Source organism: Schistocerca nitens, chromosome 1 (genome assembly GCF_023898315.1).
Source record: "Schistocerca nitens isolate TAMUIC-IGC-003100 chromosome 1, iqSchNite1.1, whole genome shotgun sequence".
In the NCBI taxonomy this organism is placed as follows: Eukaryota; Metazoa; Arthropoda; class Insecta; order Orthoptera; family Acrididae; genus Schistocerca; species Schistocerca nitens.
Genome location: NC_064614.1, coordinates 102,567,613 through 102,711,791, shown reverse-complemented (window position 1 = coordinate 102,711,791; position 144,179 = coordinate 102,567,613). Strand labels below are relative to the sequence as shown.

Sequence of the window (144,179 nt, the reverse complement as noted above, 5' to 3'; positions counted from 1 at the left end):
TTGCCGTAGACAACTGACATTAAAATTGTTAATCGTGACTGATAAGTCGTCGAAACACAGAACATAAAAACAGAAACGTAAATTTTTGAATGTTGGGCTCCATAAGGTCCCTTTCTGTGCAGCGACCGTGGAATACAAAATTATAAAGAATGTAGCAACCATCACAAATCACCTAATGTTTGCCTTCTCAACAAGCAGGTGATGGTGAGGGGAGTTCATTGGTGGGAGCTGTTTTCCAAACATTTGCTTGACAGGAAGGGTGGGGGGCTGCAGGTTTGCAATATAGATAAAGTTTATGGTTTTTTTTTCTTTATTGTATTTCATTTCCCCATCGGGGCGGGCTGGCAGCAGCATATGCACTGCTCTTCAGCCGAAAGACATAGAACAACCAACAGCAGACATTTAAAAATATACAAAGGAGAAAACACCGTGAACATAGATATAAAAATGGGGGAACATCATGGATGACAATAGACAAAAAAAGGGGCGACTGTAAAATGGAGATAAAAATTGTAAAAAAGTAGTGCACACAAAAAACCACACACTGGGACAGTTAAAAGAACACAAGGCACAGTATGACTGGACCATAAAAGTACCGACAGATGGCGTAGCACATAACAAACACTAACAGTGACACTAAGTGCAATACCAGCACACAATTAAAATCACACCTCTCGACGTACAGGAGAAACAGCACTAAACACAACACTGACGTGGCACTCTGATGATGATCAAAACAGAGGATCTGCCAAGCGCAAGGAGATGAGGGAGACCTGAAGAAGGGAGGGAGGGGAAGAGATGGGGGAGGTGAGTGGGGGGCACGCGGAAGAGGGCCAGGTAGGGAGGGACGTGGGAAGTAAAGAGGCAAGGATGGGATGCAGGGTCTCAGGGGATGAAGGAGGAAAATCCGCTCTGGGAGAGGGAGGGGAGAGGAAAACGGGGGCCCTGGGAAGGGGGGGGGGAATCAAGGCCAGGCTATAGACCAAAGGAAGGGTAGATGTCACGGCGAAGTTCATCATCCGGGAGGGGGAGGAGGTGGAAATTGCCATGATGAAGGAGATGGAGGGTGTGGAGGTGGAGAGAGGGAGGGATACAGCGATAGAGGCGCGGCAACGGGCTGGGGTGGAGAGGAAGCAGGAAACCAGAGGGGGGGAATCAAGACTGCAGACAATGTAAAGGATGCAGAGATGTTGGAGGAGCAGGAGGAGGTGGGGGAAGGTGATGAGTTCATACAGGAGCAATGTGGGGGAAGGAAGGTGGATACGGAAGGCAAGGCGGAGTGCATGGCTTTCGAGGATTTGGAGGGCCTTGTAAAAGCGGGTGGGTGCTGAGATCCAGGCAACGCTGGCATAACTGAGGCTAGGACGGATGAGGGATTTCTAGGTGTGGAGGATGGTGGAAGGATGCAACATTTATGACATCCTCCTAACATTTAACCTACATTTACTCCATACATCCTGGGTACCTTTTCGCTGTTTCTTCATAAATAGTTGCGTTTTTCCGCCTATCGAGCGTATTTAATCGAGAATGACTGTACCCATTCTACCAGCAATGAAAAATAATAGCTTTTCATCCATTTCGCTAGGTAAAAAATACACACCGTACTTGATAGTTCCATTCCCTTGCAGCGCCATCTACCGTTATTCAAATGATGCATGATCATTATTAACTATGCTTTTGCCCTGCAGATGGCCTCAGTGGTTCGATATAGTTCGCTAAAGGAGTAGATTAATAGATTATGTAGTTACTGTATTTCCATTTTCTAATGGTTGACATGTCGTTATCAGTATCACCTTACTCGATATATGGCCGCTTTTATATTTTTCGGGCAAACTTACGTAGCTAATTGTTGTTTCAACGAATATTTTAGGCCATTAGAATGTAAGTTTGCTGCATTGAGTAGATGATCTGTGATCGCAAGATTGTTCAGATTTGTTCTCATTACAACGATATAATACAGTATGTTGTGTTGTTCCCTTCCTGATCATTATTTATATCACCTTACATCGATTGACGTCTATTTATTCTAAAATTTTAACTTTTGGTTTTATAAGTGATTTTGTATCTCCTTATACGAATTACCTTTTAAAGAATATATGTGTTTTGTGAAATGTGATGCAGTTGCCAATATTTGCGCCTAAACTGAGCCATTTTTATTCAGAAATGTGGTTGTTAGATGGTAAATGGTTTTTGGTGTTTAGAGTTGGTTTTACATATTTTGGGCTTGTTGCTCTTGTGGTGTGATTGACTTTTGAGCACCTATTTTATAGCCGGTGGTTGGTAGTGACATGGCAATCCTTGTATTGGTAACCACTTTGTTTTTTTCTTCTTTATTGTACTTCAGTCCCCATCCGGGAGGGCTGGCAGCAGCATATGCGTTGCTCTTCAGCCAAAAGACAATAATGATACAACAGAAGACATTTAAAATAACAAAGGAACAAATATGGTGGACAAAAATATAATCAAGGGTGAACATAATGGAAGAAAACAGACAAAAGGGGGTGACTGCAAAATGGAGATAAAAACATAACAAAGTATTGTGCACAAGAAACCTCACACTGAGACAATTAAAAGAACACAAGGCGAAATATGGCTGCAGCATAAAAGTATCGATGGACGCTGTAGCACATAATTATCACTGATAGTAAAACTACATACAAGTCCGGCAAACAACTAAAATCACAGCTTTTGACGCACAGGAGAACAGCACCAATCACAACACTGACGTAGCACACTGATGATGACAAGCAAACACAGGATCTGCCAGGGGCATGGAGATGAGGATTGGTGGTGGGGGGGGGGGGGGTCAAAGAGGGCTGATGAGGGAAGGACGTGGGAGGGACACAATTGAGGAGGGGGTGCAGGGATTGGTTACCACCATACTCATGAGAAATATAAGGGCGCATGGTACATTTCTTCACGAGGCTATAGTTCGCATAGTAGTTCTAAAGTCGTTATCTACATATATGGTTCTTTATATGCTCAACACTTCGTCAATCCCATTATTTAAGTAATACGATTGTTTATCTCTTACTGTAATTTTTACCTCAGCTCTGCCAATTTTGAATGTATGCATTCATTAACTTAGCGTCATATATTTGAAGTAAGATAAATGTGCCTTTTGATGCGTTTGTAATTCGTATGTAGAACGGCAGATGGCCATTGATACCATTATTCGGTTTCGTCATTATGACAAATAAGTTTTATTTCCTAAATTTGCGTGAAGGAAATCATATTTTCAGCGAGTTTATCTCTTCTTACAATTTTGACAGTCATAGTTTTGACGTATATATATAATTTGTTATTATCATCTGACAAAAAATGTTTCAGACATTTTCACTTGTAATTATTTAGATTGGTATTAGCAATTACCTTCAATGTAATAATAATTTTCTTGTAATGTGATGTATTCCTTATTGCTTGTATTTACATTACTTTGGTATTTTACATAGAGGGCGCTAATTGCAACGTGGTCTACCTCATGTGGTGTTGTTGTAGTTTTAACCTATGATGTTTCACTTCATGATAGAAATCTGCCAAGAACAGTCCACTTACTTATGGCATGTATCGGTTAGAAAAATGGTATGTTATGACTGAATTTTAATTTCAGACATCTGTATATGTTGTAATTGATGTAACTATATTTTATTGTCAATTTTTCGTTGGTTAAAGCAGTTGTTGTTTATGACCTGTCTCTTGCATTTGTTTTAGCACCGATGATGACTGGTATCAGTCGAAATCGATTTGCAGCAAGATAAGCAAATTATGTTTCCGCGACTGGTTGCTACATTTTTTAAAATTTTAGAAACGTAAATACTGCCATGTCACAGTTCATTTGGTGCTTTGGAGTTATTAGAAGTGAGGAGCTGAATGTAGTGGCACAATTAGCAACAAAAATGCAGGACGCCAAATGATACAGTAGATCAGAGATTATGTGTGTATTTTCATACCCATCGCTTTAGATACTAAATAATTTTAATAGTTGTAAGAAAAGTTCATAATGTGTTTCATACCACATGTACAATACTGGACCGGTCTGTAGTACATTAACAAGCTTAATAAACGCCTTCCACCCAGAGTACTACTCTTTATCTGCAGCAAATTATTTGTGAAAACGGCACGGAACAATTAATACTGGGTAACATGTGACTGAACAACAGGATTTAGCGAACTGCTTTCATACATAAGACGCTGTTGACGTAAAAGTTGGTGGTTACCAAGCTTTCACGACTTCTGACATTCGAAAGCAAATAACACGACCGTTCCTTAAGTACCAATTACCGGCCGAACGACCGAGGATACGACCAGTAAGGCGTCACAGATGGTTGCAGCACCTGCCTCGTAAACTGCCCGCTGGCGAAATAGGGTAGCTTGCCTCTTATCGGGTTTACAACCTAGGTATATTAGACACTTGCAGGTTTGTGTCACCCATTTACTTGTCCGCTTGTTCTGTAATTCGACTATTAAAAGAATACAGCCCTGAGACGAAAGACACAAAAATGCAGAATCAGATACTCGTCCCAGTTACGTAATGTTCTCACACAACTTACGGTAATTTCCCAAAAAATTTGAAATGTGTCATTGTTAGGCCTCTTTAGAAGATGGTTTCTCCACGATATCAATAACTATCGACAAGAGTCGCTCCTTACATCATTTTCTAAAATTATGCAGAAAGTAACGTACTCCTGGATTGTCACGCACTTGTGTAATAATGGAACACTTAGCCAATCAAAGTTTGGATTTCAAAATGGCCATTCAACTCAGTCTACTGTCTATACGTTTACTGAACAGACACTTAAGATCTTAGACTCATTAAACACTACCAACCGGGATCTTTTATTTATTTTTTACTTGCACGTCAAGTTACATATGACCAAATTGAGGAGTAAATCTCCAAGATCATGCAACGTGTCAGTAAATGAAATTACAACATAAAAGAAAAAAGATATAAAAATAAAATATTTATGAGCTCGAAAAAAGTCAATCCAAAAGTTTAAGGACACGTAAGCAATAATAAGAGAAGAATCAGCTTAATTTTTCATGGAATTCCTCGACAGAATAGAAGGAGTGACCCATGAGGAAACTCTTCAGTTTCGATTTAAAAGCGCGTGGATTACTGCTAAGATTTTTGAATTCGAGTGGTAGCTTACTGAAAACAGATGCAGCAGTACAGCACACACATTTCTGCACAACAGTAAAGGAAGTCTTAACCGAATGCAGGTTTGATTTCTGCCGAGTATTAACTGAGTTAAAGCTGCTTATTCTTGGGAATAAACTAATATTGTTAATAGGAAATGACAGTAAGGAATATATGTATTGAGAGACCAATGTCAAAATATCCAGATTCGTGAACAGGGGTCGACAAGAGGTTCGTGAACTTGTAACGCCTGAAATGAATATCCTCCTATTTCCATGTATTGTACTATAAATTTTTTCCTTATTTTGTTACCTGCAGATATGACATTTCTGTGTCTTTATATATTGTAATTCTTTTACTATATATATATATATATATATATATATATATATATATATATATATATATATATATATATGTCGATGTATAATTAGTTTCTTTTGTAAATATTATTTGTATTTGTATTTTCACGCTGGGTCTGGCCTAGGGAAAACTATGCCATCGAACGATTACATCGATAGGTCGTGTGGAGAACCAAAGTGTTTAGGATCTTTGGTCGTGTTAACTCTGCCGCATGGATCGCGGGCAGAGGGAGTCTGGCTGGAGTAGGGCGGGGGAGCAGATGTGTTGTGTGACGCTCCTGCGAGTTGCCGTCCTTTCGGGGTTTGGCAGCATGTAATTGCGCTCGACTTGCTATGATAGTTTCTGACACGTTGACGGTGTCGCGGACGGGAAGCATTAGCTGGCACACATCAAGAGCCCGTTTCGCCTGCTGACCCTGTCGAGAAGAAAGCTCGCCAACATCCAGCTTCTGCAACAGCGACGGCCGACAATGAGTGACTGTCGCCACCTCCTCGATCGACGACTTCAAACCTTCAATCAACCAACAAGGAAGACTGGAAGCACGTAAAGCTTTAGGACTGTATGGCAGACCTCAGCTTTTCAAACTGTTCAATTTGCCTCACAAAATTATCGCGACGTAGCATGAACCTTTGTTGCTCATTGCCCCAATTGCATTACGAAGCAAGGTCCCTTCCTTTTCCGGAATGAACCCGAGTGTCGTTGAAATTCACACGCCAGCATTAACGTCATTCCATTTCACTGCTTTAATTTCAAACTTCAGTTAAAGTATTCATAGCTGGCTACAATATTTAGATTACACAAGCACAAATTAAGAGTGCGAGTATTGTTACCATATTTTAGCTTACCTGCGACTGCAGCTCAGCTTGGTACGTACTAAATTTTACTATTGTTAATTGTTCAGAATCATTTAATTCAAGTTCAAAGTTAAATCTCTCATTTCTAAACTACGTAAATTCAAGTAGCTTTTGAAATGATTGTTGAGGTAGCCCAAGACTAACTTTATTTTATTGAATTTCATAGTGCTTCAGAAACAAAGTTCACTAGTAATTTCAATCACTAAATTAACTTTCAATTTTCCGGTTTTATTAATTCTTTTGCTAAATTAAGTCAGAGTGTAGCGAAATTTATTACTTCTGACAAACATTCAGTTTTCACACAACACGTGTTAACCTTCAGTTGCCACGCGTTTAGTGCTAATTATATGTGCATTAATCTTTAATTTTCAGTTATTATAGTAGTTGTCCATAGGACTGGCAACCATAATTTTCCCCAAAACTCAAATATCTAATTAACGCCAATTAATTATTAATGTAACGACTGCACCTTTACTTTCTTTATTAATTTTACCCTTTTCTCAAAATTAATTTCCACCACATTTCATTTTTATTTTTCCTTTCATTTAGATGTAACCCTTTCCTCCCTCTTTACCGACAAATTAACTTCGGTGACGATTGCTTTTTCCAAATTTCCATTAGGTGCACGCGGTTTAATTTTTCACTGTCATTAAGGTCGATAAGTGGGGGGGGGGGCTACAAACTTACACTACATACTGCCCAAACTGCCGGTTTCTGAACCAAAAATATACTTTTAGAATGGGAAGAGTTACCCCAAAATATAATACCATACGACATAAGCGAATGAAAATATGGAAAGTAGGCTAATTTCCATGTCGAACTATCACTCACTTCAGATACCTTCTTAACAGTAAAAATTGCAGCATTAAGTCTTCGAACAAGATCCTGAACATGGGCTTTCCGTGACAGTTTACGATCTATCTGAATACCTAGAAATTTGAATTGTTCAGTTTCACTAATCATACGCCCATTCTGTGAAATTAAAACGTCAGGTTATGTTGAACTATGTGTTGGAAACTCTAAAAACTGAGTCTTTCTGTGACTTTGCGTTAGTTTATTTTCTGCAGGCCATGAAGTTATGTCATGAACTACACTATTTGAAACCGAGCCAATGTTGTACACAACATCCGTAACTACCAAGCTAGTGTCATCAGCAAAGAGAAATATTTTAGAGTTACTCGTAATACTAGAGGGCATATCATTTATATAAATGAGGAACAGGAGTGGCCACAGCAATGATCCCTGGGGCACCCCCCACTTGACCATACCCCACTGACACCCCACATCACAACCATTCTTAACATCGTGAATAATGACCTTTTGCTGTTTGTTGCTATACTAAGAGGGGAGCTACTCCCCATATTCTGTTATGGGCCAACTTCTGGTACAATATTTTGTGATCAGCACAATAAAACGCCTTAGTTAAATCAAAATATATGCCTATCGTTCTAAACCTTTTATTTAACCCATCCAATACCTCACAGAGAAAAGAGAATATAGCATTTTCAGTTGTTAAACGACTTCTAAAGCCGAACTGTACATTTGATAGCAAATCGTTTGATATAAAATGATCAATTATCATTACATACACAGCCTTTTCAATAACTTTAACAAACACTGATGGCATAGAGACAGGTCTAAAATTATCTACATTATCCCTTTATCCCTTTAAAAAAAGCGCCTTTACTACTGAGTACTTAAATCGTTCAGGAAACTGACCATTCCTAAAGGAAAAATTATAAATATGGTTAAATGCAGGGCTAACATGTGCAGCACAGTGGTTTAATATTCTGTTAGACACTCCATCATAACCATGAGAGAGCTTAGTCTTCAGTGATTTAATTGTTGGCTCAATCTCTCCTGTGTCTGTATCACAGAGTACTTCAGACATCAATCTCGGAATGCCATTTGCCAAGAAAGTTGTATAATTCCCTATAGAAACTACATTTTTATTTAATTCGCCAGCAATGCTCATAAAATGGTTATTAAATGCTGTACTTATACCTGATTTATCAGTAACAGAAATATTTTTGCTACTGACCGACCTTATAGCGTCGTCCTTGTGCTGCTAACCAAACACTTCCTTCACAACTGACCATATGCTTTTAATTTTATCTTATGTGACTCATCGAAGGTATTTTATTATGTCAGTCATAATACTCTATTACGGAAATTACGTTTTTATAGAATACGTAATTCAACTTGTTGCGTCCTAATTTTGAGAAACAGAATGTAGAACGTTACCTTAGGCTGATCGAATAATACAAAGGGGGACACCACATCATTTACTTGGGGAGACGTTGCGGTGGGAGTCTCATAGGGTTTGATCATGGGCCAACCACTGTCTTTGCTGTAGTTCAATTCTTTTACCTTGGCGGTTCGTGCATGCCCGCCCAGATGCGGGAGATTGCTGCGTTGCCAGTTGTACGCGCCAAGAGAAGCAGCGCCATAGTATAGTTTGCAAACTTACGTTTGGGGGGAGCGCGCAGTTTATCAAGTAAAGCCACCATGGCCGCATTTACCCTTTTGCTGCTACAGAGACCTGCTCCCCGCATTCCACGATGTGCGCGATTTTGTCATCATTGCACTGCTCGCCTGTGCAGACACATGGTGTTTCGACTGCTTTGACACATTTTATCATTCGTTTTCACAAACACTATTTGGCCCAAAAATTTGAATTTTTGACTGATACCTTCACCTCATAAATGACTTACTTTTGTTTCGATGTTCAACGCAGTTATTGTGCAGTATTAGATGTAGTAAACCATTGCCCGAAATTTTGAAGAGTTTGCAGAGGTAAAAGTCCATAGCGTATGCTTTCCGTATGGTGCCCGCATCTCGTGGTCGTGCGGTAGCGTTCTCGCTTCCCACGCCCGGGTTCCCGGGTTCGATTCCCGGCGGGATCAGGGATTTTCTCTGCCTCGTGATGGCTGGGTGTTGTGTGCTGTCCTTAGGTTAGTTAGGTTTAAGTAGTTCTAAGTTATAGGGGACTGATGACCATAGATGTTAAGTCCCATAGTGCTCAGAACCATTTGAACCATTTTTTTTTTGCCACTAGAAATTTCAAAAAATTACATTCAAACGAATAAAATTCATGAGGTAAGACACTTCGATATTGTTTTTAAATAAAGAAAATATTAAGCACTAAACAAGGTTCGAACGCAGAACCTTTCACTTAGCAGCCATACACTTTCACCATTACGCTAAAGCAACTCGTTCGGAACGACTTCCGGAGGACTTTAAAATAATACGCAAAAAACCGACAAACACTGTTGATTGAGTATGAATTACTCACGTTTCATCGAAGTACAATAGGAAATAAACAATTACCGCTATTCTTTATTGTGAAAAAGCAGTTAGTGAGAATGATACAAACACTTTTCCTTGCTATCGCCTGAATTAGGAGGCTTATTGCTTGTTTGGTTTAATTAATTAATAGAATATGAAACAATTGGTATAAAGAATGCTTTTTCCAAACTTTCTATAAAAGAAAGTGTGCTATCAAGACATTGCTTTTGTTCAATTACTTTATTTCTGACTGAACGTTTCTGAAAATTGAAGACACTCGTCCATGCTCTGCACTGCAGTCGAGCTCTGGCAACGTCGTTCTCTGTTCATTGTCTGACATTCTTTTGTGACGTTAGATGCGCAGAACGAACCTAAACTCGGCCGCCGTCATAAATGATCTGCTATTTTATCTCAATCAGGAGGCAGAATAAGACCTCTTTGCAGATGATACAAGCATTATTTTTAGGCCAACCAAGGAAGCATCAACAGAGTTAGTAGTAAATCAACAGAGATAGTAGTAAATGACGTTTTAGTGGAAGTTACTGAATAATTTCGCACAAGTGGTCCAGGTTTGAACTTCGAAAAAAGTACTGTGCATGTAGTTTTGTACTGTTAAAAATTTGCCACCTCTCATTAACGTAATATACCAAGAACTGATAATAAATGGTATAGAAAAGTGCGAATTCTTAGTTGTGAATATTGATAAAAACATAGACTGCAAAAACCAAAGAAGACCTCAAAAAACCTTTAGTTCCATCTACTTTTGTTATAAGAATAATTGCCAACTTTGGGGATATAGAATTCAGTGTGTTAAAATATTCATTGATGTCTTACGGGATAATGTTCTGCGTAACTCCTCGCTTGGGCAAAACATATTCAGTGCACGAAAGAAAGTAAGTAGAATTATGTTTGTAGTTTACACAGATATATCTTGCAGGTATCTCTTCGAGCATCTGGGAATAGTAAAGCCACAAAGTACATATGAAAGGCTTATCTCAATAGTGGTACAAGTTAATTTTTGTTCATTCTGAGATACAGAGTCCTAAAGTTAAATGAGCGCTATCTCAACTGCAGATTTTTTAGCGCTCATTTAACTTTAGGACTCTGTATCTCAGAGTGAACAAAAATGGACTTGTACCACTACTGAAATAAGCCCTTCATATATTCATCTACAAAATTTGTCATCAACTATCCATCAACATTAAAGAGTAACAGAGATAATCACAAGTACAATGGATAAACGATTTGCATGACCCTTTAAAGAGTCTAACTTTGGCACAGAAAGAGCTGAAATATGCAGCTATAAAACTCTCTGCCATACCTTGCTATTCACAGCGAAAACTAGTGCCTTTAGAGCATTTTCTGTCGCTGTTGATATTACCCTGTTCTCATCTGACCAGAAACCCTTCTTTACTTTCCAGTTCGTTGAAGTGAAATGGAAAGAAGACGAGGAATTTTGGTGAGATGAGTATAGCGTAATATCAAAAGAGGCAGAAAATGGTATAAGGGGAGTAGGATTCGTTATGAACAGGAAGGCAGGGCAGAGAGTGAGTTGGCGTGAACAGTTCAGTGATATGGTGGTTCGGAGTAGTATCGGTGGCAAACCAACACCGACAACGATAGTTCAGGTATACATTCCGACGTCGCAAGTCGAAGACGAAGAAATATCGGAAGTAAATGAGGATACTGATCGCGGAGTTCAATACGTGAAGGGAGAAGAAAATCTAATAGTCATGGGGGATTTGAATGCGATTGTAGGGGTAGAATGAAAGGTTACGGGAGAATATGGGCTTGATACCAGGAGTGAGAGAGGTGAAAGATTAGTTGCGTTCTGCAATAAAATTCAGGTAGCAATAGGAAATACTCTGTTCATGTATCACAATAGAAGGAGATATATTTGTAAAAGGCCAGGAGATAAGGGAAGATTTCAGTTAGATTACATCATGGTCAGTCAGAGATTCCGAAATAGATATTGGATTGTAGGGCATACCCAGGAGCAGACACAGGCTCACGTCACAATTTTGTAATGATGAAGAATTGGCTGAAGTTTACGATATTGCTCAGGAGGAATCAGTGTACAACGAAGTGGGATACGGAAGTTCTAACGAATGAAGAGGTACGCTTGAAGTTCCTGAGTCTGTAGATACGGCGATGAGGAATAGCTCAGTAAGCAGTTCAGTTGAAGAATGGGCATCTCTAAAAAGGGCAATCACAAAAGTTGGAAAGAAATCCAGGTACAAAGAAGGTAACTGCGAAGAAATTATAGTTAGAGAACAAATACTTCAGTTGATCGATGAAAGAAGGAAGTGCAAAAATTTTAAAGGAAATTCAGGAATACAGAAATACAAGTTGCTTAGGAATGAAATAAATAGGAAGTGCAGGGAAGCTAAGACGAAATGGCTGCATGAAATTGTGAAGAAATCGAAAATATAATGATTGTCGGAAGGACTGTCTCAGCATACCATCAACTACTTTTAGAGTACACATGGAACATTTATGGTTATCGTGCTGCACCATATTTCTTCGGCTATGGTTACATCGCCAACGGTTGTAATAGTCTTTTCCTGGGTCTACTTGATCAACAGATCCTTAAGGAGATTATTGTAAACGTGACCAACAAGGTGGTATCGTCGGTGATAGTCCTATATCGTACGACGCTGCACAATACTATGCACCCCACGTACATAACTGTCATGTGTTTCCTTTTTCGTAACAATTCGCAGTCGCACTCTGCAGGGGTAAAGGAGATGCTCCTGAAGCAGTTTCGTTGGGAAGTTTTTGATCACAAACAATATAGACCGTATTTGGCTCCCATTGAGTTTCGTCTGCACTCACGTGAACCGCTGGCTACGAAGTTTTGTCACAGCCAACGAGCTGTAGACCAGCGTAGAGAATTGGCGGAAAGCACAGGCGGCTGTCTTCTATGACGAGGGTATTGGGAAGTTGGTACAACGCTACGACAAATGTGTCATTCGGAGAGAGGATTATGGACAGAAGTATCTGGAAGGTGCAGCTAACTGTTGCAAATAAAACATTGTGGATGTTCACAGTGGTTTCCATTGCGCGACCGATCGGTTCTTACTTTCCAAGCAGCCCCTAATTCTTGGCCGATTTCGTTTTTCTAACAGGACATCTAATTTTATCAGCCCTTTCTAACACGCGTCGATTGTTTCGTTTTTTCACTTGTGACACATCAGTGATTAACTTGTATATGATGCTGGACTCCAGATGCACAAAATCAGAAATTTCGTTTTCACTCTGACGCCTATGTTTAATAACTAGGCCTTTTTGCACCTCGAAGAATTTCTTATTTTCAGCATAAGTCTGTTTTATATGTTCTCCTTCCTTCGTCCGTCACGCCTTGGTTTGCTTCCAAGATAGCACAATTTGTTTGTGTTGTAAGCTTCGATGTCTGGAAAATAGGTTAAATTTGTCACTGACTCTCTTTCTTCTGCCACACAAAACTTTCGTCTTTCTTCGGATTACGCCAAATATACAGGGTGAAGCGAAATTCGCGCAGTCGGGCTTCACAGCGCGACTCCTCACATGCCAGCGATAAAAAAAAAAGTCTCTCACAAAATTTCGTCTGGCGATTACATCCGGCAAAAAGAGAACGTTTAAGAGTGGCAATTTGGCAACACTGTAACCACATCTGTGTCAACAGAGTCTGTAGTGTTGTACTGTTGGTTCAGTGGATAGAGTTTTGACTGAACATGCATGAGGTCAAGGGTTCGATCCTAGATTGCGGCGAATTTTTTTTTTATTTGCTAATTTCATTCTGACATTTCATAGTGCAATAAACACTGTTTCGTAGGTCACATGTATCCTCAGTTTACAACATTTTGTAACGTTGAAAATAACAAATACATGGTTAGACAAATAAGAAATAGACAGTTCAAACAAATAACCTGTCACAGGACAGAATAACTACAAATGCAATAACAATTTCGAGATTATAAAGATGATAGCATAATACAATAACACAACGTCTACTTGTCATTTATACTACATGTAATATGAGAGCTCAGAGTCGCACATTAGCAACCAGTGACAATAATAATGTTCGTGTTAATGACTGCATGACCTTCACAACAGAATACGTTGGTTCAGAACAACAGATGCTCAAAGAAACCTCCCTGCATGACCAAACATTTCGCAACCTGCTGGATCATACAGCTCTGGTTCCTTTGCAGCAGAGCTGCATCCACAATAACAAGAGCAGCATGAACACGCCCTGCCAATTCTTCCACATTCGTCGGCAGGGTAGGGTACACGTGCCTCTTCAGGTGTTCCCATAGGAAGAAATCCAGGGGATTTAGGTCAGGTGAACGCTGTGACCATACAACTGGACCTCCACGCCCGAACCATTTCCCTGGTAATGTTCTGTCCAAATACTGTTGCACATAGCCGGCCGGAGTGGCCGAGCGGTTGTAGGCGCTACAGTTTGGAGACGCGCGACCGCTACGGTCGGAGGTTCGAATCCTGTCTCTGGCATGGGTGTGTGTTATGTCGTTAGGTTAGTTAGGTTTAAGTAGTTCTAAGTTCTAGGGGACTGATGACCTCAGAAGTTAAGTCCCATAGTGCTCAGAGCCATTTGAACCATTTGAACTGTTGCACATAAATTCCAGAGTGTGGAGGTGCACCATCATGTTGGAATCATATCCTTTGCCAGACATATAGTGGAACATCTTCCAGCGCATCAGGTAGATAGTTTAAGATGAATGCATGATACCTTCGTGCAGCGAACCGGTCAGGAAACATGTAGGGGCCCAAACCCCTGTCGCCCAGTATTCCAGCCTAGACGTTGGTACCAAAGCGAAATTGATATCCAAGGTTGGGGGGTGACGTGCGGGTTAACCTCACACCAATTGTGGGTATTGTGCAAATGGAAGACACCCTCACGAGTGAATTCTGCTTCATCCGACCATATTACGGTGTTCACGAATTCATAGTTGGCTTCCAGTTGTTGTTGGAACCATTCACAGAATTGCACCTGCTGATGGCGATCTGTGGGATGTAGGTGTTGCGTGAAAGCATAATGATAGGGGTGCAGCCCATGCTCGTGCAGCACGTTAACGTCCGTGCGTCGCAAGATACGCTACTTCGCTGAAGTTCTTGGTGTATGACCTCCGGAATAGTTTTGGAGTACCGCGAGTCCATGAACGATCTCTGTCACGCAGTGGTGGAAGGAGAGAACCTGACTTCCGAAGGAGCAGCTCCAGACGATGAAACACATTTTGATCTGGATGGCGTCGACGAGGATTTCTAGCAGCATACTCACGAGTGGCAACACCAGCCCGGTTGTCAGATGTATTAAAGACCAGAAGTATATCCACATATTGAGCGTTTGTGTATGCCACACGTCCGCCACACTGGTTTAGAGGTTTACAATGAGAAAATTCGATACGTGTTCACATGTACTTTGGATTCTGTAACAAGCGCGTTACTCCGCTGCCAACCTGTCCCTGTGCGGTGGAAAGCCCAAACAGTATAAACACGCCGTCAGTCCTGCGAGCTGTTCCACCTAACGTGAATTACCCAACTGACAGATATTGTTCTGCATGATTCATCCCAATACCGCTAACTGTGAAATGTTGGGTTTCGAATTACACTGTTTCCCTGACATTAACAGACATGAGGTTTCCACAGTCCCATCGACAGAATAATAATAACAATAATAATATCAATGCTTTGAGATATGTACTAAACAGCATGTGGTTACCAAACTCGGTGATGAATGCATAATTAGTGAGACCATGGTGATAACACATACAAATAGTAATCGAGATTGGACATTATTCGCAAAGCACGTTCCTAGTTCTACAGGGAAATGTAATGAACCTGAACGAATCAAGAATAATAGTTGGTACTAATCTAGGGACCATTGGAGGAGGGTACAAAGAAAACAGGTTTCGCACCCAGTAGATGAAATGGTGCGAATAATTTCATGCCTACGACGTGGAAAGGGCTGACCAATCTTCTATTTCTATGATTGTAGTATGTAAGTGTAAATGTTTTCTAGAGGACCCGCTGCAGTCGCTGTTGACGATTAAGATGCCAGATACCGTACCACCTGGACAAGATTTACCAAATAAAAAACCAGGATCGAACCATCGACCTCCTGCATGCTAACCTAAAACTCTATCCACTGAACCAACTGTACAACACTAATAGCTTCTGCTGATAGAGATAGTTACCACACATGTGGTTACAGTGTTGCCAAAGTGCCACTCTTTAACGTCGTTTTTCTGCCGTATGTACTCGCAAGATGAAATTTTGTGACAGACATTTTTTTATCGCTGGCATGTGAATAGTCGCAGTGCGAAGCCCGAGTGCACGAATTTCGCTTCGCCCTGTATATTCTGTGTTCAGTAGACTGTCACTCTTCACAACATGATATACAGTTCTTCCTCACTTCCACCGAGCCGGCCGAAGTGGCCGTGCGGTTAAAGGCGCTGCAGTCTGGAACCGCCAGACCGCTACGGTCGCAGGTTCGAATCCTGCCTCGGGCATGGATGTTTGTGATGTCCTTAGGTTAGTTAGGTTTAACTAGTTCCAAGTTCTAGGGGACTAATGACCTCAGCAGTTGAGTCCCATAGTGCTCAGAGCCATTTGAACCATTTTTGAACTTCCACCGACGCAATAGCAATTTCATCAGGGAACCTAACTATTGATATACTTTCACGCTGAATCTTAATTCCATTTATTATTTGTTTTTAAATTTCCTCTATTGTTTCTTTCACCAGGTTGAGAAACTGAGGAGTAAGGCTTGATCCCAGCCTTACACCCATTTTCATCCAACCAGTTCTCTACTGAAGGTCTATTTTTATTGAATTCTCATGCTTTTTGAATATAATATATATTCAGTCTTCTTGGCAGGTTAAAACTGTGTTCTGGACAGCGATTCAAAACGGGAGCCTTGCATTTCACGTAAAATGCTTATACCGATTAAGTTATCCCGCTATGCTCACGATCGGTCCTCACAGCTTCACTTTCCAAACCTCTCTCCTGCATTCGTTTTTACCGAAAGCGGTAATTGTGAAGTGTTTACCTGAGAGCTTGTATTCTGAAAGTACGAGGGAAGTGCTAGTGGAGATAGAACTGTAAGGGTGCTAGTAGAATTAAAGCTGTGGAGAGAGCAATTGATTCGTGCTAGGGTGGCTCGTTATTTAAGAAGCATTTCCGCAGAAAGTAAGGTTCCAGTTTCGAATCCCGGCCCGACACATAGTTTTATTGTACCAGGGAATTTGAAAACAGAATACATTCCTCTGCAGAGTGGAAGATTGATTCATATTAAGGATTACTCGTCTTTATTTGCAGATATTGACAACGGTTGTGCCGCGTTGAATTCGTTGCATCTCGCCTGATAAACATAGTTAAGCAACGTGAAGCCGGTCAGTACTTAAATGGGTGATCGCCGGGGAAACCTGGGTGCCTATGGCTCAGGGAAACGTAAATCATCGATGTGGCGCTCACGTAAAAGACTTGCAGCAGGTTATTGCGCCATACGAAATCATTTATTACCATTATTGTTATTACTAACGAATTCTCCTAATGAATGGAAGGCGTTGAGCAAATAACACAATCAACATTTCTTTCGGTTCTTCTTGTTCTTCCAATAGCCCTTCATTCTATCTGAGAGGGCTTCTTTACGTTCTTTCGACCTCTTCGGTCTCTACTGTTTTTATTTCGGTTGCTCTGATGTAACCTCCCAATTGTCTACTTTTCGCCTGAAGGTGCCTCTTTCTAAAATTTCGTTAGATCTTATGTTTCCATTGTTGAGGTCCTTTTGAATTTCGTTCAGCCAGGATATTGAATTCTGAAGTGATGTTACGTAGTACATAATCCTTTTTGTAAATCGCTTTTCTGGTAGTCTGCTGAGTTCACCAAAGAATTTCATTCGCCTTCTCTTAGTGTCAGTTTCGATGTTTGAAAACTTTTCTGTTGTTTTGGTTTATTGCAACACGTAGCCGTCTTGGGTACGTCTCGCTCCTAAAATTTTTCTGGTGATCTTCCTCTTTTCTTTTTTGATTTTTTCAAGTCCGTGTTTTTGTTAAACGCCAGCGTTTCGCTTGTGTAGAGGACTGATGGTTTTACTACTGTATTGTAGTGCCGAATTCCTGTTTGTCTTGGCATGGGTTTTTCATTGCAGAGGTTTTGGACTAACCATAGCGTGTTTTTTTTGACATTTTGGAGGGAATTTTGCTGTCAGATTTTTTCAAGGCCTGTCGCTTCAATGAATTATCTGAAGTTTTTAAAGTACGCGACCCTATTGATTTTGCCTAAATTGTTTTCAGGCTACTGATTTCTGTCTTTGAACATAAGAATTCAGTTTCCTCAGGTGAGATTTGTAACCCTCCTTTTTCTGGATATTTTAAAAGTGTCACCAGCTTTTTCACGGCAGTCTCTTCGTCCTCTGCAAGTGTCGTCAGGTCGTGCACAGATGCGAGGTGTTGTATGTAGAGGTCGTTTTTGGGAAACCTCTGTAGGATTGACTTCCAAATTCCACTTCTCTTGAGTTCGTTCTCCTCTTATTACATAACCTTGTGTAGGACGACATTGAAAGAATAGGAGAGAGTCCATCTCCTTATCTCACACCTGTCTGAATGTCAAAGAACTCTGAGATTCCCTCCATAAATTTTACTTTAGATTGCGTGGCGGTAGGTGATTCTTTATGAGATCCCGTGTTTCTAAAATTTGAAAGAGTTAAGGCCTGTCTATCGACTCGTATGCCTTTCCGAAATGTGTATACTATAGGTTTTTGCCTCAGAGCTCGCATTTTGAGTACGGTTTTGAGGTTAAATTTTTTTTTCTGGGCTTGACCTTTTCGGTATGAATCCTGCCTGATATTCTGATGACTTGGGTTTAAACTGCTTTTGTTCTCTATTCAAGAGACAAACTGATAAAACCTTGTAGGTAACCAGAAAGAGGGAGGTCCCAGTATAATTGTTTATAAGTGATTTGTCGCCTTTCTTATGGAGTGAATGGTTTATAGCAATCTTCCCGTTATCTGAGATTTCTTCGGTTTGCCATATATTTCATATTAATTGTGTGATTTCTTTGAGTGAGTTTGGGCTTAAATTTTTCAAGAGTTCAGCTACCATTTCGTCCTCCCCTTATGCTATATTGTTTTTAAGTTCTTTCTTGTGTTCGTCTTGCGTTGGTGATGACGAACATTCTGTTGTGATTTCTGGCTCTATTTTCGGGAATCTCTCTTCAGGTTGCGTACTTAAAAGTTGTGCAGAATATGTGGCTAGTTCTTGGCAGTTTTCTTTATTTGCTGAGGCTAATTTACCACCTTGTTTTCGAAAATAGAGGTTCTGTGTGAGTACCCTTTGATTTGGTTCGCAAAGGACTTGTTGAAATCCTGAGCGTTGTCTGTTTTGAAGTTGTCTTCAGTTGGCTCCGATGGTCATTGACATGTTCTTGTTTAATTTGTCTCAAAATCCTGGAAGTTTATTTGCGAACTTCGAGGAATTTCTTCTGTGTTTCTTCTGATTTGTCGCTATTACAATTTTGGAATGCCTATTTTTTTCTTTCTTCTAGTGTGTTTTTACATTCTTCATTCCATCCAATGTGTATAATTTTTGGTGACGAGAGATCAGATCCTTTGCTCTTTCAATGATTTTAGCTTAAAATTTCTCTATTTCTTCTGCAGGATGTTATTCACATTATTGTGATATTTTGGGGTCTTTTATTTTGTGTATATCAAATTTTGGGGTCACCAGTGTTTTGCTGTTGGATTTCCTTTAGGACTGAATTCAATTTTGATCCTGGGTAAATAATCATCCGAATAGATGTTTGCCCTTCTGCGTACTTGCACATCGTGTATTTCGTTTTGGTAATCGTACGATATTGCCACATGTTTAACCTGAAATTGTCCTAAACGGTGGATGGGTGACAGCCATGATTTTTGTTTTTTTTGGCCCTTTACCGCAGTGAGAATCACATAGTTTTTAGATTGTTTTGTTGGCATAACTCAACGAGTCGTGTGCCATTCGTATACGTTCACTTGTGTCTAGAATACGCACTGTCCTCTTCTATTTGCGTTCCCTCCCAATTTGCGGATTAAAATCACGAAGTAGAAGTTTCATACCAAGTTTTGGAATTTTAGGCGTCTCGGCTTCAAGATCATCCCAGAAACGTTCTGTTTTTGGGCTATTTTCTATCGTCACCATTTGCTGGTGCATGTAAATTAATAGAGGGGTAGTTTTTGTTTGTATGTTTGGTTCCTATGGTCAAAAGTGGGATGTTTTGGGTTTCACATCTTTTACTAAATCCAAGACATTTTTCTATATTGAAGACCTGCCAAATAGTACTGCTCTTTGACAGTTTTCTTGTTTGCTCCAATTTTGAAGATTCTGTAATTATTGTTGTTTATCGTTTCTAGTCTATATGAAGCCTGTTACTTGCGGGGCGAGAATTTGGACTTCTGCTTCGTAAGTTCTGTCGTGAGATTGTTGTGTCGTTTCTCTTCTCAAATGACTTTCCGTATGTTGAAAGTGCCAATGTAGGTGTGTGCTTCTCGGGGAAGTTTATTAGAGCACGCCGACTCGTATAAGCCCTAGCTCCACGGAATGCTTGATTGTGACTTTGGAGTGTGTGGACCGTCCAGCTGGTGTAATTCTGGCCTTAGTTGTACCATTATTATTATTATTATTATTATTGTTATTATTATTTACAGATATTTACTGAAGCGCTTTCTGTGTGAAAAGTTAGATACCTCATCCCGTACAAAAATAGTACGAGGTAATTGGGTTAATGGTCTCGGAAAACAAAGGAAACAAGAGTTTCGAACAAAACACCAATACTGGCCTTCAGCATAATGACTATTACCTACAACATACTTGTGGCTTCGATTTTAAGGCTGTTAGAAGCTGTCAGCAAACACTCGTTGTGGAATCGCTCGAAGCACCGTGGCTATGCATTGTTGGATATCCGCATCATTATCTGACGTTAACAGTACGATCTGGTGACCAAAGGTGTTCATCGCTTTCCCCGCGTCCGTCACGTAGAAATTCATGAAAGATCAACATCGTCTTTGTCGGCCGACATCCTTTGGGAGGCGAGGAAGAGGATGGACACCATGACATTGACTGTGGCTTGGTCTCGGGGCAGTGCTGGTAGAATCAGGTAATGATGCGGATATCCACCAATGCATGACCACGGTGCTTGGAGCGATTCCACAAGAAGCGTTTGCTGACAGTTTCTAAGAGCTTCACAACCGATGTGAGAAGTGTCTTGTAACTGACGGTGATTACTTTTATTTTTTGAGATCAGCCAACGAATTTGTCAGACACACCTTGCAGTAAAGCATCAAATATCGAATTGGGTAGCATCTGTAGCGACCAACTGCACGAGGATATTGAGCCGTGGCCGGCTCGCGCTGATGCCGTTTTTTCTTTTTGGCATTTTCTCACCATCGAGTGGCTCCTTATTGCTCCCTCAGATACTACCTGAACGAGTTGCTCACTTACCTCTGTTAGTGGCAGCAGCAGCGTTTATCGATACTAGTACTGCTGTACCATCTTTGGCGTGACCGCTATATTTTCCGTGTGGTGGTGTGCGTGGGTAGTCGGTCGGTTGCGACAGGGCAGCGAGGAAGTCTCCGTGGCGTGTGGTCGGGCCGGGGCCATTGGTGGCGTGCATGCGTGGTCGGAGTTGTGAGGGACTAGCTGCGAGAGCTGCAAAGTTCGTCGCCCACCGAACCTGGATACTGGAATTGAGTAATCAGTAACTGCTGTGACATCTCTTCATTCATTGCCGGTTGTTGCTTCCTGGGCCGTTCCCGCAAGCAGCAACATATGGTGTGCTGGAGTCGGCAAATTTTGCAGCTGTCTTCTTGTATGGTGTTTAACTATTGAAATGATCTTAACTTATTAGTGAAGTGCACCAGCGGTGTCTTCTGCCTTGTAGCCGTTAGCGTTCCAGTTACTTTCTCTGGTCGTTAGCGTAGTTTTCCGGCAGTGTGTTTTGCTCGCCATGTTAATGCTGTCTGACGCGGCGTGTAGTTAAACAGCTTAACGTTGTTCTCCTTTTTTTTTTTTGAGTGATTATTGTGCCTTGACTGTGTTTAGATGCCAATTATCAAGACATAGTGTTGCTGCAATCTTCGTCCTCGCTGATATTTTCGGTTGTCGTGCCATTGGTTGGGTGGAAGGCAATTGATTCGGTTGCTGGTTGGTTCTTCAGCCATCCATAGGTCGTGCTGCCACCAAGTTATTTAGTGTTACGCTTGGCTGCCTGTCTCACCTAACCTGTTGTTAGAGTTTCCTCCCCAGGCCGACCCTTGGAACACTTCTGAGGACCACTTTTCTGTTGTTCGGGATTGTGATTTTCTTTTGTCTCTAGTACTGTGCGAGGCCTTCAGCCATGGAGTTATTTAGTTTGTTATAATTTTCAGTATATGGCCTTCAGTCGAACCTTATGTGAAATATTTTAAGATTAGGTCTTCAGCCTACTTAAATTAAAATTTCACAGGTCTTTGTCTAAAACCTTTTAAAATTTCCTTACTGGAGTTCTTGTTATCCAGGCCTTAAGCCCTCAGTTCACCTATCTTGTAACTAAGGCCTTCAGCCATGTGTATTCCTTAACGCAATTTTAATTACTTGAGTTATGGTCTTCGGCCGTATTGTTTCTGAGTTCTCTTAAGGGCATGTGTGATTAAGTGTTTTTGGCAAATAAAGTCTGTATGTTTGTGCAACTAGCAGCAGCTGATTTGGTCCCCTATCCATAACCTAGTCCGCTCTGTCCTGCAAAACCAGATTTCAGATGTGTACCAGTGACATGTTGGATAAAGAACTGAAATGAATGCCGAGAATTTTTGTGCCTTTTAATTCAAAACTAGAACTTTAGTGGAGACGCTAGAGACCACTATCTGTTTTCCTTGCACACCCGCTGGTGTTGGCATAATGAGCGCGAGAGTGGAACGTGACGGGCAGCGAGCGGCCCGCGCACGCAGTCGCCCTGGGGCAGGTCGCGCCTGCCAAGTGGCCGCTATCAGAGCCGGCGTGACGCCGCGTCGTTCGCAGGCGGCAGCGGCGGCGGCGGCGGCGGCGGCGGCGGCGGCGCCCGGGCTGATGGATTGCGCGCGGCGGTCTGCTGACACGCGCCGCTGACTCGCCCCGCCGGCCGCGTCGCTCCCGCTGACAGCCGAGCATCGCCGCTGCGGCGCCTGCTGCCGCCCCCCCCCCCCCCCTTTCCATCAGGGACTCGGCCGGCAGCTCCGCCGTCTGCGTTATTCCACTACTAGAGCAGACTACCAACCAGCTTTAGGCCACTATTCCATATTCGAGTCTGTCTACCACATACTGCCAGTCCTTAGTTAATTTTTTTTCTCTTCTTTCCGATGTCTTTGAATAAGCACAGGGCAGACTTAAGTTAAATTTGGGTGGACTGGAGACGCCTTAATTTCAGAGGTTACAGAAACACTCCATCAAAGAAATAAATATACACAACAATAGGATCAAAACAGTTAACAGTGACAGTAAATATTGATCTATTAATTAACTTAGTACTTAATTTATAATTCCACTTTGTCGGTTATACAATTTCACAGAACAAGTCATTATACATATAAAATGTTAAGATGGTTCAAATGGCTCTGAGCACTATGGGACTCAACTGCTGTGGTCATAAGTCCCCTAGAACTTAGAACTACTTAAACCTGACTAACCTAAGGACAGCACACAACACCCAGCCATCACGAGGCAGAGAAAATCCCTGACCCCGCCGGGAATCGAACCCGGGAACCCGGGCGTGGGAAGCGAGAACGCTACCGCACGACCACGAGATGCGGGCTAAAATGTTAAGAAATGTACACAACGAGGTGATCAGAGTAATCAACAGTTATCGTAAACATTGACTTATTTGGTTCATTAATATTGTATTTAATACCACTACAGTGTCAACTACAAAATATTATAGGAGACACGGTACATTTAGAGCGAGTCACGAAAGCTTTCAGAAAGCTTTCAGAGCAGAAGAAACTAGAAATCGACAACAAAAGAACAAAATAAAGTAAAAGACAAAATGGGGAGAAGATGAAAGGGGAAGGGAACAGGAAACAACGAGGAAGACAAACTGAAGATTTTTCTTATCACATTTGGTTAATACAAAAGTAATTAAGAAATGTTAAGAAATATAATAATATTTATAAAAACCAACTTTCATAATAATATTGATAATAAACATATCTACGCGTTACCATGAATTGTAAGTTGGAGAGAATAGTGATACTACAAAGACAGATTATGGGAAAGGGATGGATGCAACACAAACTAGAAATGCCAGAATGAATTTTCGCTCATATTCGAGTTCTGGTCTGGCGTACAACTATAATTTGCCAGGAAGCTTCAAACTTAAGTTTGGAAGAAAACGAAAAGTAGTGTGGAGATCTAACAAAATACAGAAAATACGACAAGTAATGTAAGAACTCAGACTAAATGTGTTTGGACAGTTATACTGAACGAAGCCAGGGAAGCACATTTTTCTGTGTTTCTGCGAAAAGATGTCAACAATTCCTCGAATTACTAAAATGAGAAATGGAAAAAGAGACGTAATTTTTTAACAATGGAATACTAACTTCCGAAAGCTAACTACTCTGGCTCATGCCAGATTCCCTTGCGATTTGACGCGAACTAACAAGGATCTCGAACCACAGTGGCAAGAGTACCAATTTCCGTTTCCTCTTTAGTAACATTCCTTTACCAGATATGTTTCCGATGCGTTATGGATCCAGTTGTTCTCAGTCTATCATACACACATTTAAATGTACGACGTGTAGGGTCAGTACGTTGAGGACATCTTTCACCGTATAAGTCTGCAGCCCTCACTGAATTTCGTTTGCGTTCTCCATAAATGAGAAGCATATCGACTCGGTCTTCGAAGGAATACATCATTCACATTCGCTTGATTCGACGATACTAGTCTTACCGTTTCTATTCGTGTTGTACTGCGAAACCGTCGAATGATGTTTACATGTCACTGGCACGATAGATAGATACGCTGCATGCGGCGAATATTTACTACTTGCACGATATTCGAGAGAGGAATGTCAGGGTATGTGCTTCGATAAATGCCGAAATTATAAGGAATACCACTCAATCCATGATAAGAAGATTGCAGCACTGCATTGATACCAATGGTTGTCACTTCGAACACCTTCTTTAAATGAACGTTCACGCCACCTTTTTGACCTTTGTTGACCTTCAAGACCTTACTGTTACACACCAGTGGATCTGTCTCGATAACCGCTATCATAAAATAAGTACCAAACTATAGCATCCCATAAAAAAAAAGTTCGCAGTTCGTGGTCGTGCGGTAGCGTTCTCGCTTCCCACACCCGGGTTCCCGGGTTCGATTCCCGGCGGGGTCAGGGATTTTCTCTGCCTCGTGATGACTGGGTGTTGTTTGATGTCCTTAGGTTAGTTAGGTGTAAGTAGTTCTAAGTTCTAGGGGACTGATGACCATCGATGTTAAGTCCCATAGTGCTCAGAGCCATTTGAACCATAAAAAAAAGAACTTGACCTTCATGTCTCTAACACGACCGCACCTAACAACACAAAACCAACGTCATACTATGGTCCCCATTCTCTCTGGGGGACATCACCTTGATGAAGCACTGTCCATGCAGGTGGAGAGGCTTGTGCATCTGCGTGAAGCTCAGGGCTATGCCGAAGGTAGAGGACCTACTGCCGGCAAGGCCTCAGCTGATGGATCAGACCAAGAGTGTCCCACAACGTCCCATCTTCCCTATACACTCCTAGTCCTACCCAATTCACTTTCCCTACCCAAGGTGTCATGTGATCCGTGCCAAGGGTTGCGTGGCACATGAGAAGATATGTCGCAAACGGAGCATCAGGGATACCGGGCGACCTCCCTGAGTAAGTAGCCTCACCAACACAAAAATAAAATTTTAAAAATTTCGTATAGAGTACAGGCATCCAGTAACTGATTCCTAGGTGTCAGTGCGACAAGGAACCATTCCGAACCTCCAGAGTGGCATCGTGCTACAGCACCTGCTGGCTGCATCCTAAAAGAAGGAATTTCGAAAAGGATGCCTGTCATGCGGGTGCCTGGGCGTGACTCACTGGCTGTCACTGTGCAGATAAATTTTTAAAGAGCCTAACATAGCTACTCGGATGGCATCGTGGGTGTAGCAAAACTTGGAGGGGGAGGGGGGTTCCTTAGAGGTACACTTTGCTGTTTGATTCACACGTGCGTCAATGTCGCAACCCCTCGTGATCTCGCCACAGGAGGATGCAAAGTAGGACGGTGCAAAGCAGGACGCTGAGAAAGCATGAGCACGATTTGCTGCTTTGGATCATGTTCAGATTTCGTCGAATGTTTTTGAACGATCGTTGGTGATTCTATGCAGTATACGAGAGCAGCAACACTGCAAAGAGGTCAGAGTCTGAGCGGTGGTGTCTGGAACGTTTTCCTCGGCCACCCGTAAGAAAAACCACGTTATTTCCACGCTGGGCGTCACTGTTATGACCTCCATCGCACAGGCGTCAAAGGAAGTGGAGAACGTGGGGAAGACTGTATGATGACTTTCACACAGTGTGACGTGTCCAAGCTGCCACGGGACAGAAATGAGGTAAAATTTCTTGCTAATGTGACATCATTAACCCTCCTTACACCTCACATGAACTTCTGAGATGTGGCCTGTTTTCCCGCAAGTGTCGACACTTTGTTATTTGAAGCGTCGTCTAGTCCGAGGCTGACGTAGCATGGCACCACGCATTTTCGTCATTATGTTGGAACGTTGTAAGCACCTTTGAGCCCAGTTTCAAACTTTTGCGTCGGCATAGGAGATAATTACGGGGCTCCATACAACGGTATATCACGCGAAAACACTATGAAGGTAGAATTAGAGAGATTCAAGCCCACGTAAAGACTTACCTCCAATCGTTCTTCCAGCCAACCATTCGCGACTGGAACAGGTTCAAATGGTTCACATGGCTCTGAGCACTATGGGACTTATCTTCTGAGGTCATCAGTCCCCTAGGACGTAAAACTACTTAAACCTAATTAACCTAGGGACATCACACACATCCATGCCCGAGGCAGGATTCGAACCTGCGACCGCAGCGGTCGCGCGGTTCCAGACTGTTGCGCCTAGAACCGCTCGGCCACTCCGGCCGGCACTGGAACAGGAAAAAGAGGGAAGTGACACACAAAGTGCATCCCGCCACACACAGTAAGATGGCTTCCAGAATAAAGTTGTAGATGTAGATGTAAATGCAGATGTGGATAGCCGATGGCTCTGGTAGCCGTCTGCGCTGAGCCAGTAGCGGTGACATCACAGCCTGTTGTACGCTCATTTTAGATACACCAACGAAACATTCAGCAATAAATATAATGTAGTCAGTGGAAAGAGGGTAGCAAGTATGCATGTTTTGCTAAGTTATGAGTTTTTTGAGATCCGATAGCCGACAACCCTGCGTCTTTAATAAATCTTTGTGCCTTTGATCTGCAGAGTAAGGTGATACTTTTCACCCAGCTTCATTCAGAAAATGATCACTAAATATTAAAAACTGTAAAGCCAAAGTAGAGACCCAAATGGGAAAGCTATGTATGTTTAGTTGGTCAGACGAACCATTTTTGCTCGGAATGCAAGCAGCGAACAGCGAGTAAAATGTTGGATGTCTCATCTACCACCTGCTCCGCCAGACGAAAGATGGGACCCGCACTGGACAGAAATGAGTTGAGCTGGTACAGGCTCGCCATCACGGCGCGACTCTGCACGCCGCATCGTAAACCCTGTTGTGTGTGAACTTAAAGATTTGCTCGATTTTGGACTCTAAACTTTAGAGCAACTGAAGCACTCTAAAAGTTGAAAACGGTTTCTCGAGCAATGTCAACGAACACTGTCGTGCGGCAAGACGATCCTTTTCATATTAACGAACTTCAATCGAAATTTACATTACCAATAATCAAATTTTGGGCGAGATATTAACTGATTTTTGCTGACGTTACCTGCAACATTTCCATCAGTTTATAAGGCTATGGTGAGTATCTGTGTACGATGTCAACAGTAAGGAGGGAACTCTGACGTGTTAATGCATAAGCATTCGCTGAAATGACTTGTAAGTTTTTGAAGACTTGTGTCCAAATATATCCAGTGTTCTACTGGAACAGAACGTATTTCTCTTCTACGTCGGTTTAGCTGCCATCCTACTATATCTATTTCGTACCTGCAACGGAGGAGCCGTTTTTGTAGGGAAAACACCTGAAGGACCCTGCATAAAGGGAAACAGCTGGAGTCACTGCTGTTTTAGTAGTTTTCAGGTGACGATACAATCCCTCTGTGCTGTCCGTGTAGAGTGTGATGGAGGGTTCACAACATCGCAGAAAATAATGACCTATGAAGAAAGAACAGCACACGTTCCTGCAACCGGGGAGAGTAAGGAAGTTACGTTGATGAAACCAACAATCTATCCTGAATGTTGACTGCTTATCTTGAATGTTGACTTCTGTGAGTATCTGGGCACACAATTTAATGTCGAGATCCAGCAATATTTCGAAGATTTCTGACCGTTATTTGGAATGCTTTATGTGAGAATGGTTAGTAACAATAGCAATCGACTTACCTTCGACGACAGACTGAGGGAGGGTAAACTAATTCTTGTAACATCTGTGTATTTAGAGAAATGTTTTGCCGCTTTTGAATGGTATATACTTCTCGAAATTCTAAAAGTAGCAAGCATAGTACAAGAAACATACACATAATTCTTCCGACTTTCTGACACTGGTGCGATACTTGGACAACGAACAGACGGCTTTGAAAATTATTCCGCAGAATTATTCTGACGATTGCTTGTCAGAGTAAACGCAGAAGCCGGCCGGGGTAGCCGAGCGGTTCTAGGCGCTACAGTCTCGAACCGCGCGACCGCTACGGCCGCAGGTTTGAATTCTGCCTCTGGCATTGATGTGTGTGATGTCCTTAGATTAGTTAGGTTTAAGTAGTTGTAATTTCTAGGGCACTGATAACCGCAGAAGTTAAGTCCCATAATGCTCAGAGCCACTAGAACCATTTTTAAACGCACAAACATCACTATTCTCGTGAAGACCAACTGCACTTACACCATCTGTCCAGAAAGTTCCGAGACTGATTTCATTCCTGCCGGATAAGTCACATCAACATTACAATATAACTATTGTCGTAGCTTCAATTAATAACTATAAACAACAGACCAGCTGTTGACCAGTCAGGTGTGAGCAGCAGTGCTAAGTAGTGGTTGTCTGACCAAAGTGCGTCAAAAATTGCGATGGACGAACATTTCTAAATAAATTGTTCAAGACATTCTCCAGAATGTTTGGAACAAAACAAAAGTCTTTGAAAAGTTCGTCCCACTTACCTTCGCACTAAGAAAAAAAGAGAAAACGACCCATGGACCACTACCGCAAATTGATTGGAATGCAAAATGCGAACATTTCATTTCTGGAAGACAGTCGACTACGCATTGGTACTACCGTTACCAGACAGCTGCCACAACAATCTATTCACAGTGCTCTACCAAACTACCTATACATATATCTTAATAAATTCTTATGGAATAACATTAGAATTAGTCATTCACATAGAAAAAATGGCTCTGAGCACGATGGGACTTAACTTCTGAGGTCATCAGTCCCCTAGAACTTAGAACTACTTAAACCTAACTAACCTAAGGACATCACACACATCCATGCCCGAGGCAGGATTCGAACCTGCGACCGTAGTGGTCGCGCGGTTCCAGACTGTAGCGCCAGAACCGCTCGGCCAACCCGGCCGGCTCACATAGAACAAATAACAATATGAATCCTTAGTACAGCTATGACAACACAAAGCTACACTCAAGGCATAAGTTAAGAAAAGAAACGCTCTCGGCTTGATACAGTTAACCACGCTCACAGTGTGCATTTCAAGTAATCAAAAACTCTCGCTGACAGCCGTCACAATCACATGCTCCGCCTGCCATCAATAAACGACCACAACCTGTCATACAGCAAACACACACTTTTGCGCAGAGTGTTGCTTGTTAGTGAATACACCTACTTCAAATGGTTCAAATGGCTCTGAGCGCTATGGGACTTAACATCTCAAGTCATCAGTCCCCTAGAACTTAGAACTACTTAAACCTAACTAACCTAAGGACATCACACACATCCATGCCCGAGGCAGGATTCGAACCTGCGACCGTAGCAGCAGCGCGGTTCCAGACTGAAGCGCCTATAACCGCTCGGCCACCCCGGCCGGCGAATACACCTAGTTCATGGCTTGTACACAGCGACGTCCACTGTTACTATCACCAAACTGCCAGGGTCCAGTCATCAGCTACTGAAATATGCAGTGATTCTGTTGACATCCAGATGCCCCTTCATCCAGCACCACTCGGATTGTTGTCTGTGTTGCTGGAAAAATACACTGTGAGAAGCTCCTACTCCAGAATAACATGCAAAGTGTACTTTATTGTGCTCTGAACAGCAGGTGCACGTTAGTACATATAAGTGAGTCAGTTCTACGATTTTTTGCTAGCTGATCACTGTATCAGTTAATTGTGTGTACTAAAATATGTTCACTTCAGAAGTTTTGATTCACTGCGTCGATAACATATGGCAGAATGGAGGACACCTAGAAATTGGAGCCATGGTCTTGATTGTGGCTGAGTGTAAGAAAACTTAGACATACTAGACTATTTGGTTTTAAGAACATTGCGCAGACATGACAATGTTTCATAGACGATGTATTAAAAGGGCTCTGTTTCTGCTTTGTTTATCTAGACGGTGGTCTGACAGTTTCCATGACGACTGCATTGCTTGAGGAACACCTCAGAACATACAATTATGGCATAACTATCAATGAAGTAAAGTGTGCTCTGTGACAGCAGCATGTGACATTCCTTGGTCATGCAGTTTCGACTGATGGAATTTGTCCATTAAAAGACAAGATCAACGCCATCAGGGACATACTGTGAAAGACAACAAGGGCGTACCCAGCTAGAGGACACGAACAGTCAGGTCCTATAGGAAGGGCTGAGGACAACCATTGGACATCACTGTTTGCTGAGTACCTTCTAAAAAATTTACTAACTGAAAAGAAATTAATTAGTACTTCTGCTTTGAAGCTGATGTATCATAATTAATTTCAGAGATCATGATTCTTTTCCATTTAAAGGAAAATATATTACAGATTAGTTTTAAAAATATTATTAAACTGCAAATACAAGTGTTGAGCAATTTAAACATGCTTCACAATTTTAAAAGGACTACAAAAGATCAGAAATATTAAATTTAAATCGATTACAGCTAACCAGCCCAAGGCCACATCGGGGTACAACACTTCTGGCGGCACAACAGTCTCCAGACGTAGACCTTGGGCTCCAGCTCCTGGCGACAGCAAGGCGAGCGGGAGTAAGTTGCCTGCTACAATGTGTACCGCAAACACTCTTTTAAAGAGTAGAAGGGTAAAACAAAACTAAAGTTCTTGGCCATTTCTGAAAGATATCACAGTTAGTGGGTGCAAAGATGGGGGTAACCAAGAATCAAAGGTTATTTACACCTCAAATGTGATACAACTATTTGAGTATCATATAAAATATTCCACTAATTCCACTAAAGAGTAAGGAGGGAGACATACAGCTGGCTAAAAGAACCAAGTCACTGCCACTGATTAAAGTGGGTCCCCTTTCTTTTCTACGCAGTGGCAAGATGAAAACTAAACCTCAAATTGAGCATAGGCCTTCAGACCATAAAATCAAAATCACAAGAAAACAACAGTTTGGACTTTTACTTAACAGGCGCCAAAATTTAAAAAAAAATATAAGAAAGAAACCACATGCTCCAAACAGACAACCCAAGTTCCATACGGGAGAGAGTTGAGCAAATACCAGCGTCCCCTTCAAATAATCACCAACTAAATGCAAAATGCGGGAATGCACTACAATTGAAGATGCAAACCAAGCGGAAGGCAAGCGCCGAGCTGCTTCAGACAAATTGTAGACAACCAAGACAAGTTCCTCCATAACATCAATCGCGAGCTATGAACCTCGCACAACGGTTCACATACTGGACCCAATGTGTTCTCAACAATTACCAAGATTCCTTGGAGTCATTAACATTCACCATCGACACCTGCCGAGAGCAGCAGAGATTGAAGTACTGCTGACGGCTGCACTGTCAGACAACGGCGCTTTGGACCGGCGCCCGCTGCAGTGGACAACGGAAATGCAACGATCTCCCAAAAAGATTCTGGTCCATCTGTATCACGACATACTGTTAGCGATAGTGTTAGATCCCAGCAAGCAAGCAATTGGTGCACCTCTCGAGCAGTATGTTGGAAAGTCTTGGCAGTCCTTGGGTATCAACAGGAGATAGCCATTTGCAATGCCGTGCGACGCTTTCTCCCACACGTGGAAGCCAGTTCTTTGTAATCTTCGTAAATCCTAAACCTATCACGTTTTCCAATAGGAAACAACAGGATAGCTGTTCCCCGCGACAATTCCGCCAATTTGAATTTATCCGCCAGTGCACAAGGGACATAAGCCACATAAAAGAGGCAGACAACGTATTAGCTGATTTTTTTCTCACGAAGGATAACGCCACATGTTAACAGTAATCGACAGATACATTTAGTAAGCAGATGCAGTCCCAATCAGCAACTTTTTTAACAGCGTGGATATTGTGTATCCGTTGTCCATCGCACATTACTACAGGTGAAGGACGGCAGTTCGAATCGACCCTCTTCGTGGAGCTCCCCAACACCACCACACAACCTGCTACCAGCCAGCAAGCAATAGATGATAGAGTGCTGGAACAGGACTTCGAAAGGTGAACTCACGCTGAATGAAGACAGCTGTTCTTCTGCACTGCAGTTGGTTTGATTTGGCCTCCGCACTGAATGTAACCCTGACATAGGGGCATCGGCTAGAGATGGTCTGTGATTACATGTTACGCCTACCGTAGAGTTTTTCTGTCGCAACAAATAGCGTGACAGACAGCAAGTGAATACCCAGATGTCCTAGCTACACCCTTGACTGTCATCAGGCCATGGGGAACGTACGATGTTCGTGGACAGACGTCTGAAATCACGCTCGTTTATAATATTAAGGACGGATGCAGTGTGCCCGCCGTTATAATCACCGTACTCTCAGTCTCTCAAAGATGTTGGTGCTACAGCTGGCTCTCCGTCACCGCCTGTGCTTGCCACCACCTTGGCCTCATAGACACACACGACAATCACGTGACCGTACTGTCCGCCCTCCCGTCACTGCAGCACGACACTCCGCTACAATGACTCTGCGGAGATGGAGTGAACAACCGACCCACTCGACGTGGCACAAATTATTGTCTGTAGAAACTATTGTTATGATGCTTTCCTGTGTATCTGAACCGCAAAAAAGCGATTCCACAGCTAAGGTTCAAATGGCTCTGAGCACTATGCGACTTAACTTCTAAGGCCATCAGTTGCCTAGAACTTAGAACTAATTAAACCTAACTAACCTAAGGACATCACACAGATCCGTGCCCGAGGCAGGATTCGAACCTGCGACCGTAGCGGTCGCTTGGCTCGAGACTGTAGCGCCTAGAACCACACGGCCACTACGGCCGGCCCACAGCTAAGGATAGTGTATTTAGATGTAGTATAAAAGACACCAAGCACTTGTTGTTACTCATTGATGACAGGACATTCCTTTTGTTGGTTTCATAAATTACTAATACGGAATTATGAAGACAGCTATGCACAGTGGCTTCGTGGGCGAGTGTCGAACAACAAATGTGAATATCCAACGTTAAATTCTTACTCATTTCTTAGATATTTTCACTCAGCTACCTATTCCTTCATCTCTGACAATTATTTGTTGATGTAAAAAAAGAGCGAAAGTCAAAAAAGCGATTCCACAGCTAAGGTTCAAATGGCTCTGAGCACTATGCGACTTAACTTCTAAGGCCATCAGTTGCCTAGAACTTAGAACTAATTAAACCTAACTCACCTAAGGATATCACACAGATCCGTGCCCGAGGCAGGATTCGAACCTGCGACCGTAGCGGTCGCTTGGCTCGAGACTGTAGCGCCTAGAACCACACGGCCACTACGGCCGGCCCACAGCTAAGGATAGTGTATTTAGATGTAGTATAAAAGACACCAAGCACTTGTTGTTACTCATTGATGACAGGACATTCCTTTTGTTGGTTTCATAAATTACTAATACGGAATTATGAAGACAGTTATGCACAGTGGCTTCGTGGGTGAGTGTCGAACAACAAATGTGAATATCCAACGTTAAATTCTTACTCATTTCTTAGATATTTTCACTCAGCTACCTATTCCTTCATCTCTGACAATTATTTGTTAATGTAAAAAAAGAGCGAAAGTCCACCATAATTCGGATACCATTGTAATCTGGTCTCACAGTACAGAGCGAATCAGGTTGTGGTTCTGGAAAGGGGCCAAAATCAGTTACTGTTACTTGCACGAAACACAGATTCAGATGGCTCTGAGCACTATAGGACTTAACATCTGAGGTCATCAGTCCCCTAGAACTTAGAACTACTTAAACCTAACTAACCTAAGGACGTCATACACATCCATGCCCGGAGGCAGGATTCGAACCTGCGACCGTAGCAGCAGCGCAGTTCCGGACTGAAGCGCCTAGAACCGCTCGGCCACATCGGCCGGCCACGAAACACACTAGCTTTGTTTTCCTAAAGACACTTAATCACACATGCCCTCAAAAGGATTAAAAAACAATACGCCTAAAGGGTCAAACGCAAGTTCTTAAAATTGTTTTAAGGAATCCACACGACTGTAGGCCTTAGTTAACAAAAAAAAAAAAAAAAAAGAAAAATACATAAAAGCTCGGCTGAAGGCCACGTACTGAACATTGATGAACTGGAGGCTTGAGGCCTAAATAAGAAAGATTTAATACAGGGCAATATCTCCTTTTTTTAAAATACATTTTAAACAATGCAATCTTGAAACGTTAGTTTAAGTCGGCTCAAGGCCTTATTTTAAAACTGAAGCAACTAAATTAAAAGACGGCTGAAGGCCTGTTACAGTAGTTGAGACTAAAAGAAAATCACAACCTAAAAACAACAGAACAATGGTGCTCAGAAGTGCTCCAAGGGTCGGCCTGAGAAGGTAACTGTAACGTAAGGTTAAGTGAGATAGGCATCCAAGAATAAGATTAAGTTGGTTTGTTGTTTTTGGGGAAGGAGACCAGACAGCGAGGTCATCGGTCTCATCGGATTAGGGAAGGACGGGGGAGGAAGTCGGCCGTGCCCTTTGAAAGGAACCATCCCGGCATTTGCCTGGAGCGATTTAGGGAAATCACGGAAAACCTAAATCAGGATGGCCGGACGCGGGATTGAGCAGTCGTCCTCCCGAATGCGAGTCTAAGATTAAGTAATCAGATGGCAACCCGACCCAGGGACGGCTGAAGGATCGACCAACAACCTAATCAATTCCAAATTTAGGTTTTCCTTGATTTCCATGAATCGCTCCGGGCAAATACCCAGATGGTTCCTTTGAAAGGGCACGACCGATTTCCGTCCTCATCCTTGACACAATCCGAGCTTGTGCTCCGTCTTGAATGACCTCGATGTCGGCGGGACGATATACCCATTCTTCCTTCCTTCCTTCCATACTGTACGAAGTACCACAGCATGTCTTCACGGATTGTTTCCAAATCGTTGAAATGGACGCAGAGGACCTGGCTGACACGTTCCGCGGATGTAACCTCTGTTGACTTTTTCTGTGGGGAAAGCTGAAGGATGCTGTCTACATGGACATTCCAACAGCGCCAGATCATATACAACGACTTATTACTGCAGCCTGCTCGGACGTCTCCGCTGAAATTCTAGCACGTGTGCAGCAGTCGTAGCCGGCCTTGTGGCCGAGTGGTTCTAGGCGCTACAGTCTGGAGCCGCGAGACCGCTACGGTCGCAGGGTCGCAGGTTCGAATCCTGTCTCGGACATGGATGTGTGTGATGTTCTTAGGTTAGTTAGATTTAAGTAGTTCTAAGCTCTAGGGGACTGATGACCTAAGAAGTTAAGTCCCATAGTGCTCAGAGCCATTTGAACCATTTTGCCGCAGTCGTTCCATAGCGGACTGGAAGAGTGTATTGCCCCAGCCGGTGGTCATTCTTAACACTACTTGTGATGGTCTGATGTCTCGTTACTGATCAGAATCCGTATAACTAGTGTATCCAGTTGCGCGGTTGTTTCGTGTGTGTTACCACAAATACTGAACAAATGTCGGTGTGGGAACTTTTCAAAATACGGTATCTCGTAAACAGCTCGCACTTCAGTCATGCAACAAACACCAATGACATTCTAATGTACCCTACTTTTAATTTGCTAATGTCAGTAGTTATTGTCTCAATTAAAAAGTGTGTGCTTGCACAAAAAATGCTTGCACTTTGTAAATATTATTACATTCTGTTGATTGGCTAACAATACGAGCCCCTGTCTATCAATTCATTCTGTGAAAACCACACATCAATAGCATTTTCCATTCCGTAATACTTGCGGCTTAAAGTTTTAGGTCATTCACCCTGTATATAAACATATGCTATTCAGAATGTATTTTCAGTTCGCAGCGGAGTGCGAGCTGACTTAGATCATGGTGGCAGTTGTGTATCGGACCAGGGCGTGAACATTTACAGTGGTCACAGCTTCAACTCCAAGCTTGAAGTGCAGGTTTAACCTGTCAGGAACTTTCAGACATAATGTTATTGTACTATTCGACATAATATTCTTGAGTAATGGCTCTGAGCACTATGGGACTCAACATCTATGGTCATCAGTCCCCTAGAACTTAGAACTACTTAAACCTAACTAACCTAAGGACATCACACAACACCCAGTCATCCCGAGGCAGAGAAAATCCATGACCCCGCCGGGAATCGAAGCCTGGAACTCGGGCGCGAGAAGCGAGAACGCTACCGCACGACCACGAGCTGCGGACAATATTCTTGAGTATTCTACACCTCTCGCTCCATTCTCTCCTCGAGTATATGTGTGCCTGCGTAGTTGTGCAGTAACATTATACACTTCCAGCCTTACAACATTTGTTAACAACTTGTATTGAGAATTTCAGTACGGATGAGAAAACTCGAAATTCGATATACGCACTCACCAAATCGCTTTAAAAAATGAGTTCAGCAGTGCGCCCACTCAGTGAACAAGTCACGCCGAACCTGTTCCTGCGGAGGCGAAAGTGGTGGAGTGTCACCGCGTAGCTGGGATGTTGGCAACGGTTCAGTTTGGCACAGCCCGCGGCCGCACCGTACAGGCGCGCAGCAGGAGACCAGAGGCAAAAACACTAACATTATTCACGTCCCTGAGCGAAAAATTTGACGTATTGCTGTGCACTGCTTGGAATTACCACACGCGAACGCGAACTGGAGCGCAGTTTCCGAACTAATCCACATCGCTGGTTACTGCCAGACGGATATCATGCGGCTTCCCTCCCCGGCCCCCTCGCACTCTAACTGCGAAGCACAAAACATTGTTCGACAGGACTATATCAGCTAGTAGCAGGCAAGGGACCAGAAAGTTTATTACCTCTTCCCGGGTATTGTCTATCTAACAGCAAAACCCGTACGTCGTTCCGAAAATCCATTACGTACAAATCACTTGTGTTCTGTAGACACTTCTTATACGTGTACATTTCACAATTACTTGCAAGAGTTATTGAAGGCAAACAAATTTTCTTGTACTATATGTAAGTTTTGTAAGTCGTCAAATTTTGAGCTTGAGGGCGGGAACAAAGAATGCGACCTGTCACTGTTCTAATCTTTTTCGTGATTCCTATGGAATGAATAAGAACAGCCTAAGTAACTCACCATATTTCTCCACAAAGATCAACAGTACCTTTGTCTCACTATGTTCCCGTTTCATAGTTTTCAGAATTTACTGTGCCACAGTCTTGCAAAACAGCATTTGAGCATTATCGCTGCTGTCTTTTATATAGGGTCCATCTACTCTGTTAGTTGAAGAAGTATGGATGCCTCATACTTGTGTGGTATTCCACTATATGTCACTTATAAAATTTTCCAGCAGTCTCTTCGAACGAGAAACTAAAGTTATTTATTCCGATGATTAGTAAATGAATAAAACGTTCTGTAATCAGACGAACGAATCAATGAATACGAAATCACTTAAGAAGCAACGACATGAAATAGTTTCAGTGCAAATCCTTCAGACACAGGCAAAAAATTTCTTTGAGTAAATACCGATTCTCATTTTCAGTGCAGTGAAAAAAACAAAGATTCTTGGGAACAGAATAGCATCAGGATGTTGTGCCCTAGAATCCTGTCGCCTGTGTTTATCAATCCGAGTCTTTTAATCAGACTAATTATACAGACAATCGATTGTTATCTACTATATTGTTTTCTGATGGACAAAAAAATGAGCATACGTCTTGTGGGCCGGGAGTCGTCCGTTCGGGGAAGGTTGGCCGCCGAGAGCAAGTACTTATTGCATTCGACGCCACACTGGGCGACTTGCGCGTCGGAGATGGGGATGAAATGATGATGAGAAGAACACAACACTCAGATACTGAGGGGAGAAAATCTTCTGCCCCAGCTGGGACTCGAACCCGGGCTCCTTGGCGTGGCATTCCACTGTGCTGACCACTTATCTAAAGGGGGCGAACTTCTGATGAATAAATGCACACATTAAGAACGCAGTTTTCAAACTGCAGAAAAGAACCATAAATATAAAAAAAACAACAGTAGTCGAGCTCATTGTGGACGTCTTTTCAAAAGACATGATTTCACTACACTATGTGAGTACATTTACTCATAAATAATTTACATCAAAAATAATATTGATGATTACTGCACGAGCAGTTCCGTTTATGACAATGGAACAAGTTCTAGATTCAAATTAAATTTACCAAGAAACAATGAACATTAAAACTAAAACAATAAATTGCCCAAAGTGATGAAAAAGATTACTAGAACGGACTAATTTCAATTGCAGTTTAATAATATCCGTGAAGCAAAACAAAATATGCTTTTTTTCCTTTTCTGGAAATCAGACTCCCAGAGTTATGAAATGTATAAGTAAAATAAGTTATTCTCTTTCTGATGTCAACATCTCACTCGTTATAGACGGTACTGACTCAGTGTTTCAGGTCAGCAAATGGGAATCTGCGGTACAGAACTGCAAACCAGACATCGTCGCTCCTGTCATGATGTCATCTGATAGTGTATGTAGTGTTACATTATGATATGTGTACGGTGTGTGTAGTGTGCACAGTGAGTGGTCGTGAGGAATGAATGTACTGTGCAGCACTAACCTTTTTCATTATTAAACAACTTATCTGCACAACAGTATTGCAAGGTAGGGATAAACCGCATCATGTGGCACTGCTTTGAACAGACCAGCCTTCCATTCGGGAAGATAAACTTTCCAGTCTTCATCCGGACATCTAGAGTCAGGTTTTCCACTGTTCCCGTAAGTTACTTCACTCCTATTAAGGGATGGTTCCTATAATGAAGACACGGTTAACTAACAGTCCCATCCTTGTAAAAATAGACCTGTAGGAATCTAAATGTCTGTATACAATAATTCCCTTATTTCTGTTGTAGTTAAATTGTAATTTCACGACATGTCCAGTATGCATGTAAGAATGATCCATGGATGAACAAAGCAACTACTACTACTAATACTACTACTAGTAGTAGTAGTAGTAGTAGTAGTAGTAGTAGTAGTAGCTATACTGGGCCTGTGATATGAAGATTGAAAATATGTGCATTTGCTGTTTATCACGTGCAGTCATCAAGTGGTTGAGGCGATTGCTAGCGATAAGCCACGGAATCTGCTCTCGACACTCAGCCTGGTGCAAACACTCATTTGTTGCTTCATATTCCAGCTAATTGATCGAAGCCTGTTATTATTTGCACACCGTGTAAGGTCTTATGAAGTTATGCATTTTAATCCCACTCAGTTCTTATATGATTTTGCTCTTCGTGCGTATCTTATCCATTAATCAAAAGCATAAACTTTCTTATGATAAGTCTCTGTAAGTCCATCCTCATACAGGATGATAGCAGGACCTCGGCTGTTCAATATAAAACGTCAGATCAAAAACAACTTGAGCCGTCTGTATTTCCAATTTTCTGTTCTTTTTGCTACCAGTTTCGGCGTAACACTACCCCATTTTCCGTCCCCCTGAGCGGCATATGGGAAGAATCCCACCTCTTGTGCAATTGAAATAGAGGCCAGCATACAGTCACTCGAATCCGTAGATTTCTTTTTAACAACGCGATCTCTAAATTCATCAGTTGCAGAGCTAATTGTTGAGAAAGGGATCGCGTTGTTAAAAGGAATTCTACGGACACAAGTAATGGTATGCTGGTCCCTATTTCGATTGTACAAGAGGTGGGATTCTTCCTATACGTCGTTCAAGGGCTCTGAAGATGGCGCAGCGTTACACTGAAACTGGTAGCAAAAATTAAGTAAAATTGTAAATACAGACGGCTGAAGGTGTTTCTCATTTGACATTTTACTTACGTTAGCTGAAGTGGATCTTTTCATGCCTAGTGACTGAGTTAGCAAACATTGTAATACCTTCAAATTTTGTATCAAGAACAGGTCTGATACTAGAACAACTTATTTCTGTGTACAACACATTTTCATATATAACAACGAGGAGAAAATATTAAACTGAAAGTAAATAATTGAAATCAGATACATTTGAATTAGACTACTACCTATAGCATTACTCCAGCGCTGATATCAACGACGATGCTTCAGACCAAGTTCTCCAACGGCAACGAAAAATTTTGGGTAACAATTGCAATTCTTTCCCGCCCTACCGCCGTCCATAGTTCGTGCAGCTGGATCCAAAGCGCATACAGTCGTGCTCAAAAGTATCCGAACGACCTGAATTGCATTTCGCCTGGTTCGCATGCAACCCACATAACGCAGCTGCCTAGCTGGTCCTCTTATCACTACTTCGACAGTCGTTTGACTATTGAAAATGGTTCCAACAAGTCACCACTATAAACCACTGCTCTGTATCGCAATAACTCAAGATGAAAAGTGTACGATACTGCAAATATCAGGGAACACCTTATCACCGATAAAACTGTCCTTAAGGCTTGTAACCTCACATTTATTACAATAAATGACATACCTGAAATGTTAACAATCTCATTATTACGTCAGATAGGTAATGCACGTAGTAAATTCGTCGTATTCATGATTTCCTCTTCAAAGCAACATACCGTACTTATTATTTAACACAAAATGACATTAAAATTTAAGTTATTGACGAGCAGCTAGTTGAGAATATGTATGAACTTCAAATGACACGACGAACCGTCTCGTTCTGCATATGGATTCAAACCCAGGTCATGCAGACTAAGCACAGATTTCGTGACTGACGGAAACTAACAGTTATTCCTTATTAGGCATACAAGGAGTGATATACCTCGATTTTAGACAGTATCAGTTAGCAAATATCAACTGTAAATTATATAACGAAAACGTTTTTAACGGACGCGAATTCCTACCCAGCACCTATTGTCCCTGTTAACGAACTACGAGAGATGTTAAATATTGCTTCTTAACAAGTACCTTATTTGAAATGCCGTGAGGTAAAGCTTTGTGTTGGACAGGGATTCGAACCCAGAACCCAATCGGATAGATATCGAAGCACAATCAACTGTCACATATCGCATTTTCTCGGCAGTAGCTAGATGTTTTAACTGAAATGACGAGACGAAACACTAATTTTTTCCTTCCCAGGACTGCAACCCATCACCTATCGCTGTTATACTCTAGAGAAAACTAACGTTAAATATGGGATTCTTGCACCAGCAACGACATGTGAGCATGTTTGAACTATAAATAATATGACGAAGAGCTCAGTGCTGACTGGGAATAGAGCTCCACACATATCGTTGTTGACTACACATAAAGAGACGTCAGCTACCGAATGTTTCTCCACCAGCAGTTCGGAATAACATCTTGAACTTACAGTGATCTCGCAAATAGTTCTGTCTCACTGGGAGTCAAAAACGTCAAACATCGTTAGTGTTGACAACGAATGAAAATACATTAAAAATCGAAATTATTATCCACCAGCAGATAGGTGTTCTCATGATAGATCTTGATAATACATAATGAAATCTTTAGTGCCGGGCCAGGATTCGAACCCATTCACGCACAATATGTGGAGATGTTGAGGAATCTGTTTTGAACAAACAACAAATTGTAGCCGAGCTGTATTGTCACGAAGGGATCAATTCCCGCGATAAGGGCGGTCTGAGTTGCATTCCCAGTTCAGAACCAATTTTATCGACATACAGAACCACAGATGAAAGAAGTAATAAGTGTCCTGTGAGCCTACGTAGCGTTTGTTTCGTCACTAGAAATAAGTTACTAGTATAAGAAAGGTTACTGGTGATACAGTTTCTACATGTCGCCACTCCAGACTTTATTGTGGCTCAACCTAACGTCTACTTGGTAGAGAAGGAATATCATTTTTAATGTGATTTTCAGACCACAAGGCCATTATATCTTCTTCACTTGGTGTAGCCAGTAGAGAATGGAATGTGTCTCGCCCAATGAGTGAATTGCGTATTTTCCGGTGAGAAAGAACATTGGCAAAGAGCCTTCGCTACATTAGGTTACTTAAACTGGTGTCACTCTGAGCTAGAATTTATGATCAGCGACTAAGTTTAAGGTCAATGAGTCGGATGCGACTTTTCCAACTGTGAAATACTTTCCTACATTACAGAAGCGAATATTAAATTTGAACTATTATTGCAAAAATTTTGTACTTGGATAGCTTAGAATGAAAATCTTTCTGTTAATTGCAAAGTAAAACAATTGACTTTCTAAAACATTGTCTGTCATACACAACTTGAAACAGGTCATGTCAAACAAATCATATGCAACAACTGACAGCGACGTATATCGGAAGGCAGTAAGATCTCTTGCCTTTTGGTTTGTCAGTACTCGATAGCCATTTCTAGGCGCAAGTAAATGAAGAAAAGCAGCGCGTTTTTATTATGAAGTAACGTCTTCATCAATTACTTTAGTTTCAATTTAATCTACGAGTAATTACTAATGTTTGATATTAACATGAAGAGGATTCCGTAGACAGGAAAAGAACCGTATTGGGTTCGTATCTGTGTCACAGAACTTCACATCATGCACTTCATCTTTTAATGCATGCACACTTTGTTACTCAGAATAGAGGTATAGCAGATATCTTTCGTGGTTAATTAACAAGGACGAAAGGGTCTTGACAGAAGTCCCGCTTTATTACAAAAATTGTCCTCTTTTATTTTCAAGTTTAGATTTGGTTACTGGTATTGGCAAAAACTTCGGTAATTCATGACCCTTCATGGCTAGTCATCAATATTATATGATTAGATTACATTACATTAGACTAATTCTTGTTTCATAGATCAAGAATACGATATTTCGTAATGATTTAGAACGTATCATTTTAATGAAAGTTTTCTTTACATGCCATGATTCAATTTCTTTACAATTTTTTACTCTCTCTCTCTCTCTCTCAATCTTCTTGATTTTTATCTCTCTCTCTGTCTCTCTGTCACACACACACACACACACACACACACACACACACACACACACACACACACACACACGACATACACACACATTCTTTTTTAATTTTTTTTGTTTTTGTGCTCGACTATCGGCGAGGCACGAAAACGTCTGTGAATGAGTTTCTTAGTTTTGAGTACACTTACGAAAGAATATAAAAACAACTAGAGTTACTGATTTATGATGCTTAGTTTGCAGTCAGTTCTGAGTATTATTAGTGATTACGCTCCAGTCCTTAAACCTAGTTACAGAAATGCGAATCAGACGCATTACGTATTCCAGGCCGTAGCAGCCACGACTTGGAGACACCAGATATGGTCTCTTCCCAGCCCGCTGTAAGATCACATCGGTTCGTCTTCTTCCTGCTGGTATTGTAACTGAGATTTGGCAACAAGGTAATGTACGTTTTTCAACTCTGTGATCGACGAGTTGCTTCCTGGTGTGCACGGAATTAAGCCTCAAAGTTGACTTGATTTTACCTGTCTTTTCCATTGAATAATCTGAGTTATTTTCGCTTGAGGTGTAACAAAAGATTGTAAATTTACGGTTTTCAGGCCAGGAATGTCGTTGAACGTGGAAATCGCAACTAATCTTGTCCTTCAAATAGCGGTTTACGAGCTCTAGCCACTAATGGTCTCGTAGGAGGAAGCTAAAACACATACTTCTTCGCCAGCTGTGTGGTAACGTGCTGACGTGTGAAAAAGCCTATGTTATGATTCGCAGTTCCAGTGTCACTGAGTGTGGCGTTTTTATTCCTTCTTTGAAAGAGCTACAAGTAGTCAGATCAAATATCGATAACGAAATCTCAAGAAAATACTTTCGGCCCATCGTGAAAATCTTTCAATGCTGCACAACAGGTAACGGCTCTTTCCGCTGCTGACAAGCAAATTTTGGGTTTCTATAAATACATTACTTTATTTATGAAATGCCACATTTGCATACATCTCGAGTATGACACAGCAAACCGATTAAACACAGACCCAAAAAAAATCTAAGTGAGTAGAATTTTACCAATTCGTGACGATAGAGGCACGCTTGTGTACAGATACACAGTTTTATTAAAACAGACTTTCGTCGTAAGTTTATCGGGGGTAGTTTTATTTCATTTTTTATAATACAGTTCATAATTTTCGTAAGGTTTCCTTTAGTGTTGTTAAAACAATAGTAAACATGAGAGAGAAATTAATCATCAACGATATATGCGAATTCTCTGATGTTATCTATAACAGTGTGAAAATGCACATGCGGTTTATTGATTACATGCACGTAGAAAACTTGTTCTGAGTTAAAAGCTCTCAACCAAGGTTTGAAGAAGAATAAAATGCCACTACCAGACGACAGCTAATGTAGAAAATACTTTTCCGATGTATTTTGGCACGATGAGCTCTACCCATACGTAATACAAGAGTTTCTAGATGCATCTACTGTCTGGCAGTCTGTTAAACCTGAAATGAACAAAATGTCGCAGAAGTTAGCCCTTTTTCCACATACGACTACTTTGGGTTGAGAAGTGAAGGGAATCATGTTACAAGTTCCATTAGATTGATAACGTTAGCAGACAGCAGAACTGCGTTTTAAAATATATAGCAGTAATGTACTCGAATTCGCGACATCTTATCTACCGTGCGCGATACTTACCATTACGCTAATAGCTGACACGTAGCTACAATAGCTCCAGAAGTCAACATCAATTCGTCCATAACTTCTGCATTCCACAGCACTGTGGGATAATGCATATGGCCAGGTCAACACTTACGAGAGACAAACAGTTATACCTTTTCTTTTGCACTGAACGACGTTTTCAACAAACAGATAGCGCAATAGAGTAGCTCAAGTGGAAAAGAACACATCCTATTTAAATTAATGCATCCTACACTGCTTGCAGTTCTGTGTTGGTAGAAATTACGTGATTTTATTTTGCTGATTACAAATAAAGTTGAATGTATGCACTGGGTAGCCGAGGCAGCTAGTTCATAGTGATTCGGTCAACCAAGTAAATGAATTTACTGAACATGCTGCAAATTGATACAGGGAGCCTGTTTGTCAGAATTCTCAGCCAGTGTGGCACAACGGCGTTATGATAGAAAAATGAACCGCTGAGAAGAGGATTTGGTGGCCTGTTGGGCTGATGATAGGTTCATATATCTATGGTCTGGGTTCGATTCCAACTTGAGTCAGTGATTTTAGATAGGAAGAGACAGATTCCATTCTCTACTGGCTACAGCAAGTGGAGAAGATATAATGGCCTTGTGGTCTGAAAATCACATTAAAAATGATATTCCTTCTCTATCAAGTAGACGTTAGGTTGAGCCACAATAAAGTCTGGAGTGGCGACATGTAGAAACTGTATCACCAGTAACCTTTCTTATACTAGTAACTTATTTCTAGTGACGAAACAAACTCTACGTAGGCTCACAGGACACTTATTACTTCTTTTATCTGAGGTTCTGTATGTCGATAAAATTGGTTCTGAACTGGGAATGCAACTCAGACCGCCCTTATCGCGGGAATTGATCCCTTCGTGACAATACAGCTCGGCTACAATTTGTTGTTTGTTCAAAACTCCAGATTCCTCAACATCTCCACATATTGTGCGTGAATGGATTCGAATCCTGGCCCGGCACTAAAGATTTCATTATGTATTATCAAGATCTATCATGAGAACACCTATCTGCTGGTGGATAATAATTTCGATTTTTAATGTATTTTCATTCGTTGTCAACACTAACGATGTTTGACGTTTTTGACTCCCAGTGAGACAGAACTATTTGCGAGATCACTGTAAGTTCAAGATGTTATTCCGAACTGCTGGTGGAGAAACATTCGGTAGCTGACGTCTCTTTATGTGTAGTCAACAACGATATGTGTGGAGCTCTATTCCCAGTCAGCACTGAGCTCTTCGTCATATTATTTATAGTTCAAACATGCTCACATGTCGTTGCTGGTGCAAGAATCCCATATTTAACGTTAGTTTTCTCTAGAGTATAACAGCGATAGGTGATGGGTTGCAGTCCTGGGAAGGAAAAAATTAGTGTTTCGTCTCGTCATTTCAGTTAAAACATCTAGCTACTGCCGAGAAAATGCGATATGTGACAGTTGATTGTGCTTCGATATCTATCCGATTAGGTTCTGGGTTCGAATCCCTGTCCAACACAAAGCTTTACCTCACGGCATTTCAAATAAGGTACTTGTTAAGAAGCAATATTTAACATCTCTCGTAGTTCGTTAACAGGGACAATAGGTGCTGGGTAGGAATTCGCGTCCGTTAAAAACGTTTCCGTTATATAATTTAAAGTTGATATTTGCTAACTGATACTGTCTAAAATCGAGGTATATCACTCCTTGTATGCCTAATAAGGAATAACTGTTAGTTTCCGTCAGTCACGAAATCTTTGCTTAGTCTGCATGACCTGGGTTTGAAACCATATGCAGAACGAGACGGTTCGTCGTGCCATTTGAAGTTCATACATATTCTCAACTAGCTGCTAGTCAATAACTTAAATTTTAATGTCATTTTGTGTTAAATAATAAGTACGGTATGTTGCTTTGAAGAGGAAATCATGAATACGACGAATTTACTACGTGCATTACCTATCTGACGTAATAATGAGAGTGCTAACATTTCAGGCATGTCATTTATTGTAATAAATGTGAGGTTACAAGCCTTAAGGACAGTTTTATCTGTGATAAGGTGTTCCCTGATATTTGTATTATCGTAGACTTTACATGTTGAGTTATTGCGATACAGAGCAGTGTTTTCTAGTGGTGACTTGTTGGAACCATTTTCAATAGTCAAACGACTGTACGAAGGAGCGATTAGAGGACCTGCTAGACTGCTGCGTTATGTGGGCGAAATGCAATTCAGGTTGCTCGGATACTTTTGAGCACGACTATACATCTGGACTAAAGATGTCCTAGATGTGCTCAATACGATTTAGGTCATGGTAGGGAGAGTGGAAAGGGTTGGTGGAGGAGGCACAAAAACACCATCATCTACGAGGAGTGCTTCTGAGACTATTCCAACAAAACTTGAGAGAGATGGGACCGTAAAGTATTCGTACTGAAGGCACAAGTTGGCAGTTGAGTTTCACACATGGTTGTGCAGTAGACTTCACTATCGCTCGCCCGCGAGAAACAATGCGATACTTTTTAAGGACCCTACGCAGTGTCATATAAGTATCCCCTACATGATAACATGTTAGCTGCCCTTACAAATACGTACACTGTAGATACGCAACATTGGACGAGAGTGACAGCTATGCCAGCTGCGTACAGCAACCTGTACTGCCAGAGGATCTGTCTGCATGCTTCGATAAGATTATCAATTTCTCACTCCTTGTTTAATTCCGTATAAGAAAACGCTGTTGAATTTGTGGGACGGCATTCACAAGCAAAGTGCTTCATTCTGATCAAAATTTTATGACAGTTTTATAAAATTCTCAAACTTTAACTTTTTTATGTATTTTCATTTCCTGTAGGTCTTGTAATAAGACCGATTCTCAGTGGCGGTAAGCCCATGATTGTGTAAAAACTTTTAACTCCTATAGCTTGCGTATTAAGCATAAATGTTTGCTTTTGTAACACACGTGGTCAGCGATTTCTAAACATTGGGGATTGTTTACAATTGCGCTGAAATTTAGCAGTGTTAACGCTCAGTGTGATGGTCTTATTGATGGAACAAATGCATTAATCATTATAATGGATTCTACTGTCAGCCAAGCTCAGTTTTGTTTCCTGCCTTTGTTAAATTAAGTGTTGGCTGCAAATAATAGATTGAAATTGTAAATTTCACTCTATTTTGCATCAGTTGTTAAATTTATCTCTATATATTGTTTCCTTTTTCAGTTAACATAACTATTCCTGTGTGACAAAAAAGTGGCGCTTTTCTTTGTAAACACCGTTCAAATCAACATTTTAGTGTCTTTCATATCCTGTGTGAAAATATTATCTGTGTAAGGAACATGTCATTTTATCTGTGTTAGTGAAACTGGGTTGACCTAAGAAGGCTAAAGGTGGATCTTGACCAAATAAATATTGCTTTGTAGAACAGTACGAAGTTTTTCCTATTTAAAATTTACCCTCGTGTTCTGTCGAGCCCCAACTTCAAATTCAGTTAATGTTAAACTAGTATATACTATACGATAGGGATTTCAGGAATTAAGTTCTTTAGTAGATGTTGCGGGCCCTCAACTACGTACCCTCAGACTTAGAGTTGAAATATTAATAGTTTTGGCTGGTTTCGTTGTCTAGGAGCTGGGATACGTAGTTGCCGTATTACAAGCCAAATACTGCTGAGTGTACAGCATAAAATATTAATACACACATGAATCGAATGGTCGAAGGTTCCTATAACTCGGCAATTGCGAATTTTGAATGTAACATAGAAATTTATAAATGAAAGATTGCAATTAAATAAAATCTGCAGGTACTATTTTTAACGACTTTAAATGATGAGTACGATAGCAGAAGTACCTTTAAGAATGCCGTTTATTACTGCAAAACACTTATTGGTGTCGATGGTCCAGCAATTAAATAAGATATAATTTTAATAACAGGGAATCAATAGATTCCTACTTCACGTAATTAGTTATGAACAACAACATAGCTCATGAGATATTCACTTCCAAACGCATACTACGTGTTCACTGTAGTAGCCACAGAAATCTCACAAGTGAACAAGTCGGCAATACGAAATATTTCTATCTCCCGCGACCACGTGCAAACTGCTCAACACTCTCGAAGTATTTCCTGTGTCCGTTCGTCGCACCTTCCCGACCAGCACTCCCCCCGTGTCCTGTGCGACCCCATTCTCCTCCCCCACTTCCATACAGTCTCTCCATTGACTTCGGTAGTCGCCTACCGTAGTAACGAGCGTTGTGATTAGCTAGAGCGCTCCCACAATGTCTCCAAACCAACGCACACTCACAAACACATTGCAACACATACGAAATACTGGATTTACATTTAAATAACTTGCAGTTAATGCTTGTACTGGAAATAGGGTCTTCCCTGGCATTAAGCAACGATGTAATGAAATTCTAAATGATAATCATGGAACTATCATCATCTTACACTTAGATGACGAACTAGAAATAAATAATATCTTCTGGCACCATAAAGAGCAGCATAAATGCACTTTTCAGAGGAGAAGAGGCTATAAGTCAACAACAGATTACATTTTTTTAAACAGGAGCAGCCATACCCAGTCAGTACCAGATGTTGGGTATCTGAAATCTGTCAACACAGAGAATCATCACAGCCTAAACACGGCAAAAAACTGCATGTGGGAAAGAACAAGAATGCTGAAGAACCTACGTTGAAGGAGGACTTTAACATAGTTACCATGGAATGAATCTACAAAAACATTATTTTACAAACGGTTAGGATAGACATTATTTAAGAAAATGTCATTAATACAGATAATTATGTAGGTAAGTTTTGAGAGAACATAAAAGAAATTACTAAAGTAGCAGCTCAAGAAGAGTTAGGCACACAAGCTGTAAATCCTAAGACGAAGACAAAGACCATGATTTCGCAGAGAGGTTAAAGAAATGAATAGAAACAGGTGCGCCTACTTGAAATACAAAACATTCAAAACACAAGGGTCTTGTCAAGATTACAAAGATTTCGTAAGGAGATAAAACCACAAGTGCACCATATTAATATGGAACGGTGGGAAATCTTTTCCAAAAATATAGAACGTGACTTCCATTGGAAGCAGAAACGAATTTTGAGACCGGTAAGACAGCAGGGGAAAGAATTAAACGAAATTTTCAAGTAGCTGGATAAATGAGACATCTTGGGTTAAACAAAGCTGTTTGAAGAGAAAAGACTACTAGAACACGGAAAGATGTCAGATGTCAGCGTACAGGTAAAGTATGGTGAAACCGTTACACAAGAAATATCAAAAAATAAGTAAAAAGAAACAAAATACTCGTACAATTTAAAATAAATAGAGAACTAGCTGCACGATCATCACGTGAGAGGAAGGAGATAAAAATACATGTCTGATTACAGAGGGATAAATCTATTCAGTTCAGTTCATAAACTCATAAAAATAATAACAAATGAAACAAGAAATATTACAACCTTTGAGGATAAGCAATAGGGTTTCTGGATGGGTATGTCTTACGAAGGCGCAGTATTTGTTCTTGGATGGTTTGCAGAGAAGTCCAGCAAATACAACAGACCAGCTTATCTTTGTTTTGTTGCCTTTCAGGAGACTTTCGACAGAATTCGGTTATCAGATATGTAAACCTGCTTTACAGTCTGGACGTCTCTTCCAGCCTAACAAAAATAATTCAAGACATTTATAAGAAGAACCTTATTCATGTGAAATGTATTTCCAGGTTAACCAGCCGAATAGTAATCAATAGTGCTAATCAACTTGGAGACTCTTCGAGGCCTTTGCTTTTTAATGTAGTCATAGACGAAGTGATGGTGGAAGAAGTTATGGAGAAGATATTTGCAGGTAGTGGCTATAGAACTGGGGACGAAGAAATAAAAGTCATTTGTTACACTGACGATGCAGGTCTGGTAGAAAACAGTGAAGTTAACCTGCAGAAATCGTATCCGTAGAATAAATTAAATGCAACCTTCAAGTGGATGGATAAATTACTCTATCAGGTAACGACATTTAAATACCTTGGTACTGAACTGTCCAACAGTGAACATATTGAAATGGAGGTTAGAGGACAAAAAACGAAAGCAAACACGACAGAATGGTTAGAAGTTTTAATCAGGAAAAACAAACATTTATGATAACAAGCCAAGGCAAGGATATAGAAACCAATGATGAGGCAAGTTGTGACGTACATAACTGAGACAAGATCTGCACAAAGAACCAGAAGAAACCACACAAATGAAAATTTGATGAGGACTGGAGGGTAGAAACTAATAGATAGAGTGAGAAGTGGAAGTATTGGAAAAGAATGTAAATTGCACTCTATTGATGAGTAAGTATATAAGAGATAGCAAGATTGAAGATTGGAAGATTACTGAAGGAAATAAATTACCAGCTGGTAAAAGAAATATAGACTGTCCAAAGAAAAGATAGAGTGACTTCCTCAATGGGGGTGCAGAAGACAGTAGCTTTATCCTAGGAAGGAAGAAGAAGAAAATGAGAACATAAGAAGAGCACCCTATCACACTTCGCTGAGGCAGTACAGACGATACACTTCTCTCTGAATAACACCCACCCTCGAGGAAAACAACCTTTTCTGCATTTTGCAGACACAGGTTCTCTAGTACCCCAAGAGGTTATCAGTGGAAGACCGCACACCTAAGACTGAGGAGCATGTGCTATATTTAGTAGATGACAATCCTGGAATCAGTGTGCAATGATTAGCAACAGAAGGAAGTTACCAGTCTTCTTTTCCTTAGGTCGGTGTTATTTGGTGAACAATATTGCTGTACTTCAAAGAGTGCCTGATTGCTTACGCCTAAGGACACAGGGATGTTCAGCTGTGAATAGACGCCGTACAGTGCACCTCTTACATACGAAAATCATAAAGAGATACAGTGTTAATGTTTAAAATGACAAGTAGTGAGATATCTCAAAATATCCACTTCCGATTCCACGTTTTTATGGTATGTTTTACTTATTTTGATGAGAACTGCAACCTCTCTAAATGCTCGACACATTTTTAACACCGTGTGTAACCGTTGTTCCATACTGCTTCTGATTTTTAATACCTTTTACAACATCTATATAGTTTGTGAAACTAATCTTGTATGGCTTAAAACAGTGCTGTTGTTCTGTTTTAATACACCTTGTCATTGAGTTAGCTAGGATTACCAGCACGATTACGTGTGAAACAAAAGGAACACCTGGGAGTGACCGCAAATTAGGACAACTTCAGGTTCCAGATAATTGCCAGTGTGTGGCAACCGGCGGGCCATTTGTGGTGACCGCCCGTAGGACTCTCGTGCGAACCAATCCCGGTTACCGATCGAGCAAATGACGGGTGTGACCCCGTTCGGATTACTCTGGCAATCGAACGAACACAAAAATGGCCAGATTGCGTATCAGCTTGTCCGTAGCAGAGCTGCTGTGGAAGCGTATTTTCAGTCCCATCTCAAAACAAAATTATCTTTAGAGTTAAGCAGTCATTCCTTAATTACAAAGTTCCAGATTGTAAAATAATCTTTAATGTCCCCACCCCTTACTCTTTAAGGAATAGAACTACCATGTATGAAACAGTATCAACCGTGTGGTTACTTTACAAATGAGGTAATGTTTCAAATATTGGGTTCGTGCCTAAGTTCGTGTCGTTTTTTCGTAAGTTTAATATCCATAACAGATAGTCATAACAGAGATTTAAGTCATCAATAATATTTTCTCTTCCACTATTTACAGCAGTCTACCAACGCTGGTGTCCGCTACTGTAGAAAGCAAGTGCTTTTGAGGTGAAGAACTGGTCGAGACATGTTCGGAGTGCATTTTTAACCGGAAAGGAAGTCCCTTGACGGTGGTTGGATAGAGAGTGGGAAAGGTGTAAATATGAGGGTGCAAGATCAGGTGAATAAGGTGGTTGCGGAACATTTTCCAACTGAGCTCACGTATAGTGTTTTTTGCAGTCTAGCAGAATGCTTTGTCGTGGAGCAGCATCCTTTCAAACAGTCTTTCTGGTCATTGTTCTTGGATTGCGTCTCTAAGACGTCTCAGTTGTTGACAATAAATGTCAGCAGTGATGGTTACATTTCCGAAAAGTAATTCGAAGTAGACTACGCCGTCGCTGTTCCATCAAGTGCATAACATTATCTTTTGTGGATGCGCGCCATTGTTTGTACAGGGAGTTGCTTATTGGTATCGACTCAGCCATTCCTTTCTTTTCCATATGTTAGCATAAAGACACCATTTCTCGTCACCAATGACGCTACAGGATAGAAATGGTCGATTTTCTTCACAAGCCAATTGACGAGAAAGTAATTTGAATTTGATATTTTGCTCATATAGAGACCTGTTGCCTTACATCTTACAACAGATCTTACATTTTAAATCTTTTCGTGTATATTACAAAACATATTCCACATTATATACACTAATGATTGTTTTCAGTAGTTACAATGGAAGTACTTTGGAAATTGAAAGAACAACTGGCAAAGTATTCAAATTTTAAGAAGATATGATGATAGATAATAGGAAATGTTACGGCGTAAAGCCAAGCGCCGACACTCCAGTCAGGAACGATAGAGAAGAGATGGCGGTGAGTAGACATCAGCCAATCGTACACTGACCGACCCCTTTCCAGGACGACAATGCAACAGCAGCGGCCCCTATGTGAAGCAAACGTAAGCGCAGCAACTGGCTGTGACGCCCCAGTTCAATAGCAGCTTGAAGACTAACTTAAAAGTAATATTACATTTTCATAAGCAGACACAGCAAGACTAATAGACATAAATGAATTTTTACCTCACAACCTATGCTTCCTTTTTATTATCAATGCTGTTCCCACTTTTACAGTGTACAGTTTTAACCACATGCTATGTCTGTGGTTTTCTTCAAGCACAGTAGATGTAATTTTAGACATGTCTGCTATATATCTTTGGAAATGGAGACGGTCACGTGCCTCCTGCTCACATAACCCAATTCGTCTGCATGATACGTTTAATTCCATGCACCATTCTACATATTTTGTTAACTTTCACCTTATACTTCACCTCCATAATAGCACTCATCTTCAGCAAAAGTAATGTAATGTGTGACCTGCACAGTCTTTATAAACGTATACATACATAATACAATAGGGGATAGGGTTTTTGTAAATAACAACAACAAAAACGTATGGTGACTAATTTTTATCCTCGTTTATTCAGTTCACACAAATAAAATATAGTTCTTGAGATACAATATATTTCTTGAGGAACAATGTAGTTTTTGAGGTACAATATAGTATTTTTGAGGTACAGACTGACTCTGCTATTCCAGTGCAGAAACACTTTTAACTTACACGCTAAAACAGTAACACTGGTCAGAATTTTTTTATATAAATCTACGCTAAAAACTAATGTGGAGATACTTTCTTTACTACAACTAAATTCCACAGCCCCAGTAACATAGCTTTTACAATAATTCTTATGGACTGTACACACTTAGAATCTAATTTCTACAGCCCCCAATAGCAAAGGTTTTTGCAATAAAAATTCTGATGGACTGTGAACTATGTACTTAAAATCTATTCTGACTTTGATGGCCAGCGGCAGGTGAAAAACTTAAAAGTTATTCTATTTACAAGATGCGCATGGAGTGTAGATATGAATATATTTGTTATTCTTCAATTTATTCATGCATATTTCATGACGAAAGGTATCCCAGGGGAACAGGCTGGTGTGAGTGTACAAAGGACACAATATTTCGGCAGTCGACCTTGTTGCCATCATCAGGTGTGCTGATGTACCGCAAAGGGACAGCAGGTGTGAGGTACATATCAGATTCCCCCTCCCTCGGGCGCTCCCTCCGCCGTCTGTGCCATGTGTGCTCTCTCAGCTGTCTGCGCTGGCGTTCGACGTCCGGCTTGTGGTCCCAAATCTGGGTGTTCTCTTGTAGGTCCGCGCCCAGGGAGGTTTGCCAGCGGCGTTTGTCCCTGCTCTAGAAGTCAGTACATTCTGGGATATTTCTGTCTTCTCCTTAATCTAGGTAATGGCTGGTTCGCAAGCTTAGTTACGAGAATAGCCGCTGTCACGATTCAGTTCAGGTCTTCCTCCTCTGATCTCTATAGCTTCTTTGATGAAGTCTGTATTAGGACTTTGTTATTGTCATAATCCATGCCGTGACGTTCTGACAGGCAATGCTTGGCGATTGCAGAATTATCAGGTTGTTCCAATCTCATGTGCCACTGGTGTTCACAGCATCGGTATTTAATGGTGTGAATTGTCTGACCTATGTATTCCTCGCCACATTGGCATGGTATATCCCAGAATGTACGGACTTTAGGGGCAGGGGGAAGAACCTTCTAAACGCCAGCGGCAAACCTCCCTGGGCGCGGACCTATGAGAGAACACCCAGACACAGGGCCACAAGCCGGGTGTCGAACACTGGCATGGAGAGCCGAGAGAGGTCCTGCGGCAAGGACAGCCAAGGGAGCGCCCGAAGGAGGGGGAGGGAGAATCTGATATATACCTCACACCTGCCATCCCTTTGCAGTACATCAGCACAATTAATGATGGAAACAAAGTCGACTGCCGAAATATTGTGTCCTTTGTACACTCACACCAGGCTGTTACTTGAGACTTATGTCGTAGATATATACAGGGTGAGTCGTGTAAGACGTAACACCCCTTTTATTCTGGAGGCGATTGCACGTATCGGCATGCGGTTTTCGGCGAATCATAGCGGACTATGGGGCACATACGTTGGTACACGCACAATAATCACAACGTTTATATTGTCCGAGATAATGAGGCAAGTATATGTTTTTTAAATGGTATGCTATACTTTTTTTTACCATCATTCGAACGCTCTGGAAAAGACGCGTATAGTGATGTAACGCATGTTGCTATTGTGATTCAAACTTTGCTTAAAAGAGGGCGGATGAGGATTTACCTACGTAGCGTAGGCCGTGCATGCTGCATAGAGCACGGCAACTCGGCCTGCGGGTCGTGCGACGCGTGTTTACAGTCTGCAGCCGAACACCAATTGTCAATACGTGCAATCGCCCCCAGAATAATGGGGGTGTTACGTCTTACGTCTTACGTGGCTCACCCTGTGTATTTACAGGCTACACATACGTTGTGTGTGAACAAATAAATCAGTATACAAATATTTTTTTCTATTTATGCTGGAGGCTTTTCATCAGCAGATTCAGGAACAGCCTCCAGAAAATAATGAGATGCCCGAGCAGTATACTTGTAAGCTGAAAAAAAGACTACGTTTGTATGTGCCTCTAGTAGTAATAGAGTAGTTTAGGATCTTTTTTCTGTAACAAATCGATTCATATATCCTGTTTGTTGTTGTTGTTGTAGGAAAGACAGACCACTTTAATTATGAGTTTGCGAAAACTCATTTCGCAGATCATAAATTACTTTATATGGATACAGATAGCTTCAATCTATTGGGTGAAGAACTGCAATCCATTTGAAGTAATGAGGTGCCACAGTAATGAATTCCACACATCCTCATACGCGACCAATAATCATTATGGTATTCTTTCACAGAGCAAGAGGGTTATCAGTCTTATGAAGGATGAGGAAAATGAATTGACGATTGGGGAAATTTGTAGGTCTACACTCAAAAATGTATGTATATTGCACTTTGGAAAGTGACACCCAGAGGCTGGCCAAGGTTGTGCGTTGCATGGCATCAAGAGCCCTCTCTATCGAAGACTATTTGCGGTGCTTGTGTCTGCCCCCATTAGCTGAGTGGTCTGCACTGCAGACGCCGCATATGGTATGGCAGACCAGTATCTGATCGAGAGGACACGAGGTGTACGCTGTCCAGTGGAGGCTTAAGGCGTCGTCGGCATATGTGCACGTTGGAGCCTTTGATACGCTGCAGTTGAAGAAAGTTCGAAAACGTTTTTATGCGCACTGAATGTTTGTGCACTACATTATTTTCGGCTGTCTAGGTGTTGTGAGTGTGTCTGCTAAGCATTTTACATGGGTTATTTTGATAATTTACGAGTTGTTTTCATGTCTCCAGATCAGCGTACTGCATTATTAGGTGATTTGCAAAAGTTTACAGGTCTGTAGGCTATGTATTGTGACTCCAAACACGTCGAGTGTTTTGTATCAGTGTAATAAATAAACTACATGAAATCCATCCATAAATAAATTGTTCCAAAAATAACTAATAACACTCCTTCCTCTTTCCAGCAGCCCAGCACGGGCTGAGTCCTTTTCCCGCCATTTTCCCCCCAAACCGCCATCTTGGATTATGTCACGGGAGTGACGATGGCGCCCTCTGGTGGCAATACTGCGTACTAGGTCAGTTGGACTCCTGACCTCGTAGTGAACACACTGGATGGAGCTACTGCCTCAAATTGTTTAAATGAACACTGCATGCAAAATAAAGACATGTCCATCCCATTCAGCAGCCTGGCACCGGTCGTGCTTTCCCCCACCAATTCCTAGGAAGAGGTGGTGGTTGAATGACTTAGGTTAGTGAAGGTAGCCCAAGTGCCCTTTTTTCCCCGCCATTTTCTTAGGTTACTGGAGGTAGCCGTGGTGTGTTACATTATCCTGCTGGAATTTCAACTTCCCACCATTGTCTATGGGAGGGAGAAGGGGGTCTGGTTAGTGGAGGTGAACCAATTGACCTATTTTCCTGTGAAAATTCCAACTTCCCACCATGACGTCATCGCGACGTTGCCATATCTATTGCCGCCATCTTGGATTCGTCATCTTTAATAAATTTTGCAACAATGGAGAGAGGCGACGCCCTTTTTGCCCTCCTACTGACTCCGTCTACTGTATGACGTTGAGGCGTAGCCTGCGAAAAGCGGCATGCAAGTATTCTCAACCAGCAAATGACTGTTTAATGACTGTGTTTATGCACTACAGCAGCAAGTGTCATAAGGTGGCTGTTGCTCAGCGATTTCTGTCTGGTTTGAGCTGTCTTTACGTCACACAATGAGGTATTAGGGACATAAGCAATAGACTCTCCACTAAGTTTAGCTCCACATCCGAACTAATACGCAGACACTGGAGCAAGTAAATTGGTGTAAGCTGGCAGCAACTGCTGCAGATAGTGATGGAGCAAGCCGATTCCCAGGTATGAAAATGACACAGACGTCAGACAGCGGGAACGACACACCGATGAGAGCAACTGCCAAGAGAGGGGAGGCTATGCTGAGACGATCAAGCTTGGACAGAAAACTAAAAGAAACTGTTGATGATATTCTCGCAGACTTCCAAGGTGAATTAAAACAAAGAAGGGTATCCTCAACAATCGTAGCACCTGTTAGACAAATTTGGACGCTTGCTCTTGCTCGGGCCAAACTCGCAGGTAACAATGAGGAATTAAGAGTGAAACTGAAAGACTAAGAAAGGAAGTTGCCGTCACCAACGCGACTGATGCAGCATTCAGATTTGCCGAACTAAAAGCGGAAGTAAACGAACTGAAGTAAGAGAATTACTAACTCTTAACGGAAATGACAAATGTCTCAAAGTATGCTGCTGTAGGATCTGCTCCTAGTGTCACGAAACCGAAAATCGAAGTTGTTTGTAAAATTGAAAAGTAAAGGCAAAGAAAACAAGTGTGCTGTTATTTAAGACAACAGGCAATCAGCAAAGAAGGGCGGTACAGGGTTCATTGACTAAAACGATTAATTCCCGTCAAGACGAAATGAAAATAAAGAGCATAAGATAAACAACAAACATCGTGATAATCGAAACCGAGGTGAAGACAGATGCCATGAAAATCGCAGAGAGAACATCGCAGCTAAAGGGCATCAAATAAGAGGAATTCCCCCCCCCCCCCCACAAAAAAAGATCAGTAATAGTTATTCACAACGTCCCCTCGTCCATTTTGGGCAATTATTTCATGGAGAAACGGTGCGAGATTATCCTCAGTAAGGACGTCTCCAAAGAAATGTTTGACGAAGAAGTGAAGCTTAAGTTTAAAACAGGATCGAAAACCAAGCGTTAGCCCTCGAGTATTGTATGTCCGTATGCAAATAGAACCGGTATACATCGATTTCGAAGCACTTAGAATAAAAATCTTCATAAGGGTGCAGAAATGCTACCCTTGCCATGTCTTAGACACCCAGCTAAGCGCAGTAGGAGAGGCCGCAACAGTCTGCTACAAATGTGCCAAACCGGTACACATCCAAACCGATTGCACTGAAAAGGCAGTAGGTTGCATAACCGTACTTGCAACAACGCAGGCGGTCCGAAATGTCCCTCACACAAGCAGTTACTTGAAAAACTATTCATTAACACAGACTACAATTGCCAAAACTATGTCTACTAAGAGCTTGATATGTCAAGATGACCTTCATTCCACATATCTCTATAGCGCATATGAAGACCGCCGGAACACAAGTCCCAAGGTGACAGGGCGAGGTCATGGCGCCTCGCAATTGCATGACAGCAAAAATGGGCTTCCCCCGAGGACGTTCGATGATACTGTAATCCCTCGATTATACTGAAATCCTCCCGACGCGGCTCAGCGTCACTACTTACAGACTACAGAACAAAAAATGTCCTTGAAAGGGACCTGTACAGAGGTCGTGGTTTGATGGTGTAAGGTGGGATTATGATTGGTGCACGTACACCCCTGCATGTCTTTGACAGAGTAACTCTAACAGATCAGTTGTATCGGGACGTCATTTTCCACATGTATGCCCGCCTTTTCAGGGGTGCAGTGGGTTCCACCTTCCTCCTGATGGATGATAACGCTCGGCCCCATCGAGCTGCCGTCGTGGAGGAGTACCTTCAAACAGAAGATATCAGGCAAATGGAGTGGCCTGCCTGTTCTATAGGCCTAAACCCCACCGAGCACGTATTCAAACCCCTACAACACTTTAGGAGCTCCGACAGGCACTGGTGCAAAAATGGGAGGCTATATCCCAGCAGCTGCTCACCACTTGATCCAGTCTATGCCAATCCGCTGTGCGGCCTGTGTACGTGAGCATGGAGATCATGTCCCATACTGATATGGGGTAAATGCGCAGAAAACAGTGGCGTTTTGTAGCACATGTGTTTTGGGACTGTTTTCTCAACTTATCAGCAATACTGTGGACTTACAAATCTGTGTCGTGTGTGTTTCCCAAGTGCCTATGCTATTAAAAAAAATAATAATAATAACAAAAAGAAATGGCTCTGAGCACTATGGGACTCAACTTCAGAGGTCATTAGCCCCTAGAACTTAGAACTAGTAAAACCTAACTAACCTAAGGACATCACACACATCCATGCCCGAGGCAGGATTCGAACCTGCGACCGTAGCGGTCTCGCTGTTCCAGACTGCAGCGCCTAGAACCGCACGGCCACTTCGGCCGGCCCCTATGCTATTAGCGCTAGTTTTGTGTAGTGACACGTTGTGCGGCACCACATTCTGCAATAATCCTTAATTTATGATCATGAGTGTATATCGACAAGCATAGACCTTCTACGGACACAACTCACAGATACCAACTCTTCCTCACAGATATTGGCAATGGGGCCGCAAGAGGGATAGTCGATACCACACCTGAGCCAGTGGCGCCAGACAGAACAGTATACTAACTGAATGGCACCACGACTCACTGGTGTCAAAACGAACCATCTTAAAATGAGAAAATCATTTCCATGCCGTGCTCTGTCAAGCGACATTATCCCCGTACTCGGCGCAAATATTTCTGGCTACTTCCACTTCTGTGACGCCTCTACTGAACTCAAACAGAAGAATATGTCGGAAATGTTCCGATTTCGCCATTTGGCACTCGATTTTCTTAGTACTCACTTTTGTAACCCTTCGTCGCCAGTTTTTTAAAGGCCTCGTAGCTACTGCTGTGGAGGCCGAGTTGTCTCTGTTACAGTAGGCCGAGATTGGGATTTCGTGAAACGGCTTCTGGTGCAGTAGACCGCTAAGACAATTTCACCCTGCCACTATCACACACCTATGCCCCAGAGACAGGTAACAGGATAGGAGAACGAAGGTTCTTCAACACTCCAGTAAATTAGTAACGCAGTCTTTATGACTATTCAATAAATTTTTTCTGGGTTTGTGAGCGCATTGTCAATATATATAAAACTACCGACGTTTCGGTCACTTTTCCAAGCGACCTTCTTCAGGGTGTAAACAAAAACACCCTGCAGAAGGTCTCTTGATACAGGGACAGAAACGTTGGAAGTTTTATATATATTGACAATGCGTTCACAAACCCAGAAAATTTTTATGGAATGTGACAATGGCCGCGGAAGCCTACGTTTATTTTTATGGCTAGTTGCATATTGAAGTCTGCAACAGTGCATGTAATTTAACACAAAAAGGCCCTCCATGGCTAAGTGCAAATAATCCTAGGTAAACCTCACAGTACATGGAGTATTCAATTTACAACTGCTTGTTCACTTCTAAGGGTTTATTATAAGACGTTCCCTGTCTAAGTCAGGGGGAGAGCTGCTCTTTTATCTTCCGAGTAGGCTTCTCTCCGTTATCTTCCAGTCATTGGCGGATTGTACTCGCCGGAAATTGGCCGAAGTGAAGTCGATATCTTCATCCTCAGCGCCGCCTGTGGCGCTGGTGGATCTCGCATAAGTGTCGAGTCTCTATGGCACTGGCACCAGCTTGAATCTTTGCGCCTGTGGTGCTTTTGCCCTGGCTGTGTCTTTTTCGGACGACACAGCATCCACAGCTTCACTCACTATCTTCAAATAACAAAATGGCAATGCGTAAACTAAACTAGCAACAGTGAACTATAAATAAAAAATGACAATCGGTAAATAAATCCATAGCAACTGAAAAAAAAGAAAAGGCTACGAGCTTATGCAACAACCTAGAATTTGTGTTAAACACTGAAACCTGGAACCTTTATTATTCAGGATGCAGAACCCAAATATGTTGTGCCTATTAGTTTAGGATTATTCACACACATGATAGACAGATATTCAGCGATCACAGGCCCTGCAGACCACGCGCTGCTTCCACAAATTGCCTCCATTCCTTCCTGCTTTGTGCCCGGTTCCTCCAGGTGTCTTCAATTCCCAGGGCTGCTTGGTCCTTCGCCAGGTCGTCCATCCAGCGCTGCCTTGGTCGTCCAATGGGGCGTTTGGTGTTTGGTTTCCCCGCTAGTGCCATCTTCGCCTGTCTTCCATCTGGCACACGGGCTACATGGCCCACCCATTGTATTCTTTCCCTCTTTATCTTCTGTAGGATAGTTGGTTGTCGCATCAGAAGGTAGATTTCCTAATTTTTCTGCCTCCTCCATTCTCCGTTATCTAAAACTGGTCCCCATATCTTCCTCATTACTCTTCTTTCAAATATTAATAGTTTGTCCCTTTCTCGCTTAGTCATGCTCCATGTTTATAAACCGTACATTACTGCTGGACATATCACTGTGTTGTAGATTTTCATCTTAGTGTTCAGTAAGATCGATTTAGAGCCAAGCATCTCTCTGAGGGAATGCATGCATTTCGTTTCCACTGCTATTCTTTCCTTGATGTCCATTTTTATGTTGTTGCCCGTAGTAAACCAAGATCCCAAGTATATGAACTGGTCTACTCTCTTGAACCTCTTGCCATCCATGTCAAGAAATTCTACCTGATCTTGTCTTCTTCCTAATTGCATGACTCGGTTTTGTCTCGATTCATATTGAGCCCTACTTTCTGTGCATTATTGTCCATTTTCCGTTAAATTTCTTTCAACTCGTGCTTTGATTCACTTAATAGTACTATGCCACCTGCGTATGCGAGACAGTTGAAGTTACCGTCCATCTCTACTCCAGCCCACTCCTGTTGCCTACACTCTTTTATTACTTTCCCTAAGACGACATTGAACAGAACACACGAGAGATCATCCCCTTGTCTGAGGCCTGTCTCAATATCGAATGTTTCTGATGTGACTCCTCGAAAACGTGCTGCTGCCTTTGACCCTTCCATACAAGCTTGCACCATTCTCACTAGCTTCTCAGGGATTCTGAAGTCCGGCATTGCATTATATAGGCTATTCCTGTGGATGCTGTCATACGCACGATGAAAATCGACGAACAGGCTGTAGATATCTTTATCACAATCCCAATGTTTTTCAAACATTTGTCTTAGTTTGAAAATGTGATCTATTGGCGATCGGTCTGGTCGAAAGCCAGCATTGTACTCCTGTATGTTGTTCTCTATGAATGGTTGCCATTTTCTGAGGATAATGATGGACAGCACCTTATACGTTACATTCAGCAAGCTGATTCCTCTGTAGTTACCGCATTACATTTTGCTTCTCTTCTTGTATATTGGGCATATTATAGCCAATTTCCATTCTTCTGGAAGTATCTCCTTCTCCCATATCAACTGGATCAGTTTATATATCTGTAAGTGTAAGATCTCACCTCCCACCCTGATTAATTCTGATGTTATTCCGTCCTCCCCTCGGGCTTTGTTGTTTCTGAGTCCTTTGATAGAGATTTTCACGTCTTCTTCACTAACTTCCCATTCTTCTTCATCTTAGTTATTCACATACAGACTAACGAAAGGTAAAAATCAGAATTTATAATTAATAAGAGCGAAAACCGCTTTCGTTTCATTATTTTGTGCAGCTGTAAGAGAGAAGGAGTTGAGAAAATGTTTGAAATTACGTACAAGGTATGTTGAAAGGAGCTGTGTACTCCCTTTGTGATGTACTGGCTAGTCTTTTTTTGAGGTACACGTCTGCAGTTCTGGTGCACATTGAAATCCCCGCGCCATAATACCATAGCACTCCGACAGAAACGGTGCAGCACATTGATTGTACACCTCTGGGTGCTTGGGGAAAACATGTTAACTAGGTCAGCAGACAGGCTTCGACACGCGCAAACATCCAGTGTCTCTGATGTCATAGGGCCACCACTCCAGAACCTGTAGTCTGATGTCATATAACCTGTCCCATTTTCCCCTTAGCTGTGCACTTACACCTGATTTTTTATTTTCATTTAATTTTTGTTTGTTATTTTGAGTCTTCAGCGACTCGTATGATGCGGCTCACCACGATTCATTCTCCTGTGCCAACGTTTCCGTCTTAGAGTAGCAGTTGAAACCTACGTCATCAATTATTTGCTAAAAGTATGCCAATCTCAGTATTCCTCTACAGTTTTTACCCTCTACAGTTGACTGTAGTATCATGACCTAACGGGTGTCCTATCAACATGTCCCTTCTTCTTTTCACAGCTTTTATAACATTCCTTCCTCGAACTTCCAGCATGCTGGAGTAGCTGTGGGTCAGCAACTTCTGTTGAATCAGTGCAACGGGAAACCAGTCGAAAGTTGCAAATTTTATTTTCTTCGTCCACTCGATGACTGGTTTCTGGCCTAGACTCATTTTCAAACTATCGTAACATAGTGAAAAATGGTATTTCCGAAGATGTGAAAATCACATCAAAAATGTGCAACGAGTAGGTACAGCACACTGGCGCAGTGGGGATACTTTTTTAATTTCCCGTCTGTTTTAATCTCCCGCCAAAATTTGAATTTCCTGAATTTTATACATGGGGAAATTGGCCTTCGTCAGAGGGTTAGAGGTTTGGGGTGGAGGAACGTTATTGGTAACCACTTTGTCCGAGAACTTCCCTCAAATATCTACTAAAGATATTAGTAGCAAAATCTGTAACATGCTACCAGTGATGCGTCTGAAAAATTTGATCAGTGTGCAACAATGCGGTGGCCGATATCCTTTTGACTTGCAAGGATAGTAAGCGTAAATAAATTGAACATTTTATAATAACTCTAAGTACATAGATTGAACTGTTTAAATATATTAAAATTTTGTTATTAGTCGTTTAAAATTGCGAGGTATAAAATAAAAGGAAAAAGAAGTTTTGGCAGCAGTAGGGATCGAATCAGTGCCAACGAAATACTAGTCAGTGCAGCTGACCACTCGCGCACAGAGCCATTGCCTTGATATTCAACACTTGCAGAGTACGTTAGACGGAATTTTGAAGGAATGTGGAAAACCTAGTAATCATAGTGCTAGAAGGGATGACGTCACAGCAGAGGGTAGGTAACTGAAAACAGAAGGCTGTGTCCCTTCTCTCAACTGTTCGTAGCGTGGCTGATCATCACTTCAGCACTCGACACAGATTTGTAATTTTTGTGGGGAGAGCGCTACAAAACATGTTTCCTTGCGTCTTACTTGTATAGCAGCATGCAAGCGAAGGGAAGTGGCGTAATTGTAGTGCGATTTCTGCTCTTTTTCGAAGAGGAGTGGCACAATTTTTGTGCAATATCTGGCTCACATTGGAAGAGAAATGGCATAATCTTAGATTTTACAGCATGCTGTAGCACAATATCTTTCTGGAGTGCTCATACCATTTCTTCAAAAGCATTCAGAGTATTCTCATAAATATCTAATAGGATATAGGAATAGAAATAACCGAGGAAAAAAGCATTAAACAACGAGATACCCAGCAAAAATCACATACCATGGAAACGCGACCACAATGGTATCTCTTTATTCATCAGTACAGAGAGACTGGTATAGATCGACTTAATCTGGAAAAATAATTATTACCAACAGCAAAAAAACAAAAAAATATTTCAAAACTGTATTTTTCGTGGTGATATTACAATCCTGGTAAAAACTTCCTAAAGCCAAGCTCGCATAAATATTTCTTTATTTACAAACAACCGCTTTCGACAGACTTAAGCGTTATCTTCAGGTCTTCAACAATTCATGTTATACAAAATGTTCAATTTGAGTTGGACATCAGCCAAGTTGTCATGTCCTCAAAATGAACACATTTTACAACATAAGACCTGAAGATGACAACAAAGTCTATCGAAACTGGTTGTTCGTAAATAAAGAAATATTTATGTGATCTTGGCTTGAGAAAATAATTTCCAATTAAAGCATACATATATATTGTATTTCATTGACGACATTTTGAAGAATCTAGCGGCCTGTTACAGTGCTGTGGTTCAGGGACTTCAGCGTGTACGATAACTCGAGACACGAACTTGCAAACAAACTAATGCAAAACTTTATTTTTTCGAAGGCTATAATTTCAGTTTTATAACTACCTATCGTAATATATTTTCTACTTTTATGAATCATGAACATAGTCGAAGTACTTGAGCGTATCTCTTTTTTAGAGGCTTTATACCACTGCTTCTGTTATGTTCACCTCGAGGTTAGCCCAACTTCAGTATTATCTGCAGTGACAGGGAGCAAGACAACGATGGAAACATGCTTTCAAAACTTCTTTCCCGTTCCGTTCATCTCGGGGAAACGAAGAGCCGTAAGAAATGCATAGGTTCCTAGAAGTGTCACAGTAGTAAGTATGTTGCACAGGTTAGGCTGTTGTGAACCGCTGCATTTCAGCGCTTGGGCCAAGATTAAGGCCACGCAGACAAGAGAAATACTGGTTCATCGACAAGTAACAATAATGAGGCTCACCCGGTGGAATCACGAAACCTGTGGGATGAGCGTAGCTCCCTTTAGTAAGTACCGGGGATTATTCTTGGGATGACCGGGGGCGTTAGCAGCGAAAATGCTCTGCCTGGCGGTGATTAGCGATAATTAGTTGCCTGGTCGGCGGCTCGGGGCGTGGCTACGACCTCTGATCTGGGGGGCCGGCTGGTGATTGCGATTTGCGGTCACGGATAGCAGGCGCGAGTCTAATTAGCTTACCGAGGCCGCCCCAGGCGTGGTGGGGCTTCCTCCTGCTAATGCTGGTTACGTAAGCCGCGCGGCCGCCGCCCGGGAGAAGAACGCAGCCAGCTGCTGCTGCTGCTACAACTACTACAACCGACCGGCGCTTCACCTTCTGCTGGAGCGTCGTCCAGGCACCCACCAGAACCACAAGGCTTCCACATTTACACTGACGTCACAAAAGTCGTGGGATAGCGGTAATCACACACACAGACGGTGTTATCGCGTACACTAGCTAGAAACCGTGTGCGTTAACGAGCATTGAGCTCTCATTTAAATACCGGGTGATCAAAAAATCAGTATAATTTTGAAAACTGAATAAATCACGGAATAATGTAGATAGAGAGGTACAAGTTGACAAACATGCTTGGAATGACATGGGGTTTTATTAGAACCAAAAAAATACACTCCTGGAAATTGAAATAAGAACACCGTGAATTCATTGTCCCAGGAAGGGGAAACTTTATTGACACATTCCTGGGGTCAGATACATCACATGATCACACTGACAGAACCACAGGCACATAGACACAGGCAACAGAGCATGCACAATGTCGGCACTAGTACAGTGTATATCCACCTTTCGCAGCAATGCAGGCTGCTATTCTCCCATGGAGACGATCGTAGAGATGCTGGATGTAGTCCTGTGGAACGGCTTGCCATGCCATTTCCACCTGGCGCCTCAGTTGGACCAGCGTTCGTGCTGGACGTGCAGACCGCGTGAGACGACGCTTCATCCAGTCCCAAACATGCTCAATGGGAGACAGATCCGGAGATCTTGCTGGCCAGGGTACTTGACTTACACCTTCTAGAGCACGTTGGGTGGCACGGGATATATGCGGACGTGCATTGTCCAGTTGGAACAGCAAGGTCCCTTGCCGGTCTAGGAACGGTAGAACGATGGGTTCGATGACGGTTTGGATGTACCGTGCACTATTCAGTGTCCCCTCGACGATCACCAGTGGTGTACGGCCAGTGTAGGAGATCGCTCCCCACACCATGATGCCGGGTGTTGGCCCTGTGTGCCTCGGTCGTATGCAGTCCTGATTGTGGCGCTCACCTGCACGGCGCCAAACACGCATACGACCACATTGGCACCAGGGCAGAAGCGACTCTCATCGCTGAAGACGACACGTCTCCATTCGTCCCTCCATTCACGCCTGTCGCGACACCACTGGAGGCGGGCTGCACGATGTTGGGGCGTGAGCGGAAGACGGCCTAACGGTGTGCGGGACCGTAGCCCAGCTTCATGGAGACGGTTGCGAATGGTCCTCGCCGATACCCCAGGAGCAACAGTGTCCCTAATTTGCTGGGAAGTGGCGGTGCGGTCCCCTACGGCACTGCGTAGGATCCTACGGTCTTGGCGTGCACCCGTGCGTCGCTGCGGTCCGGTCCCAGGTCGACGGGCACGTGCACCTTCCGCCGACCACTGGCGACAACATCGATGTACTGTGGAGACCTCACGCCCCACGTGTTGAGCAATTCGGCGGTACGTCCACCCGGCCTCCCGCATGCCCACTATACGCCCTCGCTCAAAGTCCGTCAACTGCACATACGGTTCACGTCCACGCTGTCGCGGCATGCTACCAGTGTTAAAGACTGCGATGGAGCTCCGTATGCCACGGCAAACTGGCTGACACTGACGGCGGCGGTGTACAAATGCTGCGCAGCTAGCGCCATTCGACGGCCAACACCGCGGTTCCTGGTGTGTCCGCTGTGCAGTGCGTGTGATCATTGCTTGTACAGCCCTCTCGCAGTGTCCGGAGCAAGTATGGTGGGTCTGACACACCGGTGTCAATGTGTTCTTTTTTCCATTTCCAGGAGTGTACAAACGTTCAAAAAATGTCCGACGGTTGGCGCTTCATCTGATCAGAATAATAATAACTAGAATAAAAAAATAGGACAAAGCAATGATGATGTTCTTTACAGGAAATGCTCAATATGTCCACCATCATTCCTCAACAATAGCTGTAGTCGAGTAATAATGTTGTGAACAGCACTTTAAAGCATGTCCGGAGTTATGGTGAGGCATTGGCGTCGGATGTTGTCTTTCAGCATCCCTAGAGATGTCGGTCGATCACGATACACTTGCGACTTCAGGTAACCCCAAAGCCAATAATCGCCCGGACTGAGGTCTGGGGGACATGGGGCGCCAAGCATGACGAAAGTGGCGGCTGAGCACGCGATCATCACCGAACGACCCGTGCAAGAGATCTTTCACGCGTCTAGCAATATGGGGTGGAGCGCCTTCCTGCATAAACATCGTACGTTCCAGCAGGTGTTTCTCAGCCAGGGTGGGGATGATGCGATTCTCTAACATATCGGCATACCTCTCACCCGTCACGGTAGCAGTTTTGCTGTTCAGCGCCATCCGTCGGACATTTTGTGAACTTTGTTTCTTTCGGTTCTAATAAAACCCCATGTCATTACAAGCATGTGTGTCAATTTGTACCTCTCTATCTACATTATTCCGTGGTTTATTAAGTTTTCAAATTTATACTGGCTTTTTGGTCACCCGGTATATAGCGGAGAGAGTCAGGAATTATGAAACGAACCCTGTCGTCCAGGACCGCATGCCGCAAAGGGCGCAGATTCACCACGAGATGGGAAAACTCACAGGCGACTATTGTCTCTTGAGGCCTAAGCGCTGTAGTGTGCGAGTGAGACAGACGAGAACCTCTGTCATATGGAAACCTTGTAGAAGGTTTTTGTGGCCGAGGAGACGTAGCAGTAGTAAATGTGGCGGACCTAAGATCGGCTATAAAGGGAAACATTTATGGAAACTATTTAATTCTGTAGCAATGCAGGGAATTAAGCCACAGTTATTTTAATCTACCATACTTCATAAATTTTCATGGTAATCCCAATAAAATTTGAATATTGATCATACCTACAGTAGTTTAGGATTTACTGTTAAAGTGAAATTAACAAATTTTGTAACAAAGACCCGAATGCTAAAAACAGAACGCTTTGGCCGATCTTAACGATCTACAGTTCATATAGAGGCACATCATTAAAATGACAAACGTTGTAAATATCAACTCCGTAACTTAATTTGTTTAACAGATATAGTAAATTTTAATTATCAGTATTTTCAGCTAATCATCAGATCATCATTTCCTCCACACAAAACACATTGAACGATGACAGCATGATACCTTATTGAATCATTAGGTAACAGAATATTTGTTGTAAAGTTTAATACATAATGGCTACTTTCGTTCTTTATTTATTTATCAGAAAGAACATTGGTGCAAGGCTACTGGCCGTGACATACAAAGTTTACATGGAAATTGTATTGGTTTTATGTAAAAGAATTTAACGTTTTTTATGTAATGGATATTATTGTTACTTTATTTAGAACGTGAAAGTGGTCAAGTTTTGATTATTTAAATATGTTAACATGTAAAGTAATGCAAAATAATCTGTAGTGAATCAAATGGACGGCTTCAGGAAAGGGAACCGCGCTAGGCAGTTGAGCGAAGGTGTTCGGCGCGCGGGAAACGCGGTCGGAGACACCAAAGGGGACAGTTCGGATAGGGACGCGAAAACGGACAGTCCGGCTGGATACACCAAAGGGTGCAGTTCGGATTGAGGCATGAAAGTGGACAGTCGGTCTTTAGGTAGCTAGGAAGTGAAACGACTTAGAAAACTTCACGTTGAGTGGTATCGCGGGACTTTGTCTCTGAGCGGTGAGCAGCCGTGCGCCTGGTGTGAACTCTTACTTTTCAAGTAGATAACTTGTATGTCACGATGAGATTTTGAATGATCGAACTGTGTCAAATAGATATGCGCTCGAGTGTAATAGTAATTCTAAATACAACCACTTTTGCTATTAGCTTGATTTCTGAGAAAAAAAACATTATTCTAACCAAATCGCAACTGTGTGGCCTACATCATTTATGTGTCGTTAATTTAGTTCCCGATATTATTATTACTATTATTATATGTTATATTAACTTTGTATTTCGCGAACTTGCCATCAGCCAGACAATTTAACCAAAAGGTCACAAGTGTCTAATTTAGTGCTTGTAATACGACAGGTGCATTTCAACCCCTAGAGGAGTTTGACCCAAGACATTTCGACGAAGACGAACCGCATGTGAGTCCGAACATCTTTGGGATGTTAGCTCGCAAATGGAAGTGCTTTGGCGGAGCTGTCATTTGTGCTGAAGTGATTCATGTGAAAAGGCTTCCGACGTCATTATGATCGCACGACGGGAGTTAACAGATTTTGAACGTGGAACAGTAGTTGTAGCTAGATGTGTGGGTCATTCCATTTCGGAACTCGTAAGGGAATTCAGTATTCCAAGATTCAAATTTCAAGCATTACCTCTAACCACGGAGAACACAAACACAGTGCCCGACGATCTTCACTTAACAGCCAAGAGCAGCAGCATTTGCGAAGAGTTTTCAGTGCTAACAGACAAGCAAACACTGGGCTAAGGAACAGCAGAAAGCAATGTGGGATGTATGACGAATGTATCCGCAAGGACAGTGCGGCGATATTTGGCGTTAAGGGGCTTTGGCAGCAGACGAGCGATGCTAGTGGCTCCCCTGTACTCGTGATCATCTCGGTTGGACGCTAGACGACTGCAAAACCGTGGCCTTTTCAGATAAGTTCCAGTTTTAGTTGGTAAGAGATCATGGTACTATTCGACTTTGGCGCAAACCACACGAAGCCGTGGACCCAAGTTGTCAACAACGCACTGTGCAAGATAATGATGGTTCCATAATGGTGTTGGCGGTGTTTATGTAGAATGGACTGGGTCCTCTGGTCCATCTGAACCGATCGTAAACTGCATACCGCTGTGTTGGACTACTCGGAGACCAATTGCAGCCATTCATGGACTTCATGTTTCCAAACAAAGAGGGGATTTTTACGAATGACATTGCGCCACGCCATCAAGCCGCAATTGTTAACCGTCGATTTGAAGAACATTGTGGACGTTTCAAGCTAATTATTTCTGCCACCCAGATCGCCCTACATGAACCTCATCAAACATTTAAGGGACGTAACTGAGAGATCAGTTGGTGCACAAAATTGTGCACTGGCAACACTTCCGCTCTTATGGACTGCTACAGAACCAGCAAGGTTCAATATTTCACCAATGGGACTTTCCATAACTTCTTGAGTGAATGCCACGTCGAACTGCTGCACCATGCCGGTCAAAAGGAGGTCCGACACTACGAGGTGCGGCTAGAAAAAAACCGGACTGATGCTGGAAAAAACATTTATTTACAATTATTTACAATTTCATGTTATCTCCTTCAATGTACTCTCCTCCTCGGTCTCTACACCGCTCCATACGAATTTTCCACTGTTCATAGCAATGCTGCAGATCATTTTTGGTAAGTCCATGCATTACTTCCGTCGCTTTTTCTTTTACTGCTTCAACAGTCTCAAATCTAGTTCCTTTCAAAGCTGACTTGACTTTAGGGAAAAGAAAAAAGTCACAGGGGGCCAAATCAGGTGAGTAGGGTGGATGATCTAAGATGGGAATGTTGTGTTTTGCCAAAAACGTCTTCACTGACAACGCACTGTGAGCTGGGGCATTGTCTTGGTGAAAGATCCATGACTTTTTTCTCCACAAATCGTTCCGTTTTCTCCGTACTCGCTCACGTAGGGTAGCCAGGACGCTAATGTAGTAATGCTGATTCACTGTTTGTCCCTCTGGTACCCAATCAATGTGCACAATCCCTTTGATGTCAAAAAAAACAATCATCATTGCCTTGAATTTCGATTTTGACATTCGTGCTTTTTTTTTGTCGTGGAGAACCAGGAGTTTTCCAATGCATCGATTGGCGTTTAGTTTCGGGATCGTAAGTAAAAAACCACGATTCATCGCAAGTAATAACATTTTGTAAGAAGGTGGGATCACTTTCAATGTTTTCCAGGATGTCAGAACAAATCATTCTTCGGCGTTCCTTCTGTTCAATTGTGAGACACTTTGGAACCATTTTTGAACACACTTCGTTCATGTTGAAACTTTCATGAAGAATCTGCCTAACACTTTCCTTGTCAACTCCTGTTAACTCAGACACTGCTCTGATTGTTAAACGGCGATCTTGTCGAACAAGTTTACCGATTTTTTCAATGTTTGCATCAGTTTTTGCTGACAATGGTCTGCCAGTGCGAGTGTCATCACTGGTGTCTTCGCGGCCATCTTTAAATCGTTTAAACCACTCAAACACTTGTGTTCGCGATAAACAATCATCGCCGTACACTTGTTGTAACATTACAAACGTTTCACTTGCAGATTTTCCTAGTTTGAAACAAAATTTGATGTTAACACGCTGTTCTTTCTGTACACTCAACATTTTCCGACGCACAGACAAAACGTCAACTACTTAAAACAGACGCCACGGGCAGACTGAGTGCAGGAGGCAGATGAAACTCGAGCAGTAGGCGGAGCGAGAGTCACGTGACAGGCCATGTGACTTTCAGCCTTATTGCATTCGTTTTATTGTTTCACCATTACTAGTCCGGTTTTTTTCTAGCCACACCTCGTACATTAGGAGGTTTCCCATGACTTTCGTCACCCCAGTGTATACTGAATGGTGAGCAAAAACTCATATCCACTCTCCCTGCCAGTTCCATAATTGAATGGTTAGCATCCGTTGCCTTCGTCGTGGAAGGTTCTGGGTTTGATTTCTGGTACCCCCCCCCCTCCCACTATGAACGGGACCCAATAACACTCGTGAGGCAGATGAGGAGCTGTCAGAATAAAGTAGCAGCGTCATCACCAGGGTTGTTGATGATGATGGTGATGATGTTTTGTCTGTGGGGCGCTCAAGTTCGCGGTTATCAGCGCCCGTACAAATTCCCAAACTTTGCTGAATCCAAATTCGCCACTTTCATGAATGATGATGAAATTATGAGGACAAAAAAAAAACACCCAGTTATCTCGAGGCAGGTGAAAATCCTGACCCCGCCGAGAATCGAACCTAGGACCCCCTGCTGGGTAATCGAGAACGCGACCGTGAGACCACGAGCTGCGGACATCAGCAGGGTTGGCTGACTGACAATAACGGCTGGAGAGATGGACGATATGCTGATCAAATTTTCTATTATCAAACAGATCGCTTTATAGGTAGCAATCGGCCAGTCGGAACAGGCCTAATTACGCTAGTGGTATTTTCTTCTATTCTTGCTACTTTATTCGTGAATCGATCGAAGTGAAACATTTCTGCCTTTAAGCCTCTACATGCGCTATAAGCACTCTCGTCCGATTCTCATGTTCTCTAAGTGAGATGTCGATGGAGACATCATGAAATCTGCGTCTATATATGAAAAGCTTGTGGGTGTGCGTACTGACTTTCGTCCATGACCACCCAGTGCCACGCACTCGCGGTTGTGGTGGTAGGTATCCCTTGGCCTCATGCTGTTAGTAGCGGAGTTTGGTCGCGGTGCGTGGCAGTAGGTGTGTGGAGAGAAGAAATCCGCGAAATATGCAGCAATAAATACTCTTAGGAAAAACTATATACTCTTGTGACTTACGAACTTCTCCGTACATGTGAAAATGAGTTTACTTTCTCATTCGTCTGACAGACACAGTGCGATGGTTGCGCGGTTTAGTCATTCAGAGTTTATTAACGACGTGTAATATCAAACAGACCAGTTTTTAATCTCTTAGCGCGTTTTCGTCGATCGTGCTTTGCCGACAATCAATAGAGACGCAGAAAAATCTAGATAGACTCGAAGGTAAAATACTTGTAACTCACATATGGGTACTCGCATGGTAGACTGCACTGATTTCGTATAAACATTTATCTTATTCTTCGCGGGTATAACCCTCTTCATAATTTAGCGCGTTTTCTTTAATCACTTCGCTTTTCTTCCTTTACGTTGACCGTGACCTAATATTACTAAACTAGCAGTGGCACCGTTGTGTTGCCAGCGTAATACGTCTGCCTAACGTACTGTTATTGGCAGTATGGATGGAACAGGCTGAGAGCTGCGTAAGTGAGTATATTCACCAATACAGTAAAATTCTAAAGTTAAAAGAATATAGCTTTTTATAAGAGATCTAAATATTCTTCATCGCGCATTATCTTGAGATATCTGCCAACCACAATCACCCACTTCCACCACCATACTATGGCTGAAACACGTTGAGGACTCTATCACCATGACACAGTATCGTGAATGAAACAATAAAAACATTTTCACGTATGCAATAAAATTCATATACTATATAGCACTATTTAGATTTAGGTAAGCGTATTTATTGCTCCATATTTCGCGGATTTTGGCCAATCAAATTCACCCATTGCCACGCACCGGCATCTACCTACCTTACTGGCAGGATAATTGCCTTTATAATATGCTTAATGAGATACACGTCTCTACGTATCTCTTATCTAGCGTGACAGTAGTGCCTTTTTCCACGCCATATGTTCTGACCCATACAACGCCAGGTTTCTCAGCTAGCTCGCTTATGGAATGTGCTGCAATTTTCGTGTCACCTTTCTTTATATTTTTTCGTTGTTTTTTCTTAATTAATAGTATCAAGATTATTCTGAAACATGTAAATTGGTATTATGTAATTGTATTACAGGCACTGTTCTGTTGTATTGGTGCTACGTCCAAGATACATGTATACACATTGAAGAACAAAGGAAATTGGTAAACCTGCCTAATATCGTGTAGGTTCTCCGCGAGTACGCAGAAGTGCTGCAACACAACGTGCCATGGAGTCGACTAATGTCTGAAGTACTGCTGGAGGGAAGTGACACCAGGAATCCTGCAGTGCTGTCCATAAATCCGTAAGAATATGAGGGATGGAGATCTCTTCTGAACAGCACGTTGCAAGATATCCCAGATATGCTCAATAATTATCATGTCTGGGCAGTTTCGCAGCCAGCGGAAGTGTTTAAACTCAGAAGAGTCCTGTTGGAGCCACTGTGTAGCAATTCAGAACGTGTGGGGTGTGGCATTGTCCTGGTGGAATTTTCCAAGCCCGTCGGATTTTACAACAGAACACACTCTCCATGCTACTCTATCCTGTGCAAGCTTCTTCATCTCCCAGTACCTACTGCAACCTACATCCTTCTGAATCTGCTTAGTGTATTGATCTCTTGGTCTCCCTCTACGATTTTTACCCTCCACGCTGCCCTCCAATGCTAAATTTGTGATACCTTGATGCCTCAAAACATGTCCTACCAACCGATCCCTTCTTCTAGTCAAGTTGTGCCACAAACTTCTCTTCTCCCCAATTCTATTCAATACCTCCTCATTAGTTACGTGATCTACCCACCTTATCTTCAGCATTCTTCTGTAGCACCACATTTCGAAAGCTTCTATTCTCTTCTTGTCCAAACTGGTTATCGTCCATGTTTCACTTCCATACATGGCTACACTCCATACAAATACTTTCAGAAACGACTTCCTGACACTTAAATCTATAGGTGATCAGACGTATCTAAAAGTACCAGGGGTCCCATATCACTCCAACTGCAAACGCCACACGACATTACAGAGCCTCCTCCAGCTTGAAGAGTCACCTGCTGACATGGAGGGTCCATGGATTCTTGAGGTTGTCTCCATATCCACACACTTCCATCCACTCAATACAATTTGAAACGAAACTTGTCCGACCAGGCAACATATTTCCAGTCATCGACAGTCCAATGCCGGGGATGACGGAGCTGAGGCGAAGCGTAAAGCTTTGTGACGTGTAGTCATCAAAGGTACACCAATGGGCCTTCGACTCCGAAAGCCCATATCGATGAAGTTTCGTTGAATGGTTTGCAGGCTGAAGCTTGTTGATGGCCCAGCATTGAAATCTGCAGAATTTTGCGAAAGGGTGCACTTCTGTCACCTTGGAAGATTCTCTTCAGTCGTCGTTGGTGCCGTTCTTGCAGGATATTCTTTCGACCGCAGTGTTGTTGGAGATTTGATATTTTATCGGATTCCTGATATTCATGGTACACTCGTGAAATGATCGTAAGGGAAATTCCCACTTCATCGCTACCGCGGAGATTCTGTCCCATCGCTCGTGCGTCGACTGTAACACATCTTTGAAACTCTCAACTCTTGATAACCTACCATTGTAGCAGCAGTAACCCATCGAAAAACGCGCGAGACTCTTGTTGTCTTATATAGGCATTGCCTACCGCAGCGCCGTATTCTGCCTGTTTACATATCTCTGTACTTGAATACGCATGCCTACATCAGTTTCTTTGGTGCTTCAGTGTAGTCATAAGGACGCACAGTTGAAGGAAGATACCAAAATGGTAAGGAATAGAGAGTTTGCGTGAGACATTCTGGAATCCACTGGATGAAAATGAGGATATGAATCACTCAAAGACTAACGTTGATAAAGCTGTGGTGGGGAAGTAAATGTCTAAGTGATTAAAGTCGCTGAGATTCTGCAAGCGATTTACAAGCATGTAGGAGCTAATGAGCAAACTATAAATGACAGACTAAGGTAGCTTTTTACTGAATTACGGTAATGAATGATTTATTACTACCCACATCTACAAGTTTTTGTGATTCTTCTGTTTGATAAAGGATGACACCTTTATGATTATATATTGGGTGTTGGCATCAAATATGAACAGAAATCGGCGATTGGAAATACTACTCTCACCTAGTTATTACTTCATATACCACTATGAATTTATCTGCACTTTTCAGAAAATTCTTGAAGCGTCAGTGACCATTTTGATGTGCATTCATGTAAAATCAAGAAAGGCTTCACGCCACCTTAGCAAGTTCAACTACGACTGAGATTGTATTATCAGCTGCCATCCCCATACATCGTCAGATAGTGAAGTCTTCTTTGCGTATATTTTTTACATCGAAAAAAATGACTGTAGTGCTATGCATGAACGTGACTCAATCGACTCAAACAGTTTGCCTCATAGTTCGAGAAATTTCTGGTTCTGTTAGATCTAGACAGATAAACATAAGGTTGACATGGCCTCAGTTCTAATGATTCTTGACCTTAAGGACTCTGTCTTTCATTAAGATAAGTTTACATGTACCAAAAATTATATTACAATAACTAACGACCATCCCCAAAACACCTACACATGTTAGCAGTATTGACATGGCTGGTATACATTTTCGCTGTGTTTATTCAGCGGGGAGCGTCCGATAAAGATGACGCAAGCAAAGATATATGTACTCATTTAGATTCGCCTCTCGGCTTTTGGCAAGATCAATGTGTAGTATCTCAGGGGGCCCCCATGGCTCCCAAATTATGCAGTAGCAAATGAAGTAGCTTTAAATATGTTTGTACTTGATGAAAGAGGGATGAAGTATTTCATCTCAGACATATACCTAAATGTGACACAGACAGGTTTTTTATGATTCTTGACGTTACGAACTCTTTCTTTCATTATGGAGACTTCATATGTACCTCAGAGAGGTAACCAGTTGAACTCAAAAAAACTCGTAGGTGTATGTTCAATCCGAAATTCCGAAATATATTAAAACATTACTCATTATGCTTATCAGCCATCATAAATTCTGACATTTAGTGTAAAAGTTTAGTTGCATCTGATACAACACAAAAACGTTACAAAATCAATACGTTTATGAAACACAACATAAAGATTAAGCTACATATGAACAGTTCAAGTATTAATAACTTGCAGAGTCAGGTACAAATTTTGACAAAACCACTCGAAATGTAGGTTGATTAACTACATTAAAGTATTGATTAACACATCCACGATGTTCTTCCCTTCAATAAGACTAAGATCTATTAATTTCTTCGAAAACAAAACAGAATTTTTTTGTTTCAGATACAGATTATATACAATTCTCAGTCTTCTTCTCATTCTATGCTACTTAATATACGGTGTCTGAGATATATCCCACGGAAATGTATTATGTTTGAGACACAATGCAGCAAGAACTTTTTGAAACAATCTTTGCTTTTCGTTTCGATGATTAGCAGTATCCATAAAATTTCGATGTGCTTGTTATAGTACTAATTGGAGTAGACTTTCCAGCTTGTGTTCTTAATTCTTCCACCAAACAATTCGAATTATAAAAAAAACTGGTACTTAAATATTTTAATGATAGGTCATCCATGAAATCATTCCAAAAGCCGAGAGGCGCATACTAAGTTCCTTTGAACTATGTGCCCTTGCTTAATCTCTACTGGACTGTATCTGTCGATTATGTACCATTGAATAGCAGCCATGTGGCCACGTCAATACTGATAACATATGGTAGACGTTTTGGGGTTAGTAGTGGAATATTTTAATATATTTTTGGCACATATGAAGTCGCCATTACTTTCGTCTTTCTTCAATTTACTCTCAGTCCATATTGTGTGCTCATTAGATAGTTCATTGCATTCAGCAGAACATGTACTTTTTCATTTTCACTGAGGATGACGATGTCATCAACGGATCATATCATTGACACCCTTTCAGCTTGAATTTTAATTCCACTCCTGAACCTTTCTTTTATTTACATCATTGCGTCTTTGATGTAAAGATTAAATAGTATGGGTGAAAGGCTACACACCTGTTCTTGCACCCTCTTTAGTCCGAGGCTTCGTTCTTGGTCTTCCGCTCGTACTATTTCCTCTTGGCTCTTGTGCATGTTGTGTATTCACCGTCGTTTTTGGTCTTCCACTCTTACTGTTCCCTCTTGGCTCCTTTACATGTTGTGTATTCCCCGTCTCTCCCTGTAGCTTACCAATACATTCCTCGGACTATCTGACACTATTTTACATTGACGAACGTTCTTTCCAGGTCGAGAAATACAATAGACGTGCGTTGATTTTTCTTTAGTCTTGCTTCCATCATCAAAGGCAATTTTTTTTCTTACTCTTCCACTATGCTTGAAGATATGGCTCTAAAGCCGCGAAACTAGTTGTATCATATCTAAATATTTGTCACACAGCTGAAGGCGTCTTATTGACCCCGGTTTCACAAAACACATGTATCGCTACAACAAATGGTTATTTGTTTGCTTTCGGGTGTTCAGTCGATACTTCTGAGCTCGCTGTGAAGTACTTTAAAACATTGAAACTTGCATCCTTTTCATAATGTTTTGTTTACTATTTACGAATACGGTGGAAAAAGTTCAGAGCTTTGGAAACTTTTTTGGATGTACTGCAAGCTACATCCTTTACGTAATTTTTTGGGTAAATACTTCTGGATCTGGTGCAAAAAAAATTCAGAGCATTAGGATACTTTTGAGCACTCCCACATCCCCTCCGCTCCCCCCCCCCCCCCCTCTCTCTCTCTCTCTCTCTCTCTCTCTCTGTGTGTATGTGTGTGTGTGTACCTGCTGAACAATGCCGTGGGAAATGCTACAGTATTGGCTCTAGTTTTTTCTTTTTTAGTTTTGAACTTAGGACGAAATCAGTTGAAAAATTTGGCGAGAATACTGTAGTGTAATTGAATATAATCCGAAAATATTGCAGTGTTATTAGCTCCAAAAGTTTTCTCTCTCAAACCATGCCAAACCAAAGTAACGTGAAATGGCTACCCTGATTGAACGTAGAACGAAATTTCTATGCAGTATCTCGTAGATGGCGCATATTGCCCGTAGATTATTTCCCTATTGTTCTGGACGGACAACTCCTCTAGGCTATCACAACACTTATGTGAGAATTATCAAGGTGTAATTCTTAAAACAGACTAATGTTTGAAATTCGGCGCTTGTGCCCGGATCTGTCTCAGCCGTAAACGCTAATAGTAGCTTCAGTTCATTTTGGGGATTATGGGAAAGGCTTAATAAGGCTTTCAGGTAGATCCAGCACACACATCAAGTTGTCTCTTGACGCAACTGCTCATCGGCTCCTCCTTAACTAAAAAGTTGATGGTCACACAAATAGAGTAAAGCCAGATGGACAAACAGGTTTGGAGACTAGAACCCCACTCTTCTCATCACCGAGGAATAGCTTGAAAAATCTTAACGCCCTGAGGCAACGAATTTAGATTCAATAAAGATGATGAAATAAATTAAACATTTCGAGAGGTCGTATCATCCGTTAAGTTATCTACGTATGGGCGATTGCAGAACAAACGCCAAATATGTGTAATTGAAGACCTACTATAGTCGTTTGAAATACTTTGATAACCGCAGGGTGGTGTGTTCGTCACCCGATAGTGTGGTCGTTCCTGTCCAGCTGCGATGCAGTTAGAAAAAGCGAACTACAGTTTAATCGTTAAGCTCAGCAATAACATAGTTTTAGGATTGTCAAAGAGAGACACTAAAGAAAAGTCCATAAGTCACAACAAATAAAACATGTCCGTTTCCACGGAAGCAATACAGTATTATCTTATTTCAACAAACTCAGTCTTCCATAGCAGTGCTGAGGGACGCAGGACGTAGTGCTTAATTTTGATACCACGACAGACATAGGGATGTTTTTCATGCTGAAATACTGAATTAACGCCATATTCCAAGCATGGCCATGGAGTTGCATCAACAGTTTCCTGAAAAATATATCTTGCTATGGGAAACCACATCAGCTCACTCCCTGACACTCGAAAATTCGGTTGGTGATGGGTGATGATAGAGGGGCATTTGCCTTAGGTGCCAAAACTCAATAATTTACAAGGGAATAACAGTCAAATTTCTGATGCTTCTCCCTCAGCATGCGAAGTGTTAAGCCAGATGAGATGGTAGAACAGAGAGTAATAGCACAGTTTTGAATCTTTTATTTTATTTTTTAGTTTTTGTTAATGTTCTCATTTCTTCAGTTTTTTGTCGACAATGTATATTACTTCAGTAATTTCAATATAGTTTGCTACATCGATAAATACACTACAATGAAGTTATTGAGAAAAGAAATAAGTATTTCGAATCTTAATAAAAACAGCCTTACATGAGAAATATATAAATTCCACTATTTCAGTTTTTCCTTTTTTATGCTTCAAAAGAACTAGTGCGTTCTCCAGGTAAATATATATCATAAAAACGTTCAATGTATACAAATTCAGTGCACCAAGAGCAACATGGGAAGGCACATACTCCACTGTCACATATTTTAATGTGAAAATCCTCAGGAAAAGCAACCTCGATAACGTTGTTAAATACGTCGCGGTCTGGCGACAATTTCTCCAGCTAACGAAGCACGCCAAAGCATGTTCTTGACGGCTGGAGCCTGTAGTTATTAGGCATCCAGGTATTTTGCTAATTGCACCGCTTCTACTTTTGATTTTGGTTTGCCGTGCGATGGGAATAGGGCCCGTATGTATTGGGCGAATGCAATTTTTCACCTGGCAGTAAAAGTATACGTCGTAGGGTTGACAGAACGAGGTAGACGTTCTAGGAAATACCTTTTACGAACGTGCTGCTATTTCGATTTCATCGGCGATCAAGCTATCATATAATGAGGGATAGCTTTGCCCATCCCAAGTGTCAAAAATGTACAGAAACAGCTCCATTTGTACGCAAGACAATAGAACTTCGCTAAAAACTGATGATAGGTATCTTCTATGGGCTTTCCAGATTTTTTGGGCTGTTGGCTGTTGCCCACACGTAGTGATGCCGTTCCATTGACTGGTTTACGTCTTGTTATACTCTAGGACCAGATTTGCCACTGGCTTCTTGGAGGCAAAGAAAAACTGTTACAGTTTTTTGAAAATGTCACTTCGTACTGGGCAATGTATGATTGTGCACTCTCATAACTACAAAACAGCTATAGCGATTGAAAATCAAAGTGACAAACTGACGGTCGTATCGAGATAAATGGAAAAAAGATTTTTAAGAAATTTTATATTAGAACCACATGCCAATTTACGAGATAGGTTCACATAGGTAAAGGAGGTCACAATTTGCTTGCTAGACAAAAAACAGTACATTTTTTTGTTAGTGGGCACCCACATCTCTCCTGCAACACGTTCATTGTAAACAAATCCGCCACACTTATAAAACGGTTTTACTGACCGAAGTCTTAAACGACCGAAGTCCCTGTACACAACTCCGCTTTCAGGATCTCATCTCCATCGTCAGGTTTATCTGAAATCTACAGTAAAGCAGTAATTGTAACCTACTCCTTTAGCTAATTAAAAAATTTAAAACCATTAAATTTTAGAAACGGTGTTTACCACGGAGAAAGCCCACAGCATTATTCGTAAGTCTTCTTGTCATAGCTATACGGGTCGGACAAGCGCGCTGCGTCGAACAGTGTTCGGTAAGCTTTGGCCTAGAATGTAACCACCGTTTCCTCGTGGCTCGCGGTATCAGGTTTATAACTTATTTGCTTTTGGCAGCGCGGGGTAGTTATTATGTTAGTTTAACTTTGTTCGAGCATGCGACTCCCAGCGAATGTCCCATGATGGCTTTATTTTTGTAGACTGCATGCATTCCCGGTGACGATTTTTGAACAAGAGGCATTTTCCCAGGTCGCTCTTGATACCTGGAGTTCTTTGCAGCCACAATTTGGGACGCTATTATGACGGTCAACGTACGGCACACATCTGCCTAGTAGTTAATTCCGAAGGACATAACGTCCTACTACTACTACATACACTCCATATTTGTAATTATTTAATCAGATTTTTTCGTTTCTAAATTTATTTCTTAAAATTCTTTTTCATTGGTTAAAAAAGTAGGTCACAACTAGTGTTTCACATTAGGCTCTAGTTTCACCTGACGATGGGGCTAAGTCCCCAAAAGCGTGGTAGTGTATGTGAGTTCTGTTGTGTAAGACCTCGGTCAATAAAAGCATTTTACAACGGCTGCGGATTTGTTTATCCTGAACATGGAAATATAAAATGACCGTCAATATTTTGAACATGGCTGCACTACTGCTACAGCTACAGAACTGCAGGAATAAAGGAGAGCCAACGAGTTTCAATAAATTGTGGTTTTCAAGTAACTTCGACCACCATTTCGACGGATCTTAACCCATCTTCTTCAGAAGGACAGACAAACTTCGCATTAGCTATTCACTCAGCAAAAGTTGTCTCCCGGTGGCATTTATCGGCACCGGTCTATATGTCCTTTGTAAAAATTAAAGCCGGTAGAATCAAGGGCTTGTCACATTAGTAAAACCAGTTACTTAAAATAACAGACTATGTAGCTACTAATTGAGTGAACTGCTAATGTGAAGCCTGTCTGTCCTTCTGGAGAAGACGGGTTTACGTCCTTCGAAACCGTAGTCAGGGTTATTTGAAAACCACCATTTATTGCAACTGGTTGACTGTCCTTTATTCCTGATATAAAATGATTAATTTGTGAGTGTTCGATCGTTGTACAGAGACTACAAATAATGGACATGTGGTTACCACTCTAGTATTGTGGCAGTGGTTAATGGCTGCAACAGGCTAATTGCTATCAGAAAGTTTTGAATCCAAAGCCTCAAATACAGCGTGCAATTCATTTAAGGGGAAACACAGAATTCGGTAGTGCTGTATCAGCAAATACAATGATAAGCTTATGTTTGATGAATTACTGGAAACAGCGAGATTCTTTCAACTGCAAACCTCTACTGTAATTCTTTATTTCTACACTACTGGCCATTAAAAATGCTACACCACGAAGATGACGTGCTACAAACGCGAAATTTAACCGACAGAAAGAAGATGCTGTGATATGCAAATGATTAGCTTTTCAGAGCCTTCACACAAGGTTGGCGCCGGTGGCGACACCTACAACGTGCTGACATGAGGAAAGTTCCCAACCGATTTCTCATACAGAAACAGCAGTTGACCGCCGTTGCCTGGTGAAACGTTGTTCTGATGACTCGTTTAAGGAGGAGAAATGCGTACCATCATCTTTCCGACTTTGATAAAGATCGGATTCTAGCCTATCATAATTGCCGTTTATCGTACGCGACAGTGCTGCTCCCGTTGGTCGAGATCCAATGACCGTTAGCAGAATATGGAATCGGTGGGTTCAGGAGGGTAATACGGAACGCCGTGCAGGATCCCAAGAGCCTTGTATCACTAGCAGTCGAGAAGACAGGCATCTTATCCGCATTGCTGTAATGGATCGTGCAGCCACGTCTCGATCCCTGAGTCAACAGATGGGGACGTTTGCAAGAGAACAACCATCTGCACGAACAGTTCGACGACGTTTGCAGCAGCATGGACTATCAGCTCGGAGACCATGGCTGCGATTACCCTTGACGCTGCATCACAGACAGTATACTCAACGATGAACCTGGGTGCACGAATGGCAAAACGTAATTTTTTTCGGATGAATCCAGGTTCTGCTTACAGCATCATGATGGTCGCATCCGTGTTTGGCTACATCGCGGTGAACCCACATTGGAAGCGTGTATTCGTCGTCGCCATACTGGCGTATCACCCTGCGTGATGGTATGGAGTGCCATAGGTTACACGTCTCGGTCACCACTTCTTTTCATTGACGGCACTTTGAATAGTGGACGTTACCTTTCAGATGTGTTACGACCCGTGACTCTACCCTTTATTCGATCCCTGCGAAACCATACATTTCAGCAGGATAATGCACGACCGCATGTTGCAGGTCCTGTACGGACCTTTCTTGATACAGAAAATGTTCCTCTGCTACCCTGGCCAGCACATTCTCCAGATCTCTCACCAATTGAAAATGTCTGGTCAATGGTGGCCGAGCAACTGGCTCGTCACAATACGCCAGTCACTACTCTTGATAAACTGTGATATCGTGTTGAAGCTGCATTGGCAGCTGTACCTGTAGACGCCATCCAAGCTCTGTTTGACTCAATGCCCAGGCGTGCATTGGCAGCTGTACCTGTACACGCAATCCAAGCTCTGTTTGACTCAATGCCCAGGCGTATCAAGGCCGTTATTACGGCCAGAGGTGGTTGTTCTGGGTCTGATTTCTCACGATCCATGCAGCCAAATTGCGTGAAAATGTAATGACATGTCAGTTCTAGTATAATATATCCGTCCAATGAATACCCGTTTATCATCTGCAGTTCTTCTTGGTGTAGCAATTTTAGTGGCGAGTAGTGTAATTAAGTACCGATGAAAAAGAATCCATCACATCTCTAGCAAGAGAACTTTGACGTTCTCATGGCTGGCTCTGAGCACTATGTGACTCAACATCTGAGGTCATCAGTCCCCTAGAACTTAGAACTACTTAAACCTAACCAACCTAAGGACATCACACACATCGATGCCCGAGGCAAGATTCGAACCTGTGACAGTAGCAGTCGCGCGGTTCCTGACTGAGCGCCTAGAAGCGCTAGACCACCGCGGCCGGCTTTGACGTTCTCAGGTTAGGAAGTTATCGAAACAGTTATCGACCTGGTGAAAAAAAAAAAGAAATCTATCGTCAGGTTTTGGACAACGTTTTGCGATCTTACGTAAAAAAGCACCCGTTTCTGTACATTATTTTGTCGCGGGACGTGCAGATCTATCCCTCCTTATACAATAGCCTGGTTGACGATACAATCGAAACATCGACATTTTCATTAAAAGTAATTCCGCTAAAGAGTATGCCGTTCTGTCAACCCTACGACGTATTCCTCTACTTGCAGAAGAAGAATTACATTCAGCCATTACAGAAGTGTCCTTTCCCATTGCACAGCAAACGGAAATCACAAGTATAATCGATTAAATTAACACCTGGATCCGTAAAATACTGCACGCTCCTGCTTTCGAGAAATGCTCTGAATATGTTTGATTTGCCGCGAAATTATCATCTTATCATGATGTATAGAGCAACGTTGACAAAGTCACTTTTCCTAAGGATATTCAGATTAAAGAATGTGGGTGCGGCGTATGTGCACTCGCATGCTACTGACGATGCTTCGATTTTTTACGTTTTCCACTTTTGGGGGATAGACATGAGAGCTTTCAAATAAAATGATGAAAGGATGTGGCGTGGTGGCCCTCAGCTACGTAACCTCCGACTCATAGTTGAAATATTAAAAGTTTTGGCTGGCTTTGTTGTCTAGGTTTTGGGATACGTAGTTGCCGCACTACAAGCCAAATACTACTGAGTCTACAGTGTACAATATGAATAAACACATGAATCGAATAGTCGAAGGTTCCTATCACTCGGCAATCGCGAATGTAACGTAGAAATTTATAAATAAAAAATTGCAATAAATAGAATCTGCAGGTACTATCATAACAGCTTTAAATGATGAGTACAATAGTAGATGCACTTTTGAGAACGTTTTACATTTTTGCGAAACACTTATTTGTGTCGATGGTCCAGCAATTAAATAAAATAGAAGTTGAATAACAGGGAAATAATGGATTCCTACTGCTAATATTTAGTTATGAATGAGAACATAACTCGCGAGATATTCACTTATAAACACATACTTCTTTTCATTGTAGAAACCTCGGAAATCTCATAAGTTCACAAGTCTGCACTCCGAAGTATTTCTATATCTGGCGCACACGTGCAAACCGCTCCACACCCCCAAGTCTCTCTCGCAACCGTACTGTCCCGCACTGCCATGTCCTGTTCCGTACCCCTCTCCCATTTCCATCCAGTCTCCCCAAACACGAGCACTGTGATTGGCTAGAGCGCTCCCACCATGTCTTCAAGCCAACGCACATTCACAAACATAATGAAAGACATACAAAATACTGGATGTACATTTAAATAACTTGAAATTAAATAAATATGCCTACGGCTGGACCATAAACATGTTCTAACATACGTTATTAAATACACAAACAAATTAAGTAAAAATATATCAAAGAAATAGCAAGCAAAACCAGGCCAGTAGCCTAATGTCTCTGTGCTTTCTAAAATACAGTAAATATTTGAACAATTTCTTCATGAATAGTATATATCGGATATAAACAAAGACATAGATGCTGTGCTGGTACTGCGAACGGTTGAAAGCAATGGGAAACTACAGCCGTCATTTTTCCCGAGGGCATGCAGCTTTACGGTATGGTTAATGATGATGGCGTCCTCTTGGGTTAAATATTCCGGAGGTAAAATAGTCGCCCATTCGGATTTCCGGGCGGGGACTACTCAAGAGGACGTCGTTATCAGGAGAAAGAAAACTGGCGTTCTACGGATCGGAGCGTGGAATGTCAGATCCTTTAATCGGGCAGGTAGGTTAGAAAATTTAAAAAGGGAAATGGATAGGTTAAAGTTAGATATAGTGGGAATTAGTGAAGTTCGATGGCAGGAGGAACAAGACCTTTGGTCAGGCGGATACAGGATTATAAATACAAAGTCAAATAGGGGTAATGCAGGAGTAGGTTTAATAATGGATAAAAAAATAGGAATGCGGGTAAGCTACTACAAACAGCATAGTGAACGCATTATTGTGGCCAAGATAGACACGAAGCCCACGCCTACGACAGTACTACAAGTTTATATGCCAACTAGCTCTGCAGATGACGAAGAAATTGATGAAATGTATGATGAAATAAAAGAAATTAATCAGATAGTGAAGGTAGACGAAAATTTAATAGTCATGGGAGACTGGAATTCGGTAGTAGGAAAAGGGAGAGAAGGAAACGTAGTAGGTGAATATGGATTAGGGGTAAGAAATGAAAGAGGAAGCCGCCTGGTAGAATTTTGCACAAAGCACAACTTAATCATAGCTAACACTTGGTTCAAGAATTATGAAAGAAGGTTGTATACATGGAAGAACCCTGGAGATACTAAAAGCTTTCAGATAGATTATATAATGGTAAGACAGAGATTTAGGAACCAGGTTTTAAATTGCAGGGCAGATGTGGAGTCTGACCACAATCTATTAGTTATGAACTGTAGATTAAAACTGAAGAAACTGCAAAAAGGTGGGAATTTAAGGAGATGAGACCTGGATAAACTGACTAAACCAGAGGTTGTACAGAGTTTCAGCGAGAGCGTAAAGGAACAATTGACAGGAATGGGGGAAAGAGATACAGTAGAAGAAGAATGGGTAGCTTTTACGGATGAAGTAGTGAAGGCAGCAGAGGATCAAGTAGGTCAAAAGACGAGGGCTAGTAGAAATCCTTGGGTAACAGAAGAAATATTGAATTTGATTGATGAAAGGAGAAAATATAAAAATGCAGTAAATGAAGCAGGCAAAAAGGAATACAAACGTCTCAAAAATGAGATCGACAGGAAGTGCAAAATGGCTAAGCAGGCATGGCTAGAGGACAAATGTAAGGATGTAGAGGCTTATCTCACTAGGAGTAAGATAGATACTGCCTACAGGAAAATTAAAGAGACCTTTGGAGAAAAGAGAACCACTTGTATGAATATCAAGAGGTCAGATGGAAACCCAGTTCTAAGCAAAGAAGGGAAAGCAGAAAGATGGAAGGAGTATATAGAGGGTCTATACAAGGGCAATGTACTTGAGGACAATATTATGGAAATGGAAGAGGATGTAGATGAAGATGAAATGGGAGATATGATACTGCGTGAAGACTTTGACAGAGCATTGAAAGACCTGAGTCGAAACAATGCCCCAGGAGTAGACAACATTCCATTAGAACTACTGACGGCCTTGGGAGAGCCAGTCCTGACAAAACTCTACCATCTGGTGAGCAAGATGTATGAGACAGACGAAATACTCTTAGACTTCAAGAAGAATATAATAATCCCAATCTCAAAGAAAGCAGATGTTGACAGATGTTAAAATTACCGAACTATCAGTGTAGTAAGTCACGGCTGCAAAATACTAACGCCAATTCTTATAGACGAATGGAAAAACTAGTAGGAGCCGACCTTGGGGAGGATCAGTTTGGATTGCGTAGAAATATTGGAACACGTGAGGCAATACTGACCCTACGGCTTATCTTAGAAGCTAGATTAAGGAAAGGCAAACCTACGTTTCTAGCATTTGTAGACTTAGAGAAAGCTTTTGACAATGTTAACTGGAATACTCTCTTTCAAATTCTGAAGGTGGCAGGGGTAAAATATAGGGAGCGAAAGGCTATTTACAATTTGTATAGAAACCAAATGGCAGTTATAAGAGTTGAGGGGCAGAAAAGGGAAACAGTGGTTGGGAAGGGAGTGAGACAGGGTTGTAGCCTCTCCCCGATGTTATTCAATCTGTATATTGAGCAAGCAGTGAAGGAAACAAAGAAAAATTCGGAGTAGGTATTAAAGTCCATGGAGAAGAAATAAAAACGTTGAGGTTCGCCGATGACATTGTAATTCTATCAGAGACAGCAAAGGACTTGGAAGAGCAGTTGAACGGAATGGATAGTGTCTTGAAGGGAGGATATAAGATGAACATCAACAAAAGCAAAACGAGGATAATGGAATGTAGTTGAATTAAGTCGGGTGATGCTGAGGGAATTAGATTAGGAAATGAGACACTTAAAGTAGTAAAGGAATTTTGCTATTTGGGGAGCAAAATATCTGTTGATGGTCGAAGAAGAGAGTATATAAAATGTAGACTGGCAATGGGAAGGAAAGCGTTTCTGAAGAAGAAAAATTTGTTAACATCGAGTATAGATTTAAGTGTCAGGAAGTCGTTTCTGAAAGTATATGTATGGACTGGAGCCATTTATGGAAGTGAAACGTGGACGATAAATAGCTTAGACAAGAAGAGAATAGAAGCTTTCGAAATGTGGTGCTACAGAAGAATGCTGAAGATTAGATGGGTAGATGACATACCTAATGAGGAGGTGTTGAATAGGATTGGGGAGAAGAGATGATTGTGGCACGACTTGACTAGAAGAAGGGATCGGTTTGTAGGGCATGTTCTGAGGCATCAAGGGATCACCAATTTAGTATTGGAGGGCAGCGTGGAGCGTAAAAATCGTAGAGGGAGACCAAGAGATGAATACACTAAGCAGATTCAGAAGGATGTAGGTTGCAGTAGGTACTGGCAGATGAAGAAGCTTGCACAGGATAGAGTAGCATGGAAAGCTGCATATAACTAGTCTCAGGACTGAAGACCACAACAACAACAACAACAACAACAGATGAATAAACATATTTGTAAGCATGCTGCTACCGTTTATTCGTGTAGCTGTGGAGTAATTATGGCCTTAGGCGATCGATAGTAATCGGCCACTTTGACCTCCAATAACTCCTGTACTATTCAAGTTACATGCCTATAATTTATACCAATTTCGGTTTACACTAATAGTTTTCTAAATACCTGTCGATCGACGAAATCGGATGAACCGTTAAGATTTTGGAAATTCGTTGCTGGGTGTTACTTGTATCATCTACCGTCAGATACCAAACTTTAAACCAATAAAGATATTGAATATCTGATCACACCATCAGAATCATTATGCAAACAATGATAATGTACATGTTTCTTTTTGAGGTATCATGATTCATCTGGCTACTAGTAATTTAGATACGAACTGTGAATTGTCTGCCATGATGGTTTCACAATGTCCGCCATCTTTGGCACTCTCGGCATACAAGTACCTTTCATCAACACAGTGTCACCGCGGAATTCCCAGCCACGTGCTCCCTGGACCTTGGCTAACGTTCGGCACCACGTGGCCGTCGACGAGCCACGGACCATCGAGATGCTCCAGTGCGGCCACACCAACGACGAATTTAGAATATTTCCAGGGTGCCACAACTCGCCCGTTACCTCACAGATGTTAACCTGAGGAATGCACAGGCTCTGCTGTATAAAAGCGAAAATCAAAGCAAAAATTTATAAACTAGAATCTATACGTTTACATGTTTTTGTATGTTACATAATTCTGAGACAACAAAAGGAAAAAATATCAACATAGGGTTGGATTTGGACACGGAGCGTAAAACTTCAAACTTTACTCTCAGACATTATGCTACCAGCTTAGTTGAGATAACACCATGTGTGCAACTGATGCAGTACCATCTAAATTTTGACTGTCATTTTCTCTGGAAATATGGTGTATTGGTGTCTAAGAAAAAGCAAATGTCCCTTTGTTTCACTTAACTTTCACAAAGTGAAGAGCCAACTGCATCAGAGAGTGTACTATTCGGGTTTACCATTGTAATATATAGTTTCAGAAAACTGCTGATGAAACTCCACTCCAGCAAACGTGATATGAAGCTCTAGCAGTATTTACAAACCAGAAATGTAGCTCTGCCAATCCTTACGATCCCTTCTCGCTTCCCGCGCCCGGGTTCCCGGGTTCGATTCCCGGCGGGGTCAGGGATTTTCTCTGCCTCGTGATGACTGGGTGTTGTGTGATGTCCTTAGGTTAGTTAGGTTTAAGTAGTTCTAAGTTCTAGGGGACTGATGACCATAGATGTTAAGTCCCATAGTGCTCATAGCCTTACGATCCCCAAATGTCTGTACTGAGAAACTAATACAATCGAAATTAATAACGATGTCCTGCATCTCTCAGGACTGCTTTGATGATATTAGGCTTGTTGTAATAAAATTAAAACACGTGTATTCCACGCAAACAGACATTTTCCATTTATTGTGATTTGTCGATTTTTTTATTATCTCTCTTTTTTATCTCTTACTAAAACTATATTATTGATGAGCTTATCGACGAAATTTTAGTGCGCTGGTGGTGGATGGCATCGCGGTGGGAACTGAGTTACTAAAGTGTTTAAAACGGCTCAGAGAGTTCTTCAGTTCCATATATTTGGCGATTGTTAGCTGTGTAGGATGACATCAAAACGGAAATGCTTATGGAATATATGTGTTATGTTTTATCTCGAAATACTGAATTTATTCCATCAACATAATTTTATCTAAATTCTTTGCCTTACCGACGTTCAACTTTTTCCAGCTATACCGCGGTCATGTAAAAAGTGTTGTGTCTATTCTCCATACCAATTTGTCCTCCTGGTTTCAACCTATTTATGAAACCCTCAAATTATATTTCAGCATCGATGAGCAATTGTATTAGAAGACAAACTGATGTGTGAGGATCTATCTTCAACCCGTTATCCGACCGCAAATGCCGCAATATTTGAAATAGCGGTCTGTTTTAACAACTACAGCTCGATAAATCTCACATCAATGTTGTGATAGCATAGAAGGGTCGTCAGAGTGAAACAACATGCCGGCCGCTGTGGCCGAGTCGTTCTAGGCGCTTTAGTCCGGAATCGTGCTGCTGCTGCGGTCGCAGGTTCGAATCCCGCCGCGGGCATGGATGTGTGTGATGTCCTTAGGTTAGTTAGGTTTAAGTAGATCTAGGGGACTGATGACATCAGACGTTAAGTACCATACTGCTTAGAGTCATTTGAACAATTTTGAAACAACATGGACATAAACTACGAACAAAATGCGCCATATGCTAGATACCGCATAAAAATTTCGTTCCTCACTCACCCGAGGTGAGCTCTCCTTGTTACTTCAGTTCCCTTTTGTCTTAAGTTGACTCGGATTGAAAATGTTAACCATCGCGCGCTTTTCTCTTTTATCGACAAAGCATCACCAGCAGTTATATTGTAATCGTTGCGATCAGACGACACGTTTCGTCCGTTTGGATATTGTGGAATAAATGGCAGTTTGATTTCAGAATGACATAATCGACACGTTACCGTCGGCGCTTTTTATCTCTTGTTTCACTTTCACACCACAACTGCTTTCCCATCCAAGTTATCAGGAGCTGGAATCGAACTCACACGAAACTTTTTAACTTGTTTAATTATCTTTGCGGCTTTTGAGTCCTATTTTTCGATCATTGTAAAAGATTTCCTTGCATGGTTTGCTTTTGTGATTTGAAACTGTATGCTATTATCCGCTTATGAAATTTGATTCCAAAATGCGAACATCCACAAACAGTGTTATTTTGTCCTTCCCTTTGTATTATTATGCACTAGAGTTGATGCCAATGCAAGAATTCACAAGGAAAACTGTTTTAAAGCATGTAGTATTAAATGATAATTTATTCATAAACGTTAATAGCGTATGATGATGCCAAAATAGCAAATACTTTTTGGAGCACGGAGTTTTTAGTTTTCAGTTCACTTAAGGTAGAAAAACAAAAATACCTACGTCACTTACCGCGGGAGGAAAACCGCCTAAATAATTTTCCCTGCTCATTATTTAATGATGTTTGATATGCAGCAGGTGCATGTGGAAATTGTGCCTAGCTACGCTTTAGACCCAAATCATAGTTACAGAAAAGCTCATTGGTCTATACTAGGTATTTCTGCTGCCAGTCAAAGCATTGGCAGCCAGCGACACGGCGTCTCGAATGGCTTAAGAAACACGTGGCTCGAGCAAATATAATCTCCCTGTCGCTGAGATAATGTCGAATTGGCAACAATGTAGAATACCTTTGGCAACCACATGACAGTCGATTTGCTTCCTGAACTGCTTCGGAATCTTTCAGGTTCATTCAAGCAGTAGAGTGAGTTAGTTTTCGGTTGGACTCTCGCTGGAGACAAGTTTTTACCTCTATAGCGAATGAGCTGCTGGCAGGCGGATCGGCAGTCAGTAAAGATATCCTAAGACAATTTCTGATTTCTCTCCCGTAAAAACTTGCTGAACTCACACTTGGTAGTGCCTACTTTTACTGCTTCTGTCAGTTTCAAAGCGTGTTATATTTCTGAACTCCTGTTTGTAATTGTGTGGTTGGTGTCTGATGAATGTACAAAACTTATTTTGATACTGAAAAACGTAGATCTCAGTGCAGGACAATAGAACGCTGTTAAAATTATATGTTTGACGGAAGTATGTGAAGGTCACGCAACACGATGCGAAATCCGGGCTAGCAAGTACAAAAATTCGCGTACGAGAGAGCAGTCCGTTTACAACGGAATTTACATACGCCATTTGACTGCAAAACAAATGACTAAGATTAAAATGTTGGCCCCGAATAGTGTTAATCTTTATCTTTAGGCTTGCAGTCAATGACTGCATCAGAACTGTTAATTTAATTACAGAGCAAATGAACATAAAATTTAACGCATCTCACTTTCTGATAAAACTACTTGAAAACTGACAATATAGCGCTTTACTGAGACCTACTGGCATTACCCCTCTGAACTAATGTATCACTTTCACAAACAACACTCTGAAAATCACTATGCCTAACAATGGACATGAATATTGTTGGAGATTAAATTCGTTGGCTTATCTGTGCGTAAGAGAACGCTCGTCTGCTCTGCAAAAATTCGTTGGCTTATCTGTGCGTACGGAACGCTCGTCTGCAGTGAAACCTGACACTGTTGAGATAATGACGAGATTGTAAAAAATCTAATTTCATCTACCGTGCTTGCAATGTGCAGTGCCAGACGTTATCGCAACAATTTTCACAAAGCCCTTCTGCAGCCCACAACCCGCGAGCATACAGACACATTCATGAAGGTAAAGAATGAAAAATGAGGAAGTAAACGTAACGAATGATAAATGAGAACAAAGACTCCAAATTAAAGTACGCTACATTAAACCACAACAACAGTACACCTTTCCATAAAATGCTCACGAGACAAATTAGCAAAATATTTCTTAACAATTTTCCTGTGTACAGTTACTTTCTTGGCACTTGTTTCAATTATAAGACAAAACCATATATTGCACTATAAAATTAGTACACCAAATTTAAATCATACGTGATTTTATAACAGTAAGAAACTACACAATTACGAATATAAATGAAAACTGGATTACCTTAAAAGTTCTTGTTATTCTTTCACTAATGATCCCTCAATGTCTTCAGTATTCCTTAAAACACATCATTACAAAATCCTTTTTAAATAATGCTGCCTCAACTACACGCAGGGTAGCTTCCATCCTCCTCAGTCCAATTACATAGCCAGACTGTCCAACATACACTGCCTGCTACTCTCTGAAAAGGAAGAAACCTCTCTGATCAACGTCTGTGGTCTCAAGAACAGACTTACAAAGAATATGATTATATCGGTACCGGAGAGGGCGAGGACATTATCAAATTCACAACTTCATTCACATTTATGGCCAAAACTTCTTGAAAACCAACGTGGTAAATCTGAGAGTCTCTTTCAAGTTTTGCAAGTGGTATTCCTATAAAGCTTCTGTGGACTGAGCGTAGACACATAACGTTTCGAAGACGACAGTACGTATCATCCTGCTAATTCGTAACAATTTGGGATACGTAACTTTCTTGAACGAGATTTTTTTTTTCGTAAAGTTGTAATCCATTTGTGTTAGTACTGTGATAATAAATGGCCCTTTAACGTCAATTTATTTAACATAAATAATTTATTCAGCAGCAAGATATTCGCCAAGATTATCTAAAACACGCTGAAAGTGTTTGGATTGTTTTTCTACTTCTCACCTGTAGACAATATGTTGGTAACACTCCATCTCTTTGTGTGTTATGCTGTATGAATAGACAGTAAAGCGGCGCTGTTTAGCATAATGATGAGGGGAGAGGTATGACAAATTCTGTCACAGACTGTACACGACTGAATGAATAGCTTTCATCCTTTTCTCTGTTTTTATCTTAGTTAAGTTCAAATGGTTCAAATGGCTCTGAGCACTATGGGACTCAACTGCTGAGGTCATTAGTCCCCTAGAACTTAGAACTAGTTAAACCTAACTAACCTAAGGACATCACAAACATCCATGCTCGAGGCAGGATTCGAACCTGCGACCGTAGCGGTCTTGCGGTTCCAGACTGCAGCGCCTTTAACCGCACGGCCACATCGGCCGGCTCTTAGTTAAGTGATAGTGCATTTACTGATGCATTCAGTTACACTTCTGAAAATTTCATTTATTGATCCTTCTTTTCTTGTGATTTTATGGGTGAATATGGGGCAATAGTATTACTTTTTAGATGTTTTACTCATATTTATCTATGTCAATCACTTAAATAAGGTGTAAATCTGTATGTTTTTTTACTTTGAAATCATTACCTCTATACTGTTATCAATACTTGGCTCTGGATGAAATCTCCCTGCCCTCCTCAGGCTCTCTCTGTGATTTACACCTGATCCACATAATTGAACTGGTTGTCTCATCATTCGTTCTGTGTTCTCTCAGTACGTCTGACGTGTAAGTTAAAGTTACATATGGCGACTTGTTACATTGTAGACGAGTATACAAGGTTATTTGCTTTATTATACTGTTTTTATTGTGTTTATTACCGAAGCATTTATCAAAGTTTCTCAGTATGTGTTACATATTTGTATTTCTTAAGCAGTGGACGAGTTGACACTTTGCCTGCTGGTGCTTTCTTCTCTATATGTACTTCGTCCTTTATTCTTCGATACTATGAAGATACGACTTGACAATGGCCTCGGGGACCGAAACCGTCGTCATTTTTAAAATAAATGGAGAAGTGCAACTAGTGCTGATGTGTTAATCTAAAGTTACAACAGTCTATAAAACTTTACTTAATAGACAGCAGATTGCGACAAGGGTACTGTTAATAAGGCGGAAGATATCCACAATCTCTATTATGCTAAAATTAAGAAACGCTTTTCGGGTTCTCATTTAAGAAACGGATAGTTCTTACGTCCTTTTCTGTGAATAAGGGACGAGTTTTCAGGTATTTTTATTTTACGATGAGATTAGAATTATCATAGGTTTCTGTATGCTATGTGCTTTTTGCGAAAAGAAATGTCAGTAATCTTTAACTCTATCCACCGTCGGATAATAAACTGAGAACAACGCATTCAGTTATTGTAAAGCATTTATTGAAGCACAGTAAGAAAGTTGAGTAATACAACTGGTTCAGTTCTAGATACCGTTGTTTAGATGTTGGGAAACTTGTCCTGCAAGAGAGGACGCCCACCGGGCTGTGTGGTGCAGCGTGCTCAAGAGGTCACGCTGAAGCGCCGCTCGTAATTCTTGAAATATTTGTCGTCGGGGTCATACTTGGCCTTCAACTTCTCCCAGAAGTCCTTCTTGTTGCCTATTGTGAACCTGATGATCTTATCCATCCTCGCCTTCTGATTATCGTTGCACTTGGCGCAGTCAGTCTGCAAGCCGGCCACACGGAGCACCTTCAGCTCTGTGCCCTCTGGCGTGCATCGATCTTTCCATCGGACAGCAGGCACTCCGCGTACGCGTTGAAGAGCCGGTCACTGTTGAGGATCCGGTCCAGGTCCAGATTGTCTAACTTGGTGGTGATCTGCCCGTCGGCAGCGGCAGGCAGTGACGTCAGGGTGGCGGCCACCAGGACCACTGGAGCACTAAAGGCGTTCCAGATGTCTGCTGGAAGCTGCCTCAGTGTCTGTGTAGGAAGAGCTGAGGCTGGACTGTAGCCTCGAATGCCAGTCTAGGAAGGCACGCTCGCTTATAAAGGCAGATCGAATCACATGGGTAACGCTGTTCCCGCATATGAATCGGCTGTTGGCCGATTTTCCAAGGGCGCTGCGAAAATCCTCGCCTTTTGAGATGCAAAGGAAGTCCTAGATACGTGGTAGCGTTACGTTCCCACTATTGAGCAGATCTCTCAGTATTTGCACTCCTGGTGTCCTTCCTTATCTCTTGCTGTTAATTGGGTTTCCTTTCACAAGCGATTTTTGCCTTCCATTTACGGAGTTAAACGCAGGAAACCAAAATTAAACCACTTCTACATAGAAGTTCGTAACGACTCACTGACGAAACCGGGTGCTTTGCTATGTTTCTTCGGGGACAGACCCTACAGCCTACATCTTTATTCACAACAAAAGTAATGATTGATATGGACAGGACAGGGATCTCAAATTGACGTCATAATTCTAGGTATAAGGAAAGCTTTAGACAATATTTCTCGCACGCGACTTATGACATTGCGTGCCTATGGAGTAATGTATCAGCGGTACAACTGGAATCTTGTTTTTCTGTCAGAAGGGTAATATTCCATAGTAACTGACGCAAAGTCATAGAGTAAAACAAATGTGATGTCTGGCGTTTTCCACGGAAGTGGAATATCTACAAATGAATTAGAAGACAAACGGAGAAGACCGTGATATTGTTTTCAGATGATGCTGTCACCTACCGCCTCGTAAAGTCGTCTAAATATCAAATTCAATTGCAACATAATGTAGACAAAATTCGCGTAATGTGTGGAATGTGGCAGTTGACTCTAAGTAATGAAAAGTATGAGGTCATGTGTACGAGAATTAAAATGGGTACGTCACATTTCGGTTACCCGATGAACCACACATATCTAGAGGCTGTCAGTTGACCCAAATATCAGGCATTACAAATACGAATAACTTAAATCGGAAAGAATAGAATGAAAATGTTTTGCGGAAGGTGAACCAAAGACGGCGTTTTATTGACAGAACACTTAGAAGATGCAACAGGCTTGATAAAAAGACTGCCTGCAATAAACTTGTCCGTTCTTTTCTGGAGTAGTATTGCAAGGTATGGGATCCTTACCATATAACATTGACGGTGGACATCGAGAAAGATGAAAGAGGGCAGCTCGTTAGCATTATCACTAAATACGGGAGAGAGTGCCACCGATGTTGTACGCAAGTTGGGATGGTAATCTTTAAATGAAAGGCATTTTCGTTGCGATATGATCTTTTTGAGGAATACCAATCACCAACTATTCATGCGTAAATACATGGTGTCCAAGCAGGAATTTGCCAGTGTTCAGGGCTATGACAGAGACTGTCATTCTAAGCCAAAAAATTCTAGTAACATTGGCTCTAAAACGCATACCTTAAGAACTGTGATCACTTGTTCAGTAGAAGTGGTGTGTTTCACAGTAGCAGACATGAACAAGTGCTCATAGCCCTTGAGGTATGCGCTTTAGATCCCATGTTTACAGCGAATCATTGGTCCATATACCACCTCCCAGAATACGAAAATCAAAGAGTTTGCAGCAGAAAATATTTGCTTCACAGTGCCAAAGATGAAGAAGTGTTCATAGCTCTTAAGAACTGCACTTTAGAGTCCATGTTTACTGCATATTCTCTTCTTGTTTTGGTCAATACTATCAACTGTCGAAATATGGAAATTAAAAATTTTTCAGTAGATCTCATTCACAATATCGAAGAAGAAATAGTGCTCGTAGTTCTTAAGTATGCATTTTAGAGCCGATATTTAATAGAGTTGCTAGCTTCGAATGATAGCTCCTGCCATATCCCTGAATGATGGTCATCCTACTGGGACACCCTGTATTTTGTTGACGCTTCCCTACATGGGAAGAAATTATCATTGTGATAAAGTAAGAGAAATTAGAGCTCCCACAGGATGATTTAAGGGGACCTCGTCGTGAAAATGACTGAAAAATAGAAAAAATATGTTATCTCCATCTGAAAGACAAATTCTCCCGTTTCCAAAAATGTGTGCATTATCAACTTTCAAATTGTTTATTTGTTCTTACACGCTCTTTGAACAAAAGTCTGTACACCAGCCACACCTCCTTTCAGTTCAATGTCGCACTGCCACAGTCACGCAGATAATGAAGTCAATATACAGGGACTCTGCAGATACAAAATTATTTAGCAGATGTCTACATGGCCACACACAGAACCCTAATAAGTTTTTCAACAGTTATGAGTGGCGACAAGTACCAAAAACCGTGTTTGTTGGAAGGGCGGTGCTCAAAATAGGTGTTATGGATGCTGTCATCTGTTTCAATGATGGTGCAATTAGCAGGACGAAAATAACGGAAAAACTGGTCATCTAACCAGGAAATAATATGATAGTTCCTCCGACTTCCATAGATCGTCAGCGAGTAGTTGAAGCTGAAAGGCTGCGGAGGCCACCACTGAAGAGTTCAGAGTAAGGAAAGGACTCCTGAAAAAGAGCAGAGGATAAAGAAACAGCTGGCCAGCAAGAATGTGCTGCTGGAATGTTCTGAAAGAGGCATTCGGTGAGTCAAAAGCACTGTCAACAGTCTTTTCTCATTCCCTCGAAACTACATTTTCCGAATTTTAGGTACATATATCTTCACTATGGTTTGAGCTATGTTCACCAAATTTCTCCCAAGTGAAGAATGCTAGAGTCTCATTGTATTATTTCCAATACATAGCAGAAAATTTCTGTGTTTGTCATTCTGCATATAATTTTAGCGGTAATTTCTGAGCAAAATACTTATGTGGTATAATAAAGATTTTTCTATTTCCACAGGTGTACTACAAACTACAAAACGAGAGGCATGATGTGTTCCTATGAGTGTTGACAGCAGCCTGCCACAGTATGAATGCTGGTAGACTGATGATGCACCATAAAATAGTACCAGAATTGAAACGTGTGTTATAAAACCATCTATTAGACACAATGTTGTAATTCTTAAACTATAACGGAAAATTTAATAAATTTCCTTGTACAGCTTCAGTTACTGTCATTGAGCGTTGGTACAAAACTTCCTCCGCATTGCAGGTCACGGGTAATGCGCACCGAAAGCGAAGCATAAAAACGCAGGCCTTTCACGTTCACGTCCCCTTAAGTGTCTATATTCCCGGCCTGCTGAGCAATAATTGAAGGGCAGAAAAACAGCTTGAAAGTGGTTCGATAAATCCTCTGCCAGGCACTTAACTGTGAACTGGAAATTATCCATATAGGTGTAGATGTGTTTATGTAAACTGATGCAAGGTACTATGAAAGCTAAAGATCTTAATTACTTTTCCTGTGATCAGGAAACGTGTGTTAGACTTCCCGAGAAAGGTTCCTCACTTATTTTTTCCTGAGTCCCTTCCCGCATCATAATTTCGGTAACTTCTAGAGCCTTTGATAATTGTCTCCACAGTCTACTTTTCGGGAGGAGTTGTCAGCTAATTTTCAAAAATGCATCTTGAAACAGGGTAACGTCCTTCTGAAATTGCTTACATTTGCAAGATTCAGAAGAAACCCATTACTGATCAACATCACAGTTTATTCTTATCATTGAAAAATAAATAATGAATTGCGTTCTTAATCGATAATGGATTTTTTCCGAATCCAATAAATGTAAACATTCACATATCACGTATCGCCAACTTGTCCATGTAAAGTAACAACTGAAAATGAGAACAAATGTTTACAGCATTTCCGTAACAAATTCTCTCCACAGTAAGCCACAATAATTGCTAGGTATATCATGAAAATCGGAGTGTAGAGAAACACCAAAATGTTAAATCCTCCATTATTTTGGCCTATAAATAACAATGGTTGTCCAACTAATTGTGGATTAGATTTTGTAGTAGAGCGATACCGAATGGAACACAATGAAACATGAAGTAGAATTTCGAAAGTCGAATACAGCACTAAAATAACACTTCCGGCATAATATGGTGCCGGCCGCTGTGGCCGAGCGGTTCTAGGCGATATATCAGGTTGTCCTGTGGGAGCCTATCGTATGTTTTGCGGAGAGCACCTGGACGCTTACACTGTGCCTTGCGACCCACAAACATAGTGGGAGCCGTGGGCAAAGGAGCAAACTGCTCGAGATGTCAGGGACTTTTGGCACAACGTCGATGAAGGCACCGTGAAGGGTGCTAGAAGTGTGCCCCACTGTTATCACCATCGATCACAGCGAAGCAGCAAAATAGCTAAAGAACGTCGCATCTACACCTTCTTCCCCGGAAACTGGGAACAGGAGAGTCAAAGGTATGTCCACCCAAAACGCGTCATGGTTCATTCTGTTGTGAGGCATGACCCACACACAGCACATCCACGCTGTGTTGATCCAAGCCAGACAGACACATTTGGCCGACCGAGGTGGCCGAGCGGTTCTAGGCGGTACAGTTAGGAACCCCGCTACTGCTACGGTCGCAGGTTCGAGTCCTGCCTCGGACATGGATGAGTGTGATGTCCTCAGGTTAGTTAGGTTTAAGTAGTTCTATGTTCTAAGAGGCTGATGACCTCAGATTTTAAGTCCCATAGTGCTCAGAGCCATTTGAACTATAATATGGTACAAACATTAATGCCTTAAGAACCTTTGTAAAGCACACATCTTCGTATTAGTGATGCTGCCTCTAATGAATCAATTATCTCACAACGGAGTGTAACATTATTCCGTGGAGAGTCAGAAGAAAAACACGTGTCCTCTCTTATGCCAGTCACCACACTTATGTTTCTGCCATAGACACTCAGACGTGAAGTTGTATATTATTGTCATAAATAGTTATATTGATATGTAATCGAGACTCATCCACGACAACAAGATGCGTCCATCCAGTTACGCATAGAAGTAGTTGAAGAAAATTTTTTTTTGTGTCTAGCACAGCGGTGTAATCCTATAATCTCTGAGCAACATGGAAAAACATTTGAATTTAAATGAAACCATTTTTGTTAGGCAACCGACTGGTGAGGGATAGACATGCCATTTTCAGCAAATAAAACTTTTTTTATGCGTTTCGTTATAGGTTTCAAATGTGAGTTCACTTTATTTCAGTCTTCGGCCATTATGACGTGGCCCTAGCGAAGGAAGCAATAGTACCAAGTTGTTTCCATAGTTTGTCTGATGTATGTAAATGAACTACGAGTTGCAGTTGCGCAAGAAGAAAATTTGGTCTTTTTTCAAGTGATGCAAGTATTAGAATAAAAGTAGTAGCAGTCTACATGTTGAAAAGCAGCTAATGAAAAATTCGTTGATATCGAAAAATGATTCAAGGCGAAGGTGTAAATCATTACATTTTAACAAGATTGAGTACATACAGTTCAGTACAACTCCTAACACGCCAGAAACTATAAAGACAGTCTTCTCAAACAACAAAATATAGAAGTAGGTCATAACATTAATTTCGAAATCGATTGCCTGGAATTAATAAAGCACGTTTGTTCAGTTATGTTTGCAGTACGTATGATAACTCTTCGAGGTGATTTAAAACTTTAAAAACCCACTTTTTTCTGTGTGATTTCATCCAAATATCAGGAATGGAACCATATTTTGGTAAAACTCAACCTACAGGCAGAGTATTTTCATTGTATCGAAGCATGTTATGATAATTGCATGTGGTAGAACTTATAGAAAAAAATACGGTGTTTTTGTGTATTACACTAGGACAAAGTCACCTCTGCAAAACGTCAGTGGGTTAACGGTTCTGCAGAAACCATTCATGGGAACACACGTATTCAAGAAACTACCAGTGCGTATAAAATGACATGTAGATAATGCGGTGGACTTTCTGTCAGGCAACGTCTTCCACTTTACTGAAAATTATGTTAATTGAAGATCTTAAATATGTTGTAGGATTTTTATGATTAAAGTTAGCACTGTAATCAAAAACCTTTCGTAATGTTAAGGTATTTCGTTGCATTGCACATAATTTATGTGCAAATCTTTGACTTCCATTCCTATCTCAGATCCCCTCTCCACTAGATCTGTTGGATTCGAGTAACAAAATGTGACTGATGAGTTTTTGAAGCATTACAATTGGCGGCTTCCGTTCTCGTACAAATTATCAGCTATCATACCATCCAACAGCAAACGATTCTACTTTGTAGATTGCTCTTTTCCGTTTAGTTATCAGTAACAATTACCTTTAGGTACGTGTAGTAATAACTTCAAACAGAATAGTTTCCAAGAGTCAAAACTTAACATTTGTTAAGTTTCTATATTTTCGTTTCATCAGAAAAAGATACTGTTATTGCATTTATTACGCAGGTACTCACTATTAATACATAAGTTTAAAAAGTTGCCTGTAGGTGTTATTGACACATTTAAACTTTTGTTACATGTAACTTACTTAGTCAAAGATAGATCCTAAAAATTTATTTTAAGTATCGAATTGCTTCATCAGATTAAAGCAAGGAATGGGGCAAAAGTACGGTAGTTTTTTTGGCTCCTGAACAAGACAGTTCAAGCAATCATCGAAATCTCGAGGCTCTGTCCAAATTTCATGAGTAGGCCACCGACGTTTAGATAATAAAAATTCCATTTTTATTTAATAGTAATTCTTGACCTTCCCAGTCACCCCTTGTACCACACAACATTTATTAAGTTAAACATTAAGAAAGTTTGTCACAGTTGACGTTGGTGCTGTTTCCAGTTTGGATAAAAACTCGGTCCTTATATTAAGTTTATTGCTCACCATGAGACTGTAGAGCTTCGTAACACAAGAGTACTTTGCCAGTGAGCACTTACTTAATGTGGCCGTTAGAGTACTGCAACTGAGATGGTGCTTTTAAAAGTCAGCTCCATGTAGAAACGTCAGACAGTGAAAAGTAAACACACAACCTGTTCTAATCACAGTGTCACATCGCTTCGTGTGTTGTTAGGTGTGTACAGCATGAATATTTGGTTGCAGTTATTGAACATGAAACGCACAGCATTATTCCTCGTCTTATTTTCAGTGATTTGTTGTGGCGTGGTACTGTGACAATAATTTTCTTGTTGTACGAGGACTTTCGTCAGGTGTAGACTAAGCATTACGTAGTTTACAATTATCGCATCACAGTACATTGGGTCTAAAGCACAGGTTACATTTTCTTACCAAGTCCAACATGATTCCTTAAGGTGCCGAATTTTCTTATTTGGGGGTAGTGGTAACACTGGTACAATATTGGTATTTTAACTTGCTTAATCTCTCGCGAAAAGTAGCCTGCTGCTGGCGATGTACGCGAAAATAAGGCTCTTTTTTTGTCAGTCTCTTGACTAGTTAGATGTGGCTCGCCACAAATTCCTCTCCTGTGCCAACCGATTCATCTCAGAGGAGCACTTGCCCTCAGTTCCGGTCTCTTTCAAGTACCAATGATGACAAAATGAATTGATCGTGTGGCATTGTTGGCCGGGAGGCCCCAAACGGAGACGTTCGGCTGCCGAGTGCAAGTCTTATCTCAAAGGACGCCACATTGGGCGACTTGCGTGCCGGTCATGAGGATGAAATGTTGAGGAGGACAACACAACACCCAGTCCACGAGCGGGGAAAATCTCCAAGCCCGCCGGGAATCGAACTCGGGCCAGCTGCATGGGAGGCAAGCACGTTACCAGTCAGCTAAGCAGGCTGACACCAATGATGATATTCCCTGATGTTCTAACACGTATCATATCATTCTGTCCTCCTTCTTTGTCAGTGCTTTCCAAAGGTTCCTTTATTCACTGCTTCGATATGCACCTGTCCTGGTCAAAGCTCCATGTTTCACTGATTGCGATACTATGTGGGTCCAATGAGACGCGGCGAATGTCGTGAGCGCAGCTACATCTCATCACGGTGAGCAACTGAAAACGTATGAAGGCCTTTAGGATACCTTGTGTATCTTTTCCATTGTTAATAAATTTTTTTCATTAGAAGAACCATTTTGAAGGGTAGTGAGACAAGGCCTGTGGGGAAACCAGAACAGAAGCATCTGAGATGTGGTGTCAGAGAAGAATGTTGAAAATTAGGTGGACTGGTAACGCAAGGAACGAGGAGGTTCTCCGCAGAATCGGCAAAGTGAGGAATATACGAAAAAAAACTCACAAGAAGAAGGGACAGGATTATAGGACATCTGTTGAGACATCAAGGAATAACTTCCATGATACTAGAGGTAGCTGGTCAGAGGAAAGATGGTAGAGTAAGACAGAGAATGGGATACATCCAGCAAATAACTGACGACTTAGGCTGCAAGTGCTACTCTCAGATAGAAAGGTTAACGCAGCGGAGGAATTGGTGGTGGGCCCATTAAATCAGTCAGAAGACTGATGACTTGAAAGACATGTATCCGTTCCTGAAAAAAAGGGGTCTTACAGTCGTACAGACAGATAGACAGACAGCAACAAGGTGATCCTACAACGATTCTGGTTTCTTCTACAGAGGTACAGAACACTAAAAAATAGAATTTCTGGCACGGGCCGGCGAGGCATGCGCCGTTTCAGTTGTCTCAGTTTCCGAGCGCTGACTGGAGCAAAGTGCTGAAAACAAAACATTATTTACATTGAAACTGTGTGCCGGCCCGAGACTCGAACTCGGGACCTATGCCTTCCGCGGGCTAGTGTTCTACCATCTGAGCTACCCAAGCACGACTCACGCCCCGTCCTCATAGTCTTACCTCAGCCAATACCTCGTCTCCTACTTTCCAAACTTCACAGAAGCTCTCCTGCGAACCTTGCAGAACTAGCACTCCTGGAAGAAAGGCATAGGTCCCGAGCACGAGTCTCGGTCCGGCACACAGTTTTAATCTGCAAGGAATTTTCATATCGGCGCACACTCCACTGCAGAGTGAAAATCTCATTCTGGCTTATTTACATTGCAGATAAACCGGAATAATGCTCAAAATATTGTGTTTATTAGTATTTTCATAAAAGACGTGAAAAGCATAGGCAGAGTATAATTTTGGAACGAGGACTCAGAAGCCGGGGAATGACTAAAACATGTGTGTCATTTCTTCATCAAAATGTGGGAAACTCACAACAGTCTTAAAAAAATTGACTGATGTGATGAAGACCTGCATGCAGGAGAACAAATTCACTGTGTCGACTGACTCTTGGCGATGAGAAATAAATCCAAAGCTACTGATAAAGACTTTTCTAGTCGAATGGCTGTCCTAGTGCAGTAACAAAGTGATTCCTCCCAAATGTATTCCGCTAGTGCAACCTAGCGATGACTATTTTCATTATGAGGTAAAGAATTTTTTCAAAGAGTTCCAAGACTGTTCATATCTCGTACACAGAAGAAATTAAACATGCCAAGAGAGAGTGTCAAAAGACATTCCGTTGTACATTACCAGCTATCGTACCCAACACTTGGATAGGTGAAGCGCTAGGCGTGGTTTCCTCCCAAACCGAATGAAGAGAAAGAAGTTTCTACAGACGAAAAACTTTTACTTTATAAAGGTTAAAACAATCATTTAATTGTAAAATTGTAACGTTTACAATGTGTGCAAGATGCCGAGAAAATTTCGGATTATAAGTTTTTACGACCAGTACCACCCCAGCACCTATAAAATCGTCACCTGTAAACTATAGAAGTATCTTATTTTGTGTATAAAGTTCTCGTGTACGCCTTAGAATTCCTTCCTGCAGATTTATTTGCAATCACAAATTTCCCTTTGCCTTCTCGTTCCTTTTATGGAAGTATTAATAAATAAAATGTATTGAGCATTATTTCAATTTAAGTGTAGTGTAACGTACAAACTAAAATTAAAACAGAAGTTTCCACGAAGGGATTTGACCAACGACCCTCAGGTTACATTTCTGTACTCTTTCCGCTGCGCCAACAGCCGCCTAGAATCTACAGTATCATAAATGAACCATACCATGTCCGACAACATCCAAACATGCTATTTCTTACACTTAGCCATCTCGAGCTCCCGCCTTGTCACTTTCATCCCTGGTCAAGTCCTGCATATACCATGAACTTCAACGAAATCATTGTTGACTAGTAGGCGCGGTCCGCTTGTAAGATGACTTCATAAATATTATTATCATATTTATAATATTATTATTAACAAAGTTATTACCGTTTGAAATTAAAAGTGTTTATAGGATCCATAACTAGTATGCTGCAGTTCAGCGTATGCTTATGACACTCTGACATGAAACGCTTCTTGTCAGCTGTGGAATGATGAAGTCTGTATTAATTTTAGATATATACGCAAACAGTTATAAATTATTTAGTGAATAATACGAAAAGGGGTGCCTAACCCAATAATTCTACTTATGTACACAGATGATTATCACCAGCATGAGAATCCCATCCTATTATCCCATCGATCCAGATGTCTAATCAATGATATTTTGGTAAATATATACATGTAATATTGTCGTTTGACTATCTAGGAGAGCAGCACCAATGTGTCTAAAGATGGTACGTTGAATGGCATTAACTCCGCTCCTGATATGGCGAAGAAAATAGAAAAAGTAGATTGTACTGAGAACTACTGTAAGACAAAATCATACATTTAATCAAGAGTTGTTGTTGTTGTTGTTGTTGTGGTTTTCAGTCCAGAGACTGGTTTGATGCAGCTCTCCATGCTACTCTATCCTGTGCAAGCTTCTTCATCTCCCAGTACCTGCTGCAACTTACATCCTTCTGAGTCTGCTTATGTATTCATCTCTTGGTCTCCCTCTACGATATTTACTCTCCACGCTGCCCTCCAATACTAAATTGGTGATCCCTTTGTGCCTCAGAACATGTCCTATCAACCGATCCCTTCTTCTAGTCAAGTTGTGCTACAGATTTCTCCTCTCCCCAGTTGTATTCAATACCTTCTCATTAGTGACATGATCTACCCTTATAATCTTCAGAATTCTTCTGTAGCACCACATTTCGAAAGCCTCTATTCTCTTCTTGTTTATACTATTTATCGTCCATGTTTCACTTCCATGCACGGCTACACTCCATACAAATACTTTAAGAAATGACTTCCTGACACTTAAATCTGTACTCTATGTTAACAAATTTCTTTTGTGCAGAAACGCTTTTCTTGGCATTGCCAGTCTACATTTTATATCCTCTCTACTTCGACCACCATCAGTTATTTTGCTCCCCAAATAGCAAGACTGATTCACTACTTTAAGTGTCTCATTTCCTAATCTAATTCCCTCATCATCACCCGATTTAATTAGACTACATTCCATTATCCTCGTTTTGCTTTTGTTGATGTTCGTCTTATATCCGCCTTTCAAGACACTGTCCATTCCGTTCAGTTGGTTTTCCAGTTCCTTTGCTGTCTAACAGTGCTCTGTCAAACTCTTCATGCAAGTGTATTTGATGCATATGTTTAAAGGTGTGTAAACCCTAGGGCTATAGTGTCTCTAATCTCACGACAGTTGACTAACGTAGTGATTATGTGACCAAGATTTTAAACAGGCAAATAAGCCACACCTCGAGGTCCTTTGCCAGTGTACAGTTGTATAGGTAAGGTGTTTTCAACGTATTTTGTGACCTCACAGCCCTTGGAACTTACGTGTGCAATGTCAGATATATTTCGATGTCCACCAATTCGGTTCATTGAATGTTTTGTAACTCTGAAATTGGTGAACTTAGTCACAGCCTGATTCTCAACAACTGAATAATCCCCATCCTCACTAAATCTGTGACTGTTTAAAGACTGAAGTGCAGCTGTTGAACTTTGAAATTCCGTGGCAGATATTAGTGATTTTTTTGCTCAGCTTAAACATTCTATGAAATCTTCAGTTGCTATGTCGTCAAGTCAACAATCAATGTGAGGTCAGCATTCAAATACAAATTTATCTAATTTTATTTGAATAAACATGTTGTCTAAGATAAACCCATCGGTTGTTGCCCGCATTTTTATCATATAAAGTTGTTTGTTAGTACTTATATTTTAATTAACATTGGCCATTTATAACTCATTTAATTATATTGCTAATGAATATGCTAGCAAATACGCTTCATATGTGATCCACACTTCTATATCGACTCAAAGTAGTAAGGCTGACTGCGCATTAACCACATCTGATAGCAAAGACGCAATCAAATTGCAGCTTTTACAATATACAGACTGAACAACTCTAATATACCCATTCTGTACCTTCAGCATTACTATGTGGCACATTATTTAAGAAAAAACAGGTAATAATTACAAACATAAACTTTATTTCGAAGAGTGCATTACAGTCAATAGTTCATTTTAGCACAATATATAACAGAATATGTGAAATGAATATCTGATACACAATAAAAATTAGCTGATGTACGACAAATACATCCTCTAGCGATAGGTGGTTTCTTATTCTAAGATAAACAAGCACTCCTTAGAATTTCCAGTCAATGAAATGAAAACAGCAAAAACTTCCATTTTGAATAATACAACTACATCTTAGAGCAATTAAATTTTTAAAAGCTGATATTCCGATATCTTGACTTGGAGACGCTGATGGAACTCTTAGCGGCGTACGTAATGTAGTAAATTGACAACAGCAGCTACAAGTATCATAAGGAAATTGTAACCACATTTGTAAGGACATTAAGTAACATCATATGATCAATGGTAGTTATTGCTTAGTTGTCAACGATTTGTGACTTCTCCTGAAGAGACTTGACAGACTGAATACAAGGTGTCCGATTACGTGTCTGTTGCTCTCTATGGTGCAACTTGCTTATGCATGTTCCTTCAGATGGCGCTCGTAGTGCTCGAAATAGGTGCCGTCGGGGTCGTACTTGGCCTTCAGTTTCTCCAACCCGTCCTTCTTGTTGTCTCTTATGAACTTGATGACTTTATCGACTCTGGCTTTCTGCTTATCATTGCATTTGGCACAGTCGGTCTGCAAGGCGTCCGGAATGAAAACCTTCAGATCCTTACCCTCTGGGGTGCATCGTTCGTCACCATCGTCCAGCAGGCAGTCCATGTAATTTTTGAAGAGCCGATCATTGTTGAGGATCTCGTCCAGGTCTACATTGTCGTACTTGGTGGAGTACTTCCCTTCGTCGGCGGAAGTCAGTGGCGCCGCAGTGGCGATCACCAGAATGAACAGAGGAGTGAAGGCCTTCCACATGTTTGCCGGTAGCTGTCAGGGGACCTGCGTAGGAAGAACCCAACTGGACTGCAGGAGTGGAGTGCCGGCCTAAAGAGGTCTGCTCTGTTATAAAGGCAGCCAGAGGCGGGCGTAGACACCTCAGTTTCCGGACAGGAATCACCTGCTGGCCGAGTTAGCAGGGCCATTGCCGTAATCTTCGTACGTCACGTCAGATGGGGAGATGTTGAGGTGCAGTAGCGTAGCATTCCCACTGATGAACAGATATCGTAATCTTCCATCTCCTCCGCACTCTCCTGTCTCACGGAGATAATTGGCCTTACAGCCGTGTTCAGAAGAACCTAAATTCCAATTGTGATTGAAGCATTTCGTGGCGCCTACGAAGCATTAGAGACGAACGTTAGTGTTTACAAAATAATTTTCTGCTTCACTCACTTTCATTTTGCAGTAATTATCCTGTTACGATCAAATGCAATGTAGCGAGCTCACTGGGACCTTAAAGCCGCAAAAACTGTTTCCTCTAACTTCAGTACTGTTCTTACTGCAACATAGATGGCTAGACGAAATTTTAATGAGAAATGAACTGTGTTGAAGTCGCTATGCTTTACCTGTTAAACAGAAACGACGTAAGTCAGCAGTTCGCCGCCAATATCAACAGTCTTTCACCTTCTTCTGTGTTTAATTGCGTCTTGTCTATGTGATACTCTTATGTTACTTAGAGATAAACATGGTTTGATGTTTGCGAATCAATGACCTTGACATCTTCTGCCTAGTTATCGTCTGCCTGTCACTCCCCTATGACGAGCCATGTATCTCTAGAGTTTCGATGCAGTTAACTAATTAGGAACCCACTCCATACAACAGTCTTAATGCTTGTGTAATAACTCACTCAGTTATAAAACATGCTTGAAATTTACTCTATTCCAGGAAACTTTACATGCAAACTTGCGCTAAAACCGAGTTTAGAAAACTGTGTACCAAAACCTAATACATTTGTGTAGCAGTCATAAATATGTATTCGACAACGTTTTGTAACAACACTATAATGCATAAATATCGCACTTATCATTTGAAGAGGCATGTGTTATACTAGAAATGGCATACACTTAGAAAGCTACACAAATCACCCTAGTTATTCCCAAAAGGATTGCATGACATACAGTCTCCATTACATTTATATGCTTTTTATAAAGGGTGTCCCACAAAATGGTAAATATTCAGGACTGTCATAATAAAGAGAATTCAAGGCAAAAAAGTCAAGTAAATATGGGATCTGAAGTGCATACCTTAAGAGGTAACAGCACTTCATCTTCGATACAGTAAAACATAATTATTTTACTCATAGCTCTTTGCATTCCTCAATGTGAAGCGAAAAAAAAACTGTCCAGTAAACAAAAATGTTCAAATGTGTGTTAAAGCTTATGGGACTTAACTGCTAAGGTCATCAGTCCCTAAACTTAGATACTACTGAACCTAAATTACCCCAAGCACAAACACACACACCCATGCCCGAGGGAGGACTCGAACCTCCGCCGGGACCAGCCGCACAGTCCATGACTGCAGCGCCCTAGACCGTGGGCTCACTCTAAGAGTTATGAGCACTTGCTCACCTTTGCTACTGTGAAACACAACTCTCCTAATGCACACGTTTTCATAGCTGAGGAACACATTTTAGAGCCCGTGTTTAGAAACTTTCTTCTTTTCTGAGTATGTCCCACGACAATCCAATCACCAGGCTGTACTTTATATTTTCCTCATCGATGTATGTCAGTATGGCTAAATCTTCGAGTACATTTTGACAGCACCCTCGTCTTAAATGACTCCCTCTCCAGCCCCTCTTCTTCCGTTACTTTATATTATTTACCTTCCACCGTGAAGTGCGGCTACTGTTTAATACGTTTATTCGACAGTATCAATTTCTTCGCGTGCTTCATTAACTTTTAGGCATCCTATTAAATGTGTTGAGCTCATACTATGCAGGATTATTGAGCTTATGAATTAGGTCTTTTTAATGTTTACTCTTCTTACTTGCGCTGCCATTGGCAAGGTAGCCTGAAGTCATAGTCGTCGGTTAAATTAAAGGAAGAAAAGCGTATGTACCCTTTTTATTTTATTTTTTTGAGTCATCAGAATTGTGAATGGTTTGATGTGGCCCGTGACGAATTCTTCTTCTGTACCAATCTTTCATCACAGAGGCATAACGCCACCCAAATGCCGATCGTTTGTATTTGATGCAAGTTGCCTTGATTGCTTTCCTGAGTTGAATACAAATTTTTTTCTTTCAGGACCTGTTTTTTTCAATGATTTTGCAACTTTATTTAAATTATTAGGTCAAATCCCCTTCCTATCGCCACAGTCGTCGGTTAAATTAAGTGAAGAGAAGCATATGTACCCTTTTTTTTTTTTTTTTTTTTTTGAGTCATCGTAATTGTGAATGGTTTGACGTGGCCCGTGTCGAATTCTTCTTCTGTAGCAAACTTTTCATCATAGAATAGCAACTGCAAACTCCATACTCAATAATTTGTTGGATGTATTCAACTTCTCTCTTCCTCTACAGCTTTTACCCTCTACATCTGCCTCTAGTACTATAGAAACAATCCCACAGCTCTCGTAACTCTGTACCTTCTTATAGCCGACTCTGCGAAGAACCTCCTCACACCTTATCTTACCAGTTCTCTTAATTCTTCTGTAGACGCCCAACTCAAATTATTCGATTCTCTTCTGGTTTTTCCATAGTCCATGTCTCATTACAATGCTATGCACCGAACGTACATCCTCAGAAATTTCTTCCTGAAATGAACGCCTATGAGTGACACTGACAGATTTCTCTTGACCAGGAACGCCCTTTTTGTCAGTGTTAGTCTGCGGTTTATGTCCTCCTTGCTCAGACCATCGTGGAAACCATTGCCGCCTAACTTCGATTACTTTTTGATTCCAAATTCAGACATTAGGTTTGTCGCTCTTCTCTTTTTTGCTACTTCTCATAACTTTCGTCTTTCTCTGTTTTACTGTCAATTGATATTCTGTATTCATTAGATATTCTTTCACCATGAATGTTTCTTCGATGTCCCGGTTGAACAGTCCCTGTCGTGCACAAATGCTAATCTGTGAACTTCGTTCTTTGACTTCCTGTCTTATTGTTCCCCCTTGGTTCTTGTGCATATTGCATATTGCGCATCTTTTCTTATAGCTTACCCTATCTTTACAGAGAATTTAGTACACCTCCGTTTGACACTCTTGAGAATTTTTCCCAGGGGACAAATTGTATGAAGGTGTCTTGATCTTTTTTCTTTTTCCGATATTGCTTCCATTATCATCTGCAATGTCAGAGCTGCCTCTATGGTTTCTTTGCCTTTCCTATGTCTGTGAGTCTTGTAAACTCAGTTCTTTCTCTTATCATTTGCACAGTTTGCGTATTGGAAGCGCAGATTTGATCCGGAAGTGCTGGGGGCGTTCAATTCATACCCTTCTCCTTACAAAACCCCGGTTTTCAACACAATCTCTTTTCAATACGACGGCCTTACGCCATCTTACTAGGAGTGGTGGTGGTGGTTGTTAGTGTTTAACGTCCCGTCGATAACGAGGTCATTAGAGACGGAGCGCAAGCTCGGGTTAGGGAAGGATTGGGAAGGAAATCGGCCGTGCCCTTTCAAAGGAACCATCCCGACATTTGCCGGAAACGATTTAGGGAAATCACGGAGAACCTAAATCAGGATGGCTGGAGACGGGATTGAACCGTCGTCCTCCCGAATGCGAGTCCAGTGTGCTAACCACTGCGCCACCTCGCTCGGTCTTACTAGGAGAGCCCTAATGCCCTCATAGTACCACTCTACAGGCCCACGTCGGAACCGACGTCTTATTGGATCAATAACCACTCTATCATTCACGTGCTGATTACTGCGGAATGCATCCTTTACTGGGATAAACAGGTGGACGTTGGAAGGTGCGAAATCTGGACTGTAGGGTGGATGGTTAAGAGCAGTTCAATGAAGTTCTGTGAGTTCCTGTCAGGAACGTTTGGGAAGTCTTGCGTCGTCATGGAGAAGGAGTAGTAGAGCGGTGAGGTGGCTGACTGTGATCCGTTCATCGCCTCGAATGAGTGTGTCCGTACGTTCCAACACAGCAGGAGTTACAGCTTTGTATGTCTGCCCGGCACGCGAGAGATGGAATAGTTTTGTGCGACCTTGTTGTTGTGATGACAGACATAGCTCCCAACTAGTCGACTCAACGTGCATTTGTTCACTGCCAGATCTCCGCAGACATTCTGCAAGCGCCTATAAATATCTGCAACGCTCTGGTTTTCTGGGAAAGAAACTGAATGACAGCTCTCTGCGTGGAACGCAGCACAGTTGACGTCACCGTCTTGAATGCTACGTATCACACCGTCACCTATCGGAAATTCACGGAACGGTATGGGCTGAAGCAGTGATATACAAAGATCTCCTGCACCAGTTTCCATACTTTTTCAAATGAAACTGGCATTTACTTATTGATCACCCCTTGTAACTCGCCTTCCTATCACGAAATCTATCAGCCTCGGCTTTAAGGTGTAACAGAAGGCTCGATCTGCGCTTCTATTACTTTGTGCTATATCTTAGTGAAATTACAGCAAAAAAATTTGATCTTTAACTTTATCAATGTCCCCTAAATTTCATAACGGAATTCGTAACTTTCCAGTCTGCAACACAGTGTCCACATTTACTGCAGGTAATATTTAATTGCTACCACTGGCGACGCAACTGCCTTGCTCTGATTTCTTGGTTCCGCCAAGAAGACTGTAATGGGAAACGTTTCCCCTGTGTCATCTGATGTGTCAAAAAAAAACAGTTCTTCCCAGTTTACGTGCACTGTGACATGTGTCCGACATCCATTCATATGACGCTCACGAACAGCGGTTAATCGTGCCCGAGGTGCCATCTTCTTAAGAATTAAAGTAGTTTACTTGAGGATCGAAACTAATTTCAGTTTTTCGTCTGCAACTCAACACACGTACTGGAAGCTTATTGGTTAATTTCAGTAGGCAGTCAGTACTTTCCCAATGGATATAATGTGAAGGTTGAAGACAAGTAAAATACATGTATTATGACTTTTAACGAGCAGCAGTAATAATTTTTTGATTGATCATGCGGAAAAATAACATAAAATTATTTATTTTTGTGTCCTCAGGTACACATTGATGTCCTCTCGCCATAATACCGTAGCACGCCACTAGAGGTGCCAAACTGGTATGGCGCACTCCAAGTCCACATTATAAACAGAAGGAGCCATTTTGTTTTCTCTTTTAACTTTAGATTTTGGAGGTGGTAGTGTAACTGTATGGGACACACGAAACATCAGCATTCACTACACCAAAACATTATAGGCTATTCAAAGGATAATTAAATCAGAAACAAGAATATAAAGCCACAAAGTGTCATCATGTCCTCACGAACTATTGCATAATAACCATATCACCAGTCATATTGTAACATTATGTATTCCAATTTCTGTTTATAGTATTACCCACGCCCTAAAGTTTAGTTTACAATGTATAGTAACGTGCTGTTGCAGAACATAAATGAAAAGGGTTCAGTTTAGCAGTACCTCAACCAATGTCAAGACCTCATAAAATTTAGTATTATAACCATTTAACCTGCCATACTGTGTAGTTAAATTACTTATTATCCTTAACTGTGTCCATTGTGTAAATTGTTATTTCAACTATAAGAAACAAGTTTTATGCACAGTATTCTATGCAAGTGGATTGTATCTTACCTTATAATGTTTGGTTATTTAAGAACTATAGTCCCTTTCAGGCACAGGTCAGAAGTTTCCTTAAGATGGGTCAATAAGCCGGAAAATATTTCGAAATAAACAAGAATCAGTACAACGAAAACCGTGTACATGTTACTCAACCTTTAAAAAAGTGAGTACAACACTAGTAGATGTAAGTTGTTTTCTGCTTGTTGCCGTGGGGTACCAAGCAGGACAAGTGATAGGCACAGGAAGCAATGACATCTGTTTGTTTATCGACTAAGAAGCAGTACTTGGAGTCAGAGGACGTGTGTGCACACTACTTGATTACTGACTCAGTTGTCAATTTCTTATGATAATGGTAATGTGCTAACAATGACGGTGTCCAAGATATCCATAGTGAGCCATGAGGATGGTGCTGACGAAAATACTGGCGGGGTACAGTGATACTCTGAGCTCTTAGGTGGTTGAGAAACAGGTCCAGCAAAGCGTTAAACTCAGGGGTGGCTATTGGATGTCAGCCAGTGTTGAACGGACTGTGCTCTCGATTAAGGATAAGGCGACTCCGTCCGATGGGCGGAAGAAAAAGCCGGTGTAGAGGCCGGAGCGTACCTTCGCCTCAGAGTAGTCAAATGGCGGCTTCAGTTCCACTAAGATGATGGAGTCTGCTGCGGCGTGTAATTTGGCGGTAGAGCATGCGGGTACAGCCATGTTTACTACGACATGAGCACACTGGTGCTGTTCACACCCACTGGAACTACAGTAAGATATCTGCGTGGAGCTTCGAGAAAAACAGCCCGGCGGGCTCTTTCCATGCGATCTCGTTGAGTTGACATATTGGCGGTAGGGGCCACGACTTACCCGCGGTGCACGTCTGCAGCTGTGGCGTCCGTATTACAGGAGCGCCATCTGGCACGTGCTAGAGGTTGCATATCCGAGTACACTGTCTAGTCACTTAATGTGACCCTCTTGAAAAGCGTGAGTGACCACCTTTTGCATCTCGGAGCGCTGCAGAAGTGCAGCAAGAGAGTCAACAAGGCTTTGCAGGGAACCGAATGCTGTGTGGAGCCATGTCGACGCCAGTGCCGCGGCCATCTATACAAGGTTTCAAGTTGAGGATCCACGATCGAAACAGGTCAGCCGACGTGGTCTCACAGAGTCTCGATTAGGTTTATATCCGAGGAGATAGGTGGCCAGGGGATTATGGTAAATTTGTCGTGGTACTTTCCGAACCACGCACATACACTGCGAAATGTGTGACACGTTGATTGTCCTGCTCGTAGACGCCATCGTGCCGAAGAAAAACAAACGGAATATTTCCAAAGAATCGGTAAATACGTGTATTGATCCATTGTGCATCCCAGAATGACGAGATTACTCAGGAAATTTTACGGAAACATTCCCTAGAGGATAACGGTCCGTCCTCCGGCCTGGAACCTTGTGACGATTGTTGCAGGATATTTGCTTTCAGACGTTGCACGCTGTACATGCCAATGGCCCTCTGTCGCCTAAACAGGCCACCCGTTTCAGTGGAACTCAACTTGCGGTTCTGGGGTTCAAATTAAAGCCCTCATCGCCAATGAACAGCAGTTAGCAAGGGTGCATGAACGAGGGGTCTCCTGCGAACGGTCGTTGTGTAGAAAGTATTGGTAGGTCCTTCATTTATTGTAGTAGTAATCTGCTCAACATTTCCACATCTACTCTCCCATACACAACTTTCACTCCCGTCCTTCACTCCTGTCATCAATGGCCTGTAGGGCACCACAGTTGCTTTAGCGCTCATTTTGGATAGCACCATTTTGTTATACACCGTATACTTTAATGAAAGAGTCTCGTGAACAGTTTAAAAAATTAGACGTTTCAGTAATGCTTCCACCTCTTAACCGAAACTCAATGATCAGCACTTTAGGACGACCGATAAATAAGACCGTTTCCGAATCACAAGAGCAATTACACTGTCTTTCACGTCCCACGAACGCTTTTAATACCATTCACTGCTCGTAGTGCAACCTGCAACTTATGAGTTATTATTGCACGTTCACGTTGAATATAGGCAGTGGTGCCACGAATATTACTTGACCATGTAAAGCCAGTTAACTTGACTATGGAGCGAGCACTCACAACTCAAACATACAAGAACCTGAGACAAATATCAAAATACCTACTTCATTAATTGAAAAGAGTACTTTTGAACATTTTTTTAACATTACGTGATCAAAGAGTGTCTGTGGATCTCGCTTCATACAGGTTCAACAACTCCATAGCAACGAGCCAACAACGTACGAGAAGACTGATAATTACAATGTTTCCTCGCAATTGGTGGTGTGGACGATGCGGATGAGATAAGATTTAACAACTACAGCATATCCGGGCAATGAATCATTCAATCTTAAATCAGAAGAAGCATCCATCGTACGAGTTCGCATTTCTGTCTCCCGTTCACCAACGGGGACATACGTCATCGCGTATCGTGTCTCAACTCCACTGCGAGAGCTGTAGCAGTGGCAGCTCTACGGCGTCCACAATATCAGCACGCGGTTGGAGTGCGGGGACGCCACAGTACCAAAACGTAACACCTTTGTGAAGCAGTGATAAACGTGGGTTCGATAGTGTGTTATAATAAGAGTGCAACGCACAAAAATCAAGTTTACAGTTGTTACGACAAATGTATTGTACCAGAAATTAGGTACACTGTAACAGAAATAGAGTACACCTTAAAAGCTTACAAGTGATCCTAATTATATTGGAAGGATAGGATGACGTAAGGCCTCATTTCCATTACATTCAGATATTTTTACACACGGTGTCTAGGGAGAATGATCAGTATTGACTGATATGACAAGAACAGCCTTTCGAAGCAAAAAAGGTCAAGCGAACATGGGCTCTAGAATGCATACCTTAAAAGCCAAGAGCACTTCACCTTCGATACGGTGAAACAAATCTATTCTACTGCAAGCTCTTTTCATTTCATATTCTGAGAGAGAAGAAAGATATTGTCTATCAGACATGGATTCTAATTTGCATACCTTAAGAATTATGAGCACTTGTTCAACTTCGCAGCTGTAGAACGCTACTCTCGTACCGAAAACGTTCCCATACCTCTTAAGGTGTGCTTTTTGGAGGCCGTGTATATTAACCTTTTATTCTTGTATGATCATTCTTGTCACATCCCACGAAATTTAGTACTCCCGTAAGTATTCTAATACATTCGTCGACTTCCTAAGACGTAAGAAAAATGAGCTTACGATTATGTCGTTTTAGCGTTTACTCGTATCACCTGTGTCGCCACCGTCAAGATCACTCAAAAATCATAATAACAAATTGTAGTAATACCAACCAAGTATCGATCGTTTTTGTTTGATTCAAGTTGTGATGAGGGCTTTTCTGAATTTCCTACTCTTTAGTTCCTCTTTCAGAGTCAGCTTTTTTTCATAATTTTGCAAATTTATTTAAATTATTACACCAAATGTCATTCCTATATCCACGCTCGACATTTAAGGGATAAAAAGCGTATGCAACTCTTTTTGATTCATCAGGGGTTCAGCTAGTCTGATGTGGCTGGCCAAAAGTTCCTTTCCTGTACCAAACTTTTCACTACAGACTAGCAACTACAAACAACATACTCAATTATTTGCTGGATGTATTCCACTCTGTGTCTTCCTTTACAGTTTTTAGCCTCTACATCTCCCTCTAGCACCATGGAAATGAACCTGCATGCCTTAACAGCTGTCCTGTGCCTTCTTATTGTCAGTGTTTTCCATATTTCCCTTATGTTCGACGGTTCTGCGATGAACCTCGTCACACCTCATCATACCAGTCCTCTTAATTTTCAACATTCATCTGTAGAAGCACAACACTCAAATGAGTCGATTCTCTCCTGGGGTTTCCACAGTCCAAGTCTCACTACAATGCTGTGCACTGAACGTACATCCTCAGAAGTTTCTTCCTGAAATTATGGCTTATGAGTGACACTAACAGATGTCTCTTGACCAGGAACGCCATTTTTGTCACTGTCAGTCTGCGTTTTATGTCCTCCTTGCTCAGACCATCGTGAGCCCCAGTTCTGACGTAACGTTTCTCGCTGTTCTCATTTCTGCTACTTCTCATTGATTTCGATTTTCTCTGTTTCATTGTCAATCCATATTCTGTATTCATAAATCTGTTCATTGCATTCAACACATCCTGCAATTCTGATTCACTTTCATTGAGGATAGGAATGTCATTAGTGGAGCTTATCGTTGATACTCATTCAGCACGAACGCTTCTTCGATGTTCAGGTTGATAAGTCCCTGTCGTGCACAACTGTTAATCCGTGAACTTCGTTCTTTGTCTTCCAGTCTTATTGTTTCCCAATGGTTCTTGTACATATTGCAGTTGACTCATCTTTTCTTACAGCTTACACCCTGTTTTCAGAGAATTTCGAAAATCACCGTTTGACACTCTTCAGCAGTTTTTTCCAGGTCGACAAAATGTATGAAGGTGTTGTTCTTTTTTTTCGTTTTTTTCTTCAGTCTTGGTTCCATTATCAGCTGCAACGTCATAACTGCCTCTATGGTGCCTTACCTTTCCTAAAGTCAATCTGATAGACTTCTAACACATCCTTCATTTTCTTTTCCATGCACCTTATGTCTGTGAGTCTTGTAAACTCATGTCTTTCTCCTCTCATTTTTACAGTTTGTGCATTGGAACCGCAAATTGATCTGAAAGTACTGTGCGTATTCGACAAGTAATGCAACAAATTTTCTTTCGAAAGTAGGTTGGTTTTATTCAGGATTCTAATACACAATATTATTTCCTACTCTCTTGATTGCAAAACACCATTTTTTCAAACAATCTCCTTTCAATGAGACGGGTTACACTATCTTACTAAGAGGGCACCACTCCACAGGCGCACGTCGGAGGTGACGTCTTACTGCATCAATAACCACTCCATTATCCACGTACCGATTCCCGAGGGGTGCATCCTTTACTGAGCTAAACAGGCCACCGTTGGAAGGTGCGAAATCTGGGCTGCACATTGGATGATTAAGAACAATTCAATATAGTTCTGTGAACTCCCCTCAGGAACGCACAGTTTTGGAAGGTCTTCCGTTGTCATGGAGAAAATGTAGTTGAGCAATGAGATGATTCACTGTGATCCATTTATCGCCTCGAATGAGTGCGTCCGCACATTCCATCACAGCAGAAGTCACAGCAGTGTGAATCTGGCTGGGACGCGACAGATAGAACAGGTTTGAGCGACGTTATTGTGGTGATAAACAGACATCTCACCCAACGACTTGACTCAACATGCTTTTGTTCACTGCCAGATCTCCGCAGACATTCTGCAAGCGCCTATAAATAACTGCAACGTTCTTCTTTTCTGACAAAGAAACTGAATGACAGCTCTCTGCGTGGTAAGCAGCACAGTTAACGCCGCCATCTTGAAGGTGAAGTATAGCGCTGTCACCTATCGGAAATTCATGAAACTCTAGGGGCTGAAGCAGGGATATACGACGATGTCCTGCAACTAATTCCGTACTTTTTAAACGAAACTGGCCGAGGAAAACATGTGTTGCATTTACTTATCGATGACCCCTCGTAACTCACCTCCGTCTCTGGGAAGCCAGCAGCCTAGGCTTCAAGGTGTAAGAGTAGTCTTGATCAGCGCTTCCATTGTTTCGTGCTGCATTTGAGTGAAATTGCAGTAAAAAAATATGATCTTTAGCTTTCTCAGTGCACGCAAAAATTTCATAACGTAATTCGTAACCTGAGAATCTGCAACAGAGGTACACATTTACTGCAGGTAATATTTAGTTGCTACCATTGTCGACGCAACTGCCTTGTCGACGCAACTGCCTTGCTCTGATTGCTTGGTTTCACCAAGAAGACTTTAATGGGAAATATTTTTCTTCTGTCATCTGGTCCATCAAAGAGAAGCTCTTCGCAGTTTACGTGCACTGTGTCCTACATCCGCCCATATGACGCTCACGAACAGCGGTAACCGTGCCTGAGGTGCCATCTTCTAAAGAATTACACTCGTTTATTTGAGGATCTAAACTAATTACAGTTTTTCGTCAGCAGCTCAACACACATACTGGAAGCTTATTGGTTAATTTCAGTAGGCAGTCAGTACCTTTCCCAATGGGTATCACGTGACGTTGACGACAAGTAAAATACATGTATGGTGAATTCTTAATAGCAGCACTCATAATTTTTTGATTGATCATGCGAAAAAATAAAATAAAATAATTTGTTTTGTTATGTCCTTGGGTACACATTGCAGACCTCACGCCATTATACAGTAGCACTCCACTAGGGGAACCAAATCGGGATGCGCAGCCATCTCCACAATATGAATAGAAGGAGCCATTTTGTTTTCTCTTTTAACTTTAGTTCTTGAGGTGAGAGTTGAAACTGCATGGAACGCATGTAACATCAACATTCACTTACACAAAAATATTATAGGCTATTCAGAGGAATAATAAATATACAAAGCCACAAAATGGTATCAAAACTTCACAAACTATTGCATAATAACCATATAAACTGTCATTTTGTAAGATTGCGTATTGCAGTTACTGCTTCTTGTATTGTCCATTGCCTAAAGTTTAGTTTACAGTGTTGAGGAACTTGTTTGTCACAGAACATAAATGAAAAGAGTTCAGTTTAATAGTACGTCAGCCAGTGTGAAGAACTCACAAAATTTAGCATTATAACCATGTAACCTGCGATAATGTGTAGTTTAATTATTTATTGTGGTTAACATTGTCTATTGTGTAAATTGTTATTTCAACGATAAGAAACTCTATGCAAGTGGATTGGATATTTGCTTATAATGCCGGCCGCTGGTGGCCGAACGGTTCTGGGCGCTTCAGTCCGGAACCGCGCGACTGCTACGGTCGCAGGTTCGAATCCTGCCTCGGGCATGGATGTGTGTGATGTCCTTAGGTTAGTTAGGTTTAATTAGTTCTAAGTTCTAGGGGACTGATGACCTCAGATGTTAAGTCGCATATTGCTCAGAGCCATTTGAACCATTTTTTGCTTATAATGTTTTGTTATCAAAGAACTGGAGCCCCTTTCAGGCGCAGGTCAGATGTTTCCTTAAGAGAGGTTAATAGGCCGGAATCTAATTTGAAATCAACAAGTATGAGTAGAACAAAAACCGTGTACTTGTTATTCAGCCTTAAGAAAAGTGAATACCACACCTGTAAATATACGAGTAGGATGTTTTCTGCTTGTTGCCCAGGGGTGCGAAGGAGAACAACTGAACGGCGCAAGTAGCAATGACATCTCTTTGCTTATTAACTAAAACACCGGCAGAACACCTGTGTCCACACTACCTGATTACAAACTGAATTGTCAGTCCCTTATGATCCTGGTAATGACATTGACGATGTCCAAGAAGTTCATACTGGGCCATGAATAGGATGGCGCTGACGACAATAGCGACAGGGACCCCGATGCTGTGGGCTCGTGGGTGGTTGAGAAGCAGGTCGAGCAAAGCGTTAAACTCAGGGGGGCTGTTGGAAGTCAGCGAGTGTCCACCGGACGGTGCTCTCGATTAAGGGTAAGGCGACTCCGTCCGATGAGCAGCAAAAGCAGCCGGTGTTGAGACCGGAGTGTGCGCTGGCCCCAGAGCAGTCAATTGGGGACCTCAGTTTAAGTCAGGTCATGGAGTCTGGTGCGGCGTGCAATTTCGCGGAACCAAGGTACAACCTGCGGGTGTAGCGCTGTTTACTACATGAGCCTACCGGTGCTGTTCACACCCACTGGAACTACAGTATGATGCCTGCGTGAAGCTTCGAGAAAAACAGCCTGGCGGGCTGTTTCCACGCGATCTCGTGGAGTTGACGTATCGGTAGCAGGGGCCGCGACATACCCACGGTGCACGTCTGTAGCTGTGGCGAGCGTATTGCTGGAGCGCGACCTGGCATGCACTAGATGTTGCATATACACTGTCTAGTCACTTCAATGTGACCCCCTCCAGAAAGCCTGAATAATCACCGTTTTCATTGCGGAGTGCGGCAGAAGTGCATGAAGAGAGTCAATGGGGCCCAGTGCCGTGGCCATCTATATAAGGTTTCAAGTTGAGGATCCATAACGCAAACAGCCAGACCGAAGTAGCGTCACAGGGTCTCAATTAGGTTAAAATCCTGGGAGATAGGTGGCCAGGATACTATAATAAATTTGTCGTGGTACTTTTTCAACCACGCACATACACTGCGATGTGTGACACGTTGCTTGTCCTGCTAGTAGATGCCATCGTGCCAAAGAAAACCAAATGGCATGTTCCCAAATAATAGGTGCATACTTGTATTGATCCATTGTGTATCCCAGTATGTCGAGATCACCAAGGTAATACCACAGAAGCATTCCCCAGAGCATAACGTTCCGTCTTGCGGCCTGGAACTTTACGACGACTATTGCAGGATATTTACTTTCAGATGTTTCATGCCATGTCTGCCAACGACCCTCTGTCATTTTAACTGGTCACCTGTTTCCACTCAGTGGAAGTCTAGTTGAGGTACTGGCGTGCAAATTCCAGCCTCCATCGCCGATGAACAGCAGTCAGCATGGGTGCATGAACCTGGGGTCTGCTACGTACTGTCGTTGCGTAGCCCCTTGCTTTATTTTAGCGGTCATTTGCTCAACATTTACACACCTATTCGCCTATACACACCTTCGTTGCCGTCTTTCACCGCTGAGGTGCACCGCAGTTGCTTTAGTGCCAAGTTTGGATAACACCATTTTGCCACACACAGCATACATTAATGAAGGGGGCTCGTGAACAGATTACACTTTTAGACGTTTCGGAAATGCTTCCACCCCTTAACCGAAAGCCAATGAGCATGCTCTTTGGATGACAAATAAATTGTTTCGTTTCTGAATTACAAGAAGAATTGCACTGTTTTTGCCATCACCCGACAAACTGCTAGTGCTTCCATCTGCCATTTATTTGTAGTTATCGCACGTTGACGTTGACTATAGGCATTGGTGACATGAATGTGACTGGACGATTTGACTATGGAGGGAGCACTCGCAACTCAAACACACAAGAACCTGAGGCAAACACTTTTGAAACACGCAAAGAAGAAGATACCTTTTACATGTACATGGTGACTCTGCAATTCACACTTAAGTGCTGGCAGAGGGTTCGTCGAACCATTTTCATACCACTTCTCTCCCACTCCACTCTCGAATGGCGCGTGGGAAAAAGGAACACCTAAATCTTTCCGTTCGAGCTCTGATTTCTCTTATTTTATTATGATGATCATATCTCCCTACGTAGGTGGGTGTCAACAAAATATTTTCCCATCGGAAGAGAAAGTTGGTGATTGAAATTTCGTAAATAGATGTCGCCGCAAAGAAAACCGCCTTTGTTTCAGTGACTGCCACCCCAACTCGCGGATCATATCAGTGACATTTCACCCATCTTGCGCGATAACACGAAACGAGCTGCCCTTTGAACTTTTTCGATGTCCTACCTGGTAAGGATCCCACTCCGCGCAGCAATATTCCAGCAGAGGACGGACAAGTGTAATGTAGTCTGTCTCTTTAGTGGGTTTTTCGCATCTTCTAAGCGTTCTGCCAACAAAGCGCAGTCTTTGTTTCGCCTTCCCCACAATATTGTCCATGTGGTATTTCCTATTTAAGTTGCTCATAATTGTAATTCCTAGGTATTTAGTCGACTTGTCAGCCCTTAGATTTGTGCGATTGTCGTATACGCAAAATTTATCGGATTTCTTTTAGTACCCATGTGGATGACCTCGAACTTTTCTTTGCTTAGTGCCAATTGCCACTTTTCGCACCATACATAGATCATTTTGTAATTGGAATTGATCGTCTGAAGGAGTGTGGCGAAAATAAAAACATATCATAAACACCAACAGCTCATGTATAAAATATGCAATAACCGTCACCTAATAAAAACACGAATTCCACAGTTAAGGACAAAAACACTACGCAAAACCATCCCGAGGTATTAGTAACCATCACACACGGAAGAAGACGACCTCTTAAGGGGAGGAACAGTGTGTCGGAAATGCAAACAGATCAGAAATACCAACAGCTCATGTATAAAATATTCAACAACCAACACCTAAGAGAAACACGAACTCAACAGTTATGGACAAAACAACTGTGCACAACCATCACGAGATACTGGTAACCACGGACATAAATATTGGAAGTTGAAGTGGCTGTTCTAGAGGAGCATTTTTATTAATTTATTTATTTGCTCTGTGTCGTTAAAAACACTCGTAAATGTAATTTTGTGCTCCAATATGAAAAAAAAATTAACTGATTTTTACTTACAAGAATATTACCTGAAAATGAAAATATAATGATAATTAGCCTCGGCGTATTTGTATTTTAAAGAGCATGGACTCAAATACTGAAGTTACTTTGGACCAAAACAACATTCGAAGAATACTCCTCTTACCATCGTATTCGGGCTGTGGTAATCGAATCCTGGCTCTCGACGTAAGCTGAAAAGAAAATGTTAAACTAATGCTGCTCTCGGCTACGACTAATCGCTGTGAAAAAATGTTTGTTAAATGTTAGAGCGGGTGGTCTCTGCGTTTCCGCTATGATTTCGCTTTGGAGATCGACGCGTAATGGGGTCCACTGAAGCAGCGGCCGCTAAAATTGTGGCGCTGTAAATGTCTTAAGAAAAATTAAACCAATGCAACGAACATAACAGAGGGCTCACTATACATCGAAAGAACTGAAATATAAGCTTTAACGTACTATATTAACAAGGTTAACAGCAATAATGCTTACATTACTTTGGTGCAAAAAGATGTCTGCTTCTTAACACCAGAAATAATCGAAGAAAGAGGAAGAGAAGAACAATCTAGGATCGTTCTTCTCCCTTATTAATTATCATAGAAGTTATTACATAAATAGTTCAGTCATTGATACTATGAGTAAATTTAATATTCACTATAAAACATGGATATTTTACGCCGCCTATGCGGTCGGTGAAACACGTAAATTTCATGTACATTTATTCCGTCGCAAAATTCATTTTTCGTTCCAAGATTTTGTTTTAAATGTCTTTACGACACAATTGTCGCTGGGACGGCACAGTGGACCCCCGAAATGTTAGGTTTTTTTTTTGTCACTAACATTTCTTTCCGTGCGTCCACAGCACTCGCACACGTTGTAAAGTCTTTAAGGTTCACACTTTAGTAACAGTTTCAACACCTTGACGAGAATTCAAGTTCTTTTGGTTTTCATTTACATTCGTAGCCATTTAGACAAAACATGAGGTCACACAGTATCTAAACAAGATAAACATTACGTATACAGGTAGTGATGTTACAGTGAATAAATCTTCTGCGACTTGGTTTTGTAAAACGATGAAACTGTATTGATATACCAAGGACGTATCTGACTTTGGTCGCTTTGACTTTGGCTGTTGCAGCTTAGATTGTGCTTGCAGGCGCTCATATGTCGGATAGTATAAGATTTTGGAAATTCGCAGTGATTGTGCTATACGTTCCCTATTTAGCAAGGCCTGAGGGAAACCTGGTGGTAAACCTAGGAGGAGCGAGGGACTGTGCAAGATCTCGGTAATAACTAAGGATATGTTTGATTAATTCCCTTGATTTTGGTCTATGTGAAGTTATGTATGACAGATTTTTCATTCGTTGCGGAGAAAGCTGTTCTATGTCGTATGATTGAGGCTGGTTCCTGGCGGTGCTAGTAGGTGCTGGCCGGTAACCGTTGGAGGCGGAGAGGTCGACGCCCGGTTCGTGCAGGCGCAGTACCCGTTGGCGCGTTAGTTGTGGCCAGCTGATGCAGCACCTCGCCACCATCTGTTGGCAGCTGGGCCAGTCGGAGTGGAGTGAGGTTCGCTCCCCCACTCACTGACAAGACTCCGCATAGCAACACGTCTCCGCCAGTGTACATGGAAAAACGTACATACAACGTAGCACTCCCTTCCCGCTACAGACGTTATAACTAGGTGGAAAAGGACGAATCATTAATTTGGCAGCTAATGTGAAGCTTTCGTCGGTCTTGAAGTCACAAGCTAGCACGTCGTGGCAGAACTCATGACGTGTTTTGTACTGACACGCCGTTCACACCTTACATTATTTTCGTGTACACGTTTCACTTTATTTTCGTGAATGTTACTTTATCGCACACGTCGCACTCGTAGGCACATTTTAGCGTCCAGTTACGAGTACGTTACTATTTACCAAGCATCCGTTGCGCCTCGGCGTTCGCTATATTTCTAACAGTCCGCGCGCAGCAGAGCAAATGCGTATTGTTAGTCTGTCTCAAAGAAAAAAATGGTTCAAATGGTTCTGAGCACTATGGGACTTAACATCTGAGGTCATCAGTCCCACAGAACTTAGAACTACTTAAACCTCACTAACCTGAGGACATCACCCAAGTCCATGCCTGAGGCAGGATTCGAACCTGCGACCGTAGCAGCAGCGCGGTTCCTGACCGAAGCGTCAAGAACCGCTCGGCCACACCGGCCGGCTGTCTCACAGACAGTGTTCGTTTTGTGCTAAGGTTTCCACACTTTTAGAGAACGTACACACAGTTTTTCGTGCACTGTATTGTCGTGTTCGGTGTCTTTTTCACTACATAACATTCAATATCTGCACTTCACCACCTACAATAAAAAGTATAACTTTCACAGTTTCACATAGTGCAAGGTTAATTGCCTCGGCTAGCAAAGTCAGCAGTGACATTTTTAAATGCAAGTCAGACTGTTTTTCAGTTCACTCAGGTTCAAAAATGGTTCAAATGGCTCTGAGCACTATGGGACTCAACTGCTGCGGTCATCAGTCCCCTAGAACTTAGAACTACTTAAACCTAACACACACCCATGCCCGAGGCAGGATTCGAACCTGCGACCGTAGCAGCAGCGCAGCTCCGGACTGGAGTGCCTAGAACCGCACGGCCACCGCGGCCGGCAGTTCATTCAGGGTTCTACAGTTATTTCCTTTACAAATTACAATTCATGATTATGTTTGCATACATACAAAATATCTCCAACAGATTTTAGACAATACTATTGTATTTTCGTCCTTTCTGTGGTACTCCCATGTCATGTCTCTACTTTTTGCCACTTGTCTGCCAGAGCCAGGCACGGCTATACAGAAACTTTGCCCATACTGTTATCTACGTATTTTTTATTTGTTTATTTATTTATTACATCTAAGACGTTCATATAGACTCAAAGGGCAAGTTCCTATGTTTAGTGCTGCCTAACGAATTGCAAGTGAATTATAATCATTTAAAGAAAAAATCTTAGTAATTTCAATCAAGGTTGCATTTTACAAGGGCCTATCTTTAGATGCGTGTATTAAATGCGTAATTTCCTACACAGACGACACATGAGGTATCTTTGGTGTCAGCGCACCCTACTCTCATGTTCGGCTTTAAAATCAATGCTCACACATCGCCATGTTTTCAACATGTATCCTTAGGGCATAATATACAGTATTTATATCTACATAATTAAACACCAACAAGAAATAACAATTTTTCTAGACACTAATGAAAAATTCTAATTAAAATTCTTTCAGCATTTTGTGCTGTCATTTACGCTTGACTAAGTCTTTAGTATATACACAAACTTATGTCATACATCTTATTTTTAAACATCTGAAATGATTTCAATAGCAATGTGATTTGCACTTGGTACAATTACTCAAATAAACTAACTTTTAATGCATGGTTTTCTCTACATACAAGTATTAAAATATTCTGTCTTCACACTAGGAAAAAAAATACATCACAAGTTTAAACTACTATTTACAAATTTAGGTACTGTTATACTGAAAAAATCTTTTTAAATCTGTATGCGTGTACAGTTCTTTGATTCCCGCCTCCTTTTTGGACTATGGAACGGTGTAGTTAGCATGGCAAAACGACGTACTATGAGGCACTACTTCCATGTTGTAGGTATACCCCTTGTAGTACCCGGCATCTCCGAGGTCACATTCTCACATTGTATTAGCAATTGAGTCAGTTCCTTTTGTTATACAGCAGGCGAATATTCCAATACCAACACTTTACTATTTATAAGTTCCCTTTTTTCTTCGGTGTTCTCATTTATAAATTCATTGTATTATTATTTTGGTTCACATAAGAATACGTTTGAATGGATAACCTGTAAACTTTCCTAATTTACTCGAAAGCTTCGGCAGTATTTGATGTGGTTTTCCTGCATGCATGACATTGGCAATACGATTCGCTTACCCTTGTTTACAAGATTTAGCTATCCGCACAGGAGGTCGATTATTGCGTCCCTGTGGCGTAGGAATTCTATTCCCAGGAAGCAAGCAACCATCAACTCTTTGACTAATAGGAACGAGCTCTTTATGGCTTAATTATCTACTCTGAACTCAAGTTGCACCTGGTGCCTCATCACTTGAGACGGTGCGCCGATTGCGCCTGTCACTCGGCAATTTTTAACCGGTAATACAAGTATAATGTTATTACTGCAAGCGTAAGCTCTTCCTGAGCGCACGGGATAATCCTGTTTTTATAAATAATGTCCGTTTGTCTACAGAGGCCTATGTGATGGTGTTGGTAGTGTGTGTGGTCATCGTTCGGAAGGAGCTTGTTTGACGGACACTCGGCCGACCATCTCCAGTTCTGTGTAGTAGTACCATCTGATCGCTGTAGTGTTGGCAGTTTAGTTGGCGTCGTAATTCTCTCCGTTCCTAATTTAAAAGGCACTATCCACATATTTTTCTGTAAGTTCGTTTCTTCAAAATTGTCCCAATGGTCCTTCATCGTGTAGGTCATTATTGTAGCATTGTTTGGCGTTACGGTACAGTTGCAGTCTGAGCCCTTTTTCTTGCAATTCTTTGTTTTTGGACAGTATAATCTACTCATATGTGAGTCCTTTCTTAATGTTGTCGGCGCTGTCGAGCACGTTAGTTGCTATTTTCGTCTATTGTTAGTTTGTGGGATTGCAGCAGTTTGGATTCTTTGTACAAAGTTACTTACTGTGTGTGTTATGTATTGAACCGGGGACCTAGAAACGATTGAGAGGCTTCGTCCCGCCGTACCTTTAGTGGTTCACAATCCTACAACAGGCCATAGCAGTCCACCCATCACACTGCTGCCCCTCAACCAGCCTCCCCCCCCCCCCCCCCCCCGGGGAAGGTGTCACACCCGACGAGTGTAACCCCAAATGTTTGCGTGGTAGAGTAATTGTCGTGTACACGTATGTGGAGACAGTGTTTGCGCAGCAATCGCCTACATAGTGTAACTGAGGCGGAATAAGGGGAACCAGGCCGCATTCGCCGAGGCAGATGGGAAACCACCTTAAAAAACATCCACAAGCTGGCCGGCACACTGCATCTCGACACCAGACCGCCGGGCGGATTCGTGCCGGGCACTTGCACGCCTTCCCGCTCGGGAAGCAGCGCATTAGACCGCGCGGCTAGCCGGGGAGGCATAAGTTATTTATTAGATGTATTCTGTAGTCAATACTATCACGGGTAGTATAAAATGGGAAGTTGTCAGTCGTATCTCTGAAGATTTGTCAGTTACCTCTGCTAGCACCAGTCGTTGTTGTTGTTAGGTGTGGGTATGTGTGTGTATGTGGCAGTTTGTTTGATAATTGTATCGTGACCTTATAGATGTTCCATTACCTATATATATATATATATATATATATATATATATATATATATATATATACAGGGTGAGTCACCTAACATTACCGCTGGATATATTTCGTAAACCACATTAATTACTGAAGAATCGATTCCACAGACAGAACGTGAGGAGAGGGGCTAGTGTAATTGGTTAATACAAACCATAAAAAAATGCACGGAAGTATGTTTTTTAACACCAACCTACGTTTTTTTAAATGAAACCCCGTTAGTTTTGTTAGCACATCTGAACATATAAACAAATACGTAATCAGTGCCGTTTGTTGCATTGTAAAATGTTAATTACATCCGGAGAGATTGTAACCTAAAATTGACGCTTGAAACCTCTGACGTTCAGTTGCGTGTTGTAACAAACACATGCCACTGTCGGCAAGCAGCATCTGCAGGAACATGTTTACGATGACGACCGTGTTTACGAGTGTGGCTGTAGTGCACTGTTGTGGTTTGGTCTAGCTGTCGCAGTGTCCGCATGTAGCGCTTGCTGCTATTGTTATTCTGCATTCGTCTCCGCACGTAGACCAACTGTAGTACACCGTGTTACCAGACGTCTGTGATAGTGTAGTGTTGTAGGAACTGTGACCATGGTGTATTCGAACTCTGAAAAGGCGGAGATGATACTCATCTATGGCGAATGTCGACGAAATCCAGCTGAAGCCTGCAGGGTGTATGCAGAACGGTACCCGGACATAGAGCATCCATCGTGCCGCACATTGCAAAACATCTACCGCGAACTGTATGCAACAGGTATGGTCGTAGCACGCAAACGGGTCCGTAACAGGCCCGTCACAGGAGAAGCGGGTGCAGTTGGTGTGTTAGCTGCTGTTGCCATGAACCCACACATGAGTACACGGGACATTGCGAGAACCGGTGGACTGAGTCAAAGTAGTGTCATGCGCATACTGCATCGTCACCGCTTTCACCCGTTTCATGTGTCGCTACATCAGCAATTACATGGTGATGACTTAAATCATCGAGTGCAATTCTGTCAATGGGCATTAACAGAGAATGCGTTGCAGTTCTACCTGTTTACCGATGAAGCGGGTTTCACAAACGACGGGGCAGTGAATCTACGGAACATGCATTACTGGTCCGTGGACAATCCTCGCTGGCTCAGACAGGTAGAGCGACAGCGACCGTGGACTGTAAATGTATGGTGCGGAATCATTGGCGACCACCTCATTGGACCTCACTTCATTGCAGGTGCCCAAACAGCTGCAACATACATCGCGTTTCTACAGAATGATCTGCCAACGTTGCTCGAAAATGTCCCACTAGAAACGCGTCGACGTATGTGGTATCAGCATGACGGTGCACCTGCACATCCCGCAATTAACACCAGGCTGACCCTTGACAGGATGTTCGACGGGCGTTTCATAGGACGTGGAGGACGCATAAATTGGCCAGCCCGTTCTCCAGATCTTACACCTCCGGATTTCTTTCTGAGGGGTACGTTAAAGGAGAATATGTACCGTGATGTGCCTCCAAACCCCAGAGGATATGAAACAACGTATTGCGGCAGCCTGCGGCGACATTACACCAGATGTACTGCGGCGTGTACGACATTCATTACGCTAGAGATTGCAGTTGTGTGCAGCAAATGATGGCCACCACATTGAACATCTATTGGCCTGACATGTCGGGACACACTCTATTCCACTCCGTAATTGAAATCGGAAACCACGTGTGTACGTGTGCCTCACCCCTCATGGTAATGTACATGTGCGTCAGTGAAAAAGACCAATAAAAAGTTGTTAGCATGTGGACGTAATGTGCTGTTCCAGTCTCTTCTGTACCTAAGGTCCATCACCGTTCCCTTTGGATCCCTACGCAATTCGGTGCTCTCCGATAGACACGATCGAACAGCGGAGGAGTGGTACTCAAGCGTCAACTTTAGGTTACAATATCTCCGGATGTAATTAACATTTTACAATGCAACAAACGGCACTGATTACGTATTTGTTTATATGTTCAGATGTGCTAACAAAACTAACGGGGTTTCATTTAAAAAAACGTAGGTTGGTGTTAAAAAACATACTTCCGTGCATTTTTTTATGGTTTGTATTAACCAATTACACTAGCCCCTCTCCTCACGTTCTGTCTGTGGAATCGATTCTTCAGTAATTAATGTGGTTTACGAAATATATCCAGCGGTAATGTTAGGTGACTCACCCTGTATATATATATATATATAGGTAATGGAACATCTATAAGGTCACGATACAATTATCAAACAAACTGCCACATACACACACATACCCACACCTAACAACAACAACGACTGGTGCTAGCAGAGGTAACTGACAAATCTTCAGAGATACGACTGACAACTTCCCATTTTATACTACCCGTGATAGTATTGACTACAGAATACATCTAATAAATAACTTATGCCTCCCCGGCTAGCCGCGCGGTCTAATGCGCTGCTTCCCGAGCGGGAAGGCGTGCAAGTGCCCGGCACGAATCCGCCCGGCGGTCTGGTGTCGAGATGCGGTGTGCCGGCCAGCTTGTGGATGGTTTTTAAGGTGGTTTCCCATCTGCCTCGGCGAATGCGGCCTGGTTCCCCTTATTCCGCCTCAGTTACACTATGTAGGCGATTGCTGCGCAAACACTGTCTCCACATACGTGTACACGACAATTACTCTACCACGCAAACATTTGGGGTTACACTCGTCGGGTGTGACACCTTCCCCGGGGGGGGGGGGGGGGGGAGGCTGGTTGAGGGGCAGCAGTGTGATGGGTGGACTGCTATGGCCTGTTGTAGGATTGTGAACCACTAAAGGTACGGCGGGACGAAGCCTCTCAATCGTTTCTAGGTCCCCGGTTCAATACATAACACACACAGTAAGTAACTTTGTACAAAGAATCCAAACTGCTGCAATCCCACAAACTAACAATAGACGAAAATAGCAACTAACGTGCTCGACAGCGCCGACAACATTAAGAAAGGACTCACATATGAGTAGATTATACTGTCCAAAAACAAAGAATTGCAAGAAAAAGGGCTCAGACTGCAACTGTACCGTAACGCCAAACAATGCTACAATAATGACCTACACGATGAAGGACCATTGGGACAATTTTGAAGAAACGAACTTACAGAAAAATATGTGGATAGTGCCTTTTAAATTAGGAACGGAGAGAATTACGACGCCAACTAAACTGCCAACACTACAGCGATCAGATGGTACTACTACACAGAACTGGAGATGGTCGGCCGAGTGTCCGTCAAACAAGCTCCTTCCGAACGATGACCACACACACTACCAACACCATCACATAGGCCTCTGTAGACAAACGGACATTATTTATAAAAACAGGATTATCCCGTGCGCTCAGGAAGAGCTTACGCTTGCAGTCACGCAACCTAAGTATTCCAAAAACTCGAACCCAGATGTACCATACTCGGAAACCTTAAAAAATGCTGCAACGCAGGACCTTACAGACCCAAGAGGTAGAGGCCCATTTGTCTTAATAGGTAAGTTGGCTAAGGTGCAAGACTGACTAGAGTCACTCATTCAGCTCCACGGCCTCAGTGCACACCAGTGTGCTTTCAGGCCAGAATAATCAATAAACGACGCACTCAATCGAGCATTAGAGATGAATCAAAACGAGCAAGACAAATATGCCGTAGCAGTAATGACTTTGCTGGCACTGTTGATAACCATCGAAGGCCTGCGCTATCAGCAAGCTTGATTTTGCTTTGGTGGTAAATTCCTACAGAACCAAGCTGCCGAGGTCATCGGTCCCTAGACATACGCTCTACTTAATCTACCTGAAACTAACTTATGCTAAGGACAACACACACACCGATGCCTCGAACCTCCGACAGGGGGAATGGCAAGGCGCCTCAGACCGTGCGGCTACCCCACACGGTTATTGGCACGTTTCAAAGAGATGCAAGTTACAGCTGAACTATATAGAAGAGCCTACTTGATTATTGTAATCATAGAGATGTAGAATGGCGAGCAGACCACGAAAAGGTTGGGAAGGACATCACCAACGTCTACCTGAAAGGATGAATACGCAGGCCTCTATTCTGGGATATTTACATCGAGCAGCTCGTAGTTATTGGGGTAGTAACATAAGCTGACGACCTCCTGGACATGGTATCTGAGAACTCCAGAGCAGAATTAGAGAGTAATACTAGGTAACTTCTCATGGGTGTGAGTGTCTGGTGCAAAAACAACAAACTCACTATCGAAGTAAATAGGGACGGTGTACTTTTTCCAGAATGAGAAAAGGTCCCGATTTCGAGTGTCGGTCCGGCACACAGTTTTAATCTGCCACGAAGTTTAATGTCAGCGCACACACCGCTGCAGAGTGAAAATCTCATTTTGAAAACATCCCCAGGCTGTGGCTAAGCCATGGCTCCGCAGTATCCTTTCTTCCAGGAGTGCTAATTCTGCAAGATTCGCAGGAGAGCTTCTGTGAAGACTGGAAAGTAGTAGACGAGGTACTGGCAGAAGTAAAGCTGTGAGGACGGGACGTGACTCATGCTTGGGTAGCTCAGATGGTAGAGCACTAGCCCACGAAAGGCGAAGGCCTCGAGTTGGAGTCTCGGTCCGGCACACAGTTTTAATCTTCCAGGAAGTTTCGGTGTACTTTTTACTTGATGGTGTACTGAAACGAAGGCCCATCAATAATCTTGATTACATCAGCACACAAAGACAAGCACTCACGAGGTACCTAGGTATACACACTAAAGAAAAACTAGCACTAAACTAGTACACAACAATGACGATCAAGGAAGGAACGAAATTAATGAGATAATTGGCAAGACTGAGTACTACGCAAGACATACCACTTCTAAAGTCATTACGCACATATCAGGTTGTCCTGTTGGAGCCTATCGTATGTTTTACGGAGAGCACCTGGACGCTCACACTGTGCCTTGCGACCCACAAACATCGTGGGAGCCGTGGGCAAAGAAGCAAACTGCTCGAGACGTCAGGGACTTTTGGCACAAAGTCGATGAATGCACCGTGAATGGTGCTGGCAGGGTCCCCCACTGTTATCACCATCGATCACAGCGAAGCAGCAAAATAGCTAAAGAACGTCGCATGTACACCTTCTTCCCCAGAATCTGGGAACAGGAGAGTCAAAAGTATGTCCACCCAAAACGCGTCATGGTTCATTCTATTGTGAGCCATGACCCACACACAGCACATCCACGCTGTGTTGATCTAAGCCAGACAGACACATTTGGTCGGCCGAGGTGGCCGAACGGTTCTAGGCACTACAGTCTGGAACCGCGCGACCGCTACGGTCGCAGGTTCGAATTCTGCCTCGGTCATGGATCTGTGTGATGTCCTTAGGTTAGTTAGGTTTAAGTAGTTCTAAGTTCTAGGGGACTGATGACCTCATAAGTTAAGTCCCATAGTGCTCAGACCAATTTGAACCAGACACATTTGTACACAACTATCACCAGCATGAGAATCACATCCTATTATACCGCCAATCCACATGTTTAAATAGCGACGTTTTGGTAATTCTGTGCATGGAATATTGTCTTTTGACTATCGTAGGACTGCAGTACCAATGTGTCAAAAGACGGTCCGTTGACTGCCTTTGGCTCCAGTTCATAATATGGCTTAGAAAATAAAGAAATTGGACCGATAATAATAAATATAGAGAGAACAATGTAAGACAAAATCATAAAATTAGTCAAGTCTATTTGATTTATGTTTAAGTTGTGAAAATGTTCGTCCTATAATATATGCTAATTTGACGGTGGTTGTCTAACACAGCGGTCATGTGACCAAGATTTTAAAAAGGCAAGCATGCCAAAGCTCGAGGTTCTTAGCCAGTGTGCTGTTGTATTGGTAAGGCGTTTTCAACAAATTTTGCGACCACACAGCCTTTCGGGTTTGATGTACGTCACGTTAGAAATATTTCGGTGTTCACCAGTCTGTGACTCAGAATGCGTTGGATCTCAGAATGTTAGCGGACTACGTCACAGCCCGCTTATCAGCAATTCAATAATCTCCGACCGTAGTAAATTTGTCACTGTTTAAAGAGTTGTATATAACTAAAGAAATTTGAGATTTTCGTCGCAGATTTTAGTGATTTGTTGCTCCGCTACGAACATTCACTCCACACTTAATACTGCCTGCGAATGCACTGCTTAATCGTTCTGTGCAGTCTTCAATTCGTATTGCATCGAGTCACTAATCAGTATATGCCCAGCGTTCGAATATACAATTATCTGTGTTTATTTGAGAGAATATGTGGTCAAAGATTATCCTGTTGATTATAGCCCACATCATTATACTACTGAATTATTTCTTAGTGTTTACACTATAATGGCTATTAGCCATTTGTAATTTATTTGGTTGTTTAGCTAATGTACATACGCTTCAAAAGTGGTCCACACGTCTACATTGGCTTAAAGCGACAATGCATGATCGAATCCCTTTTGATCAAGAGAGACCACAAATAATTAAAAAAAATTATAAAATCTAAGCTCTTGTTCTTACCCTCTGCTGGTTTGGTAGCAACTAATTGATATCATCTGCGGAATAAGCACATTTGTTGTTGCTAAAGCCGTAGTCGACTTGTAGCTTCCTCAAAATGCGTGTTGAGCAACATTAATGTAAACATTTCTGGTTTTTCTTAACATTAGTATGTCGTATATTATTAAGAAATTAGAGGTAGTAATGACAAAAATAAATTTTATTTTGAAGAGCACATTACAGACAATCCTACAGTTTAACAAAGTAGATGACAGAATATGCGAAATAAATTTCTAAAACAGGATAAGAGTTAAGTTTCCTAAAAAAGATACATTCTCTAGCAGTAGGTGTTTGATAATACAGAGATGAACAAGCGCTCTTAAAAATTTATAATCAAATAACTGAAACTAATAAAACTTACATTTCGAATGATATAATTATATTTAAGACAGTTAAATTTCTGAAAGTGTCTCTAAACATCAGACACGTCGTTATTCTAAGACACCCCAGGGAATTCTTAATATATCACATAGTAAATTGACAACAGCAGCTGTAAGTATCATAAGGAAATTGTTACCATATTTGTAACGACATTAAGTAACATCATATGATCAATGGTAGATATTGCTTGATTGTCAATGATTTGTGACTTCTTCTGAAGAGAGTTGGTAGAATGAACACAAGGCGTCCCATTACGTGTCCGGTGTTCTCTGTGGCGCAGCTTGCTTATGAAAGTTCTTTCAGATGGCGTTCGTAGTGCTCGAAATAGGTGCCGTCGGGGTCGTACGTGGCCTTCAGCTTCTCAAACGCGTCCTTCTTGTTGTCTTTTATGAACCTGACAACCTTATCGACTCTCGCTTTCTGCTTATCACTGCATTTCGAACACTCAGTCTGTAAGGCATCCGGAATAACTCCCTTTAGTTCCTTACCATCTGGGGTGCATCGTTCGTCACCATCGTCCAGCAGGCAGTCCATGTAATTGTTGAAGAGCCGGTCGTTGTTGAGGATCTCGTCCAGGTCGACATTGTCGTACTTGGTGGAGTACTTCCCTTCGCCGGCGGAAGTCAGTGGCGCCACAGTGGCGACCACCAGAATGAGTAGAGGAGCGAAGGCCTTCCACATCTCTGCCGGTAGCTGTGAGGGAGCCTGGGTAGGAAGAGCACAAGGGGACTGCAGAAGTCAACTGCCGGCCTGAGGGGTTCTGCTCCCTTATAAAGGTAGCCGGAGGTGGGTGTAGACACCTCAGTTTCACCTGCTGGCCGAGTTAGCAGGGCCACTCCCGTAATCTTCGTACATCACATCGCAAAGGAAGACCTTGAGGTGTAGTAGCGTGGCGTTCCCACTAATGATAAGATGTCGTAATCTTCTACCTCTGCTGAACTTTCCTGTCTGTGGAGCATAACTGGCCTTCCTCCCACAAATACTATTTTCAATGTTACGTATTCATATAACATATATCTAATGCTACTAAATTGGTATGTCAGTGAGATCGTATTCAAAAGACCCGAAAATTCAATTCTTGTGCCGTGATGTCTGATTACTGCATTAAGTGGTGTTCATAAAGCATTAGAAACCAACGACAGTGTTTATAAATAGTTTTGCGGAATCGGTCACTTACATTTTCCAGTATCTCTCCTGCCACTGTCCTATGCAACTAAATGAGCTAACTGGGAAATTTAAAGCTGCAAACTCTATTTTCTCTGATTTCATTAACCTACGAACTGCAACGTAATAGCTCGACGAAGTTTTTGTTAGAAATCAACCTTGTTGAAATCGCTGTGTCTTACTACTTAGATACAATTGACACGATACGGCAGTTGGCTGCCATTGTGAATAGACTTTCACTTTCTTCTGTGTTTAAATTCGTCTTGTCTGCGAGGTACTGTGACGTTAGTTAGAGAGACATAGTAGAGGTATGATGTTTCTGAAGCAATGACATTCATGCCCTCTGCCTGGTTATTGTTTACCTGTCTCTCCTACAAGTATGTGTCTTTCTCCAGAGTTTCGATGCATCTTAACTAATTGGTCTCCTGCACCATACAGTTTATGTAATACCTATGTAATAATTCAAGTACGTAAAAACGTGATGCCTGACGTTTACACAAGACCACAAAAGTTAACAAGCTAACTTCTTGTACAAGCATGTACTGAGAACTGTGTACCAAAACGTAATACCTTTGTCTAGCAGGGATAAACGTGTGTTCGATAGTGTGTTATAATAAGAGTTCAACGCATAAAAATCACGTTTACAATTGTTAAGACATATGTATTGTACCAGAAATTAGGTTCACTGTAACGGAAATGGAGAACACCTTAAAAGCTTCACAAGTGATCCTAATTGTATTGGAATGATAGGATGACGTAGAGCCTCATTTCCATTACATTGAGATATATTTACACACGGTGTCTCGGGAGAATGATCAACATTGAGTGATATGACAAGAACAGTGTGGATAGCAATGTGCGGCTGTTTGCTGATGATGCTCTGGTGTACGGGAAGGTGGCGTCGTTGAGTGACTGTAGGAGGATACAAGATGACTTGGACAGGATTTGTGATTGGTATAAAGAATGGCAGCTAACTCTAAATATAGATAAACGAAAATTAATGCAGATGAATAGGAAAAAGAATCCCGTAATGTATGAATACTCCATTAGTAGTGTAGTGCTTGGAACAGTCACGTCAATTAAATATTTGGGCATAACATTGCAGATCGATATGAAGTGGGACAAGCATGTCATGGTAGTTGTGGAGAAGGCGGATAGTAGTCTTCGGTTAACTGGTAGAATTTTGGGAAGATGTGGTTCATCTGTAAAGGAGACAGCTTATAAAACACTAATACGACCTATTCTTGAGTACTGCTCGAGCGTTAGGGATCCCTATCAGCTCGGATTGAGGGAGGACATAGAAGCAATTCAGAGGCGGGCTGCTAGATTTGTTACTGGTAGGTTTGATCATCACGCGATTGTTAAGGAAATGCTTCAGGAACTCGGGTGGGAGTCTCTAGAGGAAAGGAGGCGTTCTTTTCGTGAATCGCTACTGAGGAAATTTAGAGAACCAGCATTTGAGGCTGACTGTAGTACAATTTTACTTCCGCCAACTTATATTTCGCGGAAAGACCACAAAGCCAACATAAGAGACATTAGGGCTCGTACAGAGGCATATAGGCAGTCATTTTTCCCTCGTTCTGTTTGGGAGTGGAACAGGGAGAGAAGGTACCCTCCGCCACGCACCGTATGGTGGATTGCAGAGTATGTATGTAGATGTAGAAAAGTCATTCGAAGCAAAAAGAGCAAGCGAACATGGGCTCTAGAATGCATACCTTGAAAGCCAAGAGCACTTCACCTTCGATACGGTGAAACAAATGTATTCTACTGCAAGCTCTTTTCATTCCATATTTTGAGAGAGAAGAAAGAAATTGTCCATCAGACATGGATTCTAATTTGCATACCTTAAGAGTTATGAGCACTTGTTCAACTTCCCTACTGTAAAACACAGCTCTCCAACTGAAAACGATCCCATAGCTCTTAAGGTATGCATTTTGGGGGCCGTGCTTATTAACCTTTTTTTCTTGCCAAGATCATTCTTGTCGCATCCCACAGAATTTAGTATTCCAGCAATAAAAGTATTATATTGCATTCGTCGACTTCCTACGACGTAAGAGAAATGAGCTTAGCTTACGATTATGTCTTTTTAACTTTTCCTCGTAACACCTGTGTCGCCACCGTAAAGATCACCCAAAAATCATAATAACAAATTGCAATAATGCCAACCAAGTGTCGATCGTTTTTGTTTGCTGCAAGTTTTGTTGAGGGCTTTCCTGAATTTCCTACTCTTTATTCCGTCTTTCAGCGTCTGCATTTTTCATAATTTTGCAAATTTATTTAAATTATTATACCAAATGTCATTCCTATCGCCACACTGAACATTTAATGGATAAAAAGCGTATGCAGTTCTTTTTGAGTCATCAGGGGCTTAGCTAGTCTGATGTGGCTGGCCGAGAATTCCTCTTCTGTACCAACCGTTTCACCACAGAGTAGCAACTGCAAACAACATCAGCAATTATTTGCTGGATGTACTTCACTCTCTGTCGTCCTTTACAGGTTTAGCCTCTACATCTCCCTCTAGCACCATGGAAATGAACCTGCATGCTTTAACAGCAGTCCTGTGCCTTCTTATTGTCAGAGTTTTCCATATGTCCCTTATGTTCGCCGATTCTGCGATAAACCTCCTTACACTTCACCAAAGCAGTTATCTTAATTCTCAACATTCTTCTGTAGACGCACAACTCACATTAGTCGATTCTCTTTTGATTTTTCCATAGTCCATGTCTTACTACAATGCTGTGCACCGAACGTACATCCTTAGAAATTTCTTCCTGAAATTAATGCCTATGTGTGACACTGACAAATGTCTCTTGACCAGGAACGCCCTTTTCGTCAGTGTTAGTCTGCGTTGTATGTCCTCCTTGCTCAGACCATCGTGGAAAACTTTGACGCCTACCGTCATCTACTTCGTGATCCCCAATGCTGACGTTAAGTTTCTCGCTGTTCTCATTTCTGCTACTTCTCATTACTTTCGATTTTCTCTGTTTTATTGTCAATCCAGATTCTGTACTCATTAATCTGTTCATTGCATTCAACCCATCCTGTAATTCTTCTTCACTTTGATTGAGGATAGGAATGTCTTCAGTGGATCTTATCATTAATACTCTTTCACCACGAATGCTTCTTCGATGTCCAGGTTGACAAGTCCCTGTCGTGCACAACTGTTAATCCGTGAACTTCGTTCTTTGTCTTCCAGTCTTATTGTTCCCCAATGGTTCTTGTACATATTGCACCTTACTCATCTTATCTTACAGCTTACACTCTGTTTTCAGAGAATCTCTAACATCATACATATTGCACACTATCCATCTTTTCTTATAGCTTACCCCCTTTTTACAGAGAATTTCGAACACCGCCGTTTGACACTCTTGATCACTTATTTCAAGGTCGACAAAATGTATGAAGGTGTTGACCTTTTTTTCGTTTTTTTTTCAGTCTTGTTTTCATTATCAACTGCAACGTCACAACTGCCTCTAGGGTGTCTTTACCTTTCCTAAAGTCAATCAGATAGCCTTCTCACACAGCCTTTATATTCTTTTCCATGCAACTTATGTCTGTGAGTCTTGTAAACTCATTTCTTTTTCCTCTCATTTTTACAGTTTGTGTATTGGAACCGCAAATTTGATCTGAAAGTACTGTGGGTGTTGGACAAGCAATGCAACAAATTTTCTTTCGAAAGCAGGCTAATTTTATTCAGAGTTCTAATGATGATGATGATGATGATGAAGTCCCACACTCCTTTACAGAGCGTAGGGGAACGACGCGGGAGACCCGCGCCGCCTTACTAGGCAAGGTCCTATTGGAGGTGGGTTGCCATTGCCTTCCTCCGACCGTAAATGGGGATGAATGGTGATGATGAAGACACAACAACACCCAGTCATCTCGAGGCCGGAAAAATCCCTGATCCCGCCGGGAATCGAACCCGGGACCCGTGCTCGGGAAGCGAGAACGCTACCGCGAGACCACGAGCTGCGGACAGGGTTCTAATACACAATATAATTTCCTACTCTTTTGACTGCAAAACACCATTTTTTTAAAGAATCTTCTTTCAATGCGACGGAGTTAACCATCTTACTAGGAGAGCACGTGTGCCCTCATGGTACCACTCTAGAGGCGGACGTCGGAACCGACGCCCTATTGCATGAATAACCACTCTATCATCCACGTAATGATTCCCGCGGAGTGATTCCCGTAGAGTGCATCCTTTACTGAGCAAACAGGCGATCGTTGGAAGGTGCGAAATCTGGGCTGCAGGTTGGATGATTAAGAACAATTCAATATAG

General features: G+C 41.8%; 1 protein-coding gene and 1 pseudogene across 2 annotated transcripts; both read right to left on the bottom strand.

Moving 5' to 3' along the window:
* Positions 1-96,999: 96,999 nt before the first annotated feature.
* On the bottom strand, positions 97,000-104,556 carry LOC126252884 (ejaculatory bulb-specific protein 3-like; annotated as a pseudogene).
* Positions 104,557-109,609: 5,053 nt separating this feature from the next.
* Positions 109,610-139,459, bottom strand: LOC126234625 (ejaculatory bulb-specific protein 3-like). Of its 2 annotated transcripts, none has more exons than XM_049943362.1 (2): positions 139,258-139,459; positions 109,610-110,333 (listed from the first exon to the last, which is right to left on the bottom strand). In XM_049943362.1, the coding sequence occupies exons 1-2, from the start codon at positions 139,411-139,413 to the stop codon at positions 110,094-110,096; spliced, it is 396 nt and encodes a 131-aa protein (XP_049799319.1). In that variant the 5' UTR covers positions 139,414-139,459; the 3' UTR covers positions 109,610-110,093. The 2 variants fall into 2 exon arrangements, with proteins under 2 accessions (XP_049799319.1, XP_049799312.1); XM_049943355.1 differs by having other exon boundaries at positions 109,613-110,384; positions 139,309-139,459.
* Between the last annotated feature and the right edge of the window lie 4,720 nt (positions 139,460-144,179).

What these genes read in the sequence shown, in the direction of transcription:
- LOC126234625 (XM_049943362.1), bottom strand. Translation starts at nt 139,413, where the DNA reads ATGTGGAAGGCCTTCGCTCCTCTACTCATTCTGGTGGTCGCCACTGTG. An exon ending in TCAACAATTACATGGACTGC is followed by an intron (nt 110,334 to 139,257) that starts CTGCTGGACGAT and finishes TACATGGACTGC; the next exon opens with CTGCTGGACGATGGTGACGA.